At 46.9% G+C, this 144,179-nt stretch overlaps 3 protein-coding genes across 3 annotated transcripts in view; 2 read left to right on the forward strand and 1 right to left on the reverse strand.

The window, feature by feature from the left end:
• The window catches only part of LOC139235610 (zinc finger protein 45-like), a 35,010-nt gene extending 16,639 nt beyond the window's left edge, over positions 1–18,371 (forward strand). Inside the window, exon 2 of the mRNA XM_070866649.1 lies at positions 11,316–18,371. Within this exon, the coding sequence (XP_070722750.1) occupies positions 11,328–12,494 (1,167 nt within the window). The 5' untranslated portion in view covers positions 11,316–11,327 and the 3' untranslated portion in view covers positions 12,495–18,371. The remainder of the gene's footprint in view (positions 1–11,315) is intronic.
• Positions 18,372–34,486: 16,115 nt separating this feature from the next.
• Positions 34,487–114,067, reverse strand: LOC139235696 (probable G-protein coupled receptor 139). The gene is made up of 2 exons (XM_070866735.1): positions 113,998–114,067; positions 34,487–35,391 (listed from the first exon to the last, which is right to left on the reverse strand). Exons 1-2 carry the CDS (start codon positions 114,065–114,067, stop codon positions 34,487–34,489), a joined length of 975 nt encoding a protein of 324 aa, XP_070722836.1.
• A 25,238-nt stretch (positions 114,068–139,305) lies between these two features.
• Positions 139,306–141,185, forward strand: LOC139235697 (probable G-protein coupled receptor 139). Its single transcript, XM_070866736.1, has 2 exons — positions 139,306–139,375; positions 140,275–141,185. The coding sequence occupies exons 1-2, from the start codon at positions 139,306–139,308 to the stop codon at positions 141,183–141,185; spliced, it is 981 nt and encodes a 326-aa protein (XP_070722837.1).
• The last annotated feature ends 2,994 nt before the right edge of the window (positions 141,186–144,179 follow it).

Below are 144,179 nucleotides of genomic sequence, written 5' to 3' on the forward strand. Positions count from 1 at the left end.
AGTGAGGGGAGAGGGAGACCTCACTGGGAGAGTGAGGCGAGAGGGAGACCTCACTGGGGGAGAGGGAGGGAGAGGGAACCCTCACTGGAGGAGAGGGAGCCCTCACTGGGAGAGTGAGGGGAGAGGGAGCCCTCACTGGGAGAGTGAGGGAGAGGGAGCCCTCACTGGGGGAGAGGGAGGGAGAGGGAACCCTCACTGGGGGAGAGGGAGGGAGAGGGAACCCTCACTGGAGGAGAGGAAGGGAGAGGGAACCCTCACTGGGGGAGAGGGAGGGAGAGGGAACCCTCACTTGGAGAGAGGGAGGGAGAGGGAACCCTCACTTGGAGAGAGAGTGAGGGAGGGGGAGCCCTCATTGGGTGAGAGGGAGGGAGAGGGGCCCTCACTCGGTGAGAGGGAGCCCTCACTGGGAGAGGGAGAGGGAGCCCTCACTGGGAGAGGGAGGGGAGAGAGAGCCCTCACGGGGAGAGGGAGCCCTCACTGGGAGAGTGAGGGGGAGGGAGCCCTCACTGGGAGAGTGAGGGGGAGGGAGCCCTCACTGGGAGAGTGAGGGAGATGGAGCCCTCACTGTGAGAGTGAGGGAGGGGGAGTCCTCACTGGGGAAGAGGGAGGGAGATGAGACCTCACTAGGGGAGAGGGAGGGCGATGGAGCCCTCACTGGGCGTGAGTGGGGAGAGGTAGCCCTCACTGGGATAGGGAGGGAGAGGGAGTCCTCATTGGGGGATAGGGAGGGGGAGGGAGCCCTCACTGGGGGATAGGGAGGGGGAGGGAGCCTTCACTGGGGGAGAGGGAGGGGGAGGGAACACTCACTGGAGGAGAGGGAGGGAGAGGGAACCCCCTCTTGGAGAGAGGGAGGCAGAGGGAACCCTCACTTGGAGAGGGAGTGAGGGAGGGGGAGCCCTCATTGGGTGAGAGGGAGGGAAAGGGGCCCTCACTGGGGGAGAGGGAGCTCTCACTGGGAGAGGGAGGGGAGAGAGAGCCCTCACGGGGAGAGGGAGCCCTCACTGGGAGAGTGAGGGGGAGGGAACCCTCACTGGGGGAGAGGGAGGGAGAGGGAGCCCTCACTGGGAGAGTGACGGGAGAGGGAGACCTCACTGGGGGAGAGGGAGCCCTCACTGGGAGAGTGAGGGAGAGGGAGCCCTCACTGGGAGAGTGACGGGAGAGGGAGCCCTCACTGGGGGAGAGGGAGGGAGAGGGAACCCTCACTGGAGGAGAGGAAGGGAGAGGGAACCCAGACTGGGAGAGAGGGAGGGAGAGGGAACCCTCACTTGGAGAGGGAGGGAGAGGGAACCCTCACTTGGAGAGGGAGTGAGGGAGGGGGAGCCCTCATTGGGAGGGAGGGAGAGGGACCCTCACTAGGGGAGAGTGAGGGGAGAGGGAGCCCTCACTGGGAGAGTGAGGGGAGAGGGAGCCCTCACTGGGAGTGGGAGGGAGAGGGAGCCCTCACTGGGGGAGAGGGAGGGAGAGGGAACGCTCACTGGGGGAGAGAGGGGAGAGAGAGTCCTCACGGGGAGAGGGAGCCCTTACTGGGAGAGGGAGGGAGAGGGAACCCTCACTGGGGGAGAGGGAAGGAGAGGGAACCCTCACTGGGGGAGAGGGAGGGAGAGGGAACCCTCACTGGGGGAGAGGGAGGGAGAGGGAACCCTCACTGGGGGAGAGTGAGGGGAGAGGTAGCCCTCACTGGGAGAGTGAGGGGGAGCGGTAGCCCTCAGTGGGGGAGAGGGAGGGAGCGGGAACCCTCACTGGGGGAGAGGGAGGGAGAGGGAACCCTCACTGGGGGAGAGGGAGGGAGAGGGAACCCTCACTGGGGGAGAGGGAGGGAGAGGGAATCCCCACTGGGGGACAGGGAGGGAGCGGGAACCCTCACTGGGAGAGAGAGTGAGGGAGGGGGAGCTCTCACTAGGTGAGAGGGAGGGAGGGGGGCCCACACTGGGGGAGAGTGAGGGGAGAGGGAGCCCTCACTGGGAGAGTGAGGGGAGAGGGAGCCCTCACTGGGAGAGTGAGGGGAGAGGGAGCCCTCACTGGGAGAGTGAGGCGAGAGGGAGACCTCACTGGGGGAGAGGGAGGGAGAGGGAACCCTCACTGCAGGAGAGGGAAGGGAGAGGGAACCCTCACTTGGAGAGGGAGTGAGGGAGGGGGAGCCCTCATTCTGTGAGAGGGAGGGAGAGGGAGCTCTCACTGGGAGAGAGGGAGCCCTCACTGGGAGAGAGGGAGCCCTCACTGGGAGAGGGAGAGAGGGAGAGGGAGCCCTCACTGGGAGAGGGAGGGGAGAGAGAGCCCTCACGGGGAGAGGGAGCCCTCACTGGGAGAGTGAGGGGGAGGGAGCACTCACTGGGAGAGTGAGGGAGGGGGAGCCCTCACTGGGAAGAGGGAGGGAGATGAGCCCTCACTAGGGGAGAGGTAGGGAGAGGGAACCCTCACTGGGGGAGAGGGAGGGAGAGGGAGCCCTCACTTGGAGAGAGGGAGGGAGAGGGAACCCTCACTTGGAGAGGGAGTGAGGGAGGGTGAGCCCTCATTGGGTGAGAGGGAGGGAGAGGGGCCCTCACTGGGGGAGAGTGAGGGGAGAGGGAGCCCTCACTGGGAGAGTGAGGGGAGAGGGAGCCCTCACTGGGAGAGTGAGGGGAGAGGGAGACCTCACTGGGAGAGTGAGGCGAGAGGGAGACCTCACTGGGGGAGAGGGAGGGAGAGGGAACCCTCACTGGAGGAGAGGGAGCCCTCACTGGGAGAGTGAGGGGAGAGGGAGCCCTCACTGGGAGAGTGAGGGGAGAGGGAGCCCTCACTGGGGGAGAGGGAGGGAGAGGGAACCCTCACTGGGGGAGAGGGAGGGAGAGGGAACCCTCACTGGAGGAGAGGAAGGGAGAGGGAACCCTCACTGGAGGAGAGGAAGGGAGAGGGAACCCTCACTGGGGGAGAGGGAGGGAGAGGGAACCCTCACTTGGAGAGAGGGAGGGAGAGGGAACCCTCACTTGGAGAGAGAGTGAGGGAGGGGGAGCCCTCATTGGGTGAGAGGGAGGGAGAGGGGCCCTCACTCGGTGAGAGGGAGCCCTCACTGGGAGAGGGAGGGGAGAGAGAGCCCTCACGGGGAGAGGGAGCCCTCACTGGGAGAGTGAGGGGGAGGGAGCCCTCACTGGGAGAGTGAGGGGGAGGGAGCCCTCACTGGGAGAGTGAGGGAGATGGAGCCCTCACTGTGAGAGTGAGGGAGGGGGAGTCCTCACTGGGGAAGAGGGAGGGAGATGAGACCTCACTAGGGGAGAGGGAGGGCGATGGAGCCCTCCCTGGGCGTGAGTGGGGAGAGGTAGCCCTCACTGGGATAGGGAGGGAGAGGGAGTCCTCATTGGGGGATAGGGAGGGGGAGGGAGCCCTCACTGGGGGATAGGGAGGGGGAGGGAGCCTTCACTGGGGGAGAGGGAGGGGGAGGGAACACTCACTGGAGGAGAGGGAGGGAGAGGGAACCCCCTCTTGGAGAGAGGGAGGCAGAGGGAACCCTCACTTGGAGAGGGAGTGATGGAGGGGGAGCCCTCATTGGGTGAGAGGGAGGGAAAGGGGCCCTCACTGGGGGAGAGGGAGCTCTCACTGGGAGAGGGAGGGGAGAGAGAGCCCTCACGGGGAGAGGGAGCCCTCACTGGGAGAGTGAGGGGGAGGGAACCCTCACTGGGGGAGAGGGAGGGAGAGGGAGCCCTCACTGGGAGAGTGACGGGAGAGAGAGACCTCACTGGGGGAGAGGGAGCCCTCACTGGGAGAGTTAGGGGAGAGGGAGCCCTCACTGGGAGAGTGACGGGAGAGGGAGCCCTCACTGGGGGAGAGGGAGGGAGAGGTAACCCTCACTGGAGGAGAGGAAGGGAGAGGGAACCCAGACTGGGAGAGAGGGAGGGAGAGGGAACCCTCACTTGGAGAGGGAGGGAGAGGGAACCCTCACTTGGAGAGGGAGTGAGGGAGGGGGAGCCCTCATTGGGTGGGAGGGAGGGAGAGGGACCCTCACTAGGGGAGAGTGAGGGGAGAGGGAGCCCTCACTGGGAGAGTGAGGGGAGAGGGAGCCCTCACTGGGAGTGGGAGGGAGAGGGAGCCCTCACTGGGGGAGAGGGAGGGAGAGGGAACGCTCACTGGGGGAGAGAGGGGAGAGAGAGTCCTCACGGGGAGAGGGAGCCCTTACTGGGAGAGGGAGGGAGAGGGAACCCTCACTGGGGGAGAGGGAACCCTCACTGGGGGAGAGGGAGGGAGAGGGAACCCTCACTGGGGGAGAGGGAGCCCTCACTGGGAGAGTGAGGGGAGAGGGAGCCCTCACTGGGAGAGTGAGGGGAGAGGGAGCCCTCACTGGGGGAGAGGGAGGGAGAGGGAACCCTCACTGGAGGAGAGGAAGGGAGAGGGAACCCTCACTTGGCGAGAGGGAGGGAGAGGGAACCCTCACTTGGAGAGGGAGTGAGGGAGGGGGAGCCCTCATTCTGTGAGAGGGAGGGAGAGGGGCCCTCACTGGGGGAGAGGGAGCCCTCACTGAGAGAGGGAGAGGGAGCCCTCACTGGGAGAGGGAGGGGAGAGAGAGCCCTCACGGGGAGAGTTAGGGGAGAGGGAGCCCTCACTGGGAGAGTGAGGGGACAGGGAGACCTCACTGGGGGAGAGGGAGGGAGAGGGAACCCTCACTGGAGGAGAGGAAGGGAGAGGGAACCCTCACTGGGGGAGAGGGAGGGAGAGGGAACCCTCACTTGGAGAGAGGGAGGGAGAGGGAACCCTCACTTGGAGAGGGAGTGAGGGAGGGGGAGCCCTCATTGGGTGAGAGGGAGGGAGAGGGGCCCTCACTGGGGGAGAGGGAGCCCTCACTGGGAGAGAGGGAGAGGGAGCCCTCACTGGGAGAGGGAGGGGAGAGAGAGCCCTCATGGGGAGAGGGAGCCCTCACTGGGAGAGTGAGGGGGAGGGAGCCCTCACAGGGAGAGTGAGGGAGATGGAGCCCTCAGTGTGAGAGTGAGGGAGGGGGAGCCCTCACTGGGGAAGAGGGAGGGAGATGAGCCCTCACTAGGGGAGAGGGAGTGCGATGGAGCCCTCACTGGGCGTGAGTGTGGGAGAAGTAGCCCTCACTGGGATAGCGAGGGAGAGGGAGTCCTCATTGGGGGATAGGGAGGGGGAGCCCTCACTGGGGATAGGGAGGGGGAGGGAGCCTTCACTGGGGGAGAGGGAGGGGGAGGGAACCCTCACTGGAGGAGAGGGAGGGAGAGGGAACCCTCACTTGGAGAGAGGGAGGCAGAGGGAACCCTCAATTGGAGAGGGAGTGAGGGAGGGGGAGCCCTCATTGGGTGAGAGGGAGGGACAGGGGCCCTCACTGGGGGAGGGGGAGCTCTCACTGGGAGAGGGAGCCCTCACTGGGAGAGTGAGGGGGAGGGAACCCTCACTGGGCGAGAGGGAGGGAGAGGGAACCCTCACTGGGGGAGAGGGAGGGAGAGGGAACCCTCACTGGGGGAGAGGGAGCCCTCACTGGGAGAGTGAGGGGAGAGGGAGCCCTCACTGGGGGAGAGTGAGGGGAGAGGGAGCCCTCACTGGGAGAGAGGGAGGGAGGTAGAGCGAGCCCTCACTGGGAGCGAGAGGGAGCCCTCGCTGGGGGAGAGTGAGGGAGGGGGAGCCCTCGCTGGGGGAGAGGGAGGGAGCTGGAACCCTCACTGGGGGAGAGGGAGGGAGAGGGAGCCCTTACTGGGGGAGAGGGACGTGGAGGGAGACCTCACTGGGGAATAGGGAGTGAGAGGGAGCCCTCACTGGGGGAGAGTGGGGAGAGGGAGCCCTCACTGGTGCAGAGGGAGGGAGAGGGGCCCTCACTGGGGGAGTGTGGGAGAGGGAGCCCTCACTGGGGCCAGGGAGCCCTCACTGGGAGAGTGAGGGAGAGAGAATCCTCGCTGGCAGAGTGAGGGAGGGGGAAGCCCTCACTGGGGGAGAGGTAGCCCTCACTGGGGGAGAGTGAGGGGAGAGGGAGCCCTCACTAGGGGAGAGTGAGGGGAGAGGGAGCCCTCACTGGGAGAGAGAGAGGGAGAGGGAGCCCTCACTGGGAGAGTGAGGGAGGGGGAGTCCTTGCTGAGAAAATGAGGGGAGCGGGAGCCCTCACTTGGGGAGACGGGGGGGGGGGGAGAGGGAGGGAGAGGGAACCCTCACTGGGGGAGAGGGAGCCCTCACTAGGGCAGAGGGAGCCCTTACTGGGAGTGGGAGGGAGAGGGAACCCTCACTGGGAGAGGGAGTGAGGGAGGGAGGGGGAGCCCTCACTGGGGGAGAGGGAGGGAGGGGGGCCCTCACTGGGGGCGAGGGAGGGAGAGGGAGCCCCAACTGGGGGAGAGGGAGCCCTCACACTGAGAGTGAGGGGAGTGGGAGCCCTTGCTGGGAGAGGGAGCCCTCACTGGGGTAGAGGGAGGCAGAGGGGCCCTCACTGGCGGAGAGGGAGCCCTCACTTTGAGAGTGGGAGCCCTCGCTGGGAGATGGAGCCCTCACTGGGGTAGAGGGAGGGAGAGGGAACCCTCACTGGGAGAGGGAGGGAGGGAGAGGGAACCCTCACTGGGAGAGGGAGGGAGGGAGAGTGAACCCTCACTGGGAGAGGGAGGGAGGGAGAGGGAACCCTCATTGGGAGAGGGAGGGAGGGAGGGAGAGTGAACCCTCACTGGGAGAGGGAGGGAGGGAGGCGGGAACCCTCACTGGGGGAGAGGGAGGGAGAGGGAACCCTCACTGGGGGAGAGGGAGGGTGGCGGGAACCCTCACTGGGGGAGAGGGAGGGAGAGGGAACCCTCACTGGGGGAGAGGGAGGGAGAGGGAACCCTCACTGGGGGAGAGGGAGCCCTCACTGGGAGAGTGAGGGGAGTGGGAGCCCTCGCTGGGAGATTGGGGCGGAGGAGAGGAAGCCCTCACAGGGAAAGGGAGGGAGGGGGAGTGTGGGAGAGAGGGTGCCCTCACTGGGAGAGGGAAGGGGGGGGTGCGTGAGAGGCAAGGGGTGGGGTGCGTGAGAGGGAAGGGGGGGGGTGCGTGAGAGAGAAGGGGGGTGCGAGAGAAAGGGGGAACCGAAGGAGAGAGTGGGAGGGTGTGAGAGACAGAAGGAGGGTGTGTGAGAGAGGATGTGAGGGAGGGGAGGTGAGAGTGGGAGGATAGGGCAGAGGGCGAGTGTGTGAGAGAGGGAGTGTGAGGGGTGGAGGGAAAGGTTGGGAGAGGAGGAAGGAGGGAGTGAGAAGGGAGATGGAGGGTGTGAGAGAGGCGGGTGGGGTGGAGATCGTGAGGAGAGGGGGGGAGGGTGTGAGAGGGAAGGGGAGATGGAGAATGTGGGAGAGAGGGTTTAAGTTCGGAGCCCAGGGGTAGCACGGGCCCAGCCCACACTGTGCGATATGTGTGCGCACTAGGTCCGTGCAGGGGAGCTGGTCTCCAGTCGTCCTGGTTAACCCTTGCCACTGGACCAAGGCCTCGCTCTGTCAAGCCCGTGTGGTGGGCTGGTGTGCAACGGCCACCCCACGTTAAACAAACCCACCCACAGGCATCTTCCACCCTTCAACATGTGGTTCGGGATCCTTCGTTGAAACACCTGCCAACTCATCCCTTTTTGACGTGGAAGCAAGTCATCCTCGATACGAGGGAGTGCCTATGATGATGATGATGCGGTCATGCCCACAACAACTTGACGTTGTGTAGCACCTTTCAAACCACTGAAACGTCACAAATGACGCAGCACTGGCAGGCAACATTTGAGCCCAGCCACATACGGGGATATCCGGGCAGCCGACCAAAAGCTTGGTCAAAGAGGTCCGTTTTTAGGCAACGGGTTAAAGGAGGTGCAGGCAGGTTCAGGGAGGGAGATCCAGAACTCGGGGCCCAGGCAGCTGAAGCCCCAGAGAGCTGTGGCGGGGGCTGGGTCATTGAATATATACAAGGCTGAGATAGACAGACTTTTGAATGATAAGGGAGTCGAGGGTTATGGGGAGTGGGCACTTGCTTTGCAGGCAGTTCAGAGAACGTTCACGAGGTTGATTCCTGGGATGAAGGGGATTGTCTCGTGAAGAAAGGTTGAGCAGGTTGGGCTTATATACATTGGAGTTTAGAAGCGAGAGGTGATCTTATTGAAACGTGTAACATTCTGAGGGGGCTCGACAGGGTAAATGCAAAGAGGATGTTTCCCCTCGTGGGGGAATCTAGAACTAGGGGCCATAGTTTCAGAATAAGGAGTTGCCCATTGAGAACTGAGATGAGGAGGAATTTCTTCTCTGAGGGTTGTAAATCTGGAATTCTCTGCCCCAGAGAGCTGTGGAGGCTGGGTCATTGAATATATTTAAGGCGGAGATAGACAAATTTTTGAGCGATAAGGGAGTAAAGGGCTATGGGAAGTGGAGCTGAGTTCATGATCGGATCAGCCATGATCTTATTGAATGGCGGAGCAGGCTCGAGTGGCCGAATGGCCGACTCTTGCTCCTGATTGCCTTAATATCCAAAAATCTATCGATCTCTGTCTTGAATATACTCAAAGACTGAGCCTCCACTGCCCTCTGGGGTAGAGAATTCCAAAAATTCACCTCCCTCTGAGTGAAGAAGTTTCTCCGCATCTCAGTCCTAAATGGCCGCCCCTTATTCTGAGACTCTGTGATCCCTGGTTCTGGACACCCCAGCCCGGGGGAAACATCCTCCCTGCATCCACCCTGTCCAGCCCTGTAGGAGTTGTATATGTTGAGGTCAGATCACCTCTCATTCTTCTAAACTCGAGAGAATATCGGCCTAGTCTACGCTATCTCTCCTCATAGGACAATCCCCCCCCCCATCCCAGGAATCAGTCTGGTGAACCTTCGCTGCACTCCCTCTATGGCAGGTATATCCTTCCTTAGGTAAGGAGACCCAAACTGTGCACAATACTCCAGGTGCGGTCTCACCAGGGACCCCCGACTGTGAGAGAACAGCTCCACGGGTCGGCTACAAAAGAGCAAGATTGGCGGACCCTGGAACATCGTAGCCCCCTTGAACTGTGAAGGAATTTGAAGAACGCAGATATCACAGTCGGGGGGAGGGAGGGGTTGGGGTGGAGGGAGTTGTGGGGCTGGAGGAGATTACAGAGACGGGGAGGGGCGAGGCCCATGAAGGGATTTGAAAACAAGGATGAGAACTCTGAAATCGAAGCATTGCTTATTTACGGAGGGATTGTCGTCTTAGGCGGTCCCTCGAAGCGAGGGTGACTTGCTTCCACGCCAAAAAGGGCTGAGTTCACAGGTGTTTCAATGACTGACCTGATATTCCAGGCCCCGAACAACATGTTGAAGGGTGGAAGATGCCTGTGCGTGGATTTTTTTAACGTCGGGTGACCGTTGCACACCAGCCACCACACGGGCTTGACAGAGCGAGGTCTTGGTCCAGTGGCAAGGGTTAACCAAGACGACTGGAGACCTGCTCTGCTGCACGGACCCAGTGCGCACACCTATCGCAGGAGGGATATACTTGCATTGGAGGCAGTTCAGAGAAGGTTCACTACATTCATTCCTGGGATGAAGGGGTTGTCTTATGAAGAAAGGTTGAGCAGGTTGGCCCTATGCCCATTGCAGTTCAGAAGAATGAGAGGTGATCTTATTGAAACATACACGTTTCTGAGGGGGCTTGACAGGGTAGATGCAGAGGGGATGTTTTCCCTTGGGGAATCTAGAACTAAGGGGCATAGTCTCAGAATAAGGGGTCGCCCATTTAGAACTGAGATGAGAAAGAATTTCTTCTCTGGGGGTCGTGAATCTGTGGAATTCTCTGCCCCAGAGAGCTGTGGAGGCTGGGTGATTGAATACATTTAAGGCGGAGATTTGTGAGCGATAAGGGAGTCGAGGGTTATGGGGAGCGGGCAGGGAAGTGGAGCTGAGTCCATGATCGGATCAGCCATGACCTTATTGAATGGCGGAGCAGGCTCGAAGGGCCAGGTGGCCAACTCCTGCTCCTATTTCTCATGTTCTTATGTTCACGGCCACCAATGGTTGGGCGATTATAATGAATGAAGTTCAGGAGGGCAGAATTAGAGGAGTGCAGATACCTCGGGGGATTGGTGGGACTGGAGGAGATTACAGAGCTAGGGAGGGGCGAGGGCCATGGAGGGATTTGAAGACGAGGGTGAGAATTTTGAAATCGAGGTGTTGCTTAACCGGGGGCCAATGTAGGTCAGCGAGCACAGGGGGTGATGGGTGAGTGGGACTGGGTGCGAGTTAGGACACGGGGCAAAGAGCACGGGGTGATAGGTGAGCGGTACTCGGTGCGAGTTAGGACATGGGGGCAGCGAGCACAGGGAGTGATGGGTGAGTGGGACTTGGTGCGAGTTAGGACATGGGACAGTGAGCACACGGGGTGATAGGTGAGCGGTACTCGGTGCGAGTTAGGACACGGGGCAGCGAGCACAGGGGGTGATGGGTGAGCGGGACTCGGTGCGAGTTAGGACACGGGGCAGCGAGCACATGGGGTGATGGGTGAGCGGGACTGGGTGCGAGTTAGGACACGGGGCAGCGAGCACAGGGGGTGATGGGTGAGCGGGACTGGGTGCGAGTTAGGACACGGGGCAGCGAGCACGGGGTGATGGGTGAGCGGGACTTGGTGTGAGTTAGGACACGGGGGCAGCGAGCACAGGGGGTGATGGGTGAGCGGGACTTGGTGCGAGTTAGGACACGGGGCAGTGAGCACAGGGGGTGATGGGTGAGCGGGACTGGGTGTGAGTTAGGACACGGGCAGTGAGCACAGGGGGTGATGGGTGAGTGGGACTTGGTGCGAGTTAGGACACGGGGCAGCGAGCACAGAGGGTGATGGTGAGCGGGACTCGGTGTGAGTTAGGACACGGGGCAGCAAGCACAGGGGGTGATGGGTGAGCGGGACTGGGTGTGAGTTAGGACACGGGGGCAGCGAGCACAGGGGGTGATGGGTGAGCAGGACTCGGTGCGAGTTAGGACACGGGGCAGCAAGCACAGGGGGTGATGGGTGAGCGGGACTCGGTGCGAGTTAGGACACGGGTCAGTGAGCACAGGGGGTGATGGGTGAGTGGGACTGGGTGTGAGTTAGGACACGGGGGCAGCGAGCACAGGGGGTGATGGGTGAGCGGGACTCGGTGCGAGTTAGGACACGGGGCAGTGAGCACAGGGGGTGATGGGTGAGTGGGACTGGGTGTGAGTTAGGACACGGGGGCAGCGAGCACAGGGGGTGATGGGTGAGCGGGACTCGGTGCGAGTTAGGACACGGGGCAGCCGAGTTTTGGATCGCCTCTGGTGAATCCGCACCCCTCGGCGACCCTTCCCCGACCCTGACTGCCTTTTGACTTGCTGTTTGAGGCAAAATTAGCCGCCAAAAACAAACATTCTCTCTCGCTCGCTTCGCAGGCTTTTTAAGACATGGAGGATTCGCCGACGGGGAGCTCCGAGCAAGCGGCGCGGCAAGATCCGCCGGAATCGCTGGGCTCGCCGGCGGGAGGAGGGAGCGGCGAGCGCCACATCGGTGGAACAGACAAGGCCTTCGTCTGCCCCGTGTGTGGCCGCGGCTTCACCCAGTCGTCCAACCTGTCGCGGCACAAGCGGGCCCACGGGGCGGAGCGGCCCTGCCGGTGCGCGGCCTGCGGCAAGGGCTTCCTGTACCCCTCGCAGCTCAAGACCCACATGCTGGGCCACAGCGGCGAGAAGCCCTACCGTTGCCCCAGCTGCGGCAAGTCCTTCGCCCGGGCCTCGGGCCTGGTCACCCACCAGTGGGTGCACACCGGCGAGCGGCCCTTCGCCTGCCCGGTGTGCGGCCGGGCCTTCACCGACCCCTCGGGCCTGGCCGTGCACCGGCGGGGCCACACCGGCGAGCGCCCCTACGTCTGCGCCGAGTGCGGCAAAGGCTTCGCCCACTCCTCCTCGCTGCTGGCCCACCAGCGGGTGCACACCGGCGAGCGGCCCTTCCCCTGCGCCGTCTGCGGCAAGCGCTTCACCCAGGCCTCGGTGCTGGTGGCCCACCGGCGGCTGCACACCCGCGAGCGGCCCTACGTGTGCGGCGACTGCGGCCGGGCCTTCGCCCAGTCCTCCTCGCTGCTGACCCACCAGCGGGTGCACACCGAGGAGCGGCCCTTCGCCTGCCCCGCCTGCCCCAAGCGCTTCCGCTGGCTCTGCAACCTGCGGGCCCACCGCCGGGTGCACACCGGCGAGCGGCCCTTCCCCTGCCCCCTGTGCCCCAAGCGCTTCGTGGACGCCGGCAACCTGCGGGCCCACGGCCGTGTCCACGCCGGCCACCGGGCCTTCGCCTGCTCGCTGTGCGGCCGGCGCTTCGTGCAGCGGGCGGCCCTGCTGGCCCACCACCGCACCCACACCGGCGACCGCCCCTACCTCTGCGCGCTGTGCGGCCGCGGCTTTGCCCTGGCCTCCACCCTGGCCGTCCACCGGCGCGTCCACACCGGCGAGCGGCCCTTCCCCTGCGCCGTCTGCGGCAAGGGCTTCTCGCAGTCCTCCGCCCGCCTCAAGCACCAGCGGCTTCACGCCGCCGAGGCGGGGGCGGCGGCGGCGACGGAGGGCCGGCAGCCCGCCTCCTGATCCGCCGCCGGCTGCCGGCCGCCGGCGCTCCGACTCCGCCGCTTCCCGATCGCACCCCGCGGCCAAACCTTGTTAACGGGCGTCGTTGGATGCTGATAATCTCTTGTCAAGACATTTAAGGCAGGCTGGGGGAAGCAGGGTGGGGTGGGGCGGGGGGGAGATAATTCTAGGAAAGAGAAGGTGGAGAGGCGTTTCAAACGACACTGACTGCTGCCAACGACCCGGAAGCTGATGCCGGTCAGTGACCAAAGGCCGGGCAGTAGCGTTCCCCCGTTAATCTGGAGTCATCGGCGATGTCTCTACTTTTTCTTACAGAGCCCGTGAGATCCGAAGGCCTGCTCGGTATTCCCGACGTTTCTCCCCACCCCCCCCCCCCAGGCTCAGTCGGCTTTCCCGACATTTTTCTCCCAGGCTCGCTCCGTGTTCCTCACATTTTTTTAACCCCCCCCCTCAGGCTTGGTGTTCCCGGCAATTTTTCCTCAGGCTCGGTGTTCCCAGCAGTTTTCCCTCGGTCTCGGTGTTCCCGACATTTTTCCTCCAGGCTCGGTCCGTGTTCCTCACATTTTTTTCCACCAGGCTTGGCGTTCCCGGCAATTTTTCCTCGGGCTCGGTGTTCCCAGCAGTTTTCCCTCGGGCTCGGTGTTCCCGACATTTTTCCTCCAGGCTCGGTCCGTGTTCCTCACATTTTTTTCCACCAGGCTTGGCGTTCCCGGCAATTTTTCCTCGGGCTCGGTGTTCCCAGCAGTTTTCCCTCGGTCTCGGTGTTCCCGACATTTTTCCTCCAGGCTCGGTCCGTGTTCCTCACACTTTTTCCCCCCCAGGCTCGGTGTCCCCGGCAATTTTCCCTCGGGCTCAGTGTTCCCGACATTTTTCCCCCCAGGCTCGGTCCGTGTTCCCGACATTTTTCCCCCCAGGCTCGGTCCCTGTTCCCGACATTTTTCCCCCCAGGCTCGGTCCCTGTTCCTGACATTTTTCCCCCCCAGTCTCGGTCCCTGTTCCTGACATTTTTCCCCCCCAGTCTCGGTCCCTGTTCCCGACATTTTTCCCCCCAGGCTCGGTCCCTGTTCCCGACATTTTTCCCCCCCAGTCTCGGTCCCTGTTCCCGACATTTTTCCCCCCAGGCTAGGCACCATGCTCCCGACATTTTTCTCCCCAGGCCCCTTGTGTCCTGAAGCGAGCAACCAAAATAACACGGAGTGCGCACGCGCATCAGCTTGTGCTTTGTTGTCAGCAGTAGTGTATTGTGGAAAGGGGTTCGGTAGGGTAGACGTAGAGAAGATGTTTCCACTGGCGGAGGAGACCAGAACTGGGGGGGGGTGGTGGGGGGGTCAGTTAATAAATCCAATAGGGAATTCAGGAGGAGCCTCTTTACCCAGAGAGTGGTTAGAAATGTGGAGCTCGCTACCACAAATAGTGTTTTTTTTTAAGAAATTTACAGCAGGGAAGGAGGCCATTTCAGCCCATCGTGTCCGTGCCGGCTGACAAAGAGCTACCCGACCTAATCCCACTTTCCAGCTCTCGGTCCGTAGCCCTGTAGGTTGCAGCTCTTCAAGTGCACGTCCAAGTAGTTTTTTTTAATATGAAGAGGGTTTCTGCCTCTACTGCCCTTTCAGGCAGTGAGTTCCAGACCCCCACCCCCCTTCTAGTTGAGGTGAACAGCAGAGATGCAATTCGGGGGAAGCTAGAAAAGTACACGAGGGAGAAAGGGATAGAAGAATATGCTGTTGGGGGTGAGATGAAGTCTGGGTGAGAGGAGGCTCGTGTGGAACATGGACCTGTTGGGCCCAATGGCCTGCTTCTGTCCTGTACGTTCAATATAATGTAATAATCGAACTCACAGAGGATAAAACTCATATATAGCCTTGACTAAATTCCCCGGAGCTTCCTGTGGTCTGATAGTTCTGCCTTCACAGGCGCGATACTTCTAAGCCTAGCTGTGTGGGTATAGGCTGGGGCCAGAAGTTTGCCGGCTTCGAATCGTAGACTCTTACGGCACAGAAAGAGGCCATTTGGCCCACCGTGCCTGTGCCAGCTCTTTTGAAGGGCAACGCAACTAGTCCCTTTCTCCGTAGAACCTGGAGTTTCTTTTCTCCTTCATCGAAGCACAAAATAGCACCGCACGTAAGGAGGCCGTTTGGCCCATGGAGCCTGTGACACTCACCCAATTCTCCTTTGAAATTTGCTGTTGAATCTGCCTGCCCGTTCAAGTCAGCGCGATCCAGAACGCAACAGCTCACAACAAAAGAATTCTCCTCATCTGCCTTCTTTTGCAAATGACCTTCAAGCTGTGTCTTCTGGTTACCCTTATCAGGACCCGCTCTATTCAGAATGAGGAGGTCCATTTCAAATCTGGAGGTGACATTCTTTGAGGAAGGCTGTGCAAAAGATCACGCAAACGACACCTTGGCAAGGGTGGCATTCCTGGTGTGGGTACGCTGGTGTGCGACGGGGGTCTTGAGGAACTTTGACCTTTCCGTTCCCCCCCCCCCCCCCCAGCGTGCAGATGGGAATGGACCTGACCTCAAAATGGAGACTGATGTAAACAATGCTTCAACATGGGAGGTCCAGGGGACGACGCCAGTTCCACGCGCCGACGTCTGTGAAAGTCTCGTTAACGGACTTGTGGTGACGTGAGCACATGAAGCTCTTTTGGCATGATTTGTGATCGAGATTACTCGTACTGTTTAAATAGAAATTCTGTGTTTTTGCCTGTCCGATCGATGTAATGATGTGTGTGTGTGTGTGTGTATAGAGATGTTGTAATCGTGCAACGCTAAGAGAAATTTTACTTGCCGGTATTCGAGATGTTATCAGAACCAGGACAGCCCCTGGTTTCAGTAAAAGAACTGGAAAGAAGGGTTAGGGCAGGTTCGGCATAGAGTTGAAAGACAGACTGGCATTTATATAGCCGCCTTTCACGACCACTGGATGTCTCAAAGCGCTTTGCAGCCAATGAAGTACACTTAGAGTGCAGTCGCTGTTGTAATGTGGGAAACGCGGCAGCCAATTTGTGCACAGCAAGCTCCCACACACAGCAATGTGACAATGATCAGATAATCTGGTTTTGTTATTTTGATTGAGGGATAAATATTGGCCCCCGGGATAACTCCCCTGCTCTTCTTCGAAATAGTGCCCATGGAATCTTTTACATCCACCTGAGAGAGCAGTCGGGGCCTTCGGTTTAATGTCTCATCCAAAAGACGGCACACCTCCGACAATGCGGCACTCCCTCAGCACTGCACTGGGCGTGTCAGCCTAGATTTTTGTGCTCAAGTTCCTGGAGTGGGACTTGAACCCACAACCTTCTGACGCAGAAGTGACTGTGCTCCCCACTGAGCCACAGCTGGCACTTAATACCACAACTTGCATTTATACAGTGTCTTTAACATGGTAAAATATCCCAAGGCACTTATCAGGAGCGTTATCAAACAGAATGTGGCACCGAACCACCTCATGAGATGTTTGGGCAGAGTTGGGTCAAAGAGGTCGGTTTCAAGGAGCGTCTTAAAGGAGGAGAGAGGGAACGGTTTTATGGGGGGAGTTCCAGAGCTTGGGGCCTCGGGGGCTGAAGACACAGCCGTCAATGATGAGGCCAGAATTGGAGGAACGCAGAGATCTTGGATGGTTGAGGGGCTGGCGGAGGTTACAAAGATAGAGCGGGGCCACGGAGGGGGTTTGAAAACAACGATGAGAATTTTAAAGTACAGTAATCAATTCAGACTATCAGGGAAAACTGGTCTCAAAGGGAGTCACTTGCAGGAATGGAGGATATGTGCTGAATCAGGTTCATAAAGAGTTGAATGATAGAGCAAACAATAGGATCCCAAATGTTATATTAGACAAGAAAATTAAAATAAAGGGAATATGAATTGGTGTAAGGAACTCTTTATTACGACAGGAAGCCTTTAAAACAGCGGCATTTTGGGACTGATCCTTGTGAAAGTGGTGATACCATTGATGCAAAACCGATAGAAATATTTATAGTGGAGGCCATAGGCTAGCTGGAGGGAGATATATAGGTGTCAGTTGTGGCTCAATGGGCAACACTCTTGTGTCTTTGAGTCCAAAGGTTATGAGTTCGTGCCCCACTCCAGAGACTCAAGGCTGATAATTCAATGCAGTACTGAGGGAGCCCTCTGCTTCACTGTCGGAAGTTAAACCGACGCCCCGTCTGTTATCTCTTTTGGATGTGAAAGGTCCCATGACCACGATTTCGAAGACGAGCCAGGGGAGTTCTCCCCGGCGTTTTGGCTAATATTCATCCCTCAACCACCATCACTAAAACAGCAAGGTTCTGGCGGAGCAGGCTCGAGGGGCTAGATGGCCTAACCCTGTTCCTAATTCTTATTCTTATAGTGGGACCTTGCTGTGAGCAAATTGGCTGTTGCGTTTCTGACATTAGGTCAGTGACCACATTTTAAAAAGTACTTTGTTGGCAGTGAAACGCTTTGGGGTGGTCCTGAGGTGGTTAAAGGCACCAGAGAAAATTCTGCCTGTACATATAAACTTGTGGGCCATAATTTCCTTGACGCTGTGCTGCTCTTTGCCACATTCCCACAGCCGGGCTCACTGGCTCTTAAACAGGAAAAACTGCACATGTGCGGCAACACTGATCCAAAGCTACTGGTAAATGGATGAAAGGTTTTAGATTGCAGCAGACACTTCATGCTGTTGCAGGAGAAGTGGGGGCCTGGTTAGGCAGATGTGACGTTTTTACAAAGCGCACACTTGCCTGCCTGTGGTTCGACCCTGGATGAAGACTCCCCGAATTGCGCCGTTCAAATCGCTCAGTGGGATTTGAAAAGAACCAGCCTTGTTTGTTCGGAGAGAGGACCACATTAAGGCGCAGCTAATGTGAAACACGACACACGGGGACACCATAATGTCCGGTTTGGTGGTCAACATTTGCCATACGCCAACCAACGTGACACAAACTGCGGTGAGGACTCAGTGCCTGTTAGGGCGCACAATGTTACAGGTGCTTTGCAGCCCAATGAAATACTTTAGAAGTGTCGCAAGGTCCCACGAACAGCAACGTGATGGTGACCCCGATAAACTGTTTTAATAATGTTGGTTGAGTGATAAATGTCGAACCCAGGACACCGGGCAGAACGCCCCCTGCTCTCCCAGTAGTGGCCGTGGGATATTTAACGCCCCAACTCGGAGGGCAGACGGGACCCCGGTTTAACGCTGCATCCCGAAAGACTGTGGCATTCCCTCAGTACTGGACTGGAGTGCTGGCGTGAGATTGTGTGCTGCACCCTCCACTGTCTGACTCGGAGCCGAGAATGCTACCAGTGAGCCAAGGCTGACTTGAGCAGGACACCTTGAGGAGCACTCCATGAGCTCCCTTACTTCATGTACCCTTGTTCTGATAACATCATCTCGGTAACTATACTGGCTGTTACACTCTTCTCCACCCATCGTGTCCTGAGGGAGGAACCCAAAGGCCGAGTGCAGTTTTAATTGGTCAAGCAGAAGAATTATTATCGTGGGGGGTGGGGTGGACGAGGAAACCCTTGTGTTTCTCTCGCCCTCAAGATGGGGACTGTATAATCTTGTGTTGCTTTTTGCCGGGGAGAGGCCGGAGAAGGGAGCCAGGGCGGACCGACACAAGGTCTGGAAAGCTGAAGAGCGGATGAACGGGCTACTCTGTCACAGACTGGCTCCAGAGAAAAGAAGGTGTTGTCATAGTCACATGATAGACAAGCGAGACCAGCGGTGGGGCAGGGATCCCGAGGAGGAATTGGACAAAGGAGAGCATTTGTGGTCACCTGCTCTCCAAAGGATCGGGGATCATAATTCGTCTTTTAAAATTACTGCTTGCAACTAATTGTACTTGATCATTAAAATTATGGATGCGTCTATTTGTACTAACTGAAATGCAGCCGTTTCTCTGATTGGCTCTCCAGACCCATTGCTGATTGGTCCCCATTGGAGGATAAGTCACACCCTGAAGTTCCTCTGCAATGTGTAACTGGAACCGCCCAACCCAAGTTCTGAGTGAATTTCCAATTTGTAATTCGATCCATTTTGACTTCAGAAGCCACAGAGGATAGATCTCCCCAAAAGCCACCAAGTGCCAGATGCAGTCCATTACCCCAGCGTAAGTGCATCCCTGCCCCAGCTGAAGACTTTCACCCCAGCATGTGCTGCCTCCATAGTTGAAGTCCATTACCCAGCGTAAGTGCATCCCTCCCTCAGCCGAAGTACATTACCCCAGCGTAAGTGAATCCCTCCCCAGCTGTAGTCCATTACCCTAATGTAAGTGCATCCCTCTGCCAGCTGAAGACCCTTACCCAAGCGCAAGCCTTTCCCCCCCCCCCCCATAAGTGGGGCATTGTGTGCAGATTGTTAAGATGTTTATTGGGTATGAAGTGAAAAGTGACAGTGACTTCTGGATTTCATCCACCCCAATGATACCCCTTGTAACACACGCACCAAGTTTGCCTGCACAAGGGGCTAGGACAAACGTGATCCATCTTCTTTGGGTTCCCTCTCTCCCCTCCGATACTCGACACTCGGCCCGATGGGGCCCACCGACACTTTGCCTGATGGGGCCCCCCTGGCATGCTGTCTGATGGGACCCCCCAACACTCTGTCCAATGAGGCCCACCGACACACTGCCCGATGGGGCCCCCTGACACTCTTCCCTCTGGGGTCGCCGACACTTGGCCCACCAAAATCCATACTGACCATTATATTATTGGCTTCTAGATGTTTTGTATTTTCTCCTTCAGCAAGAATTCCATTATTTTTCCTAACACCGATGTTAAACTGACTGGTCTATAGTTCTCTCATTGTGGCGAATTGCATAGATGCATTTAAGGGGAAGATGCATACGAACATGAGAGAAGAACGAAGAGTAGGATACACTGATAGAGTAAAAGCAGAGAAGTCCTGCTACAACTGTACAGGGTATTGGTGAGGCCACACCTGGAGTACTGCGTGCAGTTTTGGTCTCCATATTTAAGGAAGGATATACTTGCATTGGAGGCTGTTCAGAGAAGGTTCAGAGATGAGGGAGTTGACTTATCAAGTTAGCTGGAGTAGGTTAGGCCTATACACATTCGAGTTCAGAAGAATGAGAGGTGATCTTATCGAAACATATACGATAAACAAGGGACTCGACATGGTGGATGCAGAGAGGATATTTCCACTCATAGGCAAAACTAAAACTAGGGGACATAGTCTCAGAATAAGGGGCCGCCCATTTAAAACTGAGATGAGGAGGAATTTCTTCTTTCAGGGGGTTGTAAATCTGTGGAATTCTCTGCCCCAGAGAGCTGTGGAGGCTGGGTCATTGAATATATTTAAGGCAGAGATAGACAGATTTTTGAGCGATAAATGAGTAAAGGGTTATGGGGAGCGCGCGGGGAAGTGGAGCTGAGTCCATGATCAGATCAGCCATGATCTTATTGATCCTGGCGGAGCAGGCTCGAGGGGCCAAATGGCCTAATCCTGCTCCTATTTCTTATATTCTTAAGCTTTGAGTACTGACATTGGTCAGAATTTTAAAAAGAACAATTATTGATGTGATTATCTCATGTCTGGAACGAGCGAACGTTCACAAAATTTACATCAACCAGAATTTCACCATGACAATACAAGTCTGGGTTACACAATTGAATAGGTTTGTTAACCTCAGTGAAACCAATTTAATTCAGACTAATATCTTAAACTCAACACACATACCAGCATGAAAAACAAGGGAGCACTCACACATGCTTTGTAAGAAGTCATTAACATTCACACTGAAACAAAACAAAACTGTAGATAAGTAGAAAAGAGACATGAGCTTTTATTTTCTCCTGTATTCCATCAATAGCTGTTTATCCTTTTCCCCTTAAACCCATTTTTAATTTCAGATGTTTTCTATTGAATCCCACTCTGCAGTGATTCAAAATTTCAAGCTCACAGTCCGTGTGCTCACCCAAGCCAGCTACCTCCTGCACAGTTCTTAACACTTTCCTCTGGTATTTGGGAGGTGTGTAACAACATGAGTAAATGCTGAAGATTTAGCCGGGAATCCCCTTTTCTCAATCGCACCCTCCAGAACTGCTACAACTGGCCCTCTCAACACTCTCAGCATTCCATCTCCCATTCCACATCCCTTTAGAACATGCTTCTAACTCCCACATTATAGCTTTTCACTGAACATCTCATCAGTTCTGAGACAGCCCATTCCTCCAGGAATTGTCAAGTGCTTCTGAGAAAGCTTCTGCCATTCTTTTCATGTGAAACTGTTTCTGTATCAGTTTCCCACCCACAGAATTAATGAGCAACACCTCAGTCTGTTCTTTCAACAGCCCAAGGCCACTTTTTGTTTCTGCTTCTGATCCAGTTTTTGTGTTTGTTTCAGCTTCTGTAAGCACACTTTCTCCAGTGCCTTTTCCGACTGTAGTCTGTCCAGCTCAACTTCTAAGCTGCGTAATTTATCTTCCAATTCTTGTGTCTCATCACAGATTTTCACCACAGTATCGTGACTAGCCCGGGACAAATTTGTATCTTGCACAGTGTGGAGCCTGATTGCACCAAACTCCTCTTTGAGCTTAACATCTGCTCTGACGATGTCACCTTTCACACTAGTGCCTCTGTCATGTCTTCCTTTTTCCTCAACAGAGGATTCCCCTCCGCCGTGGTTAAAATGGCCCTCGACCGTGTCCGTTCTATTTGCTGCACCTCTGCGCTCACCCATTCCCCTCCCTCTCAGAACCATGACAGGGTTCCCTTTGTCCTCACCTTTCACCCCACCAGCCTCCACATTCAACGGACGCCATTTCAGCCACCTCCAGGTTGACCCCACCACCAATCTCATCTTCCCCTCCCCTCCCTGCTGTAAGGGGTGGTTTGCAGGGGGTCAGCTTTCCCTGCTGACCTTATATGAGCGGTTCCGAATCGCTCCCACACCCTTGGTTCTAGACACTGGAATTATGAAGGGACTGTGACAGACTTGGACAGACAATCGGTTTCAAGGTAAGAAGCAGGTATGGCTTTATTGTGTTTAAAAAGAAGTAAAAGGCACACCTTTAATAACACACAGACCAATACACACTGAAGGGTACAATACATTGAATAAAATGTCAAATTGCAGCCTGTGGGGAAAAGAATACAGCTTAAACTCTAAATGGGGTAAAGAGGAGAATGCAGATACATTTACACAAGTTATCCCAGCCTCCCTTCCCCAATTCCCCTAACTAACTAAGTTATAGCTCTGAGGGTTCAGGGGCTATGCTCACCAATCCCTTTAGACAGTTGCCGGTGAATCACGGTTTCGGGAGCCGTACCCCGGACGGAGGAGAGGACTTCGGACTGCGTAGTCTTCAGTTGGGGTGCGTCCGTTGATGCGGTAAGTTGCGTTTTGGATGTATGGGGTAAGTACCCACTTTCTTTGGTTTGGAATAGTTTTAGTTAGTCCCTTTTGGTAATTTCTCCCCCGTCGGGTCATTCAGAAGTAGATTGTAGAGTGGTTGTCAATTTGGTTCTTGACAATCTTCCGTTTCGTGGGCCTTGTGCTCGGTCAGTTCCTGAACAGTTCTGGTAGTTTCCTTCACTATTCCATTTCTTCACTGTAGAGCAAGCAGGCTGCTTGTCTGTGTCTGTGTTCCAGTCTGTGCGAGTTCCAGTCTGTGTTCTGTTTCTCTCCTGTGTTCTGCTAGTCTCCTGTGTTCTGCTAGTCTTCTGTGTTCTGCTAGTTTTTCCTTGTAAAACTGAGGGATAGATATATCCCAAAAAAAGGCTCCGTTACCTCCCATCAAATCTCTTGGGCTCTGTTTAAACTGTTCTGTCCATTGATTTTCAAATGTCTCCTTTGTCAGCAGTAACTCGATTAGGGTGTGAGAATGTGCTATCACTGGGTTTGCATTGTTTTAGGATTGTCCAGTTTCTTGACCATGATTTCCATTGTGCTTGATTGGGTAATTCGATTATCTCTTAGAGGGTGAATAGTTCCCCCAGACAGTCTGGGGTCTTTAATACATGAATTTGGCCCCACCTCCTGTATTTGGTAACTCTTTTTCGCAGCCAAAATGTTGTAGAATCTTAAAATTGATATGCTCCTTCCCATAGATGTTTAGGGGATCTCAAGCTTCTGTAATTTAGGTCCATTTTGAATTCCCTTTCCTATGAGTCCAAACACTGGGGTGGGTGGTCTCTATGAATGCAGCCCCTTTTATCCCCCGCAGGATTCGTCTGCCGCTTTAAACTCATTTTAAAAGCCCAGAAAGGGATTCTTCTCCTCTGCAGGGGAAAGGTACCTGGAATCTTTACGAGATATTGGTAAATTCTACACTGCTCAGCATTCCGAAGGGACCGCTCCCTTCGTGACACCCTGGTCCATTCCGCACTCACCCCCAGCACTTCTTCCCCAACCACGGTACCTTCCCGATCAAGTGCAGGAGGTGCAACACCTGCCATTTTGTCCTTTTTACCTGCTCCCTTCCCACTATCCAGGGCCCCAAATACTCCTTCCAGGTGAAACAGCGATTTACCTGTACGTCTTTCAATTTAGTATACTGTATTCACTGCTCACGATGTGGTCTCGCCTATATTGGGGGAGACCAAGAGTACATTAGGTGACCTCTTTGCAGAGCACCTCCGCTTCAGTCCGCAACTATGACCCTGAGCTTCCGGTCACCTGCCACTTTAGTTCTCCACTCTGACCTCTCCGTCCTCGGCCTCCTACACTGTTCCAACGAAGCTCAACGCAAGCTCGAGGAACAGCCTCGGCTCTTTACAGCCTTCTGCACTCAACGTCGAGTTCAACAATTTCAGAACATAGCTGCTGCTAATCTTTGGCTCACCCCCCTCCCCCCCCCCCCACCCCCAGAGCCTGTTGCTTTCTTTAATTTCTTCTCCTTGTCTCTAATGGTCATTACCCCACTATTTACACCCTATCTTGACTAATGTTTTTCGAACTCCTGCCATTACCATTTCAATTTGGGCCACCATCCCTTGTGTCTCTCTAATCTCGCCTGTCTTCCACCCTATCACAGACCTTCCCATTTGTACTTCCTTCCCCTCCCCCTTCAGTGCTTGTTAAGAATGTGTTGTTTCCGAACACTCTCCAGTTCTGGCGAAGAGTCATCGACCGGAAACGTTAACCCTGCTTCCTCTCCACGGATGTTGCCTGACCTGCTGAGATTTCCAGATTCCAGCACCCGCAGAGTTTTGCGTTTGTCCTCGTCAAGCTTCGCCGCTTGTGCCTTCAAGACCCCTATTTTCAGCCTGTGTCTGAGCATACCTTCTTCGCAAAGCACCTATAACCCAGACAAAGCCCTTGCAGGGGTACGTCCCGAAATAAGCACATTTTCTGTTTACCATGTTTGTGTCTCTGCAGACGCACATTCTGCAGTGCCTACTCAATCTGCTCCCAGGTCCCGTTTTAAATTTCCTTGGGAAAAACGGTAAGGTCACCCTTACTTTTAATCCAGTCAAAAATTTACAAAGGGACCGCCTTGGTCGAGAAACTGACTATTGTGTCCGATTCCATCCTATTCCCTTCATCGCGATTCCCAGGAGCTAGTTATACCCATTATCTGCATTACGTGGACTCACCGTCTGCGTATTCATTGGTCGAATTCATGGCACAAATTGTTCAGAATCTCCTTTTCTCCTCCGGTTCGCAACAACACGTTTCGAATAAGCAACAAATTTCGTAGTGGAGTCCATGCAACAGACTTTACTGATACACAGAAAGATGGTCGGCCTTTAACTGTATACAGAGAGTGACATTACCGGTTTGTGTATCTTTGGAGTACACTCTGAGATATTGTTGAAAACCGTGTTCCTTGACACACCATACTTTAACCACATCAAGTTAAAATGTGAAAAAGACGTATCTTTTTCCCAAATCCTCTGAAAACATATCATCTTTGTAAACAATTTGCACTTGTTTACCTGAGAACATAGAAACATAGAAAATAGGTGCTGGAGTAGGCCATTCGGCCCTTTGAGCCTGCACCGCCATTCAATAAGATCATAGAAACATAGAAAATAGGTGCAGGAGTAGGCCATTCGGCCCTTCTAGCCTGCACCGCCATTCAATGAGTTCATGGCTGAACATTCAACTTCAGTACCCCATTCCTGCTTTCTCGCCATACCCCTTGATCCCTTTAGCCGTAAGGGCCACATCTAACTCCCTCTTGAATATATCCAACGGACTGGCCTCAACAACTCTCTGCAGCAGAGAATTCCACAGGTTCACAACTCTCTGAGTGAAGAAGTTTCTCCTCATCTCGGTCCTAAATGGCTTACCCCTTACCCTTAGACTGTGTCCCCTGGACTTCCCCAACATCGGGAACATTCTTTCTGCATCTAACCTGTCCAGTCCCGTCAGTATTTCACATGTTTCTATGAGATCCCCTCTCACAGGCCCAGTCGATCCAGCCACTCCTCATATGTCAGTCCTGCCATCCCGGGAATCAGTCTGGTGAACCTTCGCTGATCTCCCTCAACAGCAAGAACGTCCTTCCTCAGATTAGGAGACCAAAACTGAACACAATATAGAAACATAGAAAATAGGTGCAGGAGTAGGCCATTCGGCCCTTCGAGCCTGCACCGCCATTCAATGAGTTCATGGCTGAACATGCAACTTCAGTACCCCATTCCTGCTTTCTCGCCATACCCCTTGATCCCCCTAGTAGTAAGGACTGCATCTAACTCCTTTTTGAATATATTTAGTGAATTGGCCTCAACTACGTTCTGTGGCAGAGAATTCCACAGGTTCACCACTCTCTGAGTGAAGAAGTTTCTCCTCATCTCGGTCCTAAATGGCTTACCCCTTATCCTTAGACTGTGACCCCTGGTTCTGGACTTCCCCAACATTGGGAACATTCTTCCTGCATCTAACCTGTCTAAACCTGTCAGAATTTTAAACGTTTCTATGAGATCCCCTCTCATTCTTCTGCACTCCAGTGAATACAAGCCCAGTTGGTCCAGTCTTCCCTTAAACAAAACTTCCCTTACCCCGTTATCTTTAGTAAAAGGGATCGCGACTCCTATTTTATTACCCACCACTTATTTCCTTACACAAGCACGTTGCATATCAAAAGCCACGCCATGCTTTCTCCTCACGACACTTCAATGTCGGCTTGTTTAGATCGGAAAACCTGTTGCTTTAAGATACTTTTTAACTTTTATCTCCCCAGGATGGCCAACATACATCTCCCTAGGATGTCTAACAGGCGGTAAGGATAAAGGCTTTTGACAAGGTCCCGCACAAGAGATTGGTGTGCAAAATCAAAGCGCATGGTATTGGGGGTAATGTACTGACATGGATAGAGAACTGGTTGGCAGACAGGAAGCAGAGAGTCGGGATAAACGGGTCCTTTTCAGAACGGCAGGCAGTGATTAGTGGGGTGCCGCAGGGCTCAGTGCTGGGACCCCAGATATTTACAATATAAATTAACGATTTAGATGAAGGAATTGAATGTAATCTCTCCAAGTTTGCAGATGACACTAAGCTGGGTGGCGGTGTGAGCTGTGAGGAGGATGCTAAGAGGCTGCAGGGTGACTTGGACAGGTTAGGTAAGTGGGCAAATGCATGGCAGATGCAGTATAATGTTTATAAATGTGAGGTTATCCATTTTGGGGGCAACAACACGAAGACAGAATATTATCTGGATGGTGGCAGATTAGGAAAAGGGGAGGTGCAACGAGACCTGGATGTCATGGTTCATCAGTCACTGAAAGTGGGCATGCAGGTACAGCAGGCGGTGAAGAAGGCAAATGGTATCTTGGCCTTCATAGCTAGGGGATTTTAGTATAGGAGCAGGGAAGTCTTACTGCAGTTGTACAGGGCCTTGGTGAGGCCTCACCTGGAATATTGTATACAGTTTTGGTCTCCTAATCTGAGGAAGGACGTTCTTGCTATTGAGGGAGTGCAGCGAAGGTTCACCAGACTGATTCCAGGGATGGCTGGACTGTCATATGAGGAGAGACTGGATCAACTGGGCCTTTATTCACTGGAGTTTCGAAGGATGAGAGGGGATCTCATAGAAACGTATAAAATTCTGATGGGACTGGACAGGTTAGATGCGGGAAGAATGTTCCCGATGTTGGGGAAGTCCAGAACCAGGGGACACAGTCTTAGGATAAGGGGTAGGCCATTTAGGACCGAGATGAGGAGAAACTTCTTCACTCAGAGAGTTGTTAACCTGTGAAATTCCCTGCCGCAGAGAGTTGTTGATGCCAGTTCATTGGATATATTCAAGAGGGAGTTAGATATGGCCCTTACGGCTAAGGGGATCAAGGGGTATGGAGAGAAAGCAGGAAAGGGTTTACTGAGGGAATGATCAGCCATGATCTTATTGAATGGTGGTGCAGGCTCGAAGGGCCGAATGGCCTACTCCTGCACCTATTTTCTATGTTTCTATGTTTCTAGGAGGACTGATAGTACAACAGTCAGTAAGGAAACATTGGGACTTGTTATGTTCAGAATAACTCCACAAGACTGAGTACTGTAAGCTCAAACTGATGTGACCTTAGTCTCTTTAATCAAATTCCAGAGTGCCAAAGCAGCATGGCAGACAACCCTTTATAATCCCTTGCACGAGGTGTGCAGGGGACCCTTGGGTCTCCAAGAGGCGTGCCCTCTGGTGGCAAGTCTTACACAATGATAAAGTTTACATACATAACATCACTCCCCTGCCCACCCCCCAAATTCTTAGATACAAGTTATTTACAAGTTGAGGCGATCCGGGTCCCTTCGCTCCAGGGTTGAGCGCCTGGGTTGAAGTCCTGGCATGCATGAGTCGGTCAGATCATTGCTGCACTGCAGCGCGGCTGGTCTGACCAGATTGTCGGGCACGGTGGGTTCATCCTCGTGATTGACAGCCAAGTCGATTGCTGGTTGGGTGTGTGTGGGTGGATCAATGATGGTCGTGTCCTCTTCAAACTGTTCTTGGTTGTCAGTGAACCGCAGTGTGGTCTGATCCAAATGCTTTCTGCACGTTTGTTCGTGCAAAAGTTTTACAACAAACACTCTATTCCCCCTCCTTGGCTAAGGCAGTGCCAGCAACCCATCTGGGACCATGACCGTAATTAAGAACAAACACGGGGTCGTTACCCTCAATGTTCCGTGATACAGCCGCGCGATCGCGGTACACGTCATGCTGGTGAGGCTGGGTTTCTACATGATCATTGAGATCCAGGTGGACTAATGAGAGCCTGGTTTTGCGTGCTCTCTTCATTAACAATTCTGCCGGGGGAACACCAGTAAGTGAATGGGGTCGCGTCCGGTAGCTGAGCAGAACTCGAAATAACCGAGTCTGCAGAGAACCGTCCGTCCCGCGTTTCAAGCTCTGCTTGATAGTTTGGACTGCCCGTTCTGCTTGACCATTGGATGCGGGCTTAAACAGGCAGACCTGGCATCTTTGATGCCATTGCGGGTCATGAACTCGTTGAATTCTGAGCTGGTGAAATATGGTCCATTGTCACTAACAAGGATGTCGGGCAAACCATGGGTGGCGAACATGGCCCTGAGGCTTTCAATGGTGGCAATGGACGTACATGATGGTATTGTTACACATTCAATCTATTTCGAGTAAGCGTCCACTGCTACTAAGAACATAGTTCCTAGAAAGGGGCTAGCAAAATCTACATGGACCCTGGACCAAGATTTGGAGGGCCATGACCACAGACTCAGTGGGGACTCCCTTGGAGCATTGGTCAACTGTGAGCTGTTGCATTGGTGTATGCATGACTCCAATTCCGAGTCAATGCTGGGCCACCAAACGTGTGACCTGGTGATAGCCTTCATCATGACTATGCCTGGGTGTAGGTCGCATATAAACATTTCCCTGCCTTTTTTTGGCAAAACCACGTGACTCCTCCGTAGGAGACAATCTGATTGGATGGACATTTCATCCTTACATCGGTAAAAGGGCTTAATTTCGTCTTGCATTTCCCCGGGAACAGCCGACCAGCTGCCATTAAGGACATAGTTTTTTTTACTAGTGATAGCACGGGGTCCTGGCTAGTCCAGGTCCTGATCTGGCGAGCCGTGACGGGTGACCCCCTCGCTCTCAAAAACATCCATTATAAGAAGCAAGTCTGTGGGTTGTGCCATTTCCACCCCGGTGGTGGGCAATGGTAGCCGACTGAGGACATCAGCACAGTTCTCGGTGCCTGGTCTGTGGCGGATTACATAGTCATACGCAGATAACGTTAGTGCCCATCTTTGGATTTGGGACGAAGCAGTGGTGCTGATACCTTTGCTTTCCGAAAACCACAAAATGAGCGGTTTGTGGTCAGTTTTGAGTTCGAACCGGAGTCCAAATAGGTATTGGTGCATTTTCTTAACCTCGTATAGGCATGCTAATACATCTTTCTCAACCATACTGTAAGCTCTTTCAGCCTTAGGTAAACCTCTGGATGCATATGCAACCAGTTGCAGTTTGCCTGACACTTTGGCTTGCTGTAACACACAACCGACCCCGCACGAAGATGCATCACAAGCTAGTACTAAACGTTTACACGGGTCATACAATACAAGTAACTTGTTAGAACATAGCAGGTTTCTGGCCTACTCAAAGGCTGTCTCTTGATATTTAACCCAAACCCAGTTGTCACCCTTATGTAGCAATAAATGCAAAGGTTCCAGCAAAGTGCTCAACCCCGGTAGAAAGTTATCAAAATAGTTGAGGAGTCCCAGGAACGAACGCAGCTCCATCACATTCTGTGGTCTGGGTGCAGTCTTGATGGCCTCCGTCTTGGAGTCCGTGGGTCTGATGCCGTCCGCCGCAATCTTTCTCCCCAGAAATTCAACCTCTGGCGCCAGGAAAACACACTTGGAGTGTTTAAGCCTGAGTCCCACTCTGTCCAGTCGCTTGAGAACCTCTTCCAGGTTTTGCAAGTGTTTGGTGGTGTCACCACCGGTGATCAAGATGTCGTCTTGAAACACCACGGTGCGCGGAACCGATTTCAGCAGACTCTCCATGTTCCTCTGGAAAATGGCTGCAGCCGAACAAATCCCAAAGGGGCATCTGTGGTATATGAACAGTCCTTTGTGTGTGTTGATGCACGTCAATCTTTTTGAAGATTCAGCCAGCTCCTGTGTCATGTAAGCAGAGGTTAGATCCAACTTGGTGAACGACTTCCCCCCTGCTAATATTGCGAACAGGTCATCCGCTTTGGGTAGCGGGTACTGGTCCTGTAACAAGGCATGGTTGATCATTACCTTGTAGTCTCCACAGATTCTGACCGTGCCATTGCTTTTCAACACCGGAACAATTGGACTGGCCCACTCGTTGAACTCGACTGGTGATATGATTCCCTCTCGTTGAAGTCTGTCCAGTTCGATCTCGACTTTTGCCTGCATCGTATATGGAACCGCACGGGCCTTGTGATGAACGGGCCATGCATCAGGGACTAGATGGATCTGCACTTTGGCGCCTGTGAAGTTGCCGATGCCTGGTTTGAATAACGACGGGAATTTGTTTAGCACTTGGGCGCACGAGGCGTCATCCTCCGAAGACAGTGCTTTGATGTTGTCCCAGTTCTATCGGATCTTTCCCAGCCAGCTTCTGCCGAACAGCATTGGGCCATCGCCTGGTACAATCCATAGTGCTAAATCATTTGCGGATGACACTAAGTTGGGTGGCAGTGTGAGCTGCAAGGAGGATTCTATGAGGCTGCAGAGCGACTTGGATAGGTTAGGCGAGTGGGCAAATGCATGGCAGATGAAGTATAATGTGGATAAATGTGAGGTTATCCACTTTGGTGGTAAAAACAGAGAGACAGACTATTATCTGAATGGTGACAGATTAGGAAAAGGGCAGGTGCAAAGAGACCTGGGTGTCATGGTACATCAGTCATTGAAGGTTGGCATGCAGGTACAGCAGGCGGTTAAGAAAGCAAATGGAATGTTGGCCTTCATAGCGAGGGGATTTGAATACAGGGGCAGGGAGGTGTTGCTACAATTGTACAGGGCCTTGGTGAGGCCACACCTGGAGTATTGTGTACAGTTTTGGTCTCCTAACCTGAGGAAGGACATTCTTGCTATTGAGGGAGTGCAGCGAAGGTTCACCAGACTGATTCCCGGGATGGCGGGACTGACCTATCAAGAAAGACTGGATCAACTGGGCTTGTATTCACTGGAGTTCAGAAGAATGAGAGGGGACCTCATAGAAACGTTTAAAATTCTGACGGGGTTAGACAGGTTAGATGCAGGAAGAATGTTCCCAATGTTGGGGAAGTCCAGAACCAGGGGACACAGTCTAAGGATAAGGGGGAAGCCATTTAGGACCGAGATGAGGAGGAATTTATTCACCTAGAGAGTGGTGAACCTGTGGAATTCTCTACCACAGAAAGTTGTTCAGGCCAATTCACTAAATATATTCAAAAAGGAGTTAGATGAAGTCCTTACTACTAGGGGGATCAAGGGGTATGGTGAGAAAGCAGGAATGGGGTACTGAAGTTGCATGTTCAGCCATGAACTCATTGAATGGCGGTGCAGGCTAGAAGGGCCGAATGGCCTACTCCTGCACCTATTTTCTATGTTTCTATGTTTCTATCATGTACAGCTCCATCGTACGATACCTTCACTGCCGCACTGCCGATGACTGGTATGAGCTCTTTGGTAAGTGTGTATAAATCGGGCTCAGTGTTGGCCTTTGTGCCTTGTTGCCCCAGTTTCTCAAAAGCCTTCTGGCTCATAATTGACTGACTCACCCCCGTGTCCTATTCCATGGAAACTGGAATGCCGTTTAATTTGACTTTCAACCTTATCGGAGGGCTTTTGGTGGTGAAGGTGTGTACACCATGCACTTCCTCTTCAGCCTCGGGTTGAGTTGCCTCTCCTGCTCGTTCAGCATGATCCACGCTGGATCGGTCATCTCCTGCCGACTCTGCCACGTGGTGAGTCACAGCATGTCTGCACATTCGCTGGAGGTGCCCCATTGTTCCACAGCCCTTGCACACGTAGTGCTTGCATCGACATTGATGGGCTCGATGATTACCTCCGCAGCGCCAACATGGTGCTTAATGGATTCACATTCATGCTCCACGGCGGGCTCTGAGTCACCCTAGGCCTGGCCTCTGCGGGCGTGTGGGCCCTGCCAAGGACAGTTCTGCCTGCTGAAGGCGCTATTTTACGCACAGTGCTTGCCGGTGAGTTTCGAAGCTGCAGCGATATCTGTTTAGTGTTATCGTTCATGGACTTGAAAGCCTGGGCTATCGTGATGGCCTTGCTCAGATCTGGGGATTCGGCAGACAGCAGCTTGCGAAGAATGAGCTCGTGGCCGACTCCAAGCACGAAAAAAAAGTCCCGCAACACCTCCCCCAAAGATCCGGTAAATTCGCACGGTCCCGCAAGGCGCCTTCGGTCGGCTATATATAGCTTGCCACATCCTGGCCCTCGGAGCGATGGTGTGTATAAAAGCGATACCTGGCCATTAAGATGTTCTCCTTCGGCTTGAGGTGTTCTCGGACCAGCGTGCACACTCTTTTCCGTTGGTTTTGTCGGTGCTAGCAGATTTTTGATGAGGCCATATATCGTAGACCCACAAACGGCGAGGAGAATCGCCCTGCACGTGACCTCTTCACTGATCAGACCTCAATATGCTGATATTATCTCATATATTAATACTTTACTGACCAATTCTGCACTTTACTGCTGGCAAGTATAGAATTGGATCTAAATTTTTAAAAGAAAAAAAAAGTCTTGCATTTCCGTAGCGCCTTTCACGACCTTAGGATGTCCCAAAGTGCTTTTCGGCCAAGGAAGTGCTGGTGAAGTGCAGTCACTGTGGTAATGTCGGAAACACGGCAACCGGCAGATCCACAAACAGCAATGTGATAACGACCACATACTTTGCTTTAGTGAAGTTGGTTGAAGGGTAAATGTTGGACAAGACACTGTTTCTAACTGAGCAGGTTTGTAATTATTGATTCAACCCATTAATTGCGCAGAATATTCATTTTTTTAATTCAGTCATAAGAACATAAGAAACAGGAACAGGAGTAGGCCATATGGCCCCTCGAGCCTGCTCTGCCATTCAATAAGATCATGGCTGATCTGATCATGGATCAGCTCCACTTCCCCGCCCGCTCCCCATAACCTCTTATCCCCTTATCGATTAATAAACCGTCTATTTCTGTCTTAAATGTATTCAATGACCCAGCTTCCACAGCTCTCTGAGGCAGCGAATTCCACAGATTTACAGCCCTCTGAGAGAAGAAATTCCTCCTCATCTCAGTTTTAAATGGGCGGCCCCTTATTCTAAGACCATGCCCTCTAGTTCTAATCTCCCCTATCAGTGGAATCATCCTCTCTGCATCCACCTTCTCGAGCCCCCTCATAATCTTGTACATTTCGATAAGATCACCTCTCATTCTTCTGAACTCCAATGAATAGAGGCCCAACCTGCTCAACCTTTCCTCATAAGTCAACCCCCTCATCTCCGGAATCAACCGAGTGAACCTTCTTTGAACTGCCTCCAAAGCAAGTATGTTCTTTCTTAAATATGGAAACCAAAACTGCACGCAGTACTCCAGGTGTGGCCTCACCAATACCCTGTATAACTGTAGCAGGACTTCCCTGCTTTTATATTCCATCCCTTTTGGAATGAAGGCCAAGGTTCCATTGGCCTTCCTGATCACTTGCTGTACCTGCATACTAACCTTTTGTGTTTCATGCATCTCATCGCCATGATCTCGCCCCATAGCAATTTAAAATTAGTCTCACTTCCCATGCTCTCCCCAGAGCCTTTTTATCAACCCAAACCAATACCACGACCCTGATACATCTCCATAACCCTGTATCTGTCCGAAACTGACCCACACTCTCTCCAAAGCCCTGGGCTAATGCTCCCACCCTCCCACTCTCTCCCAGTAGCACTCTTTCAATCTGAAAGCCCTTCTCGTCAGAAGGAGGATGATCTATGATGCTACAGAGAGATCAGAGAACAATGGACTCCTCAGTACCAGAAACGATGGACCATCAAATCAGCAACAGAAAAGTATCAGCTTTATTCCAGATTTAATAAACATCTACCATTTGATACAAGAAAAACAAATGATCACACTCTTTCCACTGTTGTAGGACGAGACATGGAATAACCTGGGATAGACGGTCTCCTGGGACCAACATTTATCCGTCAGTCAACATAACAAAAACAGATTATCGGGTCATAATCACATTCCTGTTTGTGGGAGCTTGCTGTGCGCAAATTGGCTGCCGCGTTTCCCACATTACAACAGTGGGACTGCACTCCAAAAGTACCTCATTGGCTGGAAAGCGCTTTGAGACATCCGGTGGTCGTGCAAGTCACTATGTAAAAGCAAGTCTTTCTTTCTCCTGAAGACTCCCGCCTGTAGCAGAGAAATTCAAGACCCAAAACTTGCAGAACTCATGTCAAGTGACTTTGAAGTTAATGCTCATCTGTTAGTAACTTGCAATGTTTTTTTTATCATTAATGCAGTCACGTAACCTGTCAGTAATTTAAGATGTTTGTGTCAGTGGTACAGGAGGGACACCTGTCAGTAAATTGGGATTTTTGTTGTACCTGGTAACCTGTCAGTAAAGTTGAATGTTTGTGTCTCTGGTACAGGAGGGACACCTGTCAGTAAATTGGGATTTTTGTTGTACCTGGTAACCTGTCAGTAAAGTTGAATGTTTGTGTCAGTGGTACAGGAGGGACACCTGTCAGTAAATTGGGATTTTTTTGGGTATCTGGTAACCTGTCAGTAAAGTTGAATGTTTGTGTCTCTGGTACAGGAGGGACACCTGTCAGTAAATTGGGATTTTTTTTGGTATCTGGTACAGGGAGATCGCCAGACCCACTCCGCAAACCTACACGCCTCATTCTGCTATTCAAAACTTATCCTTACACTAATATAGAAGGCGATTTGTCTTGCTACAGGCCACAATTTTAGAAATGTTTCCCGTTGACATTAATCCATATCCAGCGGTGGAAATTCTTTGTTTGCTAAATGTAACGCGGGATACGGCTATTCATATAAAGCAGTGTTATGGTTTGAATTTATTGTTGTCATGATGTAAATAATTTGCCTATTATTTTCAGCGGATATTGCACCATATTCTTTAACTGCTCCCTGAATTTGCTCTGAGTTGCTGCATAAATAAATGTATTTGTGCAACAGCTCAACAGCTGAAGCATATTTGCACTTTCAATGAAAATAAATTTGGGGTCTGTGAAACCGTTGACTTTATAATCATTTGTAATTCGCTCATATAGGAACTGAACAACATAGGTCATCCACAGCAGGATGAAACTGCCCGAGATGGCGAAGAGTAAAACGATAGACTTTCTCCGGCTCGCCATCTCTGGATCGCTCTGGCTCTCTCCATTACCGCGGGCACGGAGTCTCCTGCGCACTGTGCCGGCCGCTAGAATGTGACTGACCGTCAGCGCATTGAGCAAAAGGATCAGGAGGAATGGGAGACACGGGGTTACAAGATGGTCGAACCAATCAAAAGCTGTCCACACGGGAGAAGTGTAACGGATATCCTTCAGTCTGCAATACCACGGGACATTGTCTGTTATGTAGATGGGTTCGTGTATAAAATACCAGGGAACATTGGTCAGACAGCTCAGCGCGCCGACCGTCCCTATCACAACAGCCGCCGTTTCCTTGGTGCAGTATTTGGTTTTCAGCTTCTGGCCGCAAATGGCCACACATCGGTCAAAGGTAAAGGCGACCGTTAACCAGACAGAGCTGACTCTGGCTGCATAAGTTAGGGCAATGCTCGCACTGCACACCGGGGTGATGGACAGGAAACTGCCCGGGAAATAAATTCCACTGATTCGGTTCAATATCACAGCGGTGATAATGACCAGGAGGTCCGTTACCGCCATGGACACCAGGTAACGCGTGATACATCTGGAGAGACCGCACCTTCCTCGGGACAGGATCACTATCGCCACTAAATTAACTGTAAAAAAAAAAGACTTGCATTTACATTGCGCCTTTCATGACCACCGGACGTCCCAAAGCGCTTTACAGCCAATGAAGTCATTTTGGAGTGTAGTCACTGTTGTAATGTGGGAAACGCCACAGGCAATTTTGCGCACAGCAAGCTCCCACAAACAGCAATGTGATAATGACCCAGATAATCAGCTTTTTTGTTATGTTGATAAATATTGGGTGCAGAGGACACCGTTGATAACTCCCCTGCTCTACGCCTCTGGATGGTTACGTCCACCTGAGAGAGCAGGTTAACACCCTGGGCGGAGGCGAGCAGGCAGGTCCGAGGGGCCTCCCCGTAGGACTGCTCCTGGGCACGGCCAAGGTGGGCCATCAGCCGGTCCAGGCAGCGGGGGGTCGAGGGGGAAGTCGTTCAGCCCCGACCGCCCGCCTCTCTTCCGCGGGTTACATCCGCGCCAGGGGTGTCCCTGGAGATGGAGCACGCGGTGTCCACCGGTCACGCTCGCGGCCTTCCGCCAGAGGTGGGCGCCGGAGGGACTGGAGTGCATCATCACCCACCCCGGCAAACCAATTTTAATTTGATTTTATCTGTTTTAAAGTTTAATTTGTTTTATTGCCGGGTTTTAGTGTCCCCCGAGTTCAGGGGGCACTTGTATAATTTGCCTCTTGGTGCCTGAAAAAAACCCACAAAAAAAGTCACGCAAAAACTCACAAAAACCCCCCCCAAAAAAGGGCACCTGAAAAGAGTTTGTAGTGTTCCCCCCTTCCCCTCCACTCTTTAATAAGGGGGCACTTAATTTAACGTTTATTGTTGTTTTGCAACAAAAGAGTTGTCAAGCTGTTGGAGGTGTGGCCTGATCATTGGGAGCAGTGAGCTTGTGGGGGAAGGAGCTCTTGTTTTTGCTCCAGCCTGTGGCCCTGCGTGAGCACCCCAGAAAGAGGAGGAAGGGGCCGACTGCATTGCAACACCTTGAGGGAGGGGACGAGAGCCGAAAATACTGCTACTGCAACACTGCCACAGAGAGTTGGAGACAGGGGGAATTAATAATGTCAACGTCTCATCCGAATGACGGCAGCTCCGATAGTGCAGCAGTCCACCAGTACTGCAAGGAGTGTCAGCCGAGAGTTGTGATCTACTGTTTCCGGGGTGGATCATGAATCTATAACCTTCTGGCTCAGAAACGAGGGTGCTGGAAATTGAACCATGGCTGACTCTGTAAAGGAAAGAGAAAGAGAAAGAGAGAGAGAGAGAGAAAGAGAAAGAGAGAGAGAAAGAGAAAGAGAAAGAGAGGGGGAGAGCGAGGTTAAATAATAGACTCGCAGTAGAGGTATTACATTGACCGGAATTATTATCTATGTTGCTGATTTGATACTTGAAGCGATGGAAAATGACACAATCCTCCAGGGTGGGGGTGAGACAGTCTGGAGATGTCGGGTGAATGAAGCATAATGTTTGAAATGTCAGGGAGACAAAATCCATTTAATAAAGATGGAAATTTCAAATACATTCTAAATTGTCGAATGTGGAAACATGAATAAAACCAATCAATCAGTAATGTGTACAGATTTAAGGAAATGAATGAAAAAACACACAATCAACACGGTAACAAATAGAATAGCTATCAACACAAATTCGAAATGAATATTACAACTTTAATGTACGCACCTGTGAGTATGTTCACAGGTTGAAGATCTGTTGCTGCATTGGTACGCTCACTGCCTTCTGGAGGGACTGAAGTGCATCATCACCCCTGGCAACCAAATTTCAACCCGACCGTTTAATGTTCAAAAGTTTTATTTATTAATTCGTCGGTTCGAGTGTTCCTTTAATAAGGGGGCCCTTGGTTTAAAGTTCTACCTAAAATAGTTGTCGAGCTGTTGCATTGTGAATGGCTTCGCCGGTCACATGATGTTCACAAGACTCAATAAAACCCCAGCCCAGTTAGGTCTTGATCATCCGCGATGAGGTATGCAGTTGTGAACCTAGTGGATGAATTGGTGATGGTAATTGTGCCACCCCAACCTGCGAGAGAACACCTCCGCAGGCCAGGAAGTATAAGCACTGGAGCGGCACTATAACTTCCAGCGCAAGCTGTTCCAAGTGTGCGACGGCTTCGAGCTGGGCGATTGGGTGACGTCATCAGGAGCGTGGGCAGGAGCATCAGCGGAGCCCAGGCACAGCAGAGGAGCGGGAAGGCCGTGGCGGAGGAGCGGGAAAGATGTGGCGGAGGTGCGGCGAGTGATCGAGGCGGAGGAGCGATGAGGGATCGTGGCTGAGATTCGGTGGGTGATCATGGCGGAGGTCCGGCACATGGTTGGTGCGGTGGGAGATCCCTGGCGGAGGAGCGGCGAGTGTTTGTGGCGGAGGAGCGGTGAGAGATCCTGGCGGAGGTGCTGCAAATGAGGGTACGGGGCTCAGAAGAGGCGAGGGCCCAGCGGCAGCACGGGGCCCAGCCCACACTGTGCGATATGTGTGCGCGCACTAGGTCTGTGCAGCAGAGCAGGTCTCCAGTCGTCCTGGTTAACCGTTGCCACTGGATAAAGGCCTAGCTCTGTCAAGCCCGTGTGGTGGCTGGTGTGCAACGGTCACCATACATTAAACAAATCCACGCACAGGCATCAATTGGAGTTCAGGACTGGAACATTGGGTCCTTCATTGAAACATCTGTGAACTCATGTGGAAGCAAGTCATCCTTGTTTGAGAGACCGCCAGTGATGATGGTGGATGAACTCGTAATGTGTAGTGTGACTGTTGAATCATTGTTAATAAACTAACTAGTTCTTAATTGTAATGTGTTGCTATGAATTCTTAAGCAAGTTGCCATGAAGCAAATACATTACACCAAGCAATGAAATAAAGGTTGTGGAGCCTTGTATTGATGTGACCTCTGTTAGGTCCCTCAATATATTCGAACTGCTTCACACTGAGAGACCCAGCAGCCAGTCTGCTTGAGCCAGGCCCCACAAACAACAGAGAGACCATTAACCAGTTCATCTCGGGATGATGGCATTGTTTTATAAATCTTGTCCAGAACACCAGGAGATATACAGGCCCTTCTTCAATACTGCAATGAAATCCTTAACTTCCATCCCAACCACCTAACTGGGACTTCGGCTTAATGTCTCGTGGGACAACCACCGTTCCCACAATGCAGCGCTACCTCAATAATCCCTCGTGTCAACATAGACTGTGGACCGAGGTCCTGGAATGGGAAGTAAAACCGACAACTCTCGGACTAAGAGTTCTACTAACTGAACTCATATCATTCAGCTGGAAATAAATAGAATTAGAAGCATAGAAATCTCATCATCATCATAGGCAGTCCTTTGGAATTGAGGAAGACTTGCTTCCACTCCTGAAGTGAGTTCGTTGGTGGCTGAACAGTCCAATATGAGAGCCACAGACCCTGTCACAGGTGGGACAGACATTCGCCTAGGGAAGGGTTGGTTGGGACTGGTTTTCCGCGTGCTCCTTCCGCCGCCCGCGCTTGATCTCGTCACGCTCTTGGCGTTGAGATTCGAAGAGCCCTCCCGGATGCGCATTTTCCACCTAGGAGGGTCTTCGGCCAGGGACTCCCAGGTGTCAGTGGTGATGTCGCACTTTACTAAGGAGGCTTTAAGGGTGTCCTTGTAACGTCCTTGAAAACTACAGCGCAGAAGGAAGCCATTTCAGCAACATCGTGTCCGTGCCGGCTGACAAAGAGCCGCACGGCCCTCGGTCAGCAGCCCTGAAGGTTACATGTAAACCTGTGAACAATGAACAATGGCGGAAATGTAAAGAGCATCCAGCCTAACCAGCCCGTCCCGCACAACTGCAACACCCTTTACACTGAAACATTCTACACTCCACCTCAACCGGAGCCATGAGATCTCCTGGGTGAGGCAAAATAAAATCAGATAAAAAGCCCAGGCCAATTGAGGAAAAAAATCTAGTAAAATTCCTCTCCGACCCATCCAGATGACCAAAACTAGTCCAGGAGATCACCCTGGCTATATTTGATCCCCTGTAGTAGTAATCATCATACCTGTGCCAGCTAACAAGAAGATATCCAGTCGAATCACAATTACCAGCTCGAGGTCCGTAACGCCGAAGGTTACGACACTTCAAGTGCCCATCCAAGCACCTTTTAAAAGTGGTGAGGGTTTCTGCATCCACCACTCTTCCAGGCAGCGAGTTCCAGATCCCCACAACCCTCTGCATGAAAAAGCCTCCCCTCAACTCGCCTCTGAACCTTCCACCAACCACCTTAAATCCATGCCCCTCGTAACTGACCCCTCCACCAAGGGAAATAGGTCCTTGCTATCTACTATATCCAGGCCCCTCAAAATTTTATACACCTCAATGAGGTCTCCCCTCAGTCTCCTCTGTTCCACGGAGGACAAACACAGACTATGCTATCTTTCCTCATAGCTAAGATTCTCCATTCCAGGCAGCATCCTCTGCACCCTCTCTCGTGCAATCAGGTCCTTCCTATAAAACGGCGACCAGAACTGCATGCAGTACTCCAGCTGTGGCCTAATTCACTGGAAGGGCATGTCAAAGAGCATTCAGGGACACTTTGGAAGAGGCAAAGTGAGCCACAGTGAGGAACGGGTAAGGTAAACCTCTGCACTACATTCAGATATCCAAATGGATGATTGAGTAAAAGTGAGCAGGGTGATCATGTGGACAAGAATGGGTCTTGAATCTAACGAGGGATCCAACGGCCAGACCGGATGTTTGAGCATACGCAGTGGGTTAGAGGAAAGAGTATTAATTGGATGATCAGAAAGAGCGTTCGGAGTGAGTGGAGTTTACAGCAAGGAAACCCGGAGCAGGTGGATTGGGAGAGAAGTGACAATTCAGCTGAGCGGATGGGGAGAGCAGGGAGAGCTAAAGCGAATAGGTGGGAAGGGAGTGAGAGATAAACCGAATGGATGGGGAGAGAGTGATGGATCAACCGATCGGATGGGGAACGGTTGATGGATGAACGGATGGAGAAAGGTTGATGGATGAATGGATGGAGAAAGGTTGATGGATGTACGGATGGGGAACGGTTGATGGATGAACGGATGGGGAATGGTTGATTGATGAACGTATGGAGAAAGGTTGATGGATGAACGGATGGGGAACGGTTGATTAATGAACAGATGGGGAACGGTTGATCAATGAACGGATGGGGAACGGTTGATTAATGAACGGATGGGGAACGGTTGATTAATGAACAGATGGGGAACGGTTGATCAATGAACGGATGGGGAACGGTTGATTAATGAACAGATGGGGAACGGATGATTAATGAACGGATGAGGAACGGTTGATTAATGAACGGATGGGGAACGGTTGATTAACGAACGGATGGGGAATGGTTGATTGATGAACGGATGGGGAACGGTTGATGGATGAATGGATGGGGAATGGTTGATTAATGAACGGATGGGGAACGGTTGATTAATGAACGGATGGGGAACGGTTGATTAATGAACGGATGGGGAACGGTTGATTAATGAACAGATGGGGAACGGTTGATTAATGAACGGATGGGGAAAGGTTGATTAATGAACAGATGGGGAATGGTTGATTAATGAACGGATGGGGAACAGTTGATTAATGAACAGATGGGGAATGGTTGATTAATGAACGGATGGGGAACAGTTGATTAATGAACGGATGGGGAACGGTTGATTAATGAACGGATGGGGAAAGGTTGATTAATGAACAGATGGGGAATGGTTGATTAATGAACGGATGGGGAACAGTTGATTAATGAACAGATGGGGAACGGTTGATTAATGAACGGATGGGGAAAGGTTGATTAATGAACAGATGGGGAATGGTTGATTAATGAACGGATGGGGAACAGTTGATTAATGAACGGATGGGGAAAGGTTGATTAATGAACGGATGGGGAACGGTTGATTAATGAACAGATGGGGAACGGTTGATTAATGAACGGATGGGGAAAGGTTGATTAATGAACGGATGGGGAATGGTTGATTAATGAACGGATGGGGAACAGTTGATTAATGAACAGATGGGGAACGGTTGATTAATGAACGGATGGGGAAAGGTTGATTAATGAACAGATGGGGAATGGTTGATTAATGAACGGATGGGGAACAGTTGATTAATGAACGGATGGGGAACGGTTGATTAATGAACGGATGGGGAACGGTTGATTAATGAACAGATGGGGAACGGTTGATTAATGAACAGATGGGGAACGGTTGATTAATGAACGGATGGGGAATGGTTGATTAATGAACGGATGGGGAACGGTTGATTAATGAACAGATGGGGAACGGTTGATTAATGAACAGATGGGGAACGGTTGATTAATGAACAGATGGGGAATGGTTGATTAATGAACAGATGGGGAATGGTTGATTAATGAACAGATGGGGAACGGTTGATTAATGAACGGATGGGGAACGGTTGATTAATGAACGGATGGGGAACGGTTGATTAATGAACGGATGGGGAACGATTGATTAATGAACAGATGGGGAACGGTTGATTAATGAACGGATGGGGAACGGTTGATTAATGAACAGATGGGGAACGGTTGATTAATGAACAGATGGGGAACGATTGATTAATGAACAGATGGGGAACGGTTGATTAATGAACGGATGGGGAACGGTTGATTAATGAACGGATGGGGAACGGTTGATTAATGAATGGATGGGGAACGGTTGATTAATGAACGGATGGGGAACGGTTGATTAATGAACGGATGGGGAACGGTTGATTAATGAATGGATGGAGAACGGTTGATAAATGAATGGATGGGGAACGGTTGATTAATGAACAGATGGGGAACGGTTGATTAATGAACAGATGGGGAACGGTTGATTAATGAACGGATGGGGAACGGTTGATTAATGAACGGATGGGGAACGGTTGATTAATGAATGGATGGGGAACGGTTGATTAATGAACAGATGGGGAACGGTTGATTAATGAACAGATGGGGAACGGTTGATTAATGAACAGATGGGGAACGGTTGATTAATGAACGGATGGGGAACGGTTGATTAATGAACAGATGGGGAACGGTTGATTAATGAACAGATGGGGAACGGTTGATTAATGAATGGATGGGGAACGGTTGATTAATGAACAGATGGGGAACGGTTGATTAATGAACGGATGGGGAACGGTTGATTAATGAACGGATGGGGAACGGTTGATTAATGAACAGATGGGGAACGGTTGATTAATGAACAGATGGGGAACGGTTGATTAATGAACGGATGAGGAACGGTTGATAAATGAATGGATGGGGAATGGTTGATTAATGAACAGATGGGGAACGGTTGATTAATGAACGGATGGGGAATGGTTGATTAATGAACAGATGGGGAACGGTTGATTAATGAACGGATGGGGAATGGTTGATTAATGAACAGATGGGGAACGGTTGATTAATGAACGGATGAGGAACGGTTGATAAATGAATGGATGGGGAACGGTTGATTAATGAACAGATGGAGAACGGTTGATTAATGAACGGATGGGGAATGGTTGATTAATGAACAGATGGGGAACGGTTGATTAATGAACAGATGGGGAACGGTTGATTAATGAACAGATGGAGAACGGTTGATTAATGAACGGATGGGGTACGGTTGATTAATGAACAGATGGGGAACGGTTGATTAATGAACGGATGGGGAACGGTTGATTAATGAACGGATGGGGAACGGTTGATTAATGAACGGATGGAGAACGGTTGATTAATGAACAGATGGGGAACGGTTGATTAATGAACAGATGGAGAAAGGTTGATTAATGAACGGATGGGGAACGGTTGATTAATGAACGGATGGGGAACGGTTGATTAATGAACAGATGGGGAACGGTTGATTAATGAACGGATGGGGAGCGGTTGATTAATGAACGGATGAGGAACGGTTGATTAATGAACGGATGGAGAAAGGTTGATTAATGAACGGATGGAGAAAGGTTGATTAATGAACGGATGGGGAACGGTTGATTAATGAACGGATGGAGAAAGGTTGATTAATGAACGGATGGAGAAAGGTTGATGGATGAACGGATGGGGAACGGTTGATTAATGAATGGATGGGGAACGGTTGATTAATGAATGGATGGGGAACGGTTGATTAATGAACAGATGGGGAACGGTTGATTAATGAATGGATGGGGAACGGTTGATTAATGAACAGATGGGGAACGGTTGATTAATGAACGGATGGGGAACGGTTGATTAATGAACGGATGGGGAACGGTTGATTAATGAACGGATGGGGAACGGTTGATTAATGAACGGATGGGGAACGGTTGATTAATGAACAGATGGGGAACGGTTGATTAATGAACGGATGAGGAACGGTTGATTAATGAACGGATGGAGAAAGGTTGATTAATGAACGGATGGGGAACGGTTGATTAATGAACGGATGGGGAGCGGTTGATTAATGAACGGATGGGGAACGGTTGATTAATGAACGGATGGGGAACGGTTGATTAATGAACGGATGGGGAACGGTTGATTAATGAACGGATGGGGAACGGTTGATTAATGAACGGATGGGGAACGGTTGATTAATGAACGGATGGGGAACGGTTGATTAATGAACAGATGGGGAACGGTTGATTAATGAACGGATGGGGAACGGTTGATTAATGAACGGATGGGGAACGGTTGATTAATGAACGGATGGGGAACGGTTGATTAATGAACGGATGGGGAACGGTTGATTAATGAACGGATGGGGAACGGTTGATTAATGAACGGATGAGGAACGGTTGATAAATGAATGGATGGGGAATGGTTGATTAATGAACAGATGGGGAACGGTTGATTAATGAACGGATGGGGAACGGTTGATTAATGAACAGATGGGGAACGGTTGATTAATGAACAGATGGGGAACGGTTGATTAATGAACAGATGGGGAACGGTTGATTAATGAACGGATGGGGAACGGTTGATTAATGAACAGATGAGGAACGGTTGATAAATGAACGGATGGGGAACGGTTGATTAATGAACAGATGGGGAACGGTTGATTAATGAACAGATGGGGAACGGTTGATTAATGAACGGATGGGGAACGGTTGATTAATGAACAGATGGGGAACGGTTGATTAATGAACAGATGGGGAACGGTTGATTAATGAACAGATGGGGAACGGTTGATTAATGAACGGATGGGGAACGGTTGATAAATGAATGGATGGGGAATGGTTGATTAATGAACGGATGGGGAACGGTTGATTAATGAACGGATGGGGAACGGTTGATTAATGAACAGATGGGGAACGGTTGATTAATGAACGGATGAGGAACGGTTGATAAATGAATGGATGGGGAATGGTTGATTAATGAACAGATGGGGAACGGTTGATTAATGAACGGATGGGGAACGGTTGATTAATGAACGGATGGGGAACGGTTGATAAATGAACGGATGGGGAATGGTTGATTAATGAACAGATGGGGAACGGTTGATTAATGAACGGATGGGGAACGGTTGATAAATGAACGGATGGGGAATGGTTGATTAATGAACAGATGGGGAACGGTTGATTAATGAACGGATGGGGAACGGTTGATAAATGAACGGATGGGGAATGGTTGATTAATGAACAGATGGGGAACGGTTGATTAATGAACGGATGGGGAACGGTTGATAAATGAACGGATGGGGAATGGTTGATTAATGAACGGATGGGGAACGGTTGATTAATGAACAGATGGGGAACGGTTGATTAATGAACAGATGGGGAACGGTTGATTAATGAACGGATGGGGAGCGGTTGATTAATGAACGGATGGGGAACGGTTGATTAATGAACGGATGGGGAATGGTTGATTAATGAACGGATGGAGAACGGTTGATTAATGAACGGATGGGGAACGGTTGATTAATGAACGGATGGGGGATGGTTGATTAATGAACAGATGGGGAACGGTTGATTAATGAACAGATGGGGAACGGTTGATTAATGAATGGATGGAGAACGGTTGATTAATGAACGGATGGGGAACGGTTGATTAATGAACAGATGGGGAACGGTTGATTAATGAACGGATGGGGAACGGTTGATTAATGAACGGATGGGGAACGGTTGATTAATGAACGGATGAGGAACGGTTGATTAATGAACAGATGGGGAACGGTTGATTAATGAACGGATGGGGAACGGTTGATTAATGAACAGATGGGGAACGGTTGATTAATGAACGGATGAGGAACGGTTGATAAATGAATGGATGGGGAATGGTTGATTAATGAACAGATGGGGAACGGTTGATTAATGAACAGATGGGGGATGGTTGATTAATGAACAGATGGGGAACGGTTGATTAATGAACAGATGGGGAACGGTTGATTAATGAATGGATGGAGAACGGTTGATTAATGAACGGATGGGGAACGGTTGATTAATGAACAGATGGGGAACGGTTGATTAATGAACGGATGGGGAACGGTTGATTAATGAACGGATGGGGAACGGTTGATTAATGAACGGATGGGGAACGGTTGATTAATGAACAGATGGGGAACGGTTGATTAATGAACAGATGGGGAACGGTTGATTAATGAACAGATGGGGAACGGTTGATTAATGAACGGATGAGGAACGGTTGATAAATGAATGGATGGGGAATGGTTGATTAATGAACAGATGGGGAACGGTTGATTAATGAACAGATGGGGGATGGTTGATTAATGAACGGATGAGGAACGGTTGATAAATGAATGGATGGGGAATGGTTGATTAATGAACAGATGGGGAACGGTTGATTAATGAACAGATGGGGGATGGTTGATTAATGAACAGATGGGGAACGGTTGATTAATGAACAGATGGGGAACGGTTGATTAATGAATGGATGGAGAACGGTTGATTAATGAACAGATGGGGAATGGTTGATTAATGAACGGATGGGGAATGGTTGATTAATGAACAGATGGGGAATGGTTGATTAATGAACGGATGGGGAACGGTTGATTAATGAACAGATGGGGAACGGTTGATTAATGAACGGATGAGGAACGGTTGATTAATGAACAGATGGGGAATGGTTGATTAATGAACGGATGGGGAACGGTTGATTAATGAACAGATGGGGAACGGTTGATTAATGAACGGATGAGGAACGGTTGATAAATGAATGGATGGGGAATGGTTGATTAATGAACAGATGGGGAACGGTTGATTAATGAACAGATGGGGGATGGTTGATTAATGAACAGATGGGGAACGGTTGATTAATGAACAGATGGGGAACGGTTGATTAATGAATGGATGGAGAACGGTTGATTAATGAACGGATGGGGAACGGTTGATTAATGAACAGATGGGGAACGGTTGATTAATGAACGGATGGGGAACGGTTGATTAATGAACGGATGGGGAACGGTTGATTAATGAACGGATGGGGAACGGTTGATTAATGAACAGATGGGGAACGGTTGATTAATGAACAGATGGGGGATGGTTGATTAATGAACAGATGGGGAACGGTTGATTAATGAACAGATGGGGAACGATTGATTAATGAATGGATGGAGAACGGTTGATTAATGAACGGATGGGGAACGGTTGATTAATGAACAGATGGGGAACGGTTGATTAATGAACGGATGGGGAACGGTTGATTAATGAACGGATGGGGAACGGTTGATTAATGAACAGATGGGGAACGGTTGATTAATGAACGGATGAGGAACGGTTGATAAATGAATGGATGGGGAATGGTTGATTAATGAACAGATGGGGAACGGTTGATTAATGAATGGATGGGGAATGGTTGATTAATGAATGGATGGGGAATGGTTGATTAATGAACAGATGGGGAACGGTTGATTAATGAACGGATGAGGAACGGTTGATAAATGAATGGATGGGGAATGGTTGATTAATGAACGGATGAGGAACGGTTGATTAATGAACGGATGGGGAACGGTTGATTAATGAACGGATGGAGAACGGTTGATTAATGAACAGATGAGGAACGGTTGATTAATGAACGGATGGGGAACGGTTGATTAATGAACGGATGGGGAACGGTTGATTAATGAACGGATGGGGAACGGTTGATTAATGAACAGATGGAGAACGGTTGATTAATGAACAGATGAGGAACGGTTGATTAATGAACGGATGGGGAACGGTTGATTAATGAACGGATGGGGAACGGTTGATTAATGAACAGATGGGGAACGGTTGATTAATGAACAGATGGGGAACGGTTGATTAATGAACAGATGGGGAACGGTTGATTAATGAACGGATGGGGAACGGTTGATTAATGAACGGATGGGGAACGGTTGATTAATGAACAGATGGGGAACGGTTGATTAATGAACGGATGGGGAACGGTTGATTAATGAACAGATGGGGAACGGTTGATTAATGAACGGATGGGGAACGGTTGATTAATGAACGGATGGGGAACGGTTGATTAATGAACAGATGGGGAACGGTTGATTAATGAACGGATGGGGAACGGTTGATTAATGAACGGATGGTGAACGGTTGATTAATGAACGGATGGGGAACGGTTGATTAATGAACAGATGGGGAACGGTTGATTAATGAACGGATGGGGAACGGTTGATCAATGAACGGATGGGGAACGGTTGATTAATGAACGGATGAGGAACGGTTGATTAATGAACGGATGGGGAAAGGTTGATTAATGAACGGATGAGGAACGGTTGATTAATGAACAGATGAGGAACGGTTGATTAATGAACGGATGGGGAACGGTTGATTAATGAATGGATGGGGAATGGTTGATTAATGAACAGATGGGGAACGGTTGATTAATGAACAGATGGGGAACGGTTGATTAATGAACGGATGGGGAACGGTTGATTAATGAACGGATGAGGAACGGTTGATTAATGAACGGATGGGGAACGGTTGATTAATGAATGGATGGGGAATGGTTGATTAATGAACAGATGGGGAACGGTTGATTAATGAACAGATGGGGAACGGTTGATTAATGAACGGATGGGGAACGGTTGATTAATGAACGGATGGGGAACGGTTGATTAATGAACAGATGGGGAACGGTTGATTAATGAATGGATGGGGAATGGTTGATTAATGAACAGATGGGGAACGGTTGATTAATGAACAGATGGGGAACGGTTGATTAATGAACGGATGGGGAACGGTTGATTAATGAACGGATGGGGAACGGTTGATAAATGAATGGATGGGGAATGGTTGATTAATGAACGGATGGGGAACGGTTGATTAATGAATGGATGGGGAATGGTTGATTAATGAACAGATGGGGAACGGTTGATTAATGAACAGATGGGGAACGGTTGATTAATGAATGGATGGGGAATGGTTGATTAATGAACGGATGGGGAACGGTTGATTAATGAATGGATGGGGAATGGTTGATTAATGAACAGATGGGGAACGGTTGATTAATGAACAGATGGGGAACGGTTGATTAATGAACGGATGGGGAACGGTTGATTAATGAACAGATGGGGAACGGTTGATTAATGAACAGATGGGGAACGGTTGATTAATGAACAGATGGGGAACGGTTGATTAATGAACAGATGGGGAACGGTTGATTAATGAACGGATGGGGAACGGTTGATTAATGAACGGATGGGGAACGGTTGATTAATGAACGGATGGGGAACGGTTGATTAATGAACGGATGGGGAACGGTTGATTAATGAATGGATGGGGAATGGTTGATTAATGAACAGATGGGGAACGGTTGATTAATGAACAGATGGGGAACGGTTGATTAATGAACGGATGGGGAACGGTTGATTAATGAACGGATGGGGAACGGTTGATTAATGAACAGATGGGGAACGGTTGATTAATGAACAGATGGGGAACGGTTGATTAATGAACGGATGGGGAACGGTTGATTAATGAATGGATGGGGAATGGTTGATTAATGAACAGATGGGGAACGGTTGATTAATGAACAGATGGGGAACGGTTGATTAATGAACGGATGGGGAACGGTTGATTAATGAACGGATGGGGAACGGTTGATTAATGAACGGATGGGGAACGGTTGATTAATGAACGGATGGGGAACGGTTGATTAATGAATGGATGGGGAATGGTTGATTAATGAACAGATGGGGAACGGTTGATTAATGAACAGATGGGGAACGGTTGATTAATGAACGGATGGGGAACGGTTGATTAATGAACGGATGGGGAACGGTTGATAAATGAATGGATGGGGAATGGTTGATTAATGAACGGATGGGGAACGGTTGATTAATGAATGGATGGGGAATGGTTGATTAATGAACAGATGGGGAACGGTTGATTAATGAACAGATGGGGAACGGTTGATTAATGAATGGATGGGGAATGGTTGATTAATGAACGGATGGGGAACGGTTGATTAATGAACGGATGGGGAATGGTTGATTAATGAACAGATGGGGAACGGTTGATTAATGAACGGATGGGGAACGGTTGATTAATGAACGGATGGGGAACGGTTGATTAATGAACGGATGGGGAACGGTTGATTAATGAACAGATGGGGAATGGTTGATTAATGAACAGATGGGGAACGGTTGATTAATGAACAGATGGGGAACGGTTGATTAATGAACAGATGGGGAACGGTTGATTAATGAATGGATGGGGAACGGTTGATTAATGAACAGATGGGGAACGGTTGATTAATGAACAGATGGGGAACGGTTGATTAATGAACAGATGGGGAACGGTTGATTAATGAACAGATGGGGAACGGTTGATTAATGAACGGATGGGGAACGGTTGATTAATGAACAGATGGGGAACGGTTGATTAATGAACAGATGGGGAACGGTTGATTAATGAACGGATGGGGAACGGTTGATTAATGAACGGATGAGGAACGGTTGATTAATGAACGGATGGGGAACGGTTGATTAATGAATGGATGGGGAATGGTTGATTAATGAACAGATGGGGAACGGTTGATTAATGAACAGATGGGGAACGGTTGATTAATGAACAGATGGGGAACGGTTGATTAATGAATGGATGGGGAACGGTTGATTAATGAACGGATGGGGAACGGTTGATTAATGAACGGATGGGGAATGGTTGATTAATGAACAGATGGGGAAAGGTTGATTAATGAACGGATGGGGAACGGTTGATTAATGAACGGATGGGGAACGGTTGATTAATGAACGGATGGGGAACGGTTGATAAATGAATGGATGGGGAATGGTTGATTAATGAACGGATGGGGAGCGGTTGATTAATGAACGGATGGGGAGCGGTTGATTAATGAACGGATGGGGAGCGGTTGATTAATGAACGGATGGGGAGCGGTTGATTAATGAACGGATGGGGAACGGTTGATAAATGAATGGATGGGGAATGGTTGATTAATGAACGGATGGGGAGCGGTTGATTAATGAACAGATGGGGAACGGTTGATTAATGAACGGATGGGGAACGGTTGATTAATGAACGGATGGGGAACGGTTGATTAATGAACAGATGGGGAACGGTTGATTAATGAACAGATGAGGAACGGTTGATTAATGAACAGATGGGGAACGGTTGATTAATGAATGGATGGAGAACGGTTGATTAATGAACGGATGGGGAATGGTTGATTAATGAACGGATGGGGAACGGTTGATTAATGAACAGATGGGGAACGGTTGATTAATGAATGGATGGAGAACGGTTGATTAATGAACGGATGGGGAATGGTTGATTAATGAACGGATGGGGAACGGTTGATTAATGAACAGATGGGGAACGGTTGATTAATGAACAGATGAGGAACGGTTGATTAATGAACGGATGGGGAACGGTTGATTAATGAACGGATGGGGAACGGTTGATTAATGAACGGATGGGGAGCGGTTGATTAATGAACAGATGGGGAACGGTTGATTAATGAACGGATGGGGAACGGTTGATTAATGAACGGATGGGGAACGGTTGATTAATGAACGGATGGGGAACGGTTGATTAATGAACGGATGGGGAACGGTTGATTAATGAACGGATGGGGAACGGTTGATTAATGAACAGATGGGGAACGGTTGATTAATGAACGGATGGGGAACGGTTGATTAATGAACGGATGGGGAACGGTTGATTAATGAACAGATGGGGAACGGTTGATTAATGAACAGATGGAGAACGGTTGATTAATGAACGGATGGGGAACGGTTGATTAATGAATGGATGGGGAACGGTTGATTAATGAACGGATGAGGAACGGTTGATTAATGAATGGATGGGGAACGGTTGATTAATGAACGGATGGGGAACGGTTGATTAATGAACAGATGGGGAACGGTTGATTAATGAACGGATGGGGAACGGTTGATTAATGAACGGATGGGGAACGGTTGATTAATGAACGGATGGGGAACGGTTGATTAATGAACGGATGGGGAACGGTTGATTAATGAACAGATGGGGAACGGTTGATTAATGAATGGATGGGGAACGGTTGATTAATGAACAGATGGGGAACGGTTGATTAATGAACGGATGGGGAACGGTTGATTAATGAACGGATGGGGAACGGTTGATTAATGAACGGATGGGGAACGGTTGATTAATGAACGGATGGGGAACGGTTGATTAATGAACAGATGGGGAACGGTTGATTAATGAACAGATGGGGAACGGTTGATAAATGAATGGATGGGGAACGGTTGATTAATGAACGGATGGGGAACGGTTGATAAATGAACGGATGGGGAACGGTTGATTAATGAACAGATGGGGAACGGTTGATTAATGAACGGATGGTGAACGGTTGATTAATGAACGGATGGGGAACGGTTGATTAATGAACGGATGGGGAACGGTTGATTAATGAACGGATGGGGAACGGTTGATTAATGAACGGATGGGGAACGGTTGATAAATGAATGGATGGGGAACGGTTGATTAATGAACGGATGGGGAACGGTTGATTAATGAACGGATGGGGAACGGTTGATTAATGAACGGATGGGGAACGGTTGATTAATGAACAGATGGGGAACGGTTGATTAATGAACAGATGGGGAACGGTTGATTAATGAACAGATGGGGAACGGTTGATTAATGAACGGATGGAGAACGGTTGATTAATGAACGGATGGGGAACGGTTGATTAATGAACAGATGGGGAACGGTTGATTAATGAACGGATGGGGAACGGTTGATTAATGAACAGATGGGGAACGGTTGATTAATGAACAGATGGAGAACGGTTGATTAATGAACGGATGGGGAACGGTTGATTAATGAACAGATGGGGAACGGTTGATTAATGAACGGATGGGGAACGGTTGATTAATGAACAGATGGGGAACGGTTGATTAATGAACAGATGGAGAACGGTTGATTAATGAACGGATGGGGAACGGTTGATTAATGAACAGATGGGGAACGGTTGATTAATGAACGGATGGGGAACGGTTGATTAATGAACAGATGGGGAACGGTTGATTAATGAACAGATGGGGAACGGTTGATTAATGAACGGATGGGGAACGGTTGATTAATGAACAGATGGGGAACGGTTGATTAATGAACAGATGGAGAACGGTTGATTAATGAACGGATGGGGAACGGTTGATTAATGAACAGATGGGGAACGGTTGATTAATGAACGGATGGGGAACGGTTGATTAATGAACAGATGGGGAACGGTTGATTAATGAACAGATGGAGAACGGTTGATTAATGAACGGATGGGGAACGGTTGATTAATGAACAGATGGGGAACGGTTGATTAATGAACGGATGGGGAACGGTTGATTAATGAACAGATGGGGAACGGTTGATTAATGAACGGATGGGGAACGGTTGATTAATGAACAGATGGGGAACGGTTGATTAATGAACAGATGGGGAACGGTTGATTAATGAACAGATGGGGAACGGTTGATTAATGAACAGATGGGGAACGGTTGATTAATGAACGGATGGGGAACGGTTGATTAATGAACAGATGGGGAACGGTTGATTAATGAACAGATGGAGAACGGTTGATTAATGAACGGATGGGGAACGGTTGATTAATGAACAGATGGGGAACGGTTGATTAATGAACGGATGGGGAACGGTTGATTAATGAACGGATGGGGAACGGTTGATTAATGAACAGATGGGGAACGGTTGATTAATGAACGGATGGAGAACGGTTGATTAATGAACGGATGGGGAACGGTTGATTAATGAACAGATGGGGAACGGTTGATTAATGAACGGATGGGGAACGGTTGATTAATGAACGGATGGGGAACGGTTGATTAATGAACAGATGGGGAATGGTTGATTAATGAACGGATGAGGAACGGTTGATAAATGAATGGATGGGGAATGGTTGATTAATGAACAGATGGGGAACGGTTGATTAATGAACGGATGGGGAATGGTTGATTAATGAACGGATGGGGAACGGTTGATTAATGAACGGATGGGGAACGGTTGATTAATGAACGGATGGGGAACGGTTGATTAATGAACGGATGGGGAACGGTTGATTAATGAACGGATGGGGAACGCTTGATTAATGAACGGATGGGGAACGGTTGATTAATGAACGGATGGGGAATGGTTGATTAATGAACGGATGGGGAACGGTTGATTAATGAACAGATGGGGAACGGTTGATTAATGAACGGATGGGGAACGGTTGATTAATGAACGGATGGGGAACGGTTGATTAATGAATGGATGGGGAACGGTTGATTAATGAACAGATGGGGAACGGTTGATTAATGAACAGATGGGGAACGGTTGATTAATGAACGGATGGGGAACGGTTGATTAATGAACGGATGGGGAACGGTTGATTAATGAACGGATGGGGAACGGTTGATTAATGAACAGATGGGGAACGGTTGATTAATGAACGGATGGGGAACGGTTGATTAATGAACGGATGGGGAACGGTTGATTAATGAATGGATGGGGAACGGTTGATTAATGAATGGATGGGGAACGGTTGATTAATGAACGGATGAGGAACGGTTGATAAATGAATGGATGGGGAATGGTTGATTAATGAACAGATGGGGAACGGTTGATTAATGAACGGATGGGGAATGGTTGATTAATGAACGGATGGGGAACGGTTGATAAATGAATGGATGGGGAATGGTTGATTAATGAACAGATGGGGAACGGTTGATTAATGAACGGATGGGGAACGGTTGATTAATGAACAGATGGGGAACGGTTGATTAATGAACGGATGAGGAACGGTTGATAAATGAATGGATGGGGAATGGTTGATTAATGAACAGATGGGGAACGGTTGATTAATGAACGGATGGGGAACGGTTGATTAATGAACAGATGGGGAACGGTTGATTAATGAACGGATGGGGAACGGTTGATTAATGAATGGATGGGGAACGGTTGATTAATGAACGGATGAGGAACGGTTGATAAATGAATGGATGGGGAATGGTTGATTAATGAACAGATGGGGAACGGTTGATTAATGAACGGATGGGGAATGGTTGATTAATGAACGGATGAGGAACGGTTGATTAATGAACGGATGGGGAACGGTTGATTAATGAACGGATGGGGAACGGTTGATTAATGAACAGATGGGGAACGGTTGATTAATGAACGGATGGGGAACGGTTGATTAATGAACAGATGGGGAACGGTTGATTAATGAACAGATGGGGAACGGTTGATTAATGAACGGATGGGGAACGGTTGATTAATGAACAGATGGGGAACGGTTGATTAATGAACAGATGGGGAACGGTTGATTAATGAACGGATGGGGAACGGTTGATTAATGAACGGATGGGGAACGGTTGATTAATGAACGGATGGGGAACGGTTGATTAATGAACAGATGGGGAACGGTTGATTAATGAACAGATGGGGAATGGTTGATTAATGAACAGATGGGGAACGGTTGATTAATGAATGGATGGGGAACGGTTGATTAATGAATGGATGGGGAACGGTTGATTAATGAACGGATGGGGAACGGTTGATTAATGAACGGATGGGGAACGGTTGATTAATGAACAGATGGGGAATGGTTGATTAATGAACAGATGGGGAACGGTTGATTAATGAATGGATGGGGAACGGTTGATTAATGAACGGATGGGGAACGGTTGATTAATGAACGGATGGGGAACGGTTGATTAATGAACAGATGGGGAACGGTTGATTAATGAACAGATGGGGAATGGTTGATTAATGAACGGATGGGGAACGGTTGATTAATGAACGGATGGGGAACGGTTGATTAATGAACGGATGGGGAACGGTTGATTAATGAACGGATGGGGAACGGTTGATTAATGAACGGATGGGGAACGGTTGATTAATGAACGGATGGGGAACGGTTGATTAATGAACGGATGGGGAACGGTTGATTAATGAACAGATGGGGAACGGTTGATTAATGAACGGATGGGGAACGGTTGATTAATGAACGGATGGGGAACGGTTGATTAATGAACGGACGGGGAACGGTTGATTAATGAACGGATGGGGAACGGTTGATTAATGAACGGATGGGGAACGGTTGATTAATGAACGGATGGGGAACGGTTGATTAATGAACGGATGGGGAACGGTTGATTAATGAACAGATGGGGAACGGTTGATTAATGAACGGATGGGGAACGGTTGATTAATGAACGGATGGGGAACGGTTGATTAATGAACAGATGGGGAACGGTTGATTAATGAACGGATGGGGAACGGTTGATTAATGAACGGATGGGGAACGGTTGATTAATGAATGGATGGGGAACGGTTGTTTAATGAACAGATGGGGAACGGTTGATTAATGAACAGATGGGGAACGGTTGATTAATGAACAGATGGGGAACGGTTGATTAATGAACGGATGGGGAACGGTTGATTAATGAACAGATGGGGAACGGTTGATTAATGAACGGATGGGGAACGGTTGATTAATGAACAGATGGGGTACGGTTGATTAATGAACGGATGGGGAACGGTTGATTAATGAACAGATGGGGAACGGTTGATTAATGAACAGATGGGGAACGGTTGATTAATGAACAGATGGGGTACGGTTGATTAATGAACGGATGGGGAGCGGTTGATTAATGAATGGATGGGGAACGGTTGATTAATGAACAGATGGGGAACGGTTGATTAATGAACAGATGGGGAACGGTTGATTAATGAACAGATGGGGAACGGTTGATTAATGAACGGATGGGGAACGGTTGATTAATGAACGGATGGGGAACGGTTGATTAATGAACAGATGGGGAACGGTTGATTAATGAACGGATGGGGAACGGTTGATTAATGAACAGATGGGGAACGGTTGATTAATGAACGGATGGGGAACGGTTGATTAATGAACGGATGGTGAACGGTTGATTAATGAACGGATGGGGAACGGTTGATTAATGAACAGATGGGGAACGGTTGATTAATGAATGGATGGGGAACGGTTGATTAATGAACAGATGGGGAACGGTTGATTAATGAATGGATGGGGAACGGTTGATTAATGAACGGATGGGGAACGGTTGATTAATGAATGGATGGGGAACGGTTGATTAATGAACAGATGGGGAACGGTTGATTAATGAACAGATGAGGAACGGTTGATTAATGAACAGATGGGGAACGGTTGATTAATGAACAGATGGGGAACGGTTGATTAATGAACGGATGGGGAACGGTTGATTAATGAACGGATGGGGAACGGTTGATTAATGAACGGATGGGGAACGGTTGATTAATGAACGGATGGGGAACGGTTGATTAATGAACGGATGGGGAACGGTTGATTAATGAACGGATGGAGAACGGTTGATTAATGAACAGATGGGGAACGGTTGATTAATGAACAGATGGGGAACGGTTGATTAATGAACAGATGGGGAACGGTTGATTAATGAACGGATGGGGAACGGTTGATTAATGAACGGACGGGGAACGGTTGATTAATGAACGGATGGAGAACGGTTGATTAATGAACAGATGGGGAACGGTTGATTAATGAACGGATGGGGAACGGTTGATTAATGAACGGATGGAGAACGGTTGATTAATGAACGGATGGAGAACGGTTGATTAATGAACGGATGGGGAACGGTTGATTAATGAACGGACGGGGAACGGTTGATTAATGAACAGATGGGGAACGGTTGATTAATGAACAGATGGGGAACGGTTGATTAATGAACGGATGGGGAACGGTTGATTAATGAACGGACGGGGAATGGTTGATTAATGAACGGATGGAGAACGGTTGATTAATGAACAGATGGGGAACGGTTGATTAATGAACGGATGGGGAACGGTTGATTAATGAACGGATGGGGAACGGTTGATTAATGAACGGATGGGGAACGGTTGATTAATGAACGGATGGGGAACGGTTGATTAATGAACGGATGGGGAACGGTTGATTAATGAACGGATGGAGAACGGTTGATTAATGAACAGATGGGGAACGGTTGATTAATGAACGGATGGAGAACGGTTGATTAATGAACGGATGGGGAACGGTTGATTAATGAACGGATGGGGAACGGTTGATTAATGAACAGATGGGGAACGGTTGATTAATGAACGGATGGGGAACGGTTGATTAATGAACAGATGGGGAACGGTTGATTAATGAACGGATGGAGAACGGTTGATTAATGAACGGATGGGGAACGGTTGATTAATGAACGGATGGGGAACGGTTGATTAATGAACGGATGGAGAACGGTTGATTAATGAACAGATGGGGAACGGTTGATTAATGAACGGATGGGGAACGGTTGATTAATGAACGGATGGGGAACGGTTGATTAATGAACGGATGGAGAACGGTTGATTAATGAACAGATGGGGAACGGTTGATTAATGAACAGATGGGGAACGGTTGATTAATGAACGGATGGGGAACGGTTGATTAATGAACGGATGGAGAACGGTTGATTAATGAACGGATGGGGAACGGTTGATTAATGAACGGATGGGGAACGGTTGATTAATGAACGGATGGAGAACGGTTGATTAATGAACAGATGGGGAACGGTTGATTAATGAACAGATGGGGAACGGTTGATTAATGAACAGATGGGGAACGGTTGATTAATGAACGGATGGGGAACGGTTGATTAATGAACGGATGGGGAACGGTTGATTAATGAACGGATGGAGAACGGTTGATTAATGAACAGATGGGGAACGGTTGATTAATGAACGGATGGGGAACGGTTGATTAATGAACGGATGGGGAACGGTTGATTAATGAACGGATGGAGAACGGTTGATTAATGAACAGATGGGGAACGGTTGATTAATGAACGGATGGGGAACGGTTGATTAATGAACAGATGGGGAACGGTTGATTAATGAACGGATGGGGAACGGTTGATTAATGAACGGATGGGGAACGGTTGATTAATGAACGGATGGGGAACGGTTGATTAATGAACAGATGGGGAATGGTTGATTAATGAACGGATGGGGAACGGTTGATTAATGAACAGATGGGGAACGGTTGATTAATGAACGGATGGGGAACGGTTGATTAATGAACGGATGAGGAACGGTTGATTAATGAACGGATGGGGAATGGTTGATTAATGAACAGATGGGGAACGGTTGATTAATGAACGGATGGGGAACGGTTGATTAATGAACGGATGGGGAACGGTTGATTAATGAACAGATGGGGAACGGTTGATTAATGAACAGATGGGGAACGGTTGATTAATGAACAGATGGGGAACGGTTGATTAATGAACGGATGGGGAACGGTTGATTAATGAACAGATGGGGAACGGTTGATTAATGAACGGATGGGGAACGGTTGATTAATGAATGGATGGGGAACGGTTGATTAATGAACAGATGGGGAACGGTTGATTAATGAACAGATGGGGAACGGTTGATTAATGAACGGATGGGGAACGGTTGATTAATGAACAGATGGGGAACGGTTGATTAATGAACGGATGGGGAACGGTTGATTAATGAACGGACGGGGAACGGTTGATTAATGAACGGATGGGGAACGGTTGATTAATGAACAGATGGGGAATGGTTGATTAATGAACGGATGGGGAACGGTTGATTAATGAACGGATGGGGAACGGTTGATTAATGAACAGATGGGGAACGGTTGATTAATGAACAGATGGGGAACGGTTGATTAATGAACGGATGGGGAACGGTTGATTAATGAACAGATGGAGAACGGTTGATTAATGAACGGATGGGGAACGGTTGATTAATGAATGGATGGGGAACGGTTGATTAATGAACGGATGGGGAACGGTTGATTAATGAACAGATGAGGAACGGTTGATTAATGAACGGATGGGGAACGGTTGATTAATGAACAGATGGGGAACGGTTGATTAATGAACAGATGGGGAACGGTTGATTAATGAACAGATGGGGAACGGTTGATTAATGAACAGATGGAGAACGGTTGATTAATGAACAGATGAGGAACGGTTGATTAATGAACGGATGGGGAACGGTTGATTAATGAACAGATGGGGAACGGTTGATTAATGAACAGATGGGGAACGGTTGATTAATGAACGGATGGGGAACGGTTGATTAATGAACGGATGGGGAACGGTTGATTAATGAACGGATGGGGAACGGTTGATTAATGAATGGATGGGGAACGGTTGATTAATGAACAGATGGGGAACGGTTGATTAATGAACAGATGGGGAACGGTTGATTAATGAACGGATGGGGAACGGTTGATTAATGAACGGATGGAGAACGGTTGATTAATGAACGGATGGGGAACGGTTGATTAATGAACGGATGGGGAACGGTTGATTAATGAACGGATGGAGAACGGTTGATTAATGAACGGATGAGGAACGGTTGATTAATGAACAGATGGGGAACGGTTGATTAATGAACGGATGAGGAACGGTTGATAAATGAATGGATGGGGAATGGTTGATTAATGAACAGATGGGGAACGGTTGATTAATGAACGGATGGGGAATGGTTGATTAATGAACAGATGGGGAACGGTTGATTAATGAACGGATGGGGAACGGTTGATTAATGAACGGATGGGGAACGGTTGATTAATGAACGGATGGGGAATGGTTGATTAATGAACAGATGGGGAACGGTTGATTAATGAACGGATGGGGAATGGTTGATTAATGAACAGATGGGGAACGGTTGATTAATGAACGGATGGGGAACGGTTGATTAATGAACGGATGGGGAACGGTTGATTAATGAACGGATGGGGAACGGTTGATTAATGAACAGATGGGGAACGGTTGATTTATGAACAGATGGGGAACGGTTGATTAATGAATGGATGGGCAATGGTTGATTAATGAACGGATGGGGAACGGTTGATTAATGAACAGATGGGGAACGGTTGATTAATGAACGGATGGGGAACGGTTGATTAATGAACGGATGGGGAACGGTTGATTAATGAACAGATGGGGAACGGTTGATTAATGAATGGATGGGCAATGGTTGATTAATGAACGGATGGGGAACGGTTGATTAATGAACAGATGGGGAACGGTTGATTAATGAACAGATGGGGAACGGTTGATTAATGAATGGATGGGGAACGGTTGATTAATGAACGGATGGGGAACGGTTGATTAATGAACGGATGGGGAACGGTTGATTAATGAACGGATGGGGAACGGTTGATTAATGAACGGATGGGGAACGGTTGATTAATGAACGGATGGGGAACGGTTGATTAATGAACGGATGGGGAACGGTTGATTAATGAACGGATGGGGAACGGTTGATTAATGAACGGATGGGGAACGGTTGATTAATGAACAGATGGGGAACGGTTGATTAATGAACGGATGGGGAACGGTTGATTAATGAACGGATGGAGAACGGTTGATTAATGAACAGATGGGGAACGGTTGATTAATGAACGGATGGGGAACGGTTGATTAATGAATGGATGGGGAATGGTTGATTAATGAACAGATGGGGAACGGTTGATTAATGAACGGATGGGGAACGGTTGATTAATGAACGGATGGGGAACGGTTGATTAATGAACAGATGGGGAACGGTTGATTAATGAACGGATGGGGAACGGTTGATTAATGAATGGATGGGGAATGGTTGATTAATGAACAGATGGGGAACGGTTGATTAATGAACGGATGGGGAACGGTTGATTAATGAACGGATGGGGAACGGTTGATTAATGAACGGATGGGGAATGGTTGATTAATGAACAGATGGGGAACGGTTGATTAATGAACGGATGGGGAATGGTTGATTAATGAACAGATGGGGAACGGTTGATTAATGAACGGATGGAGAACGGTTGATTAATGAACGGATGAGGAACGGTTGATTAATGAACAGATGGGGAACGGTTGATTAATGAACGGATGGGGAACGGTTGATTAATGAACGGATGGAGAACGGTTGATTAATGAACGGATGGGGAACGGTTGATTAATGAACGGATGGGGAACGGTTGATTAATGAACGGATGGGGAACGGTTGATTAATGAACGGATGGGGAACGGTTGATTAATGAACGGATGGGGAATGGTTGATTAATGAACGGATGGGGAACGGTTGATTAATGAACGGATGGGGAACGGTTGATTAATGAACGGATGGAGAACGGTTGATTAATGAACGGATGGGGAACGGTTGATTAATGAACGGATGGGGAACGGTTGATTAATGAACGGATGGAGAACGGTTGATTAATGAACGGATGAGGAACGGTTGATTAATGAACAGATGGGGAACGGTTGATTAATGAACGGATGAGGAACGGTTGATAAATGAATGGATGGGGAATGGTTGATTAATGAACAGATGGGGAACGGTTGATTAATGAACGGATGGGGAATGGTTGATTAATGAACAGATGGGGAACGGTTGATTAATGAACGGATGGGGAACGGTTGATTAATGAACGGATGGGGAACGGTTGATTAATGAACGGATGGGGAATGGTTGATTAATGAACAGATGGGGAACGGTTGATTAATGAACGGATGGGGAATGGTTGATTAATGAACAGATGGGGAACGGTTGATTAATGAACGGATGGGGAACGGTTGATTAATGAACGGATGGGGAACGGTTGATTAATGAACAGATGGGGAACGGTTGATTAATGAACAGATGGGGAACGGTTGATTTATGAACAGATGGGGAACGGTTGATTAATGAACGGATGGGGAATGGTTGATTAATGAACGGATGGGGAACGGTTGATTAATGAACGGATGGGGAACGGTTGATTAATGAACGGATGGGGAATGGTTGATTAATGAACGGATGGGGAACGGTTGATTAATGAACGGATGGGGAACGGTTGATTAATGAACGGATGGGGAACGGTTGATTAATGAACAGATGGGGAACGGTTGATTAATGAATGGATGGGGAACGGTTGATTAATGAACGGATGGGGAACGGTTGATTAATGAACGGATGGGGAACGGTTGATTAATGAACGGATGGGGAACGGTTGATTAATGAACGGATGGGGAACGGTTGATTAATGAACAGATGGGGAACGGTTGATTAATGAACGGATGGGGAACGGTTGATTAATGAACGGATGGGGAACGGTTGATTAATGAACGGATGGGGAACGGTTGATTAATGAACGGATGGGGAACGGTTGATTAATGAACGGATGGGGAACGGTTGATTAATGAACGGATGGGGAACGGTTGATTAATGAACAGATGGGGAACGGTTGATTAATGAACGGATGGGGAACGGTTGATTAATGAACGGATGGGGAACGGTTGATTAATGAACGGATGGAGAACGGTTGATTAATGAACAGATGGGGAACGGTTGATTAATGAACGGATGGGGAACGGTTGATTAATGAATGGATGGGGAATGGTTGATTAATGAACAGATGGGGAACGGTTGATTAATGAACGGATGGGGAACGGTTGATTAATGAACGGATGGGGAACGGTTGATTAATGAACAGATGGGGAACGGTTGATTAATGAACGGATGGGGAACGGTTGATTAATGAATGGATGGGGAATGGTTGATTAATGAACAGATGGGGAACGGTTGATTAATGAACGGATGGGGAACGGTTGATTAATGAACGGATGGAGAACGGTTGATTAATGAACAGATGGGGAACGGTTGATTAATGAACGGATGGGGAACGGTTGATTAATGAATGGATGGGGAATGGTTGATTAATGAACAGATGGGGAACGGTTGATTAATGAACGGATGAGGAACGGTTGATTAATGAACGGATGGGGAACGGTTGATTAATGAACAGATGGGGAACGGTTGATTAATGAACGGATGGGGAACGGTTGATTAATGAACGGATGGGGAACGGTTGATTAATGAACGGATGAGGAACGGTTGATTAATGAACAGATGGGGAACGGTTGATTAATGAACGGATGGGGAACGGTTGATTAATGAACGGATGGGGAACGGTTGATTAATGAACAGATGGGGAACGGTTGATTAATGAATGGATGGGGAACGGTTGATTAATGAACAGATGGGGAACGGTTGATTAATGAACAGATGGGGAACGGTTGATTAATGAACGGATGGGGAACGGTTGATTAATGAACAGATGGGGAACGGTTGATTAATGAACAGATGGGGAACGGTTGATTAATGAACGGATGGGGAACGGTTGATTAATGAACAGATGGGGAACGGTTGATTAATGAACAGATGGGGAACGGTTGATTAATGAACGGATGGGGAACGGTTGATTAATGAACAGATGGGGAACGGTTGATTAATGAACAGATGGGGAACGGTTGATTAATGAACGGATGGGGAACGGTTGATTAATGAATGGATGGGGAACGGTTGATTAATGAACAGATGGGGAACGGTTGATTAATGAACGGATGAGGAACGGTTGATTAATGAACGGATGGGGAACGGTTGATTAATGAACAGATGGGGAACGGTTGATTAATGAACGGATGGGGAACGGTTGATTAATGAACGGATGGGGAACGGTTGATTAATGAACGGATGAGGAACGGTTGATTAATGAACAGATGGGGAACGGTTGATTAATGAACGGATGGGGAACGGTTGATTAATGAACGGATGGGGAACGGTTGATTAATGAACAGATGGGGAACGGTTGATTAATGAATGGATGGGGAACGGTTGATTAATGAACAGATGGGGAACGGTTGATTAATGAACAGATGGGGAACGGTTGATTAATGAACGGATGGGGAACGGTTGATTAATGAACAGATGGGGAACGGTTGATTAATGAACAGATGGGGAACGGTTGATTAATGAACAGATGGGGAACGGTTGATTAATGAACGGATGGGGAACGGTTGATTAATGAACAGATGGGGAACGGTTGATTAATGAACGGATGGGGAACGGTTGATTAATGAACGGATGGGGAACGGTTGATTAATGAACGGATGGGGAATGGTTGATTAATGAACGGATGGGGAACGGTTGATTAATGAACAGATGGGGAACGGTTGATTAATGAACAGATGGGGAACGGTTGATTAATGAACGGATGGGGAACGGTTGATTAATGAACGGATGGGGAATGGTTGATTAATGAACGGATGGGGAACGGTTGATTAATGAACGGATGGGGAATGGTTGATTAATGAACGGATGGGGAACGGTTGATTAATGAACGGATGGGGAACGGTTGATTAATGAACAGATGGGGAACGGTTGATTAATGAACGGATGGGGAACGGTTGATTAATGAACAGATGGGGAACGGTTGATTAATGAACGGATGGGGAACGGTTGATTAATGAACGGATGGGGAACGGTTGATTAATGAACGGATGGGGAACGGTTGATTAATGAACAGATGGGGAACGGTTGATTAATGAACAGATGGGGAACGGTTGATTAATGAACGGATGGGGAACGGTTGATTAATGAACGGATGGGGAACGGTTGATTAATGAACGGATGGGGAACGGTTGATTAATGAACAGATGGGGAACGGTTGATTAATGAATGGATGGGGAACGGTTGATTAATGAACAGATGGGGAATGGTTGATTAATGAACAGATGGGGAACGGTTGATTAATGAACGGATGGGGAACGGTTGATTAATGAACGGATGGGGAACGGTTGATTAATGAACGGATGGGGAACGGTTGATTAATGAACGGATGGGGAACGGTTGATTAATGAACGGATGGGGAACGGTTGATTAATGAACGGATGGGGAACGGTTGATTAATGAACGGATGGGGAACGGTTGATTAATGAACGGATGGGGAACGGTTGATTAATGAACGGATGGGGAACGGTTGATTAATGAACAGATGGGGAACGGTTGATTAATGAACGGATGGAGAAAGGTTGATTAATGAACAGATGGGGAACGGTTGATTAATGAATGGATGGGGAACGGTTGATTAATGAATGGATGGAGAACGGTTGATTAATGAATGGATGGGGAACGATTGATTAATGAACAGATGGGGAACGGTTGATTAATGAACGGATGGAGAAAGGTTGATTAATGAACAGATGGGGAACGGTTGATTAATGACCAGATGGGGAACGGTTGATTAATGAACGGATGGAGAAAGGTTGATTAATGAACAGATGGGGAACGGTTGATTAATGAATGGATGGGGAACGGTTGATTAATGAATGGATGGAGAACGGTTGATTAATGAATGGATGGGGAACGATTGATTAATGAACAGATGGGGAACGGTTGATTAATGAACGGATGGAGAAAGGTTGATTAATGAACAGATGGGGAACGGTTGATTAATGACCAGATGGGGAACGGTTGATTAATGAACGGATGGAGAAAGGTTGATTAATGAACAGATGGGGAACGGTTGATTAATGAATGGATGGGGAACGGTTGATTAATGAATGGATGGAGAACGGTTGATTAATGAATGGATGGGGAACGATTGATTAATGAACGGATGGAGAAAGGTTGATTAATGAACAGATGGGGAACGGTTGATTAATGAACAGATGGGGAACGGTTGATTAATGAACGGATGGGGAACGATTGATTAATGAACGGATGGAGAAAGGTTGATTAATGAACAGATGGGGAACGGTTGATTAATGAACGGATGGGGAACGATTGATTAATGAACGGATGGAGAAAGGTTGATTAATGAACGGATGGGGAACGGTTGATTAATGAACGGATGGGGAACGGTTGATTAATGAACGGATGGGGAAAGGTTGATTAATGAACGGATGGGGAACGGTTGATTAATGAACAGATGGAGAAAGGTTGATTAATGAACGGATGGAGAACGGTTGATTAATGAATGGATGGGGAACGATTGATTAATGAACGGATGGAGAAAGGTTGATTAATGAACAGATGGGGAACGGTTGATTAATGAACGGATGGGGAACGGTTGATTAATGAACGGATGGTGAACGGTTGATTAATGAACGGATGGGGAACGGATGATTAATGAACGGATGGGGAACGGTTGATTAATGAACGGATGGGGAACGGTTGATTAATGAACAGATGGGGAACGGTTGATTAATGAACGGATGGGGAACGGTTGATTAATGAATGGATGGGGAACGGTTGATTAATGAACGGATGGGGTACGGTTGATTAATGAACAGATGGGGAACGGTTGATTAATGAACGGATGGGGTACGGTTGATTAATGAACAGATGGGGAACGGTTGATTAATGAACGGATGGGGAACGGTTGATTAATGAACAGATGGGGAACGGTTGATTAATGAACAGATGGGGAACGGTTGATTAATGAATGGATGGGGAATGGTTGATTAATGAACGGATGGGGAACGGTTGATTAATGAACGGATGGGGAACGGTTGATTAATGAACGGATGGGGAACGGTTGATTAATGAACGGATGGAGAACGGTTGATTAATGAACAGATGGGGAACGGTTGATTAATGAACGGATGGGGAACGGTTGATTAATGAACAGATGGGGAACGGTTGATTAATGAACGGATGGGGAACGGTTGATTAATGAACAGATGGGGAATGGTTGATTAATGAACGGATGGGGAACGGTTGATTAATGAACGGATGGGGAACGGTTGATTAATGAACGGATGGGGAACGGTTGATTAATGAACAGATGGGGAATGGTTGATTAATGAACGGATGGGGAACGGTTGATTAATGAACGGATGGGGAACGGTTGATTAATGAACGGATGGGGAACGGTTGATTAATGAACGGATGGGGAACGGTTGATTAATGAATGGATGGTGAACGGTTGATTAATGAACGGATGGGGAACGGATGATTAATGAACGGATGGAGAACGGTTGATTAATGAACAGATGGGGAACGGTTGATTAATGAACAGATGGAGAACGGTTGATTAATGAACGGATGGGGAACGGTTGATTAATGAATGGATGGGGAACGGTTGATTAATGAACGGATGGGGAACGGTTGATTAATGAACGGATGGGGAACGGTTGATTAATGAACGGATGGAGAAAGGTTGATTAATGAATGGATGGGGAACGGTTGATTAATGACCAGATGGGGAACGGTTGATTAATGAACGGATGGGGAACGGTTGATTAATGAATGGATGGGGAACGGTTGATTAATGAACGGATGGAGAAAGGTTGATTAATGAACAGATGGGGAACGGTTGATTAATGAACAGATGGGGAACGGTTGATTAATGAACGGATGGGGAACGGTTGATTAATGAACGGATGGAGAAAGGTTGATTAATGAATGGATGGGGAACGATTGATTAATGAACGGATGGAGTAAGGTTGATTAATGAACAGATGGGGAACGGTTGATTAATGAACGGATGGGGAAAGGTTGATTAATGAACAGATGGGGAACGGTTGATTAATGAATGGATGGGGAACGATTGATTAATGAACGGATGGAGAAAGGTTGATTAATGAACAGATGGGGAACGGTTGATTAATGAACGGATGGAGAAAGGTTGATTAATGAATGGATGGGGAACGATTGATTAATGAACGGATGGGGAACGGTTGATTAATGAACAGATGGGGAACGGTTGATTAATGAACGGATGGGGAACGGTTGATTAATGAACAGATGGGGAACGGTTGATTAATGAACAGATGGGGAACGGTTGATTAATGAACAGATGGGGAACGGTTGATTAATGAACGGATGGGGAACGGTTGATTAATGAACAGATGGGGAACGGTAGATTAATGAACGGATGGGGAACGGTTGATTAATGAACGGATGGGGAACGGTTGATTAATGAACGGATGGGGAACGGTTGATTAATGAATGGATGGGGAACGGTTGATTAATGAACAGATGGAGAACGGTTGATTAATGAACGGATGGGGAACGGTTGATTAATGAACAGATGGGGAACGGTTGATTAATGAACGGATGGGGAACGGTTGATTAATGAACAGATGGGGAACGGTTGATTAATGAACGGATGGGGAACGGTTGATTAATGAACAGATGGGGAACGGTTGATTAATGAACGGATGGGGATCGGTTGATTAATGAACGGATGGGGAAAGGTTGATTAATGAACGGATGGGGAACGGTTGATTAATGAACGGATGGGGAACGGTTGATTAATGAACAGATGGGGAACGGTTGATTAATGAACAGATGGGGAAAGGTTGATTAATGAACGGATGGGGAACGGTTGATTAATGAACGGATGGGGAACGGTTGATTAATGAACGGATGGAGAACGGTTGATTAATGAACAGATGGGGAACGGTTGATTAATGAACAGATGGGGAACGGTTGATTAATGAACGGATGGGGAACGGTTGATTAATGAACGGATGGGGAACGGTTGATTAATGAACAGATGGGGAACGGTTGATTAATGAACAGATTGGGAAAGGTTGATTAATGAACGGATGGGGAACGGTTGATTAATGAACGGATGGGGAACGGTTGATTAATGAACGGATGGAGAACGGTTGATTAATGAACAGATGGGGAACGGTTGATTAATGAACAGATGGGGAACGGTTGATTAATGAACAGATGGGGAACGGTTGATTAATGAACGGATGGGGAACGGTTGATTAATGAACAGATGGGGAACGGTTGATTAATGAACGGATGGGGAACGGTTGATTAATGAACGGATGGGGAACGGTTGATTAATGAACGGATGGGGAACGGTTGATTAATGAACGGATGGGGAACGGTTGATTAATGAACGGATGGGGAACGGTTGATTAATGAACAGATGGGGAACAGTTGATTAATGAACAGATGGGGAACGGTTGATTAATGAACAGATGGGGAACGGTTGATTAATGAACGGATGGAGAACGGTTGATTAATGAACAGATGGGGAACGGTTGATTAATGAACAGATGGGGAACGGTTGATTAATGAACGGATGGGGAACGGTTGATTAATGAACAGATGGGGAACGGTTGATTAATGAACGGATGGAGAACGGTTGATTAATGAACAGATGAGGAACGGTTGATTAATGAACAGATGGGGAACGGTTGATTAATGAACAGATGAGGAACGGTTGATTAATGAACAGATGGGGAACAGTTGATTAATGAACAGATGGGGAACGGTTGATTAATGAACGGATGGAGAACGGTTGATTAATGAACAGATGGGGAACGGTTGATTAATGAACGGATGGGGAACGGTTGATTAATGAACGGATGGGGAATGGTTGATTAATGAACGGATGGGGAACGGTTGATTAATGAACGGATGGGGAACGGTTGATTAATGAACAGATGGGGAATGGTTGATTAATGAACAGATGGAGAACGGTTGATTAATGAACGGATGGGGAACGGTTGATTAATGAACAGATGGGGAACGGTTGATTAATGAACGGATGGGGAACGGTTGATTAATGAACAGATGGGGAACGGTTGATTAATGAACGGATGGGGAACGGTTGATTAATGAACGGATGGGGAACGGTTGATTAATGAACGGATGGGGAACGGTTGATTAATGAACAGATGGGGAACGGTTGATTAATGAACAGATGGGGAACGGTTGATTAATGAACGGATGGGGAACGGTTGATTAATGAACAGATGGGGAACGGTTGATTAATGAACGGATGGGGAACGGTTGATTAATGAACGGATGGGGAACGGTTGATTAATGAACAGATGGGGAACGGTTGATTAATGAATGGATGGGGAACGGTTGATTAATGAACAGATGGGGAATGGTTGATTAATGAACAGATGAGGAACGGTTGATTAATGAACAGATGGGGAATGGTTGATTAATGAACGGATGGGGAACGGTTGATTAATGAACGGATGGGGAACGGTTGATTAATGAACAGATGAGGAACGGTTGATTAATGAACAGATGGGGAACGGTTGATTAATGAACAGATGGGGAACGGTTGATTAATGAACGGATGGGGAACGGTTGATTAATGAATGGATGGGGAATGGTTGATTAATGAACAGATGAGGAACGGTTGATTAATGAACAGATGGGGAACGGTTGATTAATGAACGGATGGGGAAAGGTTGATTAATGAACAGATGGGGAACGGTTGATTAATGAACGGATGGGGAACGGTTGATTAATGAACAGATGGGGAACGGTTGATTAATGAACGGATGGGGAACGGTTGATTAATGAACGGATGGGGAACGGTTGATTAATGAACAGATGGGGAACGGTTGATTAATGAACAGATGGGGAACGGTTGATTAATGAACGGATGGGGAACGGTTGATTAATGAACGGATGGGGAACGGTTGATTAATGAACAGATGGGGAATGGATGATTAATGAACGGATGGGGAACGGTTGATTAATGAACGGATGGGGAACGGTTGATTAATGAACGGATGGGGAACGGTTGATTAATGAACGGATGGGGAACGGTTGATTAATGAACGGATGGGGAACGGTTGATTAATGAACAGATGGGGAACGGTTGATTAATGAACGGATGGGGAACGGTTGATTAATGAACAGATGGGGAACGGTTGATTAATGAATGGATGGGGAACGGTTGATTAATGAACAGATGCGGAAAGGTTGATTAATGAACGGATGGGGAATGGTTGATTAATGAACGGATGGGGAACGGTTGATTAATGAACAGATGGGGAACGGTTGATTAATGAACGGATGGGGAACGGTTGATTAATGAACGGATGGGGAACGGTTGATTAATGAACAGATGCGGAAAGGTTGATTAATGAACAGATGGGGAACGGTTGATTAATGAACGGATGGGGAACGGTTGATTAATGAACAGATGGGGAACGGTTGATTAATGAACGGATGGGGAACGGTTGATTAATGAACGGATGGGGAACGGTTGATTAATGAACAGATGCGGAAAGGTTGATTAATGAACAGATGGGGAACGGTTGATTAATGAACAGATGCGGAACGGTTGATTAATGAACAGATGGGGAACGGTTGATTAATGAACGGATGGGGAACGGTTGATTAATGAACAGATGCGGAACGGTTGATTAATGAACAGATGGGGAACGGTTGATTAATGAATGGATGGGGAACGATTGATTAATGAACGGATGGAGAAAGGTTGATTAATGAACAGATGGGGAACGGTTGATTAATGAACGGATGGAGAAAGGTTGATTAATGAATGGATGGGGAACGATTGATTAATGAACGGATGGGGAACGGTTGATTAATGAACAGATGGGGAACGGTTGATTAATGAACGGATGGGGAACGGTTGATTAATGAACAGATGGGGAACGGTTGATTAATGAACAGATGGGGAACGGTTGATTAATGAACAGATGGGGAACGGTTGATTAATGAACAGATGGGGAACGGTTGATTAATGAACGGATGGGGAACGGTTGATTAATGAACAGATGGGGAACGGTAGATTAATGAACGGATGGGGAACGGTTGATTAATGAACGGATGGGGAACGGTTGATTAATGAACGGATGGGGAACGGTTGATTAATGAATGGATGGGGAACGGTTGATTAATGAACAGATGGAGAACGGTTGATTAATGAACGGATGGGGAACGGTTGATTAATGAACAGATGGGGAACGGTTGATTAATGAACGGATGGGGAACGGTTGATTAATGAACAGATGGGGAACGGTTGATTAATGAACGGATGGGGAACGGTTGATTAATGAACAGATGGGGAACGGTTGATTAATGAACGGATGGGGATCGGTTGATTAATGAACGGATGGGGAAAGGTTGATTAATGAACGGATGGGGAACGGTTGATTAATGAACGGATGGGGAACGGTTGATTAATGAACAGATGGGGAACGGTTGATTAATGAACAGATGGGGAAAGGTTGATTAATGAACGGATGGGGAACGGTTGATTAATGAACGGATGGGGAACGGTTGATTAATGAACGGATGGAGAACGGTTGATTAATGAACAGATGGGGAACGGTTGATTAATGAACAGATGGGGAACGGTTGATTAATGAACGGATGGGGAACGGTTGATTAATGAACGGATGGGGAACGGTTGATTAATGAACAGATGGGGAACGGTTGATTAATGAACAGATTGGGAAAGGTTGATTAATGAACGGATGGGGAACGGTTGATTAATGAACGGATGGGGAACGGTTGATTAATGAACGGATGGAGAACGGTTGATTAATGAACAGATGGGGAACGGTTGATTAATGAACAGATGGGGAACGGTTGATTAATGAACAGATGGGGAACGGTTGATTAATGAACGGATGGGGAACGGTTGATTAATGAACAGATGGGGAACGGTTGATTAATGAACGGATGGGGAACGGTTGATTAATGAACGGATGGGGAACGGTTGATTAATGAACGGATGGGGAACGGTTGATTAATGAACGGATGGGGAACGGTTGATTAATGAACGGATGGGGAACGGTTGATTAATGAACAGATGGGGAACAGTTGATTAATGAACAGATGGGGAACGGTTGATTAATGAACAGATGGGGAACGGTTGATTAATGAACGGATGGAGAACGGTTGATTAATGAACAGATGGGGAACGGTTGATTAATGAACAGATGGGGAACGGTTGATTAATGAACGGATGGGGAACGGTTGATTAATGAACAGATGGGGAACGGTTGATTAATGAACGGATGGAGAACGGTTGATTAATGAACAGATGAGGAACGGTTGATTAATGAACAGATGGGGAACGGTTGATTAATGAACAGATGAGGAACGGTTGATTAATGAACAGATGGGGAACAGTTGATTAATGAACAGATGGGGAACGGTTGATTAATGAACGGATGGAGAACGGTTGATTAATGAACAGATGGGGAACGGTTGATTAATGAACGGATGGGGAACGGTTGATTAATGAACGGATGGGGAATGGTTGATTAATGAACGGATGGGGAACGGTTGATTAATGAACGGATGGGGAACGGTTGATTAATGAACAGATGGGGAATGGTTGATTAATGAACAGATGGAGAACGGTTGATTAATGAACGGATGGGGAACGGTTGATTAATGAACAGATGGGGAACGGTTGATTAATGAACGGATGGGGAACGGTTGATTAATGAACAGATGGGGAACGGTTGATTAATGAACGGATGGGGAACGGTTGATTAATGAACGGATGGGGAACGGTTGATTAATGAACGGATGGGGAACGGTTGATTAATGAACAGATGGGGAACGGTTGATTAATGAACGGATGGGGAACGGTTGATTAATGAACAGATGGGGAACGGTAGATTAATGAACGGATGGGGAACGGTTGATTAATGAACGGATGGGGAACGGTTGATTAATGAACGGATGGGGAACGGTTGATTAATGAATGGATGGGGAACGGTTGATTAATGAACAGATGGAGAACGGTTGATTAATGAACGGATGGGGAACGGTTGATTAATGAACAGATGGGGAACGGTTGATTAATGAACGGATGGGGAACGGTTGATTAATGAACAGATGGGGAACGGTTGATTAATGAACGGATGGGGAACGGTTGATTAATGAACAGATGGGGAACGGTTGATTAATGAACGGATGGGGATCGGTTGATTAATGAACGGATGGGGAAAGGTTGATTAATGAACGGATGGGGAACGGTTGATTAATGAACGGATGGGGAACGGTTGATTAATGAACAGATGGGGAACGGTTGATTAATGAACAGATGGGGAAAGGTTGATTAATGAACGGATGGGGAACGGTTGATTAATGAACGGATGGGGAACGGTTGATTAATGAACGGATGGAGAACGGTTGATTAATGAACAGATGGGGAACGGTTGATTAATGAACAGATGGGGAACGGTTGATTAATGAACGGATGGGGAACGGTTGATTAATGAACGGATGGGGAACGGTTGATTAATGAACAGATGGGGAACGGTTGATTAATGAACAGATTGGGAAAGGTTGATTAATGAACGGATGGGGAACGGTTGATTAATGAACGGATGGGGAACGGTTGATTAATGAACGGATGGAGAACGGTTGATTAATGAACAGATGGGGAACGGTTGATTAATGAACAGATGGGGAACGGTTGATTAATGAACAGATGGGGAACGGTTGATTAATGAACGGATGGGGAACGGTTGATTAATGAACAGATGGGGAACGGTTGATTAATGAACGGATGGGGAACGGTTGATTAATGAACGGATGGGGAACGGTTGATTAATGAACGGATGGGGAACGGTTGATTAATGAACGGATGGGGAACGGTTGATTAATGAACGGATGGGGAACGGTTGATTAATGAACAGATGGGGAACAGTTGATTAATGAACAGATGGGGAACGGTTGATTAATGAACAGATGGGGAACGGTTGATTAATGAACGGATGGAGAACGGTTGATTAATGAACAGATGGGGAACGGTTGATTAATGAACAGATGGGGAACGGTTGATTAATGAACGGATGGGGAACGGTTGATTAATGAACAGATGGGGAACGGTTGATTAATGAACGGATGGAGAACGGTTGATTAATGAACAGATGAGGAACGGTTGATTAATGAACAGATGGGGAACGGTTGATTAATGAACAGATGAGGAACGGTTGATTAATGAACAGATGGGGAACAGTTGATTAATGAACAGATGGGGAACGGTTGATTAATGAACGGATGGAGAACGGTTGATTAATGAACAGATGGGGAACGGTTGATTAATGAACGGATGGGGAACGGTTGATTAATGAACGGATGGGGAATGGTTGATTAATGAACGGATGGGGAACGGTTGATTAATGAACGGATGGGGAACGGTTGATTAATGAACAGATGGGGAATGGTTGATTAATGAACAGATGGAGAACGGTTGATTAATGAACGGATGGGGAACGGTTGATTAATGAACAGATGGGGAACGGTTGATTAATGAACGGATGGGGAACGGTTGATTAATGAACAGATGGGGAACGGTTGATTAATGAACGGATGGGGAACGGTTGATTAATGAACGGATGGGGAACGGTTGATTAATGAACGGATGGGGAACGGTTGATTAATGAACAGATGGGGAACGGTTGATTAATGAACAGATGGGGAACGGTTGATTAATGAACGGATGGGGAACGGTTGATTAATGAACAGATGGGGAACGGTTGATTAATGAACGGATGGGGAACGGTTGATTAATGAACGGATGGGGAACGGTTGATTAATGAACAGATGGGGAACGGTTGATTAATGAATGGATGGGGAACGGTTGATTAATGAACAGATGGGGAATGGTTGATTAATGAACAGATGAGGAACGGTTGATTAATGAACAGATGGGGAATGGTTGATTAATGAACGGATGGGGAACGGTTGATTAATGAACGGATGGGGAACGGTTGATTAATGAACAGATGAGGAACGGTTGATTAATGAACAGATGGGGAACGGTTGATTAATGAACAGATGGGGAACGGTTGATTAATGAACGGATGGGGAACGGTTGATTAATGAATGGATGGGGAATGGTTGATTAATGAACAGATGAGGAACGGTTGATTAATGAACAGATGGGGAACGGTTGATTAATGAACGGATGGGGAAAGGTTGATTAATGAACAGATGGGGAACGGTTGATTAATGAACGGATGGGGAACGGTTGATTAATGAACAGATGGGGAACGGTTGATTAATGAACGGATGGGGAACGGTTGATTAATGAACGGATGGGGAACGGTTGATTAATGAACAGATGGGGAACGGTTGATTAATGAACAGATGGGGAACGGTTGATTAATGAACGGATGGGGAACGGTTGATTAATGAACGGATGGGGAACGGTTGATTAATGAACAGATGGGGAATGGATGATTAATGAACGGATGGGGAACGGTTGATTAATGAACGGATGGGGAACGGTTGATTAATGAACGGATGGGGAACGGTTGATTAATGAACGGATGGGGAACGGTTGATTAATGAACGGATGGGGAACGGTTGATTAATGAACAGATGGGGAACGGTTGATTAATGAACGGATGGGGAACGGTTGATTAATGAACAGATGGGGAACGGTTGATTAATGAATGGATGGGGAACGGTTGATTAATGAACAGATGCGGAAAGGTTGATTAATGAACGGATGGGGAATGGTTGATTAATGAACGGATGGGGAACGGTTGATTAATGAACAGATGGGGAACGGTTGATTAATGAACGGATGGGGAACGGTTGATTAATGAACGGATGGGGAACGGTTGATTAATGAACAGATGCGGAAAGGTTGATTAATGAACAGATGGGGAACGGTTGATTAATGAACGGATGGGGAACGGTTGATTAATGAACAGATGGGGAACGGTTGATTAATGAACGGATGGGGAACGGTTGATTAATGAACGGATGGGGAACGGTTGATTAATGAACAGATGCGGAAAGGTTGATTAATGAACAGATGGGGAACGGTTGATTAATGAACAGATGCGGAACGGTTGATTAATGAACAGATGGGGAACGGTTGATTAATGAACGGATGGGGAACGGTTGATTAATGAACAGATGCGGAACGGTTGATTAATGAACAGATGGGGAACGGTTGATTAATGAACGGATGGGGAACGGTTGATTAATGAACAGATGGGGAACGGTTGATTAATGAACGGATGGGGAACGGTTGATTAATGAATGGATGGGGAACGGTTGATTAATGAACAGATGCGGAACGGTTGATTAATGAACAGATGGGGAACGGTTGATTAATGAACGGATGGGGAACGGTTGATTAATGAATGGATGGGGAACGGTTGATTAATGAATGGATGGGGAATGGTTGATTAATGAATGGATGGGGAACGGTTGATTAATGAATGGATGGGGAACGGTTGATTAATGAACGGATGGGGAATGGTTGATTAATGAACAGATGGGGAATGGTTGATTAATGAACGGATGGAGAACGGTTGATTAATGAACGGATGGGGAACGGTTGATTAATGAACAGATGGGGAACGGTTGATTAATGAATGGATGAGGAACGGTTGATTAATGAACGGATGGGGAATGGTTGATTAATGAACAGATGGGGAATGGTTGATTAATGAACGGATGGAGAACGGTTGATTAATGAACGGATGGGGAACGGTTGATTAATGAACAGATGGGGAATGGTTGATTAATGAACAGATGGGGAATGGTTGATTAATGAACGGATGGAGAACGGTTGATTAATGAACGGATGGGGAACGGTTGATTAATGAACAGATGGGGAACGGTTGATTAATGAACAGATGGGGAACGGTTGATTAATGAACGGATGGGGAACGGTTGATTAATGAACGGATGGGGAACGGTTGATTAATGAACGGATGGGGAACGGTTGATTAATGAACAGATGGGGAACGGTTGATTAATGAACGGATGGGGAACGGTTGATTAATGAACGGATGGGGAACGGTTGATTAATGAATGGATGGGGAACGGTTGATTAATGAACAGATGGGGAACGGTTGATTAATGAACGGATGGGGAACGGTTGATTAATGAACGGATGGGGAACGGTTGATTAATGAACAGACGGGGAACGGTTGATTAATGAACGGATGGGGAACGGTTGATTAATGAACGGATGGGGAACGGTTGATTAATGAACGGATGGGGAACGGTTGATTAATGAACAGACGGGGAACGGTTGATTAATGAACGGATGGGGAACGGTTGATTAATGAACAGATGGGGAACGGTTGATTAATGAACAGATGGGGAACGGTTGATTAATGAACAGACGGGGAACGGTTGATTAATGAACGGATGGGGAACGGTTGATTAATGAACAGACGGGGAACGGTTGATTAATGAACGGATGGGGAACGGTTGATTAATGAACAGATGGGGAACGGTTGATTAATGAACGGATGGGGAACGGTTGATTAATGAACGGATGGGGAACGGTTGATTAATGAACGGATGGGGAACGGTTGATTAATGAACAGACGGGGAACGGTTGATTAATGAACGGATGGGGAACGGTTGATTAATGAACGGATGGGGAACGGTTGATTAATGAACGGATGGGGAACGGTTGATTAATGAACGGATGGGGAACGGTTGATTAATGAACAGACGGGGAACGGTTGATTAATGAAAGGATGGGGAACGGTTGATTAATGAACAGATGGGGAACGGTTGATTAATGAACAGATGGGGAACGGTTGATTAATGAACGGATGGGGAACGGTTGATTAATGAACGGATGGGGAACGGTTGATTAATGAACAGATGGGGAACGGTTGATTAATGAACGGATGGGGAATGGTTGATTAATGAACAGATGGGGAACGGTTGATTAATGAACGGATGGGGAACGGTTGATTAATGAACAGATGGGGAACGGTTGATTAATGAACGGATGGGGAACGGTTGATTAATGAACGGATGGGGAATGGTTGATTAATGAACGGATGGGGAATGGTTGATTAATGAACAGATGGGGAACGGTTGATTAATGAACGGATGGAGAACGGTTGATTAATGAACGGATGGGGAACGGTTGATTAATGAACAGATGGGGAACGGTTGATTAATGAACAGATGGGGAACGGTTGATTAATGAACGGATGGGGAACGGTTGATTAATGAATGGATGGGGAACGGTTGATTAATGAACGGATGGGGAACGGTTGATTAATGAACAGATGGGGAACGGTTGATTAATGAACGGATGGGGAACGGTTGATTAATGAACGGATGGGGAACGGTTGATTAATGAACAGATGGGGAAAGGTTGATTAATGAACGGATGGGGAACGGTTGATTAATGAACGGATGAGGAACGGTTGATTAATGAACGGATGGGGAACGGTTGATTAATGAACGGATGGGGAACGGTTGATTAATGAACGGATGGGGAACGGTTGATTAATGAACAGATGAGGAACGGTTGATTAATGAACGGATGGGGAACGGTTGATTAATGAACAGATGGGGAACGGTTGATTAATGAATGGATGGGGAACGGTTGATTAATGAACGGATGGGGAACGGTTGATTAATGAACGGATGGGGAACGGTTGATTAATGAACGGATGGGGAACGGTTGATTAATGAACGGATGGGGAACGGTTGATTAATGAACGGATGGGGAACGGTTGATTAATGAACAGATGGTGAACGGTTGATTAATGAACGGATGGGGAACGGTTGATTAATGAACGGATGGGGAACGGTTGATTAATGAACAGATGGGGAACGGTTGATTAATGAACGGATGGGGAACGGTTGATTAATGAACGGATGGGGAACGGTTGATTAATGAACGGATGGGGAACGGTTGATTAATGAACAGATGGGGAACGGTTGATTAATGAACGGATGGGGAACGGTTGATTAATGAACGGATGGGGAACGGTTGATTAATGAACGGATGGGGAACGGTTGATTAATGAACGGATGGGGAACGGTTGATTAATGAACAGATGGGGAACGGTTGATTAATGACCAGATGAGGAACGGTTGATTAATGAACAGATGGGGAACGGTTGATTAATGAACGGATGGGGAACGGTTGATTAATGAACAGATGGGGAACGGTTGATTAATGAACAGATGGGGAACGGTTGATTAATGAATGGATGGGGAACGGTTGATTAATGAACAGATGGGGAACGGTTGATTAATGAACAGATGGGGAACGGTAGATTAATGAACGGATGGGGAACGGTTGATTAATGAACGGATGGGGAACGGTTGATTAATGAACGGATGGGGAACGGTTGATTAATGAATGGATGGGGAACGGTTGATTAATGAACGGATGGGGAACGGTTGATTAATGAACAGATGGGGAACGGTTGATTAATGAATGGATGGAGAACGGTTGATTAATGAACGGATGGGGAACGGTTGATTAATGAATGGATGGAGAACGGTTGATTAATGAACGGATGGGGAAAGGTTGATTAATGAACGGATGGGGAACGGTTGATTAATGAACAGATGGGGAACGGTTGATCAATGAACGGATGGGGAACGGTTGATTAATGAACGGATGGGGAACGGTTGATTAATGAACAGATGGGGAACGGTTGATTAATGAACGGATGGGGAACGGTTGATTAATGAACAGATGGGGAATGGTTGATTAATGAACGGATGGGGAACGGTTGATTAATGAACAGATGGGGAATGGTTGATTAATGAACAGATGGGGAACGGTTGATTAATGAACGGATGGGGAACGGTTGATTAATGAACGGATGGGGAACGGTTGATTAATGAACGGATGGAGAACGGTTGATTAATGAACGGATGGGGAAAGGTTGATTAATGAATGGATGGGGAACGGTTGATTAATGAACGGATGGAGAACGGTTGATTAATGAACGGATGGGGAACGGTTGATTAATGAACGGATGGGGAAAGGTTGATTAATGAATGGATGGGGAACGGTTGATTAATGAACGGATGGAGAACGGTTGATTAATGAACGGATGGGGAAAGGTTGATTAATGAACAGATGGGGAACGGTTGATTAATGAACAGATGGGGAACGGTTGATTAATGAATGGATGGGGAACGGTTGATTAATGAACAGATGGGGAACGGTTGATTAATGAACGGATGGGGAACGGTTGATTAATGAACGGATGGGGAACGGTTGATTAATGAACGGATGGAGAACGGTTGATTAATGAACGGATGGGGAACGGTTGATTAATGAACGGATGGGGAACGGTTGATTAATGAACGGATGGAGAACGGTTGATTAATGAACGGATGGGGAACGGTTGATTAATGAACGGATGGGGAACGGTTGATTAATGAACGGATGGGGAACGGTTGATTAATGAACGGATGGGGAACGGTTGATTAATGAACGGATGGGGAAAGGTTGATTAATGAACGGATGGGGAACGGTTGATTAATGAACGGATGGGGAACGGTTGATTAATGAACAGATGGGGAACGGTTGATTAATGAACAGATGGGGAACGGTTGATTAATGAACGATGGGGAACGGTTGATTAATGAACGGATGGGGAACGGTTGATTAATGAACAGATGGGGAACGGTTGATTAATGAACAGATGGGGAACGGTTGATTAATGAATGGATGGGGAACGGTTGATTAATGAACAGATGGGGAACGGTTGATTAATGAACAGATGGGGAACGGTTGATTAATGAACGGATGGGGAACGGTTGATTAATGAACGGATGGGGAACGGTTGATTAATGAACGGATGGGGAAAGGTTGATTAATGAACGGATGGGGAACGGTTGATTAATGAACGGATGGCGAACGGTTGATTAATGAACGGATGGGGAACGGTTGATTAATGAACGGATGGGGAACGGTTGATTAATGAACGGATGGGGAACGGTTGATTAATGAACGGATGGGGAACGGTTGATTAATGAACGGATGGGGAACGGTTGATTAATGAACGGATGGGGAACGGTTGATTAATGAACAGATGGGGAACGGTTGATTAATGAACAGATGGGGAACGGTTGATTAATGAACGGATGTGGAACGGTTGATTAATGAACAGATGGGGAACGGTTGATTAATGAACGGATGGGGAACGGTTGATTAATGAACGGATGGGGAACGGTTGATTAATGAACAGATGGGGAACGGTTGATTAATGAACAGATGGGGAATGGTTGATTAATGAACAGATGGGGAACGGTTGATTAATGAATGGATGGGGAACGGTTGATTAATGAACGGATGGGGAACGGTTGATTAATGAACAGATGGGGAACGGTTGATTAATGAACGGATGGGGAAAGGTTGATTAATGAACGGATGGGGAACGGTTGATTAATGAATGGATGGCGAACGGTTGATTAATGAACGGATGTGGAAAGGTTGATTAATGAACAGATGGGGAATGGTTGATTAATGAACGGATGGGGAACGGTTGATTAATGAACGGATGGGGAATGGTTGATTAATGAACGGATGGGGAACGGTTGATTAATGAACGGATGGGGAACGGTTGATTAATGAACGGATGGGGAACGGTTGATTAATGAATGGATGGAGAAAGGTTGATTAATGAACGGATGGGGAACGGTTGATTAATGAACAGATGGGGAACGGTTGATTAATGAACAGATGGGGAACGGTTGATTAATGAACGGATGGGGAATGGTTGATTAATGAACAGATGGGGAACGGTTGATTAATGAACAGATGGGGAACGGTTGATTAATGAACGGATGGGGAACGGTTGATTAATGAACGGATGGGGAACGGTTGATTAATGAACAGATGGGGAACGGTTGATTAATGAACGGATGGGGAACGGTTGATTAATGAACGGATGGGGAACGGTTGATTAATGAATGGATGGGGAACGGTTGATTAATGAACAGATGGAGAACGGTTGATTAATGAACGGATGAGGAACGGTTGATTAATGAACGGATGGGGAACGGTTGATTAATGAACAGATGGGGAACGGTTGATTAATGAACGGATGGGGAACGGTTGATTAATGAACGGATGGGGAACGGTTGATTAATGAACAGATGGGGAATGGTTGATTAATGAACGGATGGGGAACGGTTGATTAATGAACAGATGGGGAACGGTTGATTAATGAACAGATGGGGAACGGTTGATTAATGAACGGATGGAGAAAGGTTGATTAATGAACGGATGGGGAACGGTTGATTAATGAACGGATGGGGAACGGTTGATTAATGAACAGATGGGGAACGGTTGATTAATGAACAGATGGGGGATGGTTGATTAATGAACAGATGGGGAACGGTTGATTAATGAACAGATGGGGAACGGTTGATTAATGAACGGATGGGGAACGGTTGATTAATGAACAGATGGGGAATGGTTGATTAATGAACGGATGGAGAAAGGTTGATTAATGAACGGATGGGGAACGGTTGATTAATGAACGGATGGGGAACGGTTGATTAATGAACAGATGGGGAACGGTTGATTAATGAACAGATGGGGGATGGTTGATTAATGAACAGATGGGGAACGGTTGATTAATGAACAGATGGGGAACGGTTGATTAATGAACGGATGGGGAACGGTTGATTAATGAACAGATGGGGAATGGTTGATTAATGAACGGATGGGGAACGGTTGATTAATGAACAGATGGGGAACGGTTGATTAATGAACGGATGGAGAAAGGTTGATTAATGAACGGATGGGGAACGGTTGATTAATGAACGGATGGGGAACGGTTGATTAATGAACGGATGGAGAAAGGTTGATTAATGAACGGATGAGGAACGGTTGATTAATGAACAGATGGGGAACGGTTGATTAATGAACGGATGGAGAAAGGTTGATTAATGAATGGATGGGGAACGGTTGATTAATGAACGGATGGGGAACGGTTGATTAATGAACGGATGGGGAATGGTTGATTAATGAACAGATGGGGAACGGTTGATTAATGAATGGATGGGGAACGGTTGATTAATGAACGGATGGGGAACGGTTGATTAATGAACGGATGGGGAATGGTTGATTAATGAACGGATGGGGAACGGTTGATTAATGAACGGATGGGGAACGGTTGATTAATGAACGGATGGGGAACGGTTGATTAATGAACAGATGGGGAACGGTTGATTAATGAACGGATGGGGAACGGTTGATTAATGAACAGATGGAGAACGGTTGATTAATGAACGGATGGGGAACGGTTGATTAATGAATGGATGGGGAACGGTTGATTAATGAACGGATGGAGAACGGTTGATTAATGAATGGATGGGGAACGGTTGATTAATGAATGGATGGGGAACGGTTGATTAATGAACAGATGGAGAACGGTTGATTAATGAACGGATGGGGAACGGTTGATTAATGAACAGATGGAGAACGGTTGATTAATGAACGGATGGGGAACGGTTGATTAATGAATGGATGGGGAACGGTTGATTAATGAACGGATGGAGAACGGTTGATTAATGAACGGATGGGGAACGGTTGATTAATGAATGGATGGGGAACGGTTGATTAATGAACAGATGGGGAACGGTTGATTAATGAATGGATGGGGAACGGTTGATTAATGAACGGATGGGGAACGGTTGATTAATGAATGGATGGGGAACGGTTGATTAATGAACAGATGGGGAACGGTTGATTAATGAACGGATGGGGAACGGTTGATTAATGAACGGATGGGGAACGGTTGATTAATGAATGGATGGGGAACGGTTGATTAATGAACGGATGGGGAACGGTTGATTAATGAACGGATGGGGAACGGTTGATTAATGAACAGATGAGGAACGGTTGATTAATGAACGGATGGGGAAAGGTTGATTAATGAATGGATGGGGAACGGTTGATTAATGAATGGATGGGGAACGGTTGATTAATGAACGGATGGGGAACGGTTGATTAATGAACAGATGAGGAACGGTTGATTAATGAACGGATGGGGAACGGTTGATTAATGAACAGATGAGGAACGGTTGATTAATGAACGGATGGGGAACGGTTGATTAATGAACGGATGGGGAACGGTTGATTAATGAACAGATGGGGAACGGTTGATTAATGAACGGATGGGGAACGGTTGATTAATGAACGGATGGGGAACGGTTGATTAATGAACAGATGAGGAACGGTTGATTAATGAACGGATGGGGAACGGTTGATTAATGAACAGATGAGGAACGGTTGATTAATGAACGGATGGGGAACGGTTGATTAATGAACGGATGGGGAACGGTTGATTAATGAATGGATGGGGAACGGTTGATTAATGAACGGATGGGGAACGGTTGATTAATGAACAGATGAGGAACGGTTGATTAATGAACGGATGGGGAAAGGTTGATTAATGAATGGATGGGGAACGGTTGATTAATGAACGGATGGGGAACGGTTGATTAATGAACGGATGGGGAAAGGTTGATTAATGAACGGATGGGGAACGGTTGATTAATGAACGGATGGGGAACGGTTGATTAATGAACGGATGGGGAACGGTTGATTAATGAACGGATGGGGAACGGTTGATTAATGAATGGATGGGGAACGGTTGATTAATGAACGGATGGGGAACGGTTGATTAATGAATGGATGGGGAACGGTTGATTAATGAACGGATGGGGAACGGTTGATTAATGAACGGATGGGGAACGGTTGATTAATGAACAGATGCGGAAAGGTTGATTAATGAACAGATGGGGAACGGTTGATTAATGAACAGATGCGGAACGGTTGATTAATGAACAGATGGGGAACGGTTGATTAATGAACGGATGGGGAACGGTTGATTAATGAACAGATGCGGAACGGTTGATTAATGAACAGATGGGGAACGGTTGATTAATGAACGGATGGGGAACGGTTGATTAATGAACAGATGGGGAACGGTTGATTAATGAACGGATGGGGAACGGTTGATTAATGAATGGATGGGGAACGGTTGATTAATGAACAGATGCGGAACGGTTGATTAATGAACAGATGGGGAACGGTTGATTAATGAACGGATGGGGAACGGTTGATTAATGAATGGATGGGGAACGGTTGATTAATGAATGGATGGGGAATGGTTGATTAATGAATGGATGGGGAACGGTTGATTAATGAATGGATGGGGAACGGTTGATTAATGAACGGATGGGGAATGGTTGATTAATGAACAGATGGGGAATGGTTGATTAATGAACGGATGGAGAACGGTTGATTAATGAACGGATGGGGAACGGTTGATTAATGAACAGATGGGGAACGGTTGATTAATGAATGGATGAGGAACGGTTGATTAATGAACGGATGGGGAATGGTTGATTAATGAACAGATGGGGAATGGTTGATTAATGAACGGATGGAGAACGGTTGATTAATGAACGGATGGGGAACGGTTGATTAATGAACAGATGGGGAATGGTTGATTAATGAACAGATGGGGAATGGTTGATTAATGAACGGATGGAGAACGGTTGATTAATGAACGGATGGGGAACGGTTGATTAATGAACAGATGGGGAACGGTTGATTAATGAACAGATGGGGAACGGTTGATTAATGAACGGATGGGGAACGGTTGATTAATGAACGGATGGGGAACGGTTGATTAATGAACGGATGGGGAACGGTTGATTAATGAACAGATGGGGAACGGTTGATTAATGAACGGATGGGGAACGGTTGATTAATGAACGGATGGGGAACGGTTGATTAATGAATGGATGGGGAACGGTTGATTAATGAACAGATGGGGAACGGTTGATTAATGAACGGATGGGGAACGGTTGATTAATGAACGGATGGGGAACGGTTGATTAATGAACAGACGGGGAACGGTTGATTAATGAACGGATGGGGAACGGTTGATTAATGAACGGATGGGGAACGGTTGATTAATGAACGGATGGGGAACGGTTGATTAATGAACAGACGGGGAACGGTTGATTAATGAACGGATGGGGAACGGTTGATTAATGAACAGATGGGGAACGGTTGATTAATGAACAGATGGGGAACGGTTGATTAATGAACAGACGGGGAACGGTTGATTAATGAACGGATGGGGAACGGTTGATTAATGAACAGACGGGGAACGGTTGATTAATGAACGGATGGGGAACGGTTGATTAATGAACAGATGGGGAACGGTTGATTAATGAACGGATGGGGAACGGTTGATTAATGAACGGATGGGGAACGGTTGATTAATGAACGGATGGGGAACGGTTGATTAATGAACAGACGGGGAACGGTTGATTAATGAACGGATGGGGAACGGTTGATTAATGAACGGATGGGGAACGGTTGATTAATGAACGGATGGGGAACGGTTGATTAATGAACGGATGGGGAACGGTTGATTAATGAACAGACGGGGAACGGTTGATTAATGAAAGGATGGGGAACGGTTGATTAATGAACAGATGGGGAACGGTTGATTAATGAACAGATGGGGAACGGTTGATTAATGAACGGATGGGGAACGGTTGATTAATGAACGGATGGGGAACGGTTGATTAATGAACAGATGGGGAACGGTTGATTAATGAACGGATGGGGAATGGTTGATTAATGAACAGATGGGGAACGGTTGATTAATGAACGGATGGGGAACGGTTGATTAATGAACAGATGGGGAACGGTTGATTAATGAACGGATGGGGAACGGTTGATTAATGAACGGATGGGGAATGGTTGATTAATGAACGGATGGGGAATGGTTGATTAATGAACAGATGGGGAACGGTTGATTAATGAACGGATGGAGAACGGTTGATTAATGAACGGATGGGGAACGGTTGATTAATGAACAGATGGGGAACGGTTGATTAATGAACAGATGGGGAACGGTTGATTAATGAACGGATGGGGAACGGTTGATTAATGAATGGATGGGGAACGGTTGATTAATGAACGGATGGGGAACGGTTGATTAATGAACAGATGGGGAACGGTTGATTAATGAACGGATGGGGAACGGTTGATTAATGAACGGATGGGGAACGGTTGATTAATGAACAGATGGGGAAAGGTTGATTAATGAACGGATGGGGAACGGTTGATTAATGAACGGATGAGGAACGGTTGATTAATGAACGGATGGGGAACGGTTGATTAATGAACGGATGGGGAACGGTTGATTAATGAACGGATGGGGAACGGTTGATTAATGAACAGATGAGGAACGGTTGATTAATGAACGGATGGGGAACGGTTGATTAATGAACAGATGGGGAACGGTTGATTAATGAATGGATGGGGAACGGTTGATTAATGAACGGATGGGGAACGGTTGATTAATGAACGGATGGGGAACGGTTGATTAATGAACGGATGGGGAACGGTTGATTAATGAACGGATGGGGAACGGTTGATTAATGAACGGATGGGGAACGGTTGATTAATGAACAGATGGTGAACGGTTGATTAATGAACGGATGGGGAACGGTTGATTAATGAACGGATGGGGAACGGTTGATTAATGAACAGATGGGGAACGGTTGATTAATGAACGGATGGGGAACGGTTGATTAATGAACGGATGGGGAACGGTTGATTAATGAACGGATGGGGAACGGTTGATTAATGAACAGATGGGGAACGGTTGATTAATGAACGGATGGGGAACGGTTGATTAATGAACGGATGGGGAACGGTTGATTAATGAACGGATGGGGAACGGTTGATTAATGAACGGATGGGGAACGGTTGATTAATGAACAGATGGGGAACGGTTGATTAATGACCAGATGAGGAACGGTTGATTAATGAACAGATGGGGAACGGTTGATTAATGAACGGATGGGGAACGGTTGATTAATGAACAGATGGGGAACGGTTGATTAATGAACAGATGGGGAACGGTTGATTAATGAATGGATGGGGAACGGTTGATTAATGAACAGATGGGGAACGGTTGATTAATGAACAGATGGGGAACGGTAGATTAATGAACGGATGGGGAACGGTTGATTAATGAACGGATGGGGAACGGTTGATTAATGAACGGATGGGGAACGGTTGATTAATGAATGGATGGGGAACGGTTGATTAATGAACGGATGGGGAACGGTTGATTAATGAACAGATGGGGAACGGTTGATTAATGAATGGATGGAGAACGGTTGATTAATGAACGGATGGGGAACGGTTGATTAATGAATGGATGGAGAACGGTTGATTAATGAACGGATGGGGAAAGGTTGATTAATGAACGGATGGGGAACGGTTGATTAATGAACAGATGGGGAACGGTTGATCAATGAACGGATGGGGAACGGTTGATTAATCAACGGATGGGGAACGGTTGATTAATGAACAGATGGGGAACGGTTGATTAATGAACGGATGGGGAACGGTTGATTAATGAACAGATGGGGAATGGTTGATTAATGAACGGATGGGGAACGGTTGATTAATGAACAGATGGGGAATGGTTGATTAATGAACAGATGGGGAACGGTTGATTAATGAACGGATGGGGAACGGTTGATTAATGAACGGATGGGGAACGGTTGATTAATGAACGGATGGAGAACGGTTGATTAATGAACGGATGGGGAAAGGTTGATTAATGAATGGATGGGGAACGGTTGATTAATGAACGGATGGAGAACGGTTGATTAATGAACGGATGGGGAACGGTTGATTAATGAACGGATGGGGAAAGGTTGATTAATGAATGGATGGGGAACGGTTGATTAATGAACGGATGGAGAACGGTTGATTAATGAACGGATGGGGAAAGGTTGATTAATGAACAGATGGGGAACGGTTGATTAATGAACAGATGGGGAACGGTTGATTAATGAATGGATGGGGAACGGTTGATTAATGAACAGATGGGGAACGGTTGATTAATGAACGGATGGGGAACGGTTGATTAATGAACGGATGGGGAACGGTTGATTAATGAACGGATGGAGAACGGTTGATTAATGAACGGATGGGGAACGGTTGATTAATGAACAGATGGGGAACGGTTGATTAATGAACGGATGGGGAACGGTTGATTAATGAACGGATGGAGAACGGTTGATTAATGAACGGATGGGGAACGGTTGATTAATGAACGGATGGGGAACGGTTGATTAATGAACGGATGGGGAACGGTTGATTAATGAACGGATGGGGAACGGTTGATTAATGAACGGATGGGGAAAGGTTGATTAATGAACGGATGGGGAACGGTTGATTAATGAATGGATGGGGAACGGTTGATTAATGAACAGATGGGGAACGGTTGATTAATGAACAGATGGGGAACGGTTGATTAATGAACGATGGGGAACGGTTGATTAATGAACGGATGGGGAACGGTTGATTAATGAACAGATGGGGAACGGTTGATTAATGAACAGATGGGGAACGGTTGATTAATGAATGGATGGGGAACGGTTGATTAATGAACAGATGGGGAACGGTTGATTAATGAACAGATGGGGAACGGTTGATTAATGAACGGATGGGGAACGGTTGATTAATGAACGGATGGGGAACGGTTGATTAATGAACGGATGGGGAAAGGTTGATTAATGAACGGATGGGGAACGGTTGATTAATGAACGGATGGCGAACGGTTGATTAATGAACGGATGGGGAACGGTTGATTAATGAACGGATGGGGAACGGTTGATTAATGAACGGATGGGGAACGGTTGATTAATGAACGGATGGGGAACGGTTGATTAATGAACGGATGGGGAACGGTTGATTAATGAACGGATGGGGAACGGTTGATTAATGAACAGATGGGGAACGGTTGATTAATGAACAGATGGGGAACGGTTGATTAATGAACGGATGTGGAACGGTTGATTAATGAACAGATGGGGAACGGTTGATTAATGAACGGATGGGGAACGGTTGATTAATGAACGGATGGGGAACGGTTGATTAATGAACAGATGGGGAACGGTTGATTAATGAACAGATGGGGAATGGTTGATTAATGAACAGATGGGGAACGGTTGATTAATGAATGGATGGGGAACGGTTGATTAATGAACGGATGGGGAACGGTTGATTAATGAACAGATGGGGAACGGTTGATTAATGAACGGATGGGGAAAGGTTGATTAATGAACGGATGGGGAACGGTTGATTAATGAATGGATGGCGAACGGTTGATTAATGAACGGATGTGGAAAGGTTGATTAATGAACAGATGGGGAATGGTTGATTAATGAACGGATGGGGAACGGTTGATTAATGAACGGATGGGGAATGGTTGATTAATGAACGGATGGGGAACGGTTGATTAATGAACGGATGGGGAACGGTTGATTAATGAACGGATGGGGAACGGTTGATTAATGAATGGATGGAGAAAGGTTGATTAATGAACGGATGGGGAACGGTTGATTAATGAACAGATGGGGAACGGTTGATTAATGAACAGATGGGGAACGGTTGATTAATGAACGGATGGGGAATGGTTGATTAATGAACAGATGGGGAACGGTTGATTAATGAACAGATGGGGAACGGTTGATTAATGAACGGATGGGGAACGGTTGATTAATGAACGGATGGGGAACGGTTGATTAATGAACAGATGGGGAACGGTTGATTAATGAACGGATGGGGAACGGTTGATTAATGAACGGATGGGGAACGGTTGATTAATGAATGGATGGGGAACGGTTGATTAATGAACAGATGGAGAACGGTTGATTAATGAACGGATGAGGAACGGTTGATTAATGAACGGATGGGGAACGGTTGATTAATGAACAGATGGGGAACGGTTGATTAATGAACGGATGGGGAACGGTTGATTAATGAACGGATGGGGAACGGTTGATTAATGAACAGATGGGGAATGGTTGATTAATGAACGGATGGGGAACGGTTGATTAATGAACAGATGGGGAACGGTTGATTAATGAACAGATGGGGAACGGTTGATTAATGAACGGATGGAGAAAGGTTGATTAATGAACGGATGGGGAACGGTTGATTAATGAACGGATGGGGAACGGTTGATTAATGAACAGATGGGGAACGGTTGATTAATGAACAGATGGGGGATGGTTGATTAATGAACAGATGGGGAACGGTTGATTAATGAACAGATGGGGAACGGTTGATTAATGAACGGATGGGGAACGGTTGATTAATGAACAGATGGGGAATGGTTGATTAATGAACGGATGGAGAAAGGTTGATTAATGAACGGATGGGGAACGGTTGATTAATGAACGGATGGGGAACGGTTGATTAATGAACAGATGGGGAACGGTTGATTAATGAACAGATGGGGGATGGTTGATTAATGAACAGATGGGGAACGGTTGATTAATGAACAGATGGGGAACGGTTGATTAATGAACGGATGGGGAACGGTTGATTAATGAACAGATGGGGAATGGTTGATTAATGAACGGATGGGGAACGGTTGATTAATGAACAGATGGGGAACGGTTGATTAATGAACGGATGGAGAAAGGTTGATTAATGAACGGATGGGGAACGGTTGATTAATGAACGGATGGGGAACGGTTGATTAATGAACGGATGGAGAAAGGTTGATTAATGAACGGATGAGGAACGGTTGATTAATGAACAGATGGGGAACGGTTGATTAATGAACGGATGGAGAAAGGTTGATTAATGAATGGATGGGGAACGGTTGATTAATGAACGGATGGGGAACGGTTGATTAATGAACGGATGGGGAATGGTTGATTAATGAACAGATGGGGAACGGTTGATTAATGAATGGATGGGGAACGGTTGATTAATGAACGGATGGGGAACGGTTGATTAATGAACGGATGGGGAATGGTTGATTAATGAACGGATGGGGAACGGTTGATTAATGAACGGATGGGGAACGGTTGATTAATGAACGGATGGGGAACGGTTGATTAATGAACAGATGGGGAACGGTTGATTAATGAACGGATGGGGAACGGTTGATTAATGAACAGATGGAGAACGGTTGATTAATGAACGGATGGGGAACGGTTGATTAATGAATGGATGGGGAACGGTTGATTAATGAACGGATGGAGAACGGTTGATTAATGAATGGATGGGGAACGGTTGATTAATGAATGGATGGGGAACGGTTGATTAATGAACAGATGGAGAACGGTTGATTAATGAACGGATGGGGAACGGTTGATTAATGAACAGATGGAGAACGGTTGATTAATGAACGGATGGGGAACGGTTGATTAATGAATGGATGGGGAACGGTTGATTAATGAACGGATGGAGAACGGTTGATTAATGAACGGATGGGGAACGGTTGATTAATGAATGGATGGGGAACGGTTGATTAATGAACAGATGGGGAACGGTTGATTAATGAATGGATGGGGAACGGTTGATTAATGAACGGATGGGGAACGGTTGATTAATGAATGGATGGGGAACGGTTGATTAATGAACAGATGGGGAACGGTTGATTAATGAACGGATGGGGAACGGTTGATTAATGAACGGATGGGGAACGGTTGATTAATGAATGGATGGGGAACGGTTGATTAATGAACGGATGGGGAACGGTTGATTAATGAACGGATGGGGAACGGTTGATTAATGAACAGATGAGGAACGGTTGATTAATGAACGGATGGGGAAAGGTTGATTAATGAATGGATGGGGAACGGTTGATTAATGAATGGATGGGGAACGGTTGATTAATGAACGGATGGGGAACGGTTGATTAATGAACAGATGAGGAACGGTTGATTAATGAACGGATGGGGAACGGTTGATTAATGAACAGATGAGGAACGGTTGATTAATGAACGGATGGGGAACGGTTGATTAATGAACGGATGGGGAACGGTTGATTAATGAACAGATGGGGAACGGTTGATTAATGAACGGATGGGGAACGGTTGATTAATGAACGGATGGGGAACGGTTGATTAATGAACAGATGAGGAACGGTTGATTAATGAACGGATGGGGAACGGTTGATTAATGAACAGATGAGGAACGGTTGATTAATGAACGGATGGGGAACGGTTGATTAATGAACGGATGGGGAACGGTTGATTAATGAATGGATGGGGAACGGTTGATTAATGAACGGATGGGGAACGGTTGATTAATGAACAGATGAGGAACGGTTGATTAATGAACGGATGGGGAAAGGTTGATTAATGAATGGATGGGGAACGGTTGATTAATGAACGGATGGGGAACGGTTGATTAATGAACGGATGGGGAAAGGTTGATTAATGAACGGATGGGGAACGGTTGATTAATGAACGGATGGGGAACGGTTGATTAATGAACGGATGGGGAACGGTTGATTAATGAACGGATGGGGAACGGTTGATTAATGAATGGATGGGGAACGGTTGATTAATGAACGGATGGGGAACGGTTGATTAATGAATGGATGGGGAACGGTTGATTAATGAACAGATGGGGAACGGTTGATTAATGAACGGATGGGGAACGGTTGATTAATGAACGGATGGGGAACGGTTGATTAATGAATGGATGGGGAACGGTTGATTAATGAACGGATGGGGAACGGTTGATTAATGAATGGATGGGGAACGGTTGATTAATGAACAGATGGGGAACGGTTGATTAATGAACAGATGGGGAACGGTTGATTAATGAACGGATGGGGAACGGTTGATTAATGAACAGATGGGGAACGGTTGATTAATGAACGGATGGGGAACGGTTGATTAATGAACAGATGGGGAACGGTTGATTAATGAACGGATGGGGAACGGTTGATTAATGAACGGATGGGGAACGGTTGATTAATGAACGGATGGGGAACGGTGGATTAATGAACGGATGGGGAACGGTTGATTAATGAACGGATGGGGAACGGTTGATTAATGAACGGATGGGGAACGGTTGATTAATGAACAGATGGGGAACGGTTGATTAATGAACAGATGGGGAATGGTTGATTAATGAACGGATGGGGAACGGTTGATTAATGAACGGATGGGGAACGGTTGATTAATGAACAGATGGAGAACGGTTGATTAATGAACAGATGGGGAACGGTTGATTAATGAACGGATGGGGAACGGTAGATTAATGAACGGATGGAGAACGGTTGATTAATGAATGGATGGGGAACGGTTGATTAATGAACGGATGGAGAACGGTTGATTAATGAATGGATGGGGAACGGTTGATTAATGAACGGATGGGGAACGGTTGATTAATGAACGGATGGGGAACGGTTGATTAATGAACGGATGGGGAACGGTTGATTAATGAACAGATGGAGAACGGTTGATTAATGACCAGATGGGGAACGGTTGATTAATGAACAGATGGAGAACGGTTGATTAATGAACGGATGGGGAACGGTTGATTAATGAACAGATGGGGAAAGGTTGATTAATGAATGGATGGGGAACGGTTGATTAATGAACGGATGGGGAACGGTTGATTAATGAACAGATGGGGAACGGTTGATTAATGACCAGATGGGGAACGGTTGATTAATGAACGGATGGGGAAAGGTTGATTAATGAACGGATGGGGAACGGTTGATTAATGAACAGATGGGGAACGGTTGATTAATGAACGGATGGGGAACGGTTGATTAATGAACGGATGGGGAACGGTTGATTAATGAACAGATGGGGAACGGTTGATTAATGAACGGATGGGGAACGGTTGATTAATGAACAGATGGGGAACGGTTGATTAATGAACGGATGGGGAACGGTTGATTAATGAACAGATGGGGAACGGTTGATTAATGAACGGATGGGGAACAGTTGATTAATGAACAGATGGGGAACGGTTGATTAATGAACGGATGGGGAACGGTTGATTAATGAACGGATGGAGAACGGTTGATTAATGAACGGATGGGGAACGGTTGATTAATGAACAGATGGGGAACGGTTGATTAATGAACGGATGGGGAACGGTTGATTAATGAACAGATGGGGAACGGTTGATTAATGACCAGATGGGGAATGGTTGATTAATGAACGGATGGGGAACGGTTGATTAATGAACAGATGGGGAACGGTTGATTAATGAACAGATGGGGAACGGTTGATTAATGAACGGATGGGGAACGGTTGATTAATGAACAGATGGGGAACGGTTGATTAATGAACGGATGGGGAACGGTTGATTAATGAACAGATGGGGAACGGTTGATTAATGAACAGATGGGGAACGGTTGATTAATGAATGGATGGGGAACGGTTGATTAATGAACGGATGGAGAACGGTTGATTAATTTACAGATGGAGAACGGTTGATTAATGAACGGATGGGGAACGGTTGATTAATGAACAGATGGGGAACGGTTGATTAATGAACGGATGGGGAACGGTTGATTAATGAACAGATGGGGAACGGTTGATTAATGAACGGATGGAGAACGGTTGATTAATTTACAGATGGAGAACGGTTGATTAATGAACGGATGGGGAACGGTTGATTAATGAACAGATGGGGAACGGTTGATTAATGAACGGATGGGGAACGGTTGATTAATGAACGGATGGGGAACAGTTGATTAATGAACAGATGGGGAACGGTTGATTAATGAACGGATGGGGAACAGTTGATTAATGAACAGATGGGGAACGGTTGATTAATGAACAGATGGGGAACGGTTGATTAATGAACGGATGGGGAACGGTTGATTAATGAACAGATGGGGAACGGTTGATTAATGAACGGATGGGGAACGGTTGATTAATGAACAGATGGGGAACGGTTGATTAATGAATGGATGGGGAACGGTTGATTAATGAACGGATGGGGAACGGTTGATTAATGAACAGATGGAGAACGGTTGATTAATGAACGGATGGGGAACGGTTGATTAATGAACGGATGGGGAACGGTTGATTAATGAACAGATGGGGAACGGTTGATTAATGAACGGATGGGGAACGGTTGATTAATGAACGGACGGGGAACGGTTGATTAATGAACGGATGGGGAACGGTTGATTAATGAACAGATGGAGAACGGTTGATTAATGAACGGATGGAGAACGGTTGATTAATGAACGGATGGGGAACGGTTGATTAATGAACGGATGGGGAACGGTTGATTAATGAACGGATGGGGAACGGTTGATTAATGAACGGATGGGGAACGGTTGATTAATGAATGGATGGGGAACGGTTGATTAATGACCAGATGGGGAACGGTTGATTAATGAACAGATGGGGAACGGTTGATTAATGAACGGATGGGGAACGGTTGATTAATGAATGGATGGAGAACGGTTGATTAATGAACGGATGGAGAACGGTTGATTAATGAACGGATGGGGAACGGTTGATTAATGAACGGATGGGGAACGGTTGATTAATGAACGGATGGGGAACGGTTGATTAATGAACAGATGGGGAACGGTTGATTAATGAACAGATGGGGAACGGTTGATTAATGAACGGATGGGGAACGATTGATTAATGAACGGATGGGGAACGGTTGATTAATGAACGGATGGGGAACGATTGATTAATGAACGGATGGGGAACGGTTGATTAATGAACGGATGGGGAACGATTGATTAATGAACAGATGGGGAACGGTTGATTAATGAACGGATGGGGAACGGTTGATTAATGAACGGATGGGGAACGGTTGATTAATGAACGGATGGGGAACGGTTGATTAATGAATGGATGGGGAACGGTTGATTAATGAACGGATGGGGAACGGTTGATTAATGAACGGATGGGGAACGGTTGATTAATGAACAGATGGGGAACAGTTGATTAATGAACAGATGGGGAACGGTTGATTAATGAATGGATGGGGAACGGTTGATTAATGAATGGATGGGGAACGGTTGATTAATGAACGGATGGGGAACGGTTGATTAATGAACGGATGGGGAACGGTTGATTAATGAACGGATGGGGAACGGTTGATTAATGAACAGATGGGGAACGGTTGATTAATGAACAGATGGGGAACGGTTGATTAATGAATGGATGGGGAACGGTTGATTAATGAATGGATGGGGAACGGTTGATTAATGAACGGATGGGGAACGGTTGATTAATGAACGGATGGGGAACGGTTGATTAATGAACAGATGGGGAACGGTTGATTAATGAATGGATGGAGAACGGTTGATTAATGAACAGATGGGGAACGGTTGATTAATGAACGGATGGGGAACGGTTGATTAATGAACAGATGGGGAACGGTTGATTAATGAACAGATGGGGAACGGTTGATTAATGAACAGATGGGGAGCGGTTGATTAATGAACGGATGGGGAACGGTTGATTAATGAACAGATGGGGAACGGTTGATTAATGAACGGATGGGGAACGGTTGATTAATGAACGGATGGGGAACGGTTGATTAATGAACGGATGGGGAACGGTTGATTAATGAACGGATGGGGAACGGTTGATTAATGAACGGATGGGGAACGGTTGATTAATGAACGGATGGAGAACGGTTGATTAATGAACGGATGGAGAACGGTTGATTAATGAACAGATGGGGAACGGTTGATTAATGAACAGATGGGGAACGGTTGATTAATGAACGGATGGGGAACGGTTGATTAATGAACGGATGGGGAACGGTTGATTAATGAACAGATGGAGAACGGTTGATTAATGAACAGATGGGGAACGGTTGATTAATGAACAGATGGGGAACGGTTGATTAATGAACGGATGGGGAACGGTTGATTAATGAACGGATGGGGAACGGTTGATTAATGAACGGATGGGGAATGGTTGATTAATGAACGGATGGGGAACGGTTGATTAATGAACGGATGGGGAACGGTTGATTAATGAACGGATGGGGAACGGTTGATTAATGAATGGATGGGGAACGGTTGATTAATGAACAGATGGGGAACGGTTGATTAATGAATGGATGGGGAATGGTTGATTAATGAATGGATGGGGAACGGTTGATTAATGAACGGATGGGGAACGGTTGATTAATGAACGGATGGGGAACGGTTGATTAATGAACGGATGGGGAACGGTTGATTAATGAATGGATGGGGAACGGTTGATTAATGAACGGATGGGGAACGGTTGATTAATGAACGGATGGGGAACGGTTGATTAATGAACGGATGGGGAATGGTTGATTAATGAACAGATGGGGAACGGTTGATTAATGAACAGATGGAGAATGGTTGATTAATGAACGGATGGGGAACGGTTGATTAATAAACGGATGGGGAACGGTTGATTAATGAACGGATGGGGAACGGTTGATTAATGAACAGATGGGGAACGGTTGATTAATGAACGGATGGGGAACGGTTGATTAATGAACGGATGGGGAACGGTTGATTAATGAAAGGATGGGGAACGGTTGATTAATGAACGGATGGGGAACGGTTGATTAATGAACGGATGGGGAACGGTTGATTAATGAACAGATGGGGAACGGTTGATTAATGAACGGATGGGGAACGGTTGATTAATGAACGGATGGGGAACGGTTGATTAATGAACAGATGGGGAAAGGTTGATTAATGAATGGATGGGGAACGGTTGATTAATGAACAGATGGGGAACGGTTGATTAATGAACAGATGGGGAATGGTTGATTAATGAACGGATGGGGAACGGTTGATTAATGAACAGATGGGGAACGGTTGATTAATGAACAGATGGGGAAAGGTTGATTAATGAATGGATGGGGAACGGTTGATTAATGAACAGATGGGGAACGGTTGATTAATGAACAGATGGGGAAAGGTTGATTAATGAACGGATGGGGAACGGTTGATTAATGAACAGATGGGGAATGGTTGATTAATGAACGGATGGGGAACGGTTGATTAATGAACGGATGGGGAACGGTTGATTAATGAACGGATGGGGAACGGTTGATTAATGACCAGATGGGGAACGGTTGATTAATGAATGGATGGGGAATGGTTGATTAATGAACGGATGGGGAATGGTTGATTAATGAACGGATGGGGAACGGTTGATTAATGAACGGATGGGGAACGGTTGATTAATGAACGGATGGGGAACGGTTGATTAATGAACAGATGGGGAACGGTTGATTAATGAACGGATGGGGAATGGTTGATTAATGAACGGATGGGGAACGGTTGATTAATGAACGGATGGGGAACGGTTGATTAATGAACGGATGGGGAACGGTTGATTAATGAACGGATGGGGAACGGTTGATTAATGAACAGATGGGGAACGGTTGATTAATGAACGGATGGAGAAAGGTTGATTAATGAATGGATGGGGAACGGTTGATTAATGAACGGATGGGGAACGGTTGATTAATGAACGGATGGGGAACGGTTGATTAATGAACAGATGGGGAACGGTTGATTAATGAACAGATGGGGAACGGTTGATTAATGAACGGATGGAGAAAGGTTGATTAATGAATGGATGGGGAACGGTTGATTAATGAACGGATGGGGAACGGTTGATTAATGAACAGATGGGGAACGGTTGATTAATGAACAGATGGGGAACGGTTGATTAATGAACGGATGGGGAACGGTTGATTAATGAACGGATGGGGAACGGTTGATTAATGAACGGATGGGGAACGGTTGATTAATGAACGGATGGGGAACGGTTGATTAATGAATGGATGGGGAACGGTTGATTAATGAACAGATGGGGAACGGTTGATTAATGAACGGATGGGGAACGGTTGATTAATGAACAGATGGGGAACGGTTGATTAATGAACGGATGGGGAACGGTTGATTAATGAACGGATGGGGAACGGTTGATTAATGAACAGATGGGGAACGGTTGATTAATGAACGGATGGGGAACGGTTGATTAATGAACGGATGGGGAACGGTTGATTAATGAATGGATGGGGAACGGTTGATTAATGAACGGATGGGGAATGGTTGATTAATGAACGGATGGGGAATGGTTGATTAATGAACAGATGGGGAACGGTTGATTAATGAACAGATGGGGAACGGTTGATTAATGAATGGATGGGGAACGGTTGATTAATGAACAGATGGGGAATGGTTGATTAATGAACAGATGGGGAACGGTTGATTAATGAACGGATGGGGAACGGTTGATTAATGAACAGATGGGGAACGGTTGATTAATGAACAGATGGGGAACGGTTGATTAATGAACAGATGGGGAACGGTTGATTAATGAACGGATGGGGAACGGTTGATTAATGAACAGATGGGGAACGGTTGATTAATGAACGGATGGGGAATGGTTGATTAATGAACAGATGGGGAACGGTTGATTAATGAACGGATGGGGAACGGTTGATTAATGAATGGATGAGGAACGGTTGAATAATGAACGGATGGAGAACGGTTGATTAATGAATGGATGAGGAACGGTTGATTAATGAACAGATGGGGAACGGTTGAATAATGAACGGATGGAGAACGGTTGATTAATGAACAGATGGGGAACGGTTGATTAATGAACAGATGGGGAACGGTTGATTAATGAACGGATGGGGAACGGTTGATTAATGAATGGATGGGGAACGGTTGATTAATGAACGGATGGGGAACGGTTGATTAATGAACGGATGGGGAAAGGTTGATTAATGAACGGATGGGGAAAGGTTGATTAATGAACAGATGGGGAACGGTTGATTAATGAACGGATGGGGAACGGTTGATTAATGAACGGATGGGGAAAGGTTGATTAATGAACGGATGGGGAACGGTTGATTAATGAACAGATGGGGAACGGTTGATTAATGAACGGATGGGGAACGGTTGATTAATGAACGGATGGGGAACGGTTGATTAATGAACAGATGGGGAACGGTTGATTAATGAACGGATGGGGAACGGTTGATTAATGAACGGATGGGGAACGGTTGATTAATGAACGGATGGGGAACGGTTGATTAATGAACGGATGGGAAACGGTTGATTAATGAACGGATGGGGAACGGTTGATTAATGAACAGATGGGGAACGGTTGATTAATGAACGGATGGGGAACGGTTGATTAATGAACGGATGGGGAACGGTTGATTAATGAACGGATGGGAAACGGTTGATTAATGAACGGATGGGGAACGGTTGATTAATGAACGGATGGGGAACGGTTGATTAATGAACGGATGGGGAACGGTTGATTAATGAACGGATGGGGAACGGTTGATTAATGAACAGATGGGGAACGGTTGATTAATGAACAGATGGGGAACGGTTGATTAATGAACGGATGGGGAACGGTTGATTAATGAATGGATGGAGAACGGTTGATTAATGAACGGATGGGGAACGGTTGATTAATGAACAGATGGGGAACGGTTGATTAATGAACAGATGGGGAACGGTTGATTAATGAACAGATGGGGAACGGTTGATTAATGAATGGATGGGGAACGGTTGATCAATGAACGGATGGGGAACGGTTGATTAATGAACGGATGGAGAACGGTTGATTAATGAACGGATGGGGAACGGTTGATTAATGAACGGATGGGGTACGGTTGATTAATGAACGGATGGGGAACGGTTGATTAATGAACGGATGGGGAACGGTTGATTAATGAACGGATGGGGAACGGTTGATTAATGAACAGATGGGGAACGGTTGATTAATGAACAGATGGGGAACGGTTGATTAATGAACAGATGGGGAACGGTTGATTAATGAACGGATGGGGAACGGTTGATTAATGAACGGATGGGGAACGGTTGATTAATGAACGGATGGGGAATGGTTGATTAATGAACGGATGGGGAACGGTTGATTAATGAACGGATGGGGAACGGTTGATTAATGAATGGATGGGGAACGGTTGATTAATGAACGGATGGGGAACGGTTGATTAATGAACAGATGGGGGATGGTTGATTAATGAACAGATGGGGAACGGTTGATTAATGAATGGTTGGGGAACGGTTGATTAATGAACGGATGGGGAACGGTTGATTAATGAACGGATGGGGAACGGTTGATTAATGAACGGATGGGGAATGGTTGATTAATGAACGGATGGGGAACGGTTGATTAATGAACGGATGGGGAACGGTTGATTAATGAACGGATGGGGGATGGTTGATTAATGAACAGATGGGGAACGGTTGATTAATGAACAGATGGGGAACGGTTGATTAATGAACAGATGGGGAACGGTTGATTAATGAACAGATGGGGAACGGTTGATTAATGAACGGATGGGGAACGGTTGATTAATGAACGGATGGGGAATGGTTGATTAATGAACGGATGGGGAACGGTTGATTAATGAACGGATGGGGAACGGTTGATTAATGAACGGATGAGGAACGGTTGATTAATGAACAGATGGGGAACGGTTGATTAATGAACGGATGGGGAACGGTTGATTAATGAATGGATGGGGAACGGTTGATTAATGAACGGATGGGGAACGGTTGATTAATGAACGGATGGGGAATGGTTGATTAATGAACAGATGGGGAACGGTTGATTAATGAACGGATGGGGAACGGTTGATTAATGAACGGATGGGGAACGGTTGATTAATGAACAGATGGGGAACGGTTGATTAATGAACAGATGGGGAACGGTTGATTAATGAATGGATGGGGAACGGTTGATTAATGAACGGATGGGGAACGGTTGATTAATGAACGGATGGGGAACCGTTGATTAATGAATGGATGGGGAACGGTTGATTAATGAACGGATGGGGAACGGTTGATTAATGAACGGATGGGGAACGGTTGATTAATGAACGGATGGGGAACGGTTGATGAATGGATGGGGAACGGTTGATTAATGAACAGATGGGGGATGGTTGATTAATGAACAGATGGGGAACGGTTGATTAATGAACAGATGGGGGATGGTTGATTAATGAACAGATGGGGAACGGTTGATTAATGAATGGATGGGGAACGGTTGATTAATGAACGGATGGGGAACGGTTGATTAATGAACGGATGGGGAACGGTTGATTAATGAATGGATGGGGAACGGTTGATTAATGAACGGATGGGGAACGGTTGATTAATGAACGGATGGGGAACGGTTGATTAATGAACGGATGGGGAACGGTTGATGAATGGATGGGGAACGGTTGATTAATGAACGGATGGGGAACGGTTGATGAATGGATGGGGAACGGTTGATTAATGAACGGATGGGGAACGGTTGATGAATGGATGGAGAACGGTTGATTAATGAACGGATGGGGAACGGTTGATTAATGAATGGATGGGGAACGGTTGATTAATGAACGGATGGGGAACGGTTGATTAATGAACGGATGGAGAACGGTTGATTAATGAACAGATGGGGAACGGTTGATTAATGAACGGATGGGGAACGGTTGATTAATGAACAGATGGGGAACGGTTGATTAATGAACAGATGGGGAACGGTTGATTAATGAATGGATGGGGAACGGTTGATTAATGAACGGATGGGGAACGGTTGATTAATGAACGGATGGGGAACGGTTGATTAATGAACGGATGGGGAACGGTTGATTAATGAACGGATGAGGAACGGTTGATTAATGAACGGATGGGGAACGGTTGATTAATGAACGGATGGGGAACGGTTGATTAATGAACGGATGGGGAACGGTTGATTAATGAACGGATGGGGAACGGTTGATTAATGAACGGATGGGGAACGGTTGATTAATGAACAGATGGGGAACGGTTGATTAATGAACGGATGGGGAACGGTTGATTAATGAATGGATGGGGAACGGTTGATTAATGAACGGATGGGGAACGGTTGATTAATGAACGGATGGGGAACGGTTGATTAATGAACGGATGGGGAACGGTTGATTAATGAACGGATGGGGAACGGTTGATTAATGAACGGATGGGGAAAGGTTGATTAATGAACGGATGGGGAACGGTTGATTAATGAACGGATGGGGAACGGTTGATTAATGAACGGATGGGGAACGGTTGATTAATGAACAGATGAGGAACGGTTGATTAATGAACGGATGGAGAACGGTTGATTAATGAATGGATGGGGAACGGTTGATTAATGAACAGATGGGGAACGGTTGATTAATGAACGGATGGGGAACGGTTGATTAATGAACAGATGGGGAACGGTTGATTAATGAACAGATGGGGAACGGTTGATTAATGAACAGATGGGGAACGGTTGATTAATGAACAGATGGGGAACGGTTGATTAATGAATGGATGGGGAACGGTTGATTAATGAACGGATGGGGAACGGTTGATTAATGAATGGATGGGGAACGGTTGATTAATGAACGGATGGGGAACGGTTGATTAATGAACGGATGGGGAACGGTTGATTAATGAACGGATGGGGAACGGTTGATTAATGAACGGATGGGGAACGGTTGATTAATGAACTGATGGGGAACGGTTGATTAATGAACGGATGGGGAACGATTGATTAATGAACGGATGGGGAACGGTTGATTAATGAACGGATGGGGAACGATTGATTAATGAACAGATGGGGAACGGTTGATTAATGAACGGATGGGGAACGGTTGATTAATGAACGGATGGAGAACGGTTGATTAATGAACAGATGGGGAACGGTTGATTAATGAACGGATGGGGAACGGTTGATTAATGAACAGATGGGGAACGGTTGATTAATGAACAGATGGGGAACGGTTGATTAATGAACGGATGGGGAACGGTTGATTAATGAACGGATGGGGAACGGTTGATTAATGAACGGATGGGGAACGGTTGATTAATGAACAGATGGGGAACGGTTGATTAATGAACGGATGGGGAACGGTTGATTAATGAACGGATGGGGAACGGTTGATTAATGAACAGATGGGGAACGGTTGATTAATGAACGGATGGGGAACGGTTGATTAATGAACGGATGGGGAACGGTTGATTAATGAACGGATGGGGAACGGTTGATTAATGAACGGATGGGGAACGGTTGATTAATGAACAGATGGGGAACGGTTGATTAATGAACGGATGGGGAACGGTTGATTAATGAACGGATGGGGAACGGTTGATTAATGAACAGATGGGGAACGGTTGTTTGATGAACGGATGGGGAACGGTTGATTAATAAACGGATGGGGAACGGTTGATTAATGAACGGATGAGGAACGGTTGATTAATGAACGGATGGGGAACGGTTGATTAATGAACAGATGGGGAACGGTTGATTAATGAACGGATGGGGAACGGTTGATTAATGAACAGATGGGGAACGGTTGATTAATGAACAGATGGGGAACGGTTGATTAATGAACGGATGGGGAACGGTTGATTAATGAACGGATGGGGAACGGTTGATGGATGAACGGATGGGGAACGGTTGATTAATGAACGGATGAGGAACGGTTGATTAATGAACGGATGGGGAACGGTTGATTAATGAACAGATGGGGAACGGTTGATTAATGAACGGATGGGGAACGGTTGATTAATGAACGGATGGGGAACGGTTGATTAATGAATGGATGGGGAACGGTTGATTAATGAACGGATGGGGAACGGTTGATTAATGAACAGATGGGGAACGGTTGATTAATGAACGGATGGGGAACGGTTGATTAATGAACGGATGGGGAACGGTTGATTAATGAACAGATGGGGAACGGTTGATTAATGAACGGATGGGGAACGGTTGATTAATGAACGGATGGGGAACGGTTGATTAATGAACGGATGGGGAACGGTTGATTAATGAACGGATGGGGAACGGTTGATTAATGAACGGATGGGGAACGGTTGATTAATGAACAGATGGGGAACGGTTGATTAATGAACGGATGGGGAACGGTTGATTAATAAACGGATGGGGAACGGTTGATTAATGAACGGATGAGGAACGGTTGATTAATGAATGGATGGGGAACGGTTGATTAATGAACGGATGGGGAACGGTTGATTAATGAACGGATGGGGAACGGTTGATTAATGAACGGATGGGGAACGGTTGATTAATGAACAGATGGGGAACGGTTGATTAATGAACGGATGGGGAACGGTTGATTAATAAACGGATGGGGAACGGTTGATTAATGAACGGATGAGGAACGGTTGATTAATGAACGGATGGGGAACGGTTGATTAATGAACAGATGGGGAACGGTTGATTAATGAACGGATGGGGAATGGTTGATTAATAAACGGATGGGGAACGGTTGATTAATGAACGGATGAGGAACGGTTGATTAATGAACGGATGGGGAACGGTTGATTAATGAACAGATGGGGAACGGTTGATTAATGAACGGATGGGGAACGGTTGATTAATGAACAGATGGGGAACGGTTGATTAATGAACGGATGGGGAACGGTTGATTAATGAACGGATGGGGAACGGTTGATGGATGAACGGATGGGGAACGGTTGATTAATGAACGGATGAGGAACGGTTGATTAATGAACGGATGGGGAACGGTTGATTAATGAACAGATGGGGAACGGTTGATTAATGAACGGATGAGGAACGGTTGATTAATGAACGGATGGGGAACGGTTGATTAATGAACAGATGGGGAACGGTTGATTAATGAACGGATGGGGAACGGTTGATGGATGAACGGATGGGGAACGGTTGATTAATGAACGGATGAGGAACGGTTGATTAATGAACGGATGGGGAACGGTTGATTAATGAACGGATGAGGAACGGTTGATTAATGAACAGATGGGGAACGGTTGATTAATGAACGGATGGGGAACGGTTGATTAATGAACGGATGGGGAACGGTTGATTAATGAACAGATGGGGAACGGTTGATTAATGAACAGATGGGGAACGGTTGATTAATGAACGGATGGGGAACGGTTGATTAATGAACGGATGGGGAACGGTTGATTAATGAACGGATGGGGAACGGTTGATTAATGAACAGATGGGGAACGGTTGATTAATGAACAGATGGGGAACGGTTGATAAATGAATGGATGAGGAACGGTTGATTAATGAACGGATGGGGAACGGTTGATTAATGAATGGATGGGGAACGGTTGATTAATGAACAGATGGGGAACGGTTGATTAATGAACGGATGAGGAACGGTTGATTAATGAACGGATGGGGAACGGTTGATTAATGAATGGATGGGGAACGGTTGATTAATGAACAGATGGGGAACGGTTGATTAATGAACGGATGGGGAACGGTTGTTTGATGAACGGATGGGGAACGGTTGATTAATGAACAGATGGGGAACGGTTGATTAATGAACGGATGGGGAACGGTTGATTAATGAACAGATGAGGAACGGTTGATTAATGAACGGATGGGGAACGGTTGATTAATGAACAGATGCGGAACGGTTGATTAATGAATGGATGGGGAACGGTTGATTAATGAACGGATGGGGAACGGTTGATTAATGAACAGATGCGGAACGGTTGATTAATGAACAGATGGGGAACGGTTGATTAATGAACAGATGAGGAACGGTTGATTAATGAATGGATGGGGAACGGTTGATTAATGAACGGATGGGGAACGGTTGATTAATGAACGGATGAGGAACGGTTGATTAATGAACGGATGGGGAATGGTTGATTAATGAACGGATGGGGAACGGTTGATTAATGAACGGATGGGGAACGGTTGATTAATGAATGGATGGGGAACGGTTGATTAATGAACGGATGGGGAACGGTTGATTAATGAACGGATGGGGAACGGTTGATTAATGAACAGATGGGGAACGGTTGATTAATGAACAGATGGAGAACGGTTGATTAATGAACGGATGGGGAATGGTTGATTAATGAACAGATGGGGAACGGTTGATTAATGAACGGATGGGGAACGGTTGATTAATGAACGGATGGGGAACGGTTGATTAATGAACGGATGGGGAACGGTTGATTAATGAACAGATGGGGAACGGTTGATTAATGAACGGATGGGGAACGGTTGATTAATGAACGGATGGGGAACGGTTGATTAATGAACGGATGGGGAACGGTTGATTAATGAACGGATGGAGAACGGTTGATTAATGAACAGATGGGGAACGGTTGATTAATGAACAGATGGGGAACGGTTGATTAATGAATGGATGGAGAACGGTTGATTAATGAACAGATGGGGAACGGTTGATTAATGAACGGATGGGGAACGGTTGATTAATGAACGGATGGGGAACGGTTGATTAATGAACAGATGGGGAACGGTTGATTAATGAACGGATGGGGAACGGTTGATTAATGAACGGATGGAGAACGGTTGATTAATGAACGGATGGGGAACGGTTGATTAATGAACAGATGGGGAACGGTTGATTAATGAATGGATGGAGAACGGTTGATTAATGAACAGATGGGGAACGGTTGATTAATGAACGGATGGGGAACGGTTGATTAATGAACGGATGGGGAACGGTTGATTAATGAACAGATGGGGAACGGTTGATTAATGAACAGATGGGGAATGGTTGATTAATGAACGGATGGGGAACGGTTGATTAATGAACAGATGGGGAATGGTTGATTAATGAACGGATGGGGAACGGTTGATTAATGAATGGATGGGGAACGGTTGATTAATGAACGATGGGGAACGGTTGATTAATGAACGGATGGGGAACGGTTGATTAATGAACGGATGGGGAACGGTTGATTAATGAACAGATGGGGAACGGTTGATTAATGAACAGATGGGGAACGGTTGATTAATGAACGGATGGGGAACGGTTGATTAATGAACGGATGGGGAACGGTTGATTAATGAACGGATGGGGAACGGTTGATTAATGAACGGATGGGGAACGGTTGATTAATGAACGGATGGGGAACGGTTGATTAATGAACAGATGGGGAACGGTTGATTAATGAACAGATGGGGAACGGTTGATTAATGAACAGATGGGGAACGGTTGATTAATGAACGGATGGGGAACGGTTGATTAATGAACGGATGGGGAACGGTTGATTAATGAACGGATGGGGAACGGTTGATTAATGAACGGATGGGGAACGGTTGATTAATGAACAGATGGGGAACGGTTGATTAATGAACGGATGGGGAACGGTTGATTAATGAACAGATGGGGAACGGTTGATTAATGAACAGATGAGGAACGGTTGATTAATGAATGGATGGGGAACGGTTGATTAATGAACGGATGGGGAACGGTTGATTAATGAACGGATGGGGAACGGTTGATTAATGAACGGATGGGGAACGGTTGATTAATGAACGGATGGGGAACGGTTGATTAATGAACAGATGGGGAACGGTTGATTAATGAACAGATGGGGAACGGTTGATTAATGAACGGATGGGGAACGGTTGATTAATGAATGGATGGGGAACGGTTGATTAATGAACGGATGGGGAACGGTTGATCAATGAACGGATGGGGAACGGTTGATTAATGAACGGATGGGGAACGGTTGATTAATGAACAGATGGGGAACAGTTGATGAATGAACGGATGGGGAACGGTTGATTAATGAACGATGGGGAACGGTTGATGGATGACCAGGTGGAGAACGGTTGATGGATGAACGGGTGGAGAACGGTTGAATAATGAACGGATGGGGAAAGGTTGATTAATTAACGGATGGGGAACGGTTGATGGATGAACGGGTGGAGAACGGTTGATTAATGAACGGATGGGGAAAGGTTGATTAATTAACGGATGGGGAACGGTTGATGGATGAACAGGTGGAGAACGGTTGATGGATGAACGGATGGGGAACGGTTAACGGATGAACGGATGGCGAACGGTTGACTAATGAACGATGGGGAACGGTTGATGGATGAACGGATGGGGAATGGTTTATTGATGAATGGATGGGGAACGGTTAACGGATGAACGGATGGCGAACGGTTGACTAATGAACGATGGGGAACGGTTGATGGATGAACGGATGGGGAATGGTTTATTGATGAATGGATGGGGAACGGTTGATGAATGAACGGATGGGGAATGGTTTATTGATGAATGGATGGGGAACGGTTGATGAATGAACGGATGGGGAATCGTTGATGGATGCACAGATGGGGAAAGGTTGATAGATGAACGGATGGGGAACGGTTGATGGATGAACGGATGGGGAATGGTTGATGGATGAATGGATGGTGAATGGTTGATTAATGAACGGATCGGGGACGGTTGATGGATGCACGGATGGGGAAAGGTTGATAGATGAACGGATGGGGAACAGTTGATGGATGAATGGATGGGGAACGGTTGATTAATGAACGGATGGGGAATGGTTGATTAATGAACGGATGGGGAATGGTTGATTAATGAACGGATGGGGAATAGTTGATGAATGAATGGATGGGGAACGTTTAATGAATGAACGGATGGGGAACAGTTGATGGATGAATGGATGGAGAACGGTTGATTAATGAACGGATGGGGAATGGTTGACTAATGAATGGATGGGAAACGGTTGATGGATGAACGGATGGGGAACATTTGATGGATGAACGGATGGGGAATGGTTGATTAATGAACGGATGGGGTATGGTTGATTTATGAATGGATGGGGAACGGTTGATGGATGAACAGATGGGGAACAGTTGATAGATGAATGGATGGGGAATGGTTGATTAATGAACGGAATGGGAACAGTTGATTAATGAACAGATGAAGAATGGTTGAGTGATGAACTGATGGAGAAAGGTTGATGGATGAACGGATGGGGAACGGTTGATGGATAAATGGATGGGGAAAGGTTGATGGATGAACGGATGTGGAACGGTTGATGGATGAACCGATGGAAAAAGGTTGATGGATGAACGGATTGGGAACTGTTGACTAATGAACGAATGGGGAACGGTTGATTGATGAATGGTTGGGGAACGTTTGATGGATGAACGAATGGGGAACAGTTGATGGATGAACGGATGGGGAAAGGTTGATGGATGAACGGTTGGAGAAAGGTTGATGGATGAACGGATGGGGTATGGTTGATGGATGAATGGATGGGGAAAGGTTGATTGATGAATAGATCGGGAACGGTTGATGGATAAACCGATGGAGAAAGGTTAATGGATAAACGGATGGGGAACGTTTGATGGATAAACCGATGGAGATAGGTTGACGGATAAATGGATGGGGAACGGTTGATGGATAAATGGATGGGGAAAGGTTGATGGATGAACGGATGTGGAACGGTTGATGGATGAACCGATGGAAAAAGGTTGATGGATGAACGGATTGGGAACTGTTGATTAATGAATGAATGGGGAACGGTTGATTAATGAATGGATGGGGAACGGTTGATGGATAAATGGATGGGGAACAGTTGGTTTATGAACGGATGGGGAAACGGTTGATTAATGAACGGATGGGGAACGGTTGATGGATAAATGGATGGGGAACGGTTGATTAATGAACGGATGGGGAACGGTTGATGGATAAATGGATGGGGAACGGTTAATGGATGAACGGATGGGGAACGGTTGATGGATAAATGGATGGGGAACGGTTAATGGATGAACGGTGGAGAACGGTTGATGGATAAACCTAATGGATGGGAGCAGATGGGAATGAGATACATGATCCTGGGAAATGGATTATTCATGAATCCTGTCGCTGAATCTATTGTTCCGCATGATCAATAACACGTTGAGCTATATTTTACCTTCAATAAACTTATTTCTTAAAACAAATAACAGTTTGGTTACTTATTAAATCAATTCCCAGAACTGAACGCAGTATTCCAGATGGGGTCTAAGAAGAGCTTTGTAGATTTGTCGAAAGCAATAAAGCTGTCATTCTGAAGTGGAAGTTGTTCATTTGTTGATGATTTAATTGAAACAATTAAAGATTAAGGCAATTTTTAAATTTGCTCAGGAGCGACATAACTCTGGAAATTAACTTTTAAATTTTAATCTGGCAATTCAATGTCATTCTTTCACGGGATGTGGGCATGACTGACAAGCCAACATTTATTTCCCATCGCTAACTGTCCTTGAGAAGGTGGTGGTTAACCGCCTTTGTGACAACTGAATGGCTTGCCAGGTCATTTCAGAGGACAGTTCAGAGTCAGTCACATTCTGTCACAGATAGGCAGATTTCCTTCTCTAAAGTGCATACATGAATGAACCACATGGGGTTTCACGCCAATTCTGTAGTTACATTGTCACCATGATTGATTCTAGCTTTTTACATTCCAGATTGAGTTAAATTCGCTGGAACATTCACTAAGCTGCTGTGGTCGGGTATGAACTCTTGTCTCATGGATCATTAGTTGATTAGCCCATGCCTCTTGAATTACTTTCCCAGTAACTTTACCAACATGCTACAGTTCCCTTAATGCCATTAGCCATAGTGTCGATCTATTGTTGCCACTTTGTTTTCTCATGGAGTGTTCAATTATATGATGCTCATAAGACCAAGTTCACCATCCTTATCTTCTACTTGCATTATCTGGGTGCTCTTCAGTCCAATGGTGGGATTGGCTTTGAACAGAGCAGCAGCGTTTCTGCATTTTACACATTATTACACCTGTTGCAGTGCACTGTCTGTTTCACACCTGATGTACCAATTATGAACAAAGGAATATGACTTGGCCATCCAGTCCTGAGAGCTTGTTCCGTCATTCACCCAGATCATGGCTGATCTGTATTCTTATTCCATCTACCCACCTCGCTTCCGGAACCCTTAATACCCAAGCCTAACAAAATTCTATCAAGCTAAGTTTTGACATTTACAATTGACCGAGCTCAATAAGTTTTAGAGGGGAACGAGTGCCAGATATCTACTGCCTTTGTGTGAAGATGTTCTCCCTGACTCACCCTTAAATGGCCTAACTCTAATTTTAAGCTCAGGCCCCCTAGTTCTGGACTCCCTCACCAGACCAAATAGTTTCTGCCTGTGTACCCTGCCAATTAATCATTTAAACACCTCGGTAACTTGCTCCAGTACGTTACCTGGGACAGCGACGGTGGCAAGTGCAGTGTAGTAAATGGCATACACCAGTCCTGTGGGCGGAGCGTGCATTTTCTATGAGAAACAGCGATGTCTGTTCGAGGTTCCACACTCGCTCTGTTCGACTTTCAAAAGGTGCCTTATTATACCCGACGTGGTCCCTCCGAGACACAATTAGATGACTTCACCATTAATTAGTTGCAGTCATTGAACAAACAAGTTAATGCAGTCTATTTTAAGTTTATTTGTGATGCAACAAAATGGACTAAAGTGGATGTTACCGAATTTTAAAGCACCACACTAAGTCCTTTAACGGTCTGGACTATATACGACTCCAACCTCACACCATGTGGTTGATTCTTAACTGCCCTCTTATTTGGCCGTGCAACCCTCTCAATTTATCAAACAGTTAGAAAGGATCAAAATAATAGAACTGAATGGACAATTGGGCTATGACGCAGGCATCGAACCAGGACACAAGACGAGCACACCCAGCCCAATCGATCCTGCAAAGTCCTCATCACTAACATCTGGGCAATGGTGCCAAAGATGTGGGAACTGTTCCACAGAATTTCTTTTTTAATTTCAAAATATACTTTATTCATAAAAAAAATCTGCACAGTACATTCAAGGCATTTTAGTACATTTAGCTGCCATCAGCAATCCCATACACTATTATTTGGGTGCTGACGGCAGTTCCGTTCATTACATTTCCCTGTTTTCCAGTTCAAGTGCAATTCGGTACAATACGGGATACATTGTAGTACATTCAAACAAATTACATTTCATCTGTTACAATACAGTACACGGAATGGGTGACGGGTACATTTACATTTTTCTTTTCAACATGCATTTCACAACAGACCTTGCATTGTACATGGCACGACATTGGTGTTTACAGATTTGGTGCTCTATGTACCACAGAATACTCTCACCTGACATAGTCATACTCACAGAATCAGTCGACGTCTGTGAGTATGACATTCCCTGGGCATGTCCTGTCCCACCGGTAGGACGGACAGACCAGAGGTGGGGGTATAGTGATACAAAGGCGGGGTTTGGGGGGATTGCACTGGGAGTCTATTTTGATGTTGCTGGTCCCCATGACATCTGATGGTTTCAGCTCACACATGAGCAAGAAAAACTATTTGCTGATTATCACCAACTGCCCACCCTCAGCTGATGAATCGGTACCTCGCCATGTTGAACACCACTCGGAGGAAGCATTGAGTAAATAATAGCATATAATGTGCTTTGGGTGAGGGAAGTCAATGGACGTCACCAAGAGTGGCTCGGTTGCACCACCACTGACCGGGACACGAAAGACATAGCTGCCAGACTGGGTTTGCAGTAGGTGGTGAGAGAAACGACACGAGGGGAAAACCTACTTAAATTCGTCCTCACCAACAGACCTATTGCAAATGCATCTGTCTATGACAACATTGGTAGGAATAGCCACTGCACAGTCCTCGTGGGACCAGTTTCTGTTTTCACACTGACGGTACCCACCGTCACGTCGTGTGACACTAACACCGTGCTGAGTGGGATAGATTAAGAATAGATCGGGCAACGCAATGCTGGCCATCCATGAGGCATTGAGGGCGCCTTGCGCAGGAAGAGCATTGGGTTCCACCACAATGTCTCAACTGTGGAAATTTACTTCCTAAGTTACATTTTCTGTTAAATGTACCCTTTTGTAATAAAACAAAATGGAGTCTCAGTTCTCCCAGAAGCCCCTGCAGCAGATAGCCTGTTGCTGCATAAACACATTAACCTTGACTGATAAGCCAACTAATGTAGAAAAGCAGATACCATCAGTGTGAGCGAGGGAACCTTGAATTTACCCTCCCTGTCTTGTTAGAACTATACTCCCTGCTAAATAACTGTCGCTGTGCAAAATCTTAGAAGTATTAGATAAAAGCTGTTTTGGATAAGTAGAAAATTAAAACAAGGATGTAATGTTAATCAAGTGATTGAAGAACTCCTTATCTGTATTTAGGCAAGGGCCAAACTGATACACGTGATGGAACCATAACTTCTTTGTTTGTTCTTCTGTATAAAGATAGTGTGTTTTTGTATTACTGTGGAAGTCTTCACAGAGCCTTTGACTCAGCAAGGCATTCCCTTGCAGCAAGTAAATTAAAGGGACTTCTACCGAGCTGCTGATGTCTGAGTTTAATTTTTTTAGCGAGTCGAGATTTTGACACAACCAAGAGACGCTCGAGCTCAGAGTCTGAGTTACAGACGCGCTGATGCGTACCGGAGAACCGGGGAATGGGGAAGGGTGGGGACTGGATAGCTTCCTCCAGAGCACAGTCACGTCTCAGTGGGAAGCGCAGGTGCAGGAAAGGGGGATAGTGTGAGTTTCAGTCTGCTGGGTAAGGGGGAACCGAGAGAGAGAAAGAGGAGGGCGTCCCGCAGAGAATCTCCGACCTCTCCATGATCTCCATGATCCTCGCCAACAGGCTCTTGACACCTGTGAGGATGAGGGGCAATACCAAGGGCGGACAGCCACGGTGCTGACCTGCGCCCCGTGGGAGCAGGAGACTGTCGAAAGTGGGGGAGGAACAGAATAGACGTGTAGTCGTTATGGTGGATTCAGTAATTAGGCAGAGGTAGCATCCTCTTCAGCCCCGACCGAAAGTCCAGAAGCGTGTGTTACCGGCCTGCTGCCTAATTAAGCGAATTTTCCACTCGGCTTGACAGGAGTTTGGAAATAAAGGGTTATGGGGAGCGGGCAGGAAGCTGAGTCCATGATCAGACCTGCCATGATCTTATTAAATGGTGGCCTACTCCTGTTCCTATTTCTTATGTTCTTATGGAAAGGGAGGGGAAGGTACAGTTGTAGTGCTCTGTGTCACGACCAATGGTATGTTGTAGATAAGGGAAGTGTTTCTGCTGACGGGTTATCAGGAGTTAGGAGCTAAATTCAAAAGCAGCACCTCAATGGATAGAAATCTCTTGAGCATTACCCGTGCCACATGCTAATTGTTATATTGAAAGCAGATCAGGAAGGTAAACAGATGTCTAAAGGAGTGGTGCGAGAAGGAAGAGTTGTATTTCCTGCATCTAACCTGTCCAGTCCCGTCAGAATTTTAAACGTTTCTATGAGGTCCCCTCTCATTCTTCTGAACTCCAGTGAATACAAGCCCAGTTGATCCAGTCTTTCTTGATCGGTCGGTCCCGCCATCCCGGGAATCAGTCCGGTGAACCTTCGCTGCACTCCCTCAATAGCAAGAATACTTGGGTGCCTTCTATCAGTGAGGGCGGACATTGGTGACGAAAGCCAACACTGCCTTCAAGACCTCAAACCCGGTGCCATGCTCGTGGTCTACAGAGCACCAGTGATACCCGCCCTCCTGTATTCTTCAGTGACATGGACAACGCACAGTACGCACTTCGAGGCATTGGAGCAATATCGCCAACGCTGCCTGTGCTAAAATTCTGCAAATCCATTGTCTGGATAGGCGTACCAACAACAGTGTTCTTTCTCAAGCTAACATCCCTAGCTTCGAGGCATTGATTGCGCTTGATCAGCTCCGATGGACAGGCCACATTGTCCGCATGACTGATAGAATACTCCCGAAACAAGAGCTCTATTCCTAGCTCCGTCACAACAAGCGATTTCCGGGAGAAAACGCTTTGATCCGGTAGTTTCACGGTCACCAATACTGATACCAGCTTTTGAATTCCAAATGTATTTAATTAACTCAAGTTAAATCCCCCCAGCTGCCGTGGTGGCATTTGAATTTACATCTCTGGATTACTAGCCCAGGGCTCAATTATAGACTCTGGTCCCCTGTCCCACCCTGCAGTCGATCAGATGTCATTGCAAACTGGGATTCCCACCTCCTGAACACTGACCCTTTATGTTCATGTAGACTCTGGTCCCCAATGTCACAGTGCATAGCGCAAGATCAGTTGTCAGTACACACTGAGATCTCCATGCCCTGCTGATGAGCCCGCACCTTCTCCATGTTCTCAACAAGAACTGCAATCAGGCATAGTTGTCCACTCAACGTCATCCCGTCTTCCTCTGTGCTCTTTCTTGTTGTCGCTTTTTGGGATTCAAGAGGACAATTTGCCGAATGAACTATTTGGTTACCGTCTCAATATCTCGCGATCAGAATCAGGTGAGACGCTGAAGGACGCGAGGTGAAAGTTTCGCAAAACACGGAGCGAAGGTCTGAAGGTCACTGGGGTGATGATCGGTGAGTCCAGGTAGGTGGTGTCAGTGGGAATGGAGGAGAACATGGAGAAAGCATCCCTTGGTTTATGTTCAGTGAGATCGGGTAGATGGTATCAGAGGGAATGGAGCAGAGCAGGGATCACTTTACCCACGGATTTTTCATTTCTCAATGGAAGGTATATTCACTGAGAATATTAGAATATTTATTTGAACGTTTGTCACTTCTTATCTACCATCAAGCCTTTTAATCTAATTTACCAATCTACATTAGCCAATTCAGCCCAGTACCTATGCAACTGGCTTTATTTTAAAGCTCTCATTTCGCTGTCAGCTGTGGCTCAGTGGGCAGCACACTCAAAAGGTTGTGGGTTCAAATCCAACTCCAGTGAGAGATGAACACCAAAATATAGGCTGACAGTGCAGTGCTGAGGGAGGGCTGCACTGTCGGAGGTGCCGTCTTTCGGTTGAGATGTTAAACCGAGGCCCCGTCTGCTCTCTCAAGTGGACGGAAAAGATCCCATGGCACTATTTCGAAGAAGAGCAGGGGAGTTATCCCTGGTGTCCTGGCCGATATTTAACCCTCAATCAACATAACAAAAAACAGGTGATCTGGTCATTATCACATTGCTGGTTGTGGGAGCTTGCTGTGTTCAAGTTGGCTGCCATATTTCCCAAATTACAACAGTGCCCACACTCCAAAAGTGTTTCATTGGTATTTAAAGCACTTTGAGATGTCCGGTGGTCGTGAAAGGCAATATATAAATGCAATTGTTTCTTTCTTGGACAATGTCACTGTCAAACGCAATGTTAAATTGTATCATATTATGATCACCCCGCCCCAGAGAATCCTTTGCTATGAAATTCCTGTCTCATTACAACAAAAAATACCTAAAATAGACTGTTCCTTGGTTGGTTCCATAATGTATTGTTCTCGGAAACTGTCTCCAATGTACTCCATGAACTCATCCTCCAGACTAACTTTGCCAATTTGATTTGACTCGTCTATATGAATATTTAAGTCCCCCACGATAATTTCATTACCATTGCTACATGCGAAAATTATTTCTTGATTAATCCTCCGTCCAATGGTGTAGCTACAGTGAATGGGCCTATAAACTATTCCCACCACTGTTTATTGCTCCTTGTTATAGCTTATCTCCACCCACATTGATTCCACTTCCTGATCTTCCAAGCCAAGATCCTGGGGCTGAAATTGTCCTCCACCCGAAACGTGGTACATGCACGGCAAATGAGCGTCCCTTCCCGCCGATATGGATTGGGTGTGTTAAGAGCAGAAATTCGACTTTTTCGTGTCCAAAACGAAGCAGAGTGTTAATGACTAATGGTAGGGGCTGCTTTCAGCGGTGTGTTGTGTACAGGGAGTATTGTGTACAGTTTTGGTCTCCTAACTTGAGGAAGGACATTCTTGCTATTGAGGGAGTGCAGCGAAGGTTCACCGGACTGATTCCCGGGATGGCGGGACCGACCGATCAAGAAAGACTGGATCAACTGGGCTTGTATTCACTGGAGTTCAGAAGAATGAGAGGGGACCTCATAGAAACGTTTAAAATTCTGACGGGACTGGACAGGTTAGATGCAGGAATAATGTTCCCGATGTTGGGGAAGTCCAGAACCAGGGGGTCACAGTCTGAGGATAAGGGGGTAAGCCATTTAGGACCGAGATGAGGAGAAACTTCTTCACCCAGAGAGTGGTGAACCTGTGGAATTCTCTACCGCAGAAAGTTGTTGAGGCCAATTCACTAAATATATTCAAAAGGGAGTTAGATGAAGTCCTGACTACTCGGGGGATCAAGGGGTATGGCGAGAAAGCAGGAATGGGGTACTGAAGTTGCATGTTCAGCCATGAACTCATTGAATGGCGGTGCAAGCTCGAACGGCCGAATGGCCTACTCCTGCACCTATTTTCTATGTTTCTATGTCAACGGAGTGGCGTTTGGACCGCATCATTGCCCTCCTAACCATTGGATGCCCAACGATCGTGCCAATGATGCAGCTGCTCCCTAGGCCTTCTTAAAGGGCAGGTTTTGCGGCTGTGTCTTGACGACATTGCGAGTTGTATCCGAGGAGATCGCTGGAGCGGGGAGGTTTGAGGAGGGCATGCCGCTTCAGTGACGTGGAGCTGGAGACTCTACAGGAAGGCGTGGAGGGAAGATGGTGGGTACGGTTCCCGGAAAGTGGTGGAAGACCAGTTGGGCCGTCTTGATCGAGGCCTGTAATTGCGGAGTAGGTTTCAGTGACCTCGATACACCAGCGGACCCCCAACCAATGCAGGAAACGGCTAAATGACCTTAGTCGCCGAATGAAAGTGAGTACATCTTCGCCCAAGTCCTCGCCTTACATCTGCCAGACATCACCTTCACTTCATTATCACCCACATGGCTTATAGCTAGAGTGCCTGTTCATTGCTAGGCCTGCATGTGTGCACACTCACAATGGAGGATGCCTTGTATCTCAAATTCACAGCTGCATGTAACATAGAAACATAGAAACATAGAAAATAGGTGCAGGAGTAGGCCATTCGGCCCTTCGAGCCTGCACCACCATTCAATAAGATCATGGCTGATCATTCACCTCAGTACCCCTTTCCTGCTTTCTCTCCATAACCCCTTGATTCCTTTAGCCGTAAGGGCCGTATCTAACTCCCTCTTGAATATATCCAACGAACTGGCATCAACAACGCTCTGTGGTAGAGAATTCCACAGGTTAACAACTCTCTGAGTGAAGAAGTTTCTCCTCATCTCGGTCCTAAATGGCTTACCCCTTATCCTTAGATGTGTCCCCTGGTTCTGGACTTCCCCAACATCAGGAACATTCTTCCTGCGTCTAACCTGTCCAGTCCCGTCAGAATTTTATGTGTTTCTATGAGATCTCCTCTCATCCTTCTAAACTCCAGTGAATACAGGCCCAGTCGATCCAGTCTCTCTTCATATGTCAGTCCAGCCATCCCGGGAATCAGTCTGGTGAACCTTCGCTGCACTCCCTCAATAGCAAGAACGTCCTTCCTCAGATTAGGAGACCAAAACTGTACACAATATTCAAGGTGAGGCCTCACCGAGGCCCTGTACAACAGCAAGACCTCCCTGTTTCTATACTCAAATCCCCTAGCTATGAAGGCCAACATACCATTTGCCTTCTTCACCGCCTGCTGTACCTGCATGCCAACCTTCAATGACTGATGTACCATGACACCCAGGTCTCGTTGCACCTCCCCTTTTCCTAATCTTCCGCCATTCAGATAATATTCTGCCCTCGTGTTTTTGCCCCCAAAGTGGATAACCTCACATTTATCTACATTATACTGCGTCTGCCATGCATTTTCCCACTCACCGAACCTGTCCAAGTCACCCTGCAGCCTCTTAGCATCCTCCTCACAGCTCACACCGACACCCAGTTTAGTGTCATCTGCAAACTGGGAGATATTACACTCAATTCCTTCGTCTAAATCATTGATGTATATTGTAAATAGCTGGGGTCCCAGCACTGAGCCCTGCGGACGCAGACTTGCACTCATTGCCGAGCCTCTTCAAATAGCCACTTACGAACCCTTCGTTGCTTTGCAGTCCAAGGAGGCGCACAACTGTGCCGACCAAGAAGCCACAAGTGATGGGGAATGGCAGAATGTGGAGCTCACCGATCTTAAGCAGTGGGTGCGCACGTTGGCATCCCTGTGGCTGCTGATTCTTCCGATATCGCTGTGGGCAGCATGGGTGCGTGAAGGGCTTTGTGCATTGCTATCTCTCCCTCACACTGCAATGGCTGACCGGGCTCTTGCTTAAGCTTCTCACCCTCAAGTCCGCCCCCCTTCTCCCTTTTATGAACGCAGGTCAGACTCCGAGTGTCATAGTGAGCGACACAGACACACTTGACGTGACTGGCAGCCACAGTGAGGACGAAACACTTGACACCCTCAATGATGTTGGTGGAATCTCGGAGAAGGGAGACGGAGAGCGGGCGGGGTGGGGGGGGGGGGTGGTGGGGAGGGAGCTCTGCCAGCAACAGTGCGTCACTGCTTCCTAAAGTCCCACGCACCGGCTGAGATACCGGGAATCCGCAGTTGGCTAAGCTAGGTTGAGGAGAGGGGTTTGCACTGGGTGCAGCACCGGGATCGAGAGGGCTGCAGCATGGTTAAGGGCCAAGGGAACCTCAGCTAACCTCTCTCCTGGGGTGGGGGGGGTGCAGGGGCGAGTGCGCAGCAGAGTCCTGCTGAGGATGACTCAGATGAGACCATCGATGTTGGGGCATACAAACAAATGGAGACGCCATGCAAGCGGAACTCTTGGCAGCAATGCAAGGGGTACCCGAGAGGCTGCCGTAAGTGGTAAGGAGTGTGGAGGAGTCCGAATCCCACATTGTGGACAGCTCTGCGCACACCATGGGGACCATGATTGGCAGATGGAGTATAATGTTGGAAAGTGTGAGGTCATGCACTTTGGCAGAACAAAATGTGAGAGCAAGTTATTATTTCAATGGAGAAAAATTGCAAAGTGCCGCAGTACAGCGGGACCTGGGGGTCCTTGTGCATGAAGCATAAAAGGATAGTATGTAGGTACAGCAAGTGATCAGGAAGGCCAATGGTATTGCAAAGGGGGTGGGGTATAAAAGCAGGGAAGTCTTACTACAGCTATATAAGGTATTGGTGAGGCCACACCTGGAGTACTGCGTGCAGTTTTGGTTTCCATATTTACGAAAGGATATACTTGCTTTGGAGGCAGTTCAGAGATGGTTCACTCGGTTGATTCCGGAGACGAGGGGGTTGACTTATGAGGAAAGGTTGAGTAGATTGGGCCTCTACTCATTGGAATTCAGAAGAATGAGAGGTGATCTTATCGAGACGCATAAGATTATGAGCGGGCTTGACAGGGTCGATGCAGAGAGGATGTTTCCACTGATGGGGGAGACTCGAACTAGAGGGCATGATCTTAGAATAAGGGGCCGTCCATTTAAAACAGAGATGAGGAGAAATTTCTTCTCTCAGAGGGTTGTAAATCTGTGGAATTCTCTGCCCCAGAGAGCTGTGGAGGCTGGGTCATTGAATATATTTAAGGCGGAGATAGATAGATTTTTGAACGATAAGGGAGTGAAGGGTTATGGGGAAGTGGAGCTGAGACCATGATCAGATCAGCCATGATCTTATTGAATGGCGAAGCAGGCTCAAGGGGCCATATGGTCTACTCCTGTTCCTATTTCTTATGTTCTTATGTTCTTATGATTGCCACTGTGCAGTCATTGGTGGAATCCCAGAGTGATCACGTGGATCCAGCTGCAATGACGCATCTTGAGGGAGGTGACGCCTATGATTGTAGCACAGGCGCGAGGGAGCGAGCATTGCTGTGACTCATTGGACAGGCTGGCCGCTGCCCTGGAAGCTCGGAATGCTCTCTTGCACTGTAGGCAACAGACCATCTGGCTGCTGTCGTCTCTGATGGCTTCCAGGATGTGACTGCTCTCATGCAGTCTCAGCTGGAGGCTACGTGAGATCGGACTGCTGCCAATGCGGCTGGGTCCATCAGGGTCCACCGGGGGGGCCTAACAGTCCCGCCCCACCGACCTTTGTGCTCCAGGAGCTTTGTGGGGGAGGTGGGATTCTGCCCCGGGGCGGGGTGGGGGAGGGGAGAGGGGGGGAGATGTGGCGATGGCCCCTCGGAGCAGGAGACTGACGTGGGCTCTCCGGTTCACAGCAGCCCTGAGCCACGACCGGCCACTCCGCAATTGCTGCCAAGCATGGCATCACCCCAGCCACTTCCGACTGCGGGTGCACAGGAAGATGCGGCCCAGTCTGCAGCTGGCCCTTCCAGGCCCAGAAACTGGTCGTGGGCGTCCGAGAAGGACATCTGTAGCTTGCTCCACAGAAGCACGGCAGCCTTCCCAAAGCCACGATGCAGCCACAGAGGAGGCGTAGTAGGTGTACTAAGGAATTGCACACAAGTGTGAAAATGAATTATGTTGATGATTTGCACACCCATTTTTGGGGATCTAATAAATCGTTATGTTGTGTTTGCAGTTTGTAATGAGCTGTCTCGTTCGATTGGGCGGCAATTATGCGTGAGAAGGCTCACTGCGTTGCCCATGGGCACGGCCAGATGCAGGCACAGCTGGGAATTCAGTTATGTGAACCGCACAGCTACCAGGCGGCTTTTGTGCTTCCGTTGCAGGGTCACAATAATGTCGCCGCCTCCTGCACAGCTGGCCATCCGCATTCTGCTCCTCCTCCTCCTCCTCATGCATCGCACAAGAACATAAGATAATAAATAAGAAATCGGAGCAGGAGTAGGCCATACGCGCCTCGAGGCTGCTCCGCCATTCAATAAGATCATGGCTGATCCGATCTTCGCCTCAACGCCACTTCACCGCCCCATAACCCTTGACTCCCTCATCGTTCAACAATCTGTCCATCTCCACCTGAAACATATTCAATGACCCAGCCTCCACAGCTCTCTGGGGAAGAGAATTGCAAAGGGGTATTCAACATTTAGGAAGGATAGACAGAAAGGAAAAGGAGGCGGGGTGGCGTTGCTGGTTAAAGAGGAAATTAATGCAATAGTAAGAAGGGACATTAGCCTGGATGATGTGAAATCGGTATGGGTGGAGCTGCGGAATACCAAAGGGCAGAAAACGCTAGTGCGAGTTGTGTACAGACCACCAAACAGTAGTAGTGAGGTTGGGGACAGCATCAAACAAGAAATTAGGCAATAAAGGTACAGCAGTTATCATGGGTGACTTTAATCGACATATAGATTGGGCTAACCAAACTGGTAGCAATGCAGTGGAGGAGGATTTCCTGGAATGTATTAGGGATGGTTTTCTAGACCAATATGTCGAGGAACCAACCAGGGAGCTGGCCATCCTAGACTGGATGATGTGTAATGAGAAAGGACTAATTAGCAATCTTGTTGTGCGAGGCCCCTTGGGGAAGAGTGACCATAATATGGTAGAATTCTTTGTTAGGATGGAGAGTGACACAGTTAATTCAGAAACTAGGGTCCTGAACTTAAGGAAAGGTAACTTCGATGGTATGAGACGTGAATTGGCTAGAATAGACTGGCGAGTGATACTTAAAGGGTTGATGGTGGATAGGCATTGGCAAACATTTAAAGATCACATGGATGAACTTCAACAATTGTACATCCCTGTCTGGAGTAAAAATAAAACGGAGAAGGTGGCTCAACCGTGGCTATCAAGGGAAATTAAGGATAGTGTTAAATCCAAAGAAGAGGCATATAAATTGGCCAGAAAAAGCAGCAAACCTGAGGACTGGGAGAAATTTAGAATTCAGCAGAGGAGGACAAAGGGTTTAATTAAGAGGGGGAAAATAGAGTACGAGAAGAAGCTTGCCGGGAACATAAAAACTGACTGCAAAAGCTTCGATAGATATGTGAAGAGAAAAAGATGAGTGAAAACAAACGTAGGTCCCTTGCAGTCGGATTCAGGTGAATTTATAATGGGGAACAAAGAAATGGCAGACCAATTGAACAAATACTTTGGTTCTGTCTTCATGAAGGAAGACACAAATAACCTTCCAGAAATACTAGGGGATCGAGGGTCTAGTGAGAAGGAGGAACTGAAGGATATCCTTATTAGGCAGGAAATTGTGTTAGGGAAATTGATGGGATTGAAGGCCGATAAATCCCCGGGGCCTGATAGTCTGCATCCCAGAGTACTTAAGGAAGTGGCCCTAGAAATAGTGGATGGATTGGTGATCATTTTCCAACAGTCTATCGACTCTGGATCAGTTCCTATGGACTGGAGGGTAGCTAATGTAACACCATTTTTAAAAAGGGAGGGAGAGAAAAAGCGGGTAGTTATAGACCGGTTAGCCTGACATCAGTGGTGGGGAAAATGTTGGAATCAATTATTAAGGATGAAATAGCAGCGCATTTGGAAAGCAGTGACAGGATCGGTCCAAGTCAGCATGGATTTATGAAGGGGAAATCATGCTTGACAAATCTTCTGGAATTTTTTGAGGATGTAACTAATAGAGTGGACAAGGGAGAACCAGTGGATGTGGTGTATTTGGACTTTCAAAAGGCTTTTGACAAGGACCCATACAAGACTTTGGTGTGCAAAATCAAAGCACATGGCATTGGGGGTAATGTACTGACGTGGATAGAGAACTGGTTAGCGGACAGGAAGCAGAGAGTCGGGATCAACGGGTCCTTTTCAGAATGGCAGGCAGTGACTAGTGGAGTGCCGCAGGGCTCAGTGCTGGGACCGCAGCTCTTTACAATATACATCAATGATTTGGATGAAGGAATTGAGTGTAATATCTCCAAGTTTGCAGATGACACTAAGCTGGGTGGCAGTGTGAGCTGTGAGGGGACGCTAAGACGCTGCAGGGTGACTTGGATAGGTTAAGTGAGTGGGCAATTGCATGGCAGATGCAGTATAATGTGGATAAATGTGAGGTTATCCACTTTGGGGGCAAAAACGCAAAGACAGAATATTATCTGAATGGTGGCAGATTCGGAAAAGGGGAGGTGCAACGAGACCTGGGTGTCATTGTTGATCAGTCACTGAAAGTTGCCATGCAGGTACAGCAGGTGGTAAAGAAGGCAAATGGTATGTTGGCCTTCATAGCTAGGGGATTTGAGTATAGGAGCAGGGAGATCTTACTGCAGTTGTACAGGGCCTTGGTGAGGCCTCACCTGGAATATTGTGTTCAGTTTTGGTCTCCTAATCTGAGGAAGGACGTTCTTGCTATTGAGGGAGTGCAGCGAAGGTTCACCAGACTGATTCCCGTGATTGCTGGACTGACATATGAGGAGAAACTGGATCAACTGAGCTTTTATATATTGGAGCTTAGAAGAATGAGAGGGGATCTCTTAGAAACATACAAGATGGGATGGTACGGGTTAGATGCGGGTAGATTGTTCCCGATGTTGGGGAAGTCCAGAACCAGGGGACACAGTCTTAGGATAAGGGATAGGCCATTTAGGACTGAGATGAGGAGAAACTTCTTCACTCAGAGAGTTGTTAACCTGAGGAATTCCCTGCCGCAGAGAGTTGTTGATACCAGTTCATTGGATATATTCAAGAGGGAGTTAGATGTGGCCCTTACGGCTAAGGGGATCAAGGGGTATGGAGAGAAAACAGGAAAGGGGTACAGAGGGAATGATCAGCCATGATCTTATCGAATGGTGGTGCAGGCTCGAATGGCCGAATGGCCTACTCCTGCACCTATTTTCTGTGTTTCTATGTTTCTATGATTCACGACCCTCTGAGAGAAGAAATTCCTACTCATCTCCGTTTCAAATGGGTGACCCCTCATTCTGAAACTCTGCCCCTATTTTCTAGATTCCCCGATGAGGGGAAACATCTTCTCTGTATCTACCTTGTCGAGCCCCCTCAGAATAATATAGATTTCAATACGATTGCCTCTCATTCTTCTAAACTCCAAGGAGTAGAGGCCCAACCTGCTCAACCTTTCTTCATAAGTCAACCCCCTCATCTCAGGAATCAACCTAGTGAACCTTCAATGCAAATTTATCCCTCCTTAAATAAGGAGATCAAAATTGTACACCATACTCCAGCTGTGGTCTTACCTACGTCCTTCACAGTTAGAGCAGGAGTTCCACATTTTTATACTCCACGTCCTTTGCAATAAAGGCAAAAATTCAATTTGCTTTCCGAATTACTTGCTGTACCTGCATGCTAATTTTTTTGTTTCATGTCCCAGATCCCTCTGCACAGCTGCATTTTGTCATCTCTCCCAATTTAAATAATTATTTGCTTTTTTATTTTTCCTACCAAAGTGCATAACTTATGTCATATACCTACGGCTAAATACTTTATAATCTTTGGAGGAATATAGAAAGTTAAGAGGCAAAATTAAAAAGGACATTAGGAATGCACGAGAAGAGAGAGCACGAGAAAATCTTGGCCAGTAAAATTAAGGATAACCGTAAGATGCTCTGTAAATATCGCAAGAGAAGAGGGTAATTAAAGAAAGGGTAGGGCTTATTAGAAACCATGAGAGTATTCTTTGTGTAGAGGCAGAAGATGTTGGTAGGGTTCTTAACGAATACTTTGCATCTGTTTTCACAAAGTAAAGGGGTAATGCAGTTACTGCTAGCGAGGAGGAATGTGATATTCTGGATGAAATAAATATAGTGAGGGAGGAAGTATTAAGGGGTTTAGCAGCTTTGAAAGTAGATAAGTCCCCAGGCCCAGATGAAATGCATCCTAGGCTGTTGAGCGAAGTAAAAGATGAAATAGCAGAGGTCTTGACCATCATTTTCCAGTCCTCTTTGGATCTGGGCCTGGTGCCGGAGGACTGGAGGACTGCTAATATAGTACCCTTGTTTAAGAAGGGAAAAATAATATAGGCCGAGTAATTACAGGCCTGTCAGCCTAATCTCAATGTTGGGAAAATTATTGGAAAAAATCTTGAAAGACAGGATAAATCTGCATTTGGAAAGGCAAGGATTAATTTGGGACTGTCAACATGGATTTGTTAAGGGAAGAACGTGTTTGACTAACCTGATTGAATTTTTTGGGGAGGTAACTAAGAAGGTCGATGAGGGTAGTGCATACGATGTAGTATATTTGGACTTTAGCAAAGCTTTTGATAAGGTCCCACATGGTAGACTGGTCATGAAGGTCAAAGCCCATGGGATCCAGGGCAGTGAAAGTTGGATCAAAAATTGGCTTGGAGGTAGGAAGCAAAGGGTAATGATTGATGGATGCTTTTGTGACTGGAAGGATATTTCCAGTGGGGTTCCGCAGGGCTCAGTACTGGGTCCCTTGCTTTTTGTGGTATATATCAACAATTTAGATTTGAATATAGGGAGTATGATTAGGAAGTTTGTAGACGAAACTAAAACTGGCTGTGTCGTTGATAATGAAGATAAAGTCATGGGCTGCAGGAGCATATCAATCTACTGGTCAGATAGGCAGAGCAGTGGCAAATGGAATTTAATTCAGAGAAGTGTGAGGTGATGCACTTTGGGAGGTCTAATAAGGAAAGAATATACACATTAAGCAGTAGGACACTTAATAGTGTAGATGAACAAAGGGACCTTGGAGTGCTTGTCCACAGATCCCTGAAAGTAGCAGGCCAGGTGGATAAGGTGATTAAGAGGCATACGGAATGCTTGCCTTTATTGGCCGAGGCATTAAATATAAGAGTATGGATGTTATGCTTAAATTGTATAATACTTTGTTTAGGCCACAGCTGGAATACTGCGTGCAGTTCTGGTCGCCGTAGTGTAGGAATGACGTGATTGCACTCGAGAGGGTGCAGAGGAGATTTGCAAGGATGCTGCCTGGAATGGAAAATCTTAGTTATGAGGACAGATTGGATAGGCTGGGTTTGTTCTCATTGGAATAGAGGAGGTTGAGAGGAGACCTCATCGAGGTGTACAAAATATTGAAGGGCCTGGACACAGTGGATTGTAAGGGTCTATTTCCATTGGTGGATGGGTCTATTACGAGGGGGCATAGTTTTAAGGTGGTTGGTGGAAGGTTTAGAGGGGATTTGAGGGGTGGGCTTCTTTACGCAGAGGGTTGTGGGTATCTGGAACTCACTGCCTGGAAGAGTGGTGGATGCAGAAACCCTCACCACTTTTAAGAGATGGTTGGATGGGCAATTAAAGTGCAGTAACGTGCAGGGTTACCGATAGAGCTGGTAATTGGGATTAGACTGGATAACCTTTTGTTGGGCGGTGCAGATATAATGATAAGTACTGCAGGGAATAGAATACAGCCAGGATGATCTCCTAGATTAGTTTTGATCGCTTGGATGAGTCGGAGAGGAATTTTCCCAGATTATTTCTCCCTAAATTGGCCTGGGTTTTTATCTGGTTTTTGCCTCTCCCAGGAGATCACATGGCTCCGGTTGGTGTGGAGTGTTGATGTTTTCAGTATAAGGGGTGTCACAGTTGTATGAGGCGGACTGGTTGGGTTGGGTGCTCTTTGCCTTTCTGTCATTGTTCATAGGTTTATACATAACCTTTAGCGCTGTTGACCGAGGGCCGTGTGGCTCTTTCTCGGCTGGCACAGACACGATGGGTCGAAATGGCCTCCTTCTGCGCTGTAAATTTCTATGTTTCTATGTTTCTATCAGCAATTTGCCTACATCAGACTCGCTCCCTACATCCAAATCATTAATATAAATAGTAAATAGTTGAGGCCCCAGCACTGATCCATGTGGCACCACACTGGTTACCTTTTGCCAACTTGAAGATGACCCATTTATCCCAACTCTCTGTTTTCTGTTAGTTAGCCAATCCTCTAGCCATGGTAATATAATTTCCCTAACCCCGTGAGCTCTTACCTTGTTTTTAATGTGGCACCTTATCGAATGATTTCTGGAAATCCAAATTCACGACATTTAACGGTTCCATTTTATCCACCCAGCTCGTTACATCCTCAAGGAACTGCAGCACATTAGTCAAATATGATTTCCCTTTCATAAAACCATGCTGACTCTGCTTGACTGCATTATGATTTTCTAAATGTCCTGCTACTGTTTCCTTAATGATGGACTCCAGCATTTTCCCAATGGTAGCTGTTAGACTAACTGTACTATGCTTTCGGTCTGCCTCCTTTCTTAAATGGGGGCGTTACATTTGCGGTTTTCCGGTCCACTGGGACCTCTCCAGAATCCAGGGAATGTTGGTAAATTACAACCAATGCATCCCCTATCTCTGCAGCCACTCTTAAGACCCGAGGATGCAGGCCATCTGGTCTAGGGCACCTGTCCACCTTTAGTCCCATTAGTTTGCCTAGTATGTTTCTCTCGTGATAGTGATTGTTTTAGAGCCCACTCCCCAATGGCCTTTTGATGATCAATTATTGGGATGCTTTTAGTGTCTTCTACAGTGAAGAATGTTACAAATTATTTGTTGACTTTCTCTGCCATTTCCGTTTCCCATTGTTAATTCCTCAATCTCATTCTCTAAGTGACCAACCTCTACTTTAGCAACCCTCTTCCTTTTTTTTTTTACCTGTAGAAGCTCTTACTGTCTGTTTTTATATTTTTTGCTAGTTTGCTCTCCTAAGTTATCTTCTCTCTCTTTATCATTTTTTTAGTCGACCTTTGCTGGTTTCTAAAAAGTTCCCAATCCTCTGGCCTTGCACTGTTCTTTGCAACATTGTATGCCTTTGTTTTCAATGTGATATCATCCATTACTTCCTTAGTTAGGTAGGGATGATTCACCCTTCTCTTAGAACCTATCTTTCGCACTGGAATATATCTTTGCTGAGAGTTATGGAATATCTCCATAAATGTTTGCCACTATTTTTCAACAGTTTTAACCCTTTAATATATTTTCCCAGTCCACTTTAACTAACTCCACCTTTATACCTTTGTAATTACCTTTATTTAAGTTCAGGACACTAGTTTGAGACCTAGCCTTCTCACCCTCAAACTGAATTTGAAATTCTACCATGCTATGATCACTCTTCCCAAGAGGATTCTTCACTATGTGATCATTCATTAATCCTGGCCCATTACACACTACCAGATCTAAAATAGCCTGCTCCTTGGTTGGTTCTGAAATGTATTGTTCCAAGAAACCATCCCACATACACTCTATGAAATCCTCCTCAAGGCTACGTTTGCCAATTTGATTTGTCCAATCTATATGAAGATTAAAATTGCCCATGATTATTGCCGTACCTTTCTTACAAGCCTCCATTATTTCTTGATTTATACTGTGTCCTACAGTGTGGCTAATGTTTGGGGCCTGAAGACCACTCACACCAGTGTCTTCTTCCCCTTATGATCTCTTATCTCCACCCAAACTTATTCCACATCTTGATCTTCTGAGCCAATATCATTTCTCACTACTGCACTGACCTCATCCCTTATTAACAGAGCGACCCCATCTCCTTTTCCTTTCTGCCTATCCTTTCGAAATGGCAAATACCCCTGAATATTCAATTTCTGTCCTTGGTCACCTTGCAACTACATCTCTGCAATAGCAATCAGATTATTTCCATTTATTTCTGCTTGTGCCGTCAAGTCATCTGTTTTGTTATGAATGCTACGTGCATTCAGATATGGAGCTTTAAATTTTGCCTTGGGTGTATCCGCTCTGTCCCTTCCTGTCACACTCTGGTTATCATTACCCCTGTCGCTACGCTGCACTTTTGCCTTCTCCTTTTTCTTTGAACTTTTTAATTTCCGCTCACCCTATCACCCCCCCCCCCCCCCCCCCATGCCTACTTCTCCTCCTCCTCCTCCACAGGTGACACTGTTGCCTCGTCCTTCACTGGCTGCGCCCCCGTGATGGCCAGGTTGTGGAACGTGACGCACACCACCACGAGTAAGGAGACACGCTCAGACGAGTGTTGTGGCACACGTCCTGAGTAGTCCAGGCAGCAAAACCTCTGTTTAGAATGCCAATTGTGCGCTCGATGATGGTCCTAGTGGCCGGCAGACTGTTGTTGTAAGCGAGCTGGCCAGCAGATCTAGGGTTGCACAGAGGATCATGAGCCAAGTGGTCAGCGTGTACCCTTTTATCACCAAGGAGCCAGCCGCAATCTTCATTGGCCCCAGTGAATAGGAATGGTGCTGGTGCGGTTGATAAAGGATGGAATCACTGCCATAGTAATGAGAAACGATATTGGCTCAAATGATCAGGATGTTGAAACAGTTTGGGTGGAGATAAGGAATAATAAGGGGAAAAAAATCACTGGTGGGTGTAGTCTATAGGCCCCCTAACAGTAGCAACTCTGTCGGTCGGAGTGTAAACCAAGAAATAGTGGGGGTTTGTAAAAAGAAACAGCAATAATCATGGGTGATTTTAACCTCTATATTGTTTGGACAAATCAAATTGGTAAGGGTAGCCTTGATGAAGAGTTCATAGAGTGCATAAGGGACAGGTTCCTTGAGCAGTATGTAACGAAACCAACCAGTGGGCTGGCTATCTTCGATCTGGTCCTGTGTAATGAGACAGGATTAATAAACAATCTCCTCGTAAAGCATCCCCTTGGAATGAGTGACCATAGCATGGTTGAATTTCAAATTCAGATGGAGGGCATGAAAGTTGGATCTCAAACTCATTAGAATTCAGTAGAATGAGAGGTGATCGTATCGAAACATATAAGATTATGAGGGGGTTTGACAAGATGGAAGCAGAGAAGATGTTTTCACTGATAGAGGAGACTAGAACTTGGGGCATAATCTTACACTAAGGGCCCGGCCATTTAAAAATAAGATGAGGAGGAATTTATTTTCTCTGAGGGTTGTAAATCTGTGGAATTCGCTGCCTCAGAGAGCTGTGGGGGCTGGGTCATTGAATAAATTTAAGGCACAGATAGACAGTTTCTTAACCGATAAGGGAATAAGGGATTATGGGGAGCAGGCAGGGAAGTGGAGCTGAGTCCATGATCGGATCAGCCATGATCGTATTAAATGGCGGAGCAGGCTCGAGGGGCCGTATGGCCTACTCCTGTCCCTATTTCGTGTGTTCTTACGTTCTTATGAAAGAGTTGGTGCTGCTGTCAGAAAAGCGGGCATCCACTTCCATAATTTTGCAGTTGGTGATCGCACACAAACTGCACATTCAAGGAGAGGACTGCCTTGTGGTTTCTGAATTGCTCGGGAGTATGTTGGGGTGCCCTGAGAGCAACATGTGTGCAGTCAATGATCCCCCTGGACCCTGGGGAAGCCCGCGATGTGCAGAAGTGCAGTCTGAAGCTCCAATTGCTTCTCCCTTGCCGTGGAGAATGAGATGTAGTCGGCCCTCATCCCATACAGAGCATCCTGTATTGATGTGTAGGCTGCAACCTGCGTGATGTTGCACATGTCCGCGGGGTCACCTTGGAGGGACCCTGTTGCATAAACGTTCAGGGCAAATATTAACTTTAGATGCCACGCTGAGGGCTCTCCTCACCCGTGTTTGTGGCTCCAGTTCTGCCTGCGGGAGATTGCAATGCTCCGTCATGATGTCCTTTTGGAATCTCAGTCTACGCGGGCACTGATCATCATTCATATCCCTGTATGAGAATTTGTGGCGGAAGACCCTTTCTCGATATGGCCCAGTGCCTCCACATCTGTGTGGCCATCTTCTTCTGTGAATTGGCTCACTGGCCTCTCCCTGCTGTTCTGTTGCCTCCTCCACCTCTGCAGGTTGCTGCCTCCCAACACCTGCCCCCGCTGCAGGCTGCCTCCTCTCCTGCTGGCCCGATATCTGGTGTGGGGAGGTCTGCGTACCTCAACCTCCTCCCGAGGGGACGCGCTTTCAGAGGGCCTTCCTGTGGCCTCTCCCCTGTCACCATCACCCCGGCCCTTGCCCGCTGTCTCTGCGGCTGGTGCCCTCCCCAGTGCCGCCTTCGCCTCCGTGCCTCGGTGGCACGCACAATGAGCGGGAGGCTTTGGCCTGCCAACACTGACCTCATTTCAGCAGCCTCCATAAGCCCAGCCACCTCCAAGCGGCCTCCCTGTTCTGCAGGTGGAAGGCGCCTTCAGCACGCGCAAAGTAGTGCGCACCGTATCCTTGCACTGCTCGTGAAACAACGGGAAAATGTTGCTGACACAAAACAAGGCAACACACCTTTAAGGCACTCCGGCGGTGTGCATGAGGAACTATGCAACACCCGAAAAAAAGACAACTCTTGGCACCGACGAGCGGTGGGAAGACTTTTATGGGGCAATGTGCTACTCTACTCAACAGCTTGGCTGCCAATTTGCGACGGTAACAGGCCTTAACAGAGGGGCAATTTCTCTCGACTTTCTTTATTTCATCCTTCATTATCGTGGCCAACCCATCTCCTTTTCCAGTCTTTTCGAAAGTTCAAGTAGCCTGGAATAATTAGCTACTGACCCTGGTCACCTTGCAAACACGTCTCTGAAATTGCTGTGAGAGCAAACCCAATTGTTTCGGGTAATTACAGCCTCGAATTCATCTATCTTGCTCCAAATGCTTTAGGCATTCAGGTAAAGAGTCTTTCGTTTAAATATTTTACTATTATTCTCTACGTTCACCTTATTCGTTGAATTTAATGGCACAATACCTGCTGGACAAACATTCTGCTCTGAAAAAGTCTGTTTTTATATTTGTGGAATGTGAAACTTCTCCATTATGACAGAAAATTACTAGATTTTTCAAATAATTAAGGTTTTGTAAAATTTTGTTCATGGAATTTCAGCTTCTACCTTAAGCCGATGTGTAAGGCCCAGTCCGAATTATGCTTAAAAATTGACTTAAGTGACACTTGTGTGTTTGAGCCAAAGTTTTTGTTAATGTGGTGCCAAACATTGAAACCTTTATTTTCAACACTTTCGCGTTCTTGGACATATCTGTGTGCACCTTTGGAAGTGGCTCAGTGAGTTGCAGTGGAAGGTGAGACATAACGGTGCCCCCTGTAGTGGTGATGAGTGTGAATGGAATGGCTTTAGCATTGTAAGGGTGTATTATGGCGTTCATGGGCGTGGCCTACTGCATTAAGTGACAGCCAGGGTGTACAGCATACAGCGTCCAGTGAAGTAAAACTGGCCATGGTAAGTCCATCGCAGGTCTCCCGGGCAGCAACATAGTCGGGTGCTGATGCCCCGTGCGCTGTTCCGCATCAGTTGATTGTGGAGAAGGCTGGTGTTGTTGCTGATGCTGCTGGTGTGCCTGGTGCTGCTGGTGTGCCCGCTGATGCTGGTGTTGGGGCTGATCATGGTGCGATTCTAATGACCAAGGCGAGAGAGCTTGAACGGCAGCCATGCTGATGGAATAGATGGCAGGTGAGTTAGAGATGACAGAAGCGATCTGTCAATGGTGGGAGAGTCAATGAGATCAGGCTGGGTGCAGAGCTGTGGAAAGACTTGCAGCATACTGAAACTGTCGCGGAAATGCAGTTTAGAGAAGCTCGTGGTTAAGGGGACATTTCTCAATCAGCTGGGAGCTGCGACTTGACATTTGAAGCTATCAACTAATCAGCTGATTGAATGGCCAGTGACTTCCCGCTTAAGCTTGACCGACGAGGGCTTAAACACGGTGGGAAACCGGTGTTTGACCTTACACATTAACAAAGCTGGAGGAAAAAAAAAACCTTCGTACAGTGGGCGTGATTTCAATTGCCTGCCCCACCGCTGCCTGTCGGGTGTGCTCAGTGCTGACAGACCCGACATATCTTAAAGGCGCTTGGCGGCGGGTTGACAGCGGGGTCCCGACCCGCTGGGGAAAACTAACACTGTCCCACCCGATCCGCCATCGACCGCGCCCGCTGACTGCCCCGCAAAATCCAGCCAGTGTGCGTGTGTGAGAGAGATAGAGATGGGAAAAATATCAGCGATCTCTTACACACTTATTTTGGGTTTTGTGCAATAGACCAGTGAGTTTACTAAGCTGAGAGAGACCGAACGTGTTTGCTCATCATAATTTAGTTCATTGATTCAAAATTCCAGTTGGATGTTGAAGATCGGTGACGAATCTAATTAGCTAACAACTGTTTTATCGGCAGCTAGAATATGTGAAGACTTCACTTTCTGATTCTATTAGTTAGAAACATAGAAACATGGAAACAGAGAAAGTAGGTGCAGGAGCAGGCCATTCGGCCCTTCAAGCCTGCACCACCTTTCAATATGATCATGGCTGATCATGCAACTTCAGTACCCCATTCCTGCTTTGTCTCCATACACCTTGATTCCTTTGCTGTAAGAGCCACATCTAACTCCCTTTTGAATATATCTAACAAACTGGCCTCAACAACTTTCTGTGGTAGAGAAATCCACAGCTTCACAATTCTCTGAGCGAAGAAGTTTCTCCTCATCTCGGTCCTAAATGGCTTACCCCTTATCCTTAGACTGTGACCACTGGTTCTGGACTTCCCCAAAATCAGGAACATTCTTCCTGCATCTAACCTGTCCAATCCCGTCAGAATTTTATATGTTTCTATGAGATCCCCTCTCATTCTTCTAAATTCCAGTGAATAAATGTCTAGTCGGTCCAGTCTCTCCTTATATGTCAGTCCTGCGATCCCGGGAATCAGTCTGGTGAACCTTCGCTGCACTCCCTCAATAGCAAGAATGTCCTTCTTCAGATTAGGAGACCAAAACTGCACACAATACTCAAGGTATGGTCTCACCAAGGCCCTGTACAACTGCAGTAAGACCTCCCTGCTCCTATACTGAAAACCCCTCGCTATGAGGGCCAGCATGCTATTTGCTTTCTTTACTGCCTGCTGTACCTGCATGCCTACCTTCAATGACTGGTGTACAATGACACCCTGGTCTCGTTGCATCTCCCCTTTTATTAAGCTGTCACCATTCAGATAATAATCTGTTTTCCTGCTTTTGCTACTTAAGTGGATAACCTCGCACATCCACATTATACTGCATCTGCCATGAATTTGCGCATTCAACTAACCTGTCCAACTCCCCCTGCAGCCTCCTAGCATTCTCCTCGCAGCTCGCACTGCCATCCAGCTTAATGTCATCAGCAAACTTGGAGATATTACATTCAATTCCTTCGTCTAAATCATTAATGTATATTGTAAATAGCTGGTGTCCCAGCACTGAACCCTGCGGCATCACACGAGTCACTGCCTGCCATTCTGAAAAGGATCCGTTTATCTCGACTCTCTGCTTCCTGTCTGCCAACCAGTTCTCTATCCACGTCAGTACATTACCTCCAATACCATGTGCTTTAATTTTGCACACTAATCTCTTGTGTGCGACCTTGTCAAAAGCCTTTTTGAAAGTCCAAGTACACCACATCCACTGGTTCTCCCTTGTCCACACTACTAGTTACATCCTCAAAAAACTCGAGAAGGTTTCTCAGAGAGTGATAGGAAGCACTGGTGCAAAAAAGAGCTCCTGATCCACCATGCCATATTCTGCAATACTGTAACTTCAGTAAATGATGATGCCAATCCACCTGTCTCAATCAATGAGATAGTCAAACTACCGGGAGGGTCTAAAATAGGTATCGACTCCTGGTGTGCACGTGACTGGCACTGCGCTTATAATACACAGTTCCTTCCCCTTTCAGCATCCTTGAACACAAGTGACTGTCCCTATAATACCCAAGGCGCCTCAGCTTTAGCACACACCCTGCCTGATGCACACGACACTGGCATTAGTCCTACCCATGCACTTTACACTACATTTATTGATATTTATTTACATCTGCCAGACTGATACCCAGCTCTTTATCCTAGGCCAGGCAATGCAACCCGGTGCACACGTGACTGGCATTGGTCCTATAACACAGCAGGTCCATGTGCTGCAGCACACAGCCTGGTGCCTGGTGGACATGTGACCGGCGTTGGCCCTACCCACGAGATTCACTCTGTACGTATCGAAGAACAGGAAGGCAGATTATTATCTGAATGGTGACAGATTAGTAAAAGGGGAGGTGCAACGAGACCTGGGTGTCATGGTACATCAGTCATTGAAAGTAGGCATGCAGGTGCAGCAGACAGCAGAGAGAGCAAATGGCATGCTGGCCTTCATAGCGAGCGGATTTGAGTATAGGAGCAGGGAGGTCTTACTGCAGCTGTACAGGGCCTTGGTGAGACCATACCTTGAGTACTGTGTACAGACGTGGGCGCATTCCCCCACCACATCGAGATCAGCCTGTAATTTAGTATTCTCATCTGAATTCCGAACATACATTCACACACGTTATTCCTTGTATCATCTCGGAGTTTGTGTGCAGTTGACAACGATGGTGAAGATTAACCGCTCATCACTGACTTCCCCAACATTGGGAACATTCTTCCTGTATCTAACCTGTCCAGGCAGCCTCGGGGTTGGCAGTAAATGCGGTCTTGTCAGATAGGCACACATTATGGAAATGAATATAAAATAAAACCTAATAATTAAAAAGGGAATAAGAACAAGTAAACAGACATCCTACTTTGTGAATAAGTGTTAACAAACTAGTATTGTGCTGTTGGGCGGTTTCACTTTAAACCTATGTAACATTAATTTAATATGCACAGTGGAAAAACAGCAGCGTGAAACCAAACGGCATAATCTGTTTGTTTAGTGGCTGTGTTTGACATTAATGATTATGTAACCTAATCTCTTTGTCCCTGGGGTGATGAGGTCTAATTGTCGTACTGGGAGTTTCCAACAATTATAACTATGGAGCCTCTGAATATTGCGCGGTGACAAACAGTTGTCAGCAGCTCGAGCAGGGACCAGAATTTCGGATAGAAGATGCATGGACAAGTGACGGGTCTAGCGTACGCCATTTGCTATCCTCTTCTGGCAGCTTTTGGTGTTCCAGGTAAGGCCCTGCGATAAGTCCTTCGTTGCACAGATCAGTCCATCAGTCTGAGCTGTCTCGGTTCTCTACCTGTGTAATTGTCCGCAGAACATTTCTCTGTGTTTCTTTCCTGCAGAGTAAACACTTCGGTGAAATCGGTTCCATCCACACTGTCTGTTATCATTCCCCTGGCTGTTCAATACCATATTTTACAAAGGTTAAAGGAGAGTTTCAGTCTGGATCTCGCGATTTGAGTTCTCAGTACAGGCTGACCCGGCATAACGATAGGATGATGGTGAAAATACATTGTAATGTGTATATTCAGAGAGTAGAATCTCAGTCTGGTCTCCGGGATTTGAGTTCTCAATCAAGGCTGCCTGGACAGGTTAGATACAGGAAGAATGTTCCCAATGTTGGGGAAGTCCAGAACCAGGGGACACAGTCTTAGGATAAGAGGTAGGCCATTTAGGACCGAGATGAGGAGAAACTTCTTCACTCAGAGAGTTGTTAACCTGTGGAATTCCCTACCGCAGAGAGTTGTTGAGGCCAGTTCATTGGATATATTCAAGAGGGAGTTAGATATGGCCCTTACGGCTAAGGGGATCAAGGGGTATGGAGAGAAAGCAGGAAAGGGGTACTGAGGTGAATGATCAGCCATGATCTTATTGAATGGCGGTGCAGGCTCGAAGGGCCGAATGGCCTACTCCTGCACCTATTTTCTATGTGTCTGTGTTTCAGTGCAGTATTTTGAGAGCACGGCATTGTCAGAGCTGCCCTTCTTCTGATGAGGTGTTAATCCTCAACCGTGCGCCCCTATCCTGTTGGGTTAGGTGCCCCATTAAAAATCCAAGAAACCTGGATCCCTCTTTGGAGCAGTCTGCACAATCATTAATGTGGCTCTTTGCTTCTATTTTTGTCAGGCAACTTGGCGACCATTGTGATCCTGTCCCGAGGAAGGTGCGGTCTCTCCAGATGTATCACCCGGTACCTGGTGGGGATGGCGGTGACGGACCTCCTGGTCCTCATCACGGCAGTGATATTGAACCGTATCAGCGTCATCTATTTCCCGGTTCTCTTCCTCTCCACCACTCCCGTCTGTAGCCTCAAAATCGCTCTGATCTATGTAGCCAGGGACTGCTCGGTCTGGTTAACGGTCGCTTTCACCTTCGATCGATTTGTGGCTATTTGCTGCCCAAAGTTGAAAGCAAAATATTGCACCGAGAGAACGGCTGCCATTGTAATGGGAACGCTTTGTGCCGTGAGCTGTGTCAAAAACTTCCCCTGGTACTTTGTGTACGAGCCTTTGTATATTATTGACGGTGTACCCTGGTACTGCAACATTAAGTTAAAGTTTTACACTGAACTTTTTTGGACAGCGTTTGACTCGATTGACCGTATTTTAAACCCCTGTGCCCCGTTCGTCCTGATGTTACTGTTCAACGCTGTGACCGTCAGAAACATTCTGGTGGCCAACAGAGCCCGCAAGAGACTCCGGGCCCACAGCAGCGGGGAGAATCAGAGTGACCGAGAGATGGAGAGCCGGAGAAAATCCATCGTTTTACTCTTCACCATCTCGGGCAGTTTCCTCGTGTTATGGACCACCTATGTTGTAAATTTCTTATACGTGCGATTTTCAAGCAGCAGTTATTCGACAGGCTCTAGCGGCAACGACCCAAGGTTTATTTTGCAGGAAAGTGGGAATATGCTGCAGCTCCTGAGCTGTTGCACTAACACGTGTATTTATGCGGGGACCCAGAGGAAATTCAGAGAGGAATTTTGCAACGGGTTGAAATACCCGCTCAATCTCCTCATTAAAATCGTAAAGTCGTGAAAACAAATGAATTATTACCATTTTTCGAGACTGTTCCGTTTCATGGTCCAACCTGTACTCTTACTCCCGACTCCCCGGACTATCCTGCATTTCCTTCCCAGATCGAATCGAGGGCTCTCTCCCTCTCTAAGATCCTTCGAGTCGCCGGTGTTCCCTAAAATAACATGCAACCAGGAGGAGAATTGCAAAAGCACGATTTTACAACCATTTAGAGAGTCGTTAATAACCGTATTCAATTTACCAGGTCACAGCTGCTTTGCTGAAATGTTCATTGAGATTTTATCCAGTTCTCGTGGCCTGAGCCCTGGGGCAAGTCTGGGTTCAGACGTCAAACGACAGCCAGAGATTTGATTTGTTTTACATGTTGTTAAACATTTAATCATTGTGAAGAACGTCAGGCCCGGGGGTGGTTTATAAAACACACGCGAATGTAAGCGGAGGAATCCTTAACAGAGGGGCATGTCATTAACTTTAGAGCCAGGCTATTCAGGATTCAAATCAGAAAATACTTTTTCTCGTAAAGTTACTAGAAATCTGGAATAGTCCCCCTCAAAATGTTATGGATGCTGGAGGACAAATGAAAATTTCACAACTGAGATCGACAAAGTTTGGTTAGGTAATGATATTAATGGATTATGAAGCCACGGCGAGAAATTGAGTTGAGGTACGAGTCAGTCGTGATCGAATTGAAAGGTGGGACAGACCTGAGGGGTTCAATGGCTGAATTCTGTCCCTATCGGTTTATTGCCAGAAGCCAAAACTGAAATATTGCCCCGAAGAAACGGCTGCTGCCGTTCGAGGAACAATTGAGTGTGCTGTCCTGTAAAGAACACTTTCTAGTAGTTCATGTACAAAGTGAACATTGAATTTCAAATAATCCATGGTTTTGTCATTGTAACACGAGATATTGTTTATTCACAGGTATGGATATAAATTAAATTCCTTCATTATATTTTAACACCGTTTATTCCATTTGATTTGATTCTGCTGCTCAATGCAGTAACTGTCAGGCATTTTTTGGCCATTTTACTGTTGGTTATATCTGGAAATGTTACCCTGTTATGCGCATTAATTATTTACTATTCTGTCTGTCAACGAAAGTACATTTTAGTCTTTATACCTGTGTCTCTACATCACTTTGTGCAAAAATTCGGATAAAGGCTTCACCCTCGTGAATCGCCTATTTATTCAGTGAGCCAGACGATAACTGGGCTGTATTTTCCCCACCTTGGCGTCATTGGCGGGTCCCGGCCCCACTGCTGGCTCCAGCCCACTGTTCAAAATCAATTTCCCTTCATGGGGCTTCTGAAGCCCCGCCCAGCGCGTTTGCCGGCCAATTGAAGGAAGCGGGATTGATGACGCCATTTTGCTGGTCGCAGCCAGTTTCCCTAAAGGGACCTTGCAGAAATTAACTTTGACAGTTGTTCTGTTCCAGCGCAAAAACTGACAAGCCTTGGCTCTCCATGAATCCCTCGATATGCTTAGAAAGGGAGCCACAGCAAGCAAGGAGGCTCTCTTGCCTTCCACTGGGCCAAAGAGCCCTCCCCAGAACATGAACGCATCGAGGTTGCACATTGCACGAGTGGATACAAGCAGGCATGTGGTCAGGAGGATCTGCCTGGACTGGCACAAACCTTTCAATTATTGCAGTAGGTCACGAAGCGTTACTGCAAAGCCACACTCATCCTCATCCTGCTGTGGCACTGATCACATCCCCATCAGTCTGCCTCATCTAACCCAGTCCGACACATCCTGACCAGCATCAACTTGTCTTGCACCTCCGCCCTTCCCTCCCTATCAAAACTATCACTTCCCCTATCACTAGTTACTCCTCACGCTCACCTTCATCGTAGTCCAATCATAGCAATGGACAACACCCAAGGGTAGACACTTGAGGGTATTATGCAATGTTCATGTGATGTTTCTATTAATCTGGTATCCAACATTAAAACCTTTATTTTGAACACTTTGCCTTCATCTGTGTGCACCATTGGAAGTGGGTCAGTGAGTTGCAGTGAATGGTGAGGCATAATTGTATCCCCGTAATGTTGACGAGTGTGAAATGATTGGATTGGGCATTGTAGGGGTGCTTTATGCTGTTGGTGTGGGGTGGTGCCAACCAGGCGCATTATGTGGCAGCCAGGTTTACAGCATCAAGTGAACTCAATCTGGCCATGGTGTGGCCATCCCTGGCCTCGCGGACAGCAATGTGGTCGAGGGCCAATGCCGTCTGTCCTGTGCAGCATCAGCTAATTAGAATAGAAACATAGAAAATAGGTGCAGGAGTAGGCCATTTGGCCCTTCGAGCCTGCACCGCCATTCAATGAGTTCATGACTGAACATGCAACTTCAGTACCCCTTTCCTGCTTTCTCGCCATACCTCTTGATCCCCCGAGTAGTAAGGACTACATCTAACTCCTTTTTGAATATATTTAGTGAATTGGCCTCAACAACTTTCTGTGGTAGAGAATTCCACAGGTTCACCACTCTCCGGGTGAAGAAGTTTCTCCTCATCTCGGTCCTAAATGGCTTACCCCTTATCCTTAGACTGTGATCCCTGGTTCTGGACTTCCTCAACATTGGGAACATTCTTCCTGCATCTAACCTGTCTAAACCCGTCAGAATTTTAAACGTTTCTATGAGATCCCCTCTCATTCTTCTGAACTCCAGTGAATACAAGCCCAGTTGATCCAGTCTTTCTTGATATGTCAGTCCCGCCATCCCAGAAATCAGTCTGGTGAATCTTCGCTGCACTCCCTCAATAGCAAGAATGTCCTTCCTCAAGTTAGGAGACCAAAACTGTACACAATACTCCAGGTGTGGCCTCACCAAGGCCCTGTACAACTGTAGCAACACCACCCTACCCCTGTACTCAAATCCCCTCGCTATGAAGGCCAACATGCCATTTGCTTTCTTAACCGCCTGCTGTACCTGCATGCCAACCTTCAATGACTGATGTACCATGGCACCCAGGTCTCGTTGCCCCTCCCCTTT

This window comes from Pristiophorus japonicus, chromosome 23 (genome assembly GCF_044704955.1).
Source record: "Pristiophorus japonicus isolate sPriJap1 chromosome 23, sPriJap1.hap1, whole genome shotgun sequence".
In the NCBI taxonomy this organism is placed as follows: domain Eukaryota; kingdom Metazoa; phylum Chordata; class Chondrichthyes; family Pristiophoridae; genus Pristiophorus; species Pristiophorus japonicus.

Bases quoted from the DNA above. Each gene is read 5' to 3' on its own strand.
- LOC139235696 (XM_070866735.1), bottom strand. From the start codon at position 114,067: ATGCACGCTCCGCCCACAGGACTGGTGTATGCCATTTACTACACTGCA. The intron at 35,392-113,997 runs GTAACGTACTGG...TTTTTTTTACAG, and splicing joins TGCCACCGTCGCTGTCCCAG to TTAATTTAGTGGCGATAGTG.
- LOC139235697 (XM_070866736.1), top strand. From the start codon at position 139,306: ATGCATGGACAAGTGACGGGTCTAGCGTACGCCATTTGCTATCCTCTT. The intron at 139,376-140,274 runs GTAAGGCCCTGC...TATTTTTGTCAG, and splicing joins GGCAGCTTTTGGTGTTCCAG to GCAACTTGGCGACCATTGTG.